Below are 119,179 nucleotides of genomic sequence, written 5' to 3' on the forward strand. Positions count from 1 at the left end.
GTGCAGTGACAGAGCAGGGAGGTTATTGGTGCTGGTTACCGGTGGAGAGAGAGCTCATGATACTTGATCTATTTGTTAAGGGGAGACAATAAAACGTATGTTTCTATGCTACAGTTTATATATTGCTCTCTTGCCCTGCCGATCAAATGATGAATAACAAGTAGGTTCATTTATTTGTCAACCTGACAGTGCCTCACCAGACACCAACCTCACAGCACGTCGCTGAATCTTTTTTTTTTTTAACCCAACTTATTCTGTCTAAGAACACGAGGATAAGTAATATTTTGTTTAATGGACCAATTAACCTACAAAATTATCTTTACATTTTTCATACAATTATTTATTTCAGCCCTACTTAATATCAGCTCACTTTTGTTTTTTGGGTTTACACACAACCCAGATTTATGTTTAGGTAACTGGTGGGATACCATAACCAAAAGAAAAACTGGATTTGGCTTACTTCTAATATATTCCTTAACATATTTCCTCGGCAGTATAAGCTATTTAAGAATGTGTGTGGGGAGGATTTTTGGCATGTACAAGTATTGCAAAACCCAACCAAAACGTTTCTTCATATTGCCAAAGTTAAAGCTAAAAACTGAAAATATTTTCTAAGAATCAACAACATGTGAGACACAGTTATGATATAAAACAAATTATTTCAACATTTCTTGTTATATTTACAGGAAAAAAACACCTGAAAAGAAGGTGTTGCAAATATATTGGACCCCTATTCTCTCAGCCTTTAGACTCCAAAGGTTACCTCATTACTTCTGAATTATCCAATGTTTACCTGAATGACTAACAATGACAAAGAGAGTGCACCTGTGTGTCGTTAAAAGCACCTGCTCAGTGATGGGCTCAGAGGTCTGTGCAAGGAGACACAGGTGAACCGACAGCATTGTGAAGACCAAAAAACACATCAGGCAGGTCCGAGATAAATTTGTGGAAAAGTTCAAAGCAAGGTTATGGTTTGAAAACAGGGTTAGGGCTGGGGTTACATCTTGAATTAAGTGTAGGTTAGGATTAGGAACTAGGGTTAAAGCTCAATATTAGGGTTCTAAACTGAATGTAGGGTTCCAAAATGGGTTTAGAGCTGGGGTTACTGGTTGAAAAAGGGTTAGGGCTAGGGTTGCTTACAGCTAGGGTTAGGTGTAGGTTTAGGAAATATGCAGCCTCTTCTCTTTTCATCCGGCCCGTTATACGAAAATAGTCCAAATATAATGACAATATTTAGTTGTTTATTATAAAACCAAATATCAAATTTAGTGCTTAAAAACCTAGACCTAATATAGTGTTTTGCTTTTATTACAAAAAGAAAAGGAATACAATAGGAAAAAAGACATAAAATACTACTACAGTAATACTTTAATACTAAAGTTCCACTAAAGTAATATTACAACAGACATACTGCAAATAAATACATCCATTGTAACGTTTCAAAAATACTTAAGACATACTATAAAAAATACTGAAGAGATACTACAAAAACACTACTATTCAAATTCTTCAACAGAAATACAAAAGTATTTTTTATTTCTATAACCCTTACAAAAATACTAGTACAGTAATACTATAAAACAAAATACAACGACAGAAATGTTGCAACAGAATTACTACAAAAATACCACTGCAGTTCTGAGAAGAAAAAAATACGATAGAAAAACTACAAAAATATTACTACAGTAATACTATAATATAAATATTGTATAACAGAAATATGGCAACAGAAATACTACAAAAATACCATAACAGTAATACTATAGTTTAAAAATACTACTACAAAAATATCATGCAAAAAATACTAATACAGAAATATTACAACAGAAATACCACAAAAATACTACATTAAAAGTATTATGACCGAATTGCTTCAAAAATACAACTACAGAAATTTCACAGCAAATACTATAGATATACTACAAAAACTCTACTAGGGCAATACTACAAAACTACTACAGAAGTACTACCAAAAAACAACTCCAGTAATACTCACAGATCATGGATCCCATTGTCGCCAGGATTGCGGGGGCACCGCTTCCTGTGGTTTGTCTTGGACAAGTATAGCCCGGCGATGCCCGTCCCCCTCAAGGCCGATTTTGTTAGCTAGAGGTTTAAAATGGATAGTACTGGTTACCAGTAGCAGGAGAAGGATCCTGATTTGTCGTTGATCTTTTTAGGCATATGCTTCCTCCTACTCCTTTTCTGACATGTTACGTTAACATTGTTTTTTTTTCTTGATTGGTTTTGTTTTTATTTTATCTTTAATGTTCAAAATAAATATTGAATTCATTCGGATAGAGCATTTAGTCGCCGTTGTTTTTCGGTGTACAGCGTCATCCTGCTCTTCAGAGATAAGACAGACCTCAGCAATGGCGTGCATTTGTGTCACAATACAATAGAACAAAATATCGAATTTAGTGCTTAAAACAGGGACCCAATGTGTTGATCAATCTATCCATCCATCCATCCATTATCTGCACTGCTTACCCTCAGAAGGGTCACGGGGGTGCTGGAGCCCATCCCAGCTATCTTCGGGCAGTGACAATGGGAAACCCTGAACTGGTTGCCAGCCTGTCGCAGGGCACACAGAGACAGCCAACTCGCTTGGAATTTGGGAGAAAACCGGAGTGCCCGGAGGAAACCCGTGCAAGCACGGGGAGAACATGCAAACTCTACACGGGAAGGTTTGATCTCATGACCTCAGAACTGTGCCGCACACGCGCTAACCACTGCGCCGCCTTGCTGCCCTGATCTATCTAGTTTATTTAAAAACAAATATTCGGAAATGTAACATGTAGATGACTTAATGTATATTTATTCAAAAATGCTTTGTTGTTTTTTTGTTTTTTTTAACTATTCTAAAGGCTTTGGCACTACTCAACATTAAGTATGGGCATGATACATCAGTACTAGAGACACGATCTTTGTCAACACTTAGTGCTCAGTTTTGTTGCCCTATCCACTTTATTACACCGTATGGCAGTGTGTAGGCGCTAACCCATATGCCGAGTACGCACAGTGCGGTGATCAAAGCGAAGGTAAAAGTACAGATTGTTAACTCTTCAAAGCTTTATTATTTCAATAAAAAGATACCTCAGGATGGAGAGGTATATGTTTTGTGCACCTACCCGATCACCATGACGTGATCATATCACCCGAAACATCGGGCACTGAAAGGTTCTTGCAAAGTTCAATCATAAGTTCAGTGTTACAAAATTTTGTTTTGCAAGCTTAGGGGCCGGTCACACAGCCGTTTGCGGCTGAATCACGGCTAAAATTTTGCGGGTTTTTTTTGCCCGTGGTTGCCCGGGATGGAAATTGCGCAAATTTGGCCAACCCGCTGTTCATCGGTGGTATGCCCGCAAAACCGACGCCGGCGACTGTTCCGCTTCCTCATCGCGTCATTTCTGCGTCATTTTCTCGTGTGGACCACGGGTATAAAAGCTCCCGAGCCGGTGTTGTGCCCAAATCCGACTCCTACGCAACACCCACACTGCCCCACCCCCTCGCGTGACTTTTTCATCCACGTTAACAAACGCATTTTGTAGAATACGATCACACTTTATTGTTTAAATAAACGCGTTATAAAAACTAGGATCTCCCAATTGTTATAATTAGCTCGCTTTATAGTTTTAATAAGCGTTTTAAATAGAATACGATCGCTTTCGTTGGAAGCGCACGTTCGATTACAAATAGAATACGATCGCTTTCGTTGGAAGCGCACGTTCGATTACGTTCACAACAAAAACAAAGACAGAATGGTTTAAGATGAATTACATATCCAACAAATGCAAGACGAAGTGGCTTTGGTTATTTGTTCGCCATTACATTCCCTCAATGTGAGATAAAACGAGGTAAAAGCGGTTGTATTAGCGAGGGGATGCAAATGTAGATATCATGACTGCACAAGACACGGTCCCGTGAAGATCAAGATTTCAAACTATGGCATCATTTTTATTTTATTATTTCGAAAAGAAATGTCAAGACATAAAAATGGAATAAGACGAGGTTACTACGCTGACGGGGGGGGGACTTTTTAAGGGTTATTGTTCTATCTTTATTATTTATTATCTATAACCGATCAGTTCATAATACGCTACAAAGCTTATGAGCCGGGACTCTTACTCTCAACCAAAAGTCCAAGCTAAGGTCCTAGCACTAAAGCCTTGCTGTGACCATTGCGAATGCACCGAAAGATTTATTCGAAATGAAGAGAAACTACACTGACGGGGATCCATGTTCACCCCCTTGATGTCACGAGCACAACGTGTGCTCGGCATTCACGCTGTTTATACGCGGAGAAAGGCGTTTGACTGTCACACGCGTAACACGCTAATTTCACGTAATAACACCGCGATACAGGTGCAGAACATGCTATTACCATGCACCACCCACGATTACCCGCTGAAATTTCCTACCCATGTGTAAGCACGCGCTGGCCGCGGCCAGAGCACGTCGTTCCGCGTCATTTCCGCGTCATTTCCTCGTGTTGACCATGTGTGCGGCACGCGGTTGAACACGTGCTCAAACTTTTGAGCAGCTCAAAAGTTTTGAGCGCGGCCAACCACGTGAAAATTTCCGACCGCGAGTGTTGCGTAGGAGTCGGATTTGGGCACAACACCGGCTCGGGAGCTTTTATACCCGTGGTCCACACGAGAAAATGACGCAGAAATGACGCGATGAGGAAGCGGAACAGTCGCCGGCGTCTTTTTTCCGGCCATACCACAGACGAACGGCGGGTTGTCAAATTTTGCGCATTTTCCATCCCGGGCAACCACGGGCAAAAAAAAAAACGCAAAATTTTAGCCGTGATTCAGCCGCAAATGTCTGTGTGACCGGCCCCTTAGTGCCCTTGTGTTCATTGAAAGCTTTGTTTAGATCAGGGGTCGGGAACCTATGGCTTGCGAGCCATATATGGCTCTCTTCATGAGTACATATGGCTCAGAGATAAAATAGGATTTATAATGGTTTCTTGCTAAGATATTTGTCATATATGCTAAAAAGACACAATACTGATGTATTTATAGGACACAATTTGACCTACAGTTTACAGTGTCACACCAGCAGTGCCCATTTTTTGGCTGTAAATCGCTAAATAATCCTGCATTTGGAAGCTCATTAAACAATTGAGGTTCATTGTTTCATTGAGGCACCTTGTGAAGGTAACTCACAGAACAAACTTGAACCCAAACTAAACGTTTTACCCAGAAGCTCTAGCAGATCACCCAGAGCAATTTGATTGGGTGAGCACTTGGAATGGGGGGAGCTATATATAGGACAGGACGCGTGAACTCTTTCTCCTTTCCCACTGCCATCTGCACTGAAGGAGAATACGTTGGTATTTTCTTGATTTCAATTTTACACCTGAATGTTTTTGTTTTCTTACATATAACATTTTAAACTTACTCTACTCATGTTTGCACCACAAAAATCAAATGGTGTAAAACATCCTGATGCTCTTACCAAGCTTTTTTTTTGTGACTTCTCGTCTATTTGTTGCTTCTCTAAATGCAGAGTCGACCCTTTTCAAGGGAAAAAAGGGAAAAGCCTGCTGTTGACTAAAGGATGAATGGTTTAACTGCTGCATTTGTAATTATTTGCAAACACGAGGACGCTCCCCGAAGTCAATACCAGTTGATATTGTTAAGGTTGACAAATCTCTCGAGGCCCCTTCACCAGTCTTCCATCTTTGGCTCCTACCTGGTTCCCTAGCGGGCTGTGCTCCATCGATCTTTAGCTTGAAAAGGAAAAAAAGGTCTTTGATTAACTTTATTTTTGTTTGTAACTCATTTTTATTGTGCTTTTTCCTTTTTTAACATACAGATGGACAAAAAATGAAAAAAACAAGACAACATTGCAGTGTTAGGTAGTATCTTCCATGCTCGAGTCCTTATTCAAAGTCTAGTCTTCATCGTTCATTGTTGGTGTCCTCATTTTTCCCATAATCCCTCCATGTTTCCCATTTGTCCATGAATTGGGTCTCTCGTATTCTTATTCGAAATGTGATTCTCTCCATTACAAATAATTATTTCACAGTGCACACCCACTGCTTCACGGTGGGGGGTTCTTGTTTATACTATAATCTTATTACTTTTTTTGCTAGCTGTTAGAAGAAATTTTACCAGGTATTCCTCTTTTCTGTCATGTTTCTTCTGTTAGATTTTCCAAATAAAACACCTTCAATGTTTGGGTATCCCGTATCCCACAATTTCCTTTAAAACAAACGAGAATTTGTCCCAGTTAACTTTTGTTTTTGGACACAGCTAAAATGTATCCATGTGGTCAACGTCTTAATTTTGCGTGTAAAAAAATCTGACCAGGTTCTTCCGGTTGAAATCCTCAGAATCTGGGAGCAAGTGGATGTGCTCTGTGTTTTACAGATATTCCACCACTCGTGTTCAGTTATTTTTGACCCTCCAAGGTACATTAGAGGCAAAGGTATTAGCAAGTAATCAGCGAAAACTATGAAAAAAACCTCACATAAATATTTAGGCTTCTTTTGAACAAAGAAACAATGCTTTTACCCATTCCAAAATGGAAAACTGACTTGGCTATATCACTGGATCAAGACCTTTAAATATGCCATAATACATTCAGAATGACAAAACACACTTACTTACAACTCATTCAGTATAAAATACTTCATAGACTACATTATACTCAATATACAGTATGTTGAAGCTAGTGGCATTCTCCGATTCGGACACCTGTCTACTGTGTTCGCAAAATACAGTAGACACATACTATTACGCTTTATGGCTGTATCCACCAGTCAAAGATTTCTGGACAACAGTTATAAGAAAGATCTCGAGCAGCAGGATCCCTTGCTGCCCTAAAATCTGTTTACTCTGTGATTTATCGGCAACTAATATACAACATGAACAGATTCCATCAATTCTGGTAGCTCGCGCTATTTCCCCAAAAACAATTATTGTTAACTGGAAAATTAAACAGACATTGAACATTAATCAATGGTTATATCTTCTTAAAAAACATATATTAATGGTGAAAATCCCAGCTTCAGAAAATAACAAAATCTCAAATTTTAGACTTACATGGTCCATGTACAGGTCATTTTATAAAAAAATAGGCATATTGTCATAGGGTTCTTTATTTTCCAAAGTGTAATAATAAAAATTAAACTTTCATATATTTTATATTCATTGCACACCAACTGAAATATTTTGAGCCTTTTATTGTTTTAATGTTAGTGATTTTTGCATACTTCTCATTAAAAAGAAAACAATTCCTACCCCAAAACAACAGCAAATAATGAAGAGGTGCTCTGAACGAGCTACTGATGTAATCATCTGAGTCAACGAGTTAACTCTAAACACCTGCAAATGATTCCTGAGGCTATTAAAAACTCCCAGCCAGTTAATTACTGTAATCATGGGTAAGACTGCTGACCTGACTGACACCCTCAAGCAAGAGGGTAAGATACAAGAAAAAATCTCTGAGCGAATAGTGAACTGAGTCTGGAGTAGAGGCATCCAGAGCCACAGTGCAAAGGCGTGTGCAAGAAATGGGCTACACTGCATTCCCCAGGTTAAGCCAAATTTGAACCAGAAACAGCAGCAGAAACGGCTGACCTTGGTGAGAGAGAAGCAACACGAGACTGTTGCTCAGTGAAGCTCAGTACTTTTTTCGAATAAAAGCAAATTTTTCATGTCCTTTAGAAATCAAGGTGCCATAGTCTGGAGGAAGACTGGGGCGAAGGAAATGCCAAAATGTTTGAAGTCCAGGGGCGGGGTGGTGGGGGATCGGGTGGTGTTGTCCAGTTCGACGGGGGAAATCTATTGATCATGCATCTTCCTCACTCACCAGTTTTCACTCACTCTTTGTAAATAGGCTTCCACTGGACACAACATCCATCACTTGGGGGGAAAGCAAATACCCCCCTTTTTTAAATGCACTACACGAATGCTCACTTTTGGGGACATGGGGCGCTGGATGAGGGAAAATAGATTTCCTCGTCATATTCCCTCCTACCCCCCATTTTTCTTTTTATTACACACACTGGGGCACACATGTTGGGATGGGTCACTTTGGGCCCTGAAACCGGCTATCAGGCGGGTACTATTGCCAGGGATGGGATTGGTGTTCTACCGGTGCTCGGGAAGTGGTTTTGGTGAGGGGATCGGAGGGGATACTGTCATGCCAGGCCCTGCAACCTTGTTGATTATGATGTGGGGGATTTTTTTGTGTGTTCTGGTCTTCCATCGCTTACCATGATTCGGGAGAAAAATCCCATTTAAGATCATTCAGATTTTGCTGGTATCTGTGGCTGCCTATACTAATTTCATTCTCATTCCTCCTTTAGTTTTCTTCGGAAGATAGGCACTGGTCTCGATGAAACTACTTATGGTGAAGGAAAGTGAGCTGGCAATAATGGGACGACCATGTGCTTGTCTGACTCACCACATCAGCCCCCCCCAACCCCATTTTTTGTGCTTTCTGTTTTAGAATGTTGAGTTGATGAGGATGAAATCAGGTATCACAATGCTACATCTAGTATTCACCTCTGTGGGTTTCCTGTCTGCTTGAACCAGCTAGGAGCCAAAGATACATGCACGCAGAAAAAAAGGAGCAATGAGGCTATCGTGTATGTTCTCAGATCAGATACACTGAGCTCCCAAAATAATAATAATGATTATGTTAATGATCATGATAATGATAATAATGATAATGATATAGAGTGAACGTACAACAAAACAAAAACAAAACGAAGAAAAAACACGCACACAAGAAAAACAACCTTGCACTGTTTGGGAATAACTTTCATGCTCAAGTCGTTTTTCTAAGTCTAGTGGTGTCCTTATTTTCCCTACAGTCTGTCCATTTTTCCCATTCATCCATTAATTGGATCATCTGTATTCTTATTCAAAATGTGGTCCTCTTCATTAGAAATATTTCCGGGGTGGGGAGAGCTTGTTTGTACCATAATCTTGTTATTACTTTTTGTTAGCTGCCATTAAATGTTTGATCAAGTACTCATCTTTTTTTCTGTAAAATTTCTCCTGTTAGATTCCCCAAATAGAGCACGTTGAAAGTTTTATGTATCCCATATCTCACAATTTGTTCTAAAGCGAACCATAATTTGGCCCAGTAATCTTGTGTTCTTGGGCAAAGCCAGCCCCCTATATCTTTGGGAAGCTGCAAAGTCTTGAATCTAATTATTGGATTTTTTCCAACCCTAAATAAACCTTAACAACTAATTATCCCATTACTGGAAGAGACCTGAAATTGTACTAGAGCTTTTGCAATACCATCCATCCATCCATTATCTTCCGCTTATCCAAGGTCGGGTCGCGGGGGCAGCAGCTTTAAAAGGGAAGTCCAGACGTCCCTATCCCCAGCCACCTCCTCCAGCTCATCCGACGGGATCCCAAGGCGTTCCCAAGCCAGCCCAGAGACATGGTCTCTACAGCCTCCTGAGTCGCCCCCAGGGCCTCCTGCCGGTGGGACATGCCCGAGGGAGGCATCCTTATCAGATGCCCGAGCCACCTCAACTGGCTCCTCTCAATGCGGAGGAGCAGTGGCTCTACACAGAGTCCCTCCCGGATGACTGAGTTTCTCACCTTATCTCTAAGGGAGAACCCAGACACCCTGCGGAGGAAACTCATTTCGGCCACTTGTATCCGGGATCGTGTTCTTTCGGTCATGACCCAAAGTTCATGACCATAGGTGATGGTAGGAACGTAGATCGACCGGTAGATCAAGAGTTTTGCCTTTCGGCTCAGCTCCCTCTTCACCACGACGGACCAGTACAAGGTCCGAATGACGCCAGACGCTGCACCGACCCGTCTGTCCATCTCCCGTTCCATCCTTCCCTCACTCGTGAACAAGACTCCAAGATACTTGAACTCCTCCATTCGGGGCAAGATCTCCTCCTCAACCCGGATGGAGCATGCCACCCTTTTCCGACTGAGTACCATGGTCTCGGACTTGGAGGTGTTGATCCTCATCCCGGCCGCTTCACACTCGGCTGCGAATCGCTCCAGCGAGAGCTGAAGATCACGGCCTGAGGAAGCCAACAGCACCACTTCATCTGCAAAAAGCAGTGACGCAATGCTGAGGCCCCCAAACCGGACTCCATCCCCACCAAGACTGCGCCTAGAAATTCTGTCCATAAAAGTTATGAACAGAATCGGTGACAAAGGGCAGCCCTGGTGTCCAACCCTAACCAGAAAAGAATACGACTTACTGCCGGCAAAGCAGACCAGACTCTGGCACCGGGCATACAGGGACGACACAGCCCGGATAAGAATGTGTGGTACCCCATACTCCCAAGCACCCCCCACAGGACCTCCCGAGGAACACGGTCAAATGCCTTTTCCAAGTCCACAAAACACATGTAAACCGGACAGGGAAACTCCCATGCACCCTCAAAGACCCTGCAGAGTGTGTAGAGCTGGTCCTGTGTTCCACGGCCAGGACGAAAACCACACTGTTCCTCTTGAATCCGAGATTCGAGCTCCTGGCGGACCCTCCTCTCCAGTACCCCTGAATAGACCTTACCAGGGAGACTGAGAAGTGTGATTCCCCTGTAGTTGGAACACACTCTCCGGTCCCCCTTCTTAAAGAGGGGAACCACCATCCCAGTCTGCCAGTCCAGAGGCAATGTCCCCGATGTCCACACGATGTTGCAGAGGCGTGTCAACCATGACACGCCCACAACATCCAGAGCCTTAATGAACTCCGGGCGGATCTCATCGACCCCTGGGGCCCTGCCACCGAGGAGCTTTTTGACCACCTCGGTGACTTCAACCCCAGAGATGCGAGAGTCCAACTCCGAGTCCTCCGGCTCTGCTTCCCCAGAGGGGGACGTGTCGGTGGGATGGAGGAGGTCTTCGAAGTACTCCGCCCACCGATTCACAACGTCCCGGGAGCAACTAATATGCCCAAACCGGCTCTGCGACTCTCACCACGGGCAACTCCAGAGTGGAAGAGAGTCCAACCCCTCTCGAGAGGACTGGTACCAGAGCACAAGCCGTGCGCGGAGGTGAGTCCGACTATATCTAGTGGGAATTTCTCAACCTCACGCACCAACTCGGGCTCCTTCTCTGCCAGAGAGGTAACGTTCCATGTCCCAAAAGCCAGTTTCGGTAGCCGGGGATCGTCGCGCCAAGGACCCCTCCCTTGGCCGCTACCAAGCTCTCTGCGCACCCAACCCATTTGGCCCCTCCTACAGGTGGTGAGCCCATGGGAAGAGGGTCCCACGTCGTCCCATCGGGCTGTGCCCGGCCGGATCCCGTGGGTAAAGGTCCGGCCACCAGGCGCTCACCAGCGGACCCCACCTCCAGGCATGGCTCCAGAAGGGGGCCCCGGTAACTCGCGTCCGGGCGAGGGAAATTGAAGCCCAATGTTTTTGCTCGTCATAAGGCGTCTCAGATATGCGTTTTGTCGTCCCATCGGGCTGTGCCCGGCCGGATCCCGTGGGTAAAGGTCCGGCCACCAGGCGCTCACCAGCGGACCCCACCTCCAGGCATGGCTCCAGAAGGGGGCCCCGGTAACTCACGTCCGGGCGAGGGAAATTGAAGCCCAATGTTTTTGCTCGTCATAAGGCGTCTCAGATATGCATTTTGTCTGGCCACTCACCTAGAACCTGTTTGCCATGGGTGACCCTACCAGGGGCCTAAAGCTCCCGACAACATAGCTCCTAGGATCATTGGGACGCACAAACTCCTCCACCACGATAAGGTAGCAGATCAAGGAGGAGCTTTTGCAATACACCCATCTTAAATACCTCTATTCTTGAACTCATATCTAATAATATATTTGGCCATTTTTCAAGATCCCTCTTAATTTCTTTCTTCAAATTTGTAATGGTAACATCGAATACCTTCTTTTAACAAGTTTTACTTTCTTTCTGCTTTTCGGCCAAATATTTCACTTTTGTCATCTTGTAATCTGCAGAATGATTTTCTTTATGGTGCCTTTTCGTTCAGTTTAATTTTAGTGCATTTGGCCGTAATGCGCACCTCAGCGCAAAACCGTTTATTTTGGTGCTGCACTTCGAAGTGCACACTTAATTTGAGGGACTTGGCCCCAAGGATACGCGAAGCTTCGTACCTCAGCCAAAACGTACAAAAGCTTGGGGTTATTTGTTTTGCTGTACAGTTTGAGTGTACTGTTTACACAACATTGTAAGATTTTTGTATGTTGATGATTAGACTAATTGTGATTAAGGGCTATACAAATACTTGACTTGACTTGACTTGACATTTGTTCAATAAAACATTTTTTAAAAAGCTATGGGTTTTTTTTCCAGCTTATACCTTCAAATCAAGTAAATCGTTCGGCTTTATATACCCACAAGCCGGGTCAAGTTTGGTCGGATCCTCATCGCTGAAACCAAACTCTCTTAGTGTCTTATTAAGGTCTAGTTCAGGGGTGGCGAACAAGTTTGACACAAAGAGCCGAAATTTTTAACTGTGAGAGTCAAAAACACACCATAACACACGCCTCTCCTTACAATACAACAAGTATTGTTCTTGTGTTAATTTCAAGGAAAGTGTCCACCCTCAATACACACACACACAAAAAACTTAAACATGAAACAAGGCAAAGCGCCAAAGTATATAGAAAATATGATGAGGCAAAGAGCCACATGCGTGCAGCTCTAGAACCACGTGTTCGCCACCCCTGGTCGAGTTCACACTGTCAAAAGCCTTTTCTGCATGTATCCTTAAAGTGCATAGTGCACCTTAAGTTGTTTTGTGTTTCTCTCCAATTAATTCCTGCATACATGTATCTAACCTTTTTACTCGTTACTTACCCAATATGTGCTTATTTGAGTATAGGGGGGATGAAGGAATCGAATCCCTACTGCTGTTAATCCTGAGCAGTGTTGAGAATAATGCTGTTTCAAATAGCGCTGTTACATGACAGCGTTGATTTTTTTCAGTAACGGGCTAATCTAACAAATTATTTTTCCGCCATCACAACACCGGTCCCGTACTGTAGGTCATTTATGCGGTGTGCTACTTTGCTTGCTGAACAACGGCGTGCACACACAAACCTGATTCTGTTTACTCTTCACTGAGATGGCGACGTCATATCCTCCGATCGTGTCAATATTTAAAATAGTGACTACCATATAGTTAGACAGCGATTTTGAATTCAGTATTTACTAAGCGCTGAAAGAAAATGCAAATAAGGGCTTAGTCACGAGAAATGGAATTCACGAGTACAGTTGACATTCCTTGAAGCAGCGCAACAAACTGGTCTCGTTCGCAAATCAAACGTCTCTGAGGCAGCTCTTGGAAGTGAACATAAGGGCCCACTTCCCATTGATCAACAGCTCGTTCGCTCTGAGACTTTTTTTTTATCTTGTGATTGGTCAATACACCAGGCTTCTGTGATACTTGAACTGTGCACTTACCTGGCAGGGGAGAAAGCATGATCATGCCCTGCGATTGGCTGGCAACCAATTGTGTTCTATGATCTTTGATTTTTGCAATCCGGAGATGGAATAAGAGCTTGCTCTGTCCACTCCACGCATCGGCCCGGTATTGCAGTACCTCCGGGAACGGTGCATTCGCAATGATCGCAGCAAGGCTTTAGGGCTAGGACCTTAGCTTGGCCTTTTGGCTGAGAGTAAGTGTCCCGGCTCCTTGGCTTTGTAGCGTATTATGAACTGACCGATAATGGATAATGGATAATGAATTAAAGAAGATAGAACAATAACCCTTTAAAAATCCCTCCCCCCTAACCTATAGTGAATGTGATTGTTTTCTGTTATTAGTGTCAATAAATTTGTTCAAACCACATATTGTTAGAATATGATATGATTAAATTGTGAATGTGATAGAACAATAACCCTTAAAAACCCCAACCCCCCAATATGCATTTTTTTCAGAGATTCTGTGTTGTTGACTTTAAATTTGTCGGGCATAAAATGGTTAAATAAATCTTTTTGTATTTGATCTTTTTTTTGGGAGATTTATAAATCCATCCATCCATTATTTGTACCGTTTTTCCTTAGTAGGGTCGCGGAGGGCGCTGGAGTCCATCTTACGTGTCTACGGGCAGTGGGCAGGGGACACCCTGAACTGGTTGCCAGCCAGTCGCAGGGAACACAGAGACATATAACCACTCGCTCATTCACACCTAGGGACAAATTTGACCGGCCAGATAACCTGACATGCATTTTTTGGGAAATGAAGGAGTAAACCAGATTGCCCGGAGTAAACCCACGCAAGCACAGGCAGTACATGCACTCTCTGCAAGGGAAGGCTGGTAGCTGGATTTAATCCCACGACCGAAGAACTGTACCATGGACGCGTCAACCACTCAACCGCCGTATTTTTATTTATTTCCTGTGTTTTTCTGTGGTAATGTCCTTCCATCCATCGATTATCTGCACCACTTATCCTCAGTAGGGTCGCGGGGCAGTGTTAATGTATTTGTATGAAAATGTAAAGTTAATTCTTCTTTTATTTTTTTTCTTTTGTTATTGTATTTTTTCTTTTATTTTCAATTTTTTTTTCTCTTTTTTCTTTATTTTTCCCTCTTTTTAAATCATTTGGTGCATAGTGTAACATAATAAGTTTTCTTGTCTGGATTAAAGCAATAAAAACAACCTGAAGAGCTCTATTCAACTCAAATACTGCTCAAAAAAATTAAAATTGTTTGACATTTAACAACTTATTTTTAAAGGAATGGAAATAGTTCCTTTCCTTGGTAACTAGTTACTTTTACAGTCGAGTAATACAGTTACTTCTTTAAATTAGGTAATGAGTAACTATGACTAAATACTTTTTAAAGTAAAATGACCATCATTAATCATGAGGGCAGAAATGCAAATGCAAAACAAAGCCACCCGAGCAGGGGTGTCCACCTCATTTTCAAGCATACTTATTTTTATTTATGCATGGTCTCTCTAGTCAGACTGCTGAGAAACTTGGCAAAGACAAGCATTTACAACCCCTTCACTTAAAAATGTAAGGACCTTTTAAACCTTGAAAACACATTATTAAAGTTCAAAGCGTTTGCAAGAATTTAAACACTCGTACCAACCCCAATTTATTTCTAAAAGGGCGCAGAGGTGGGTGGAGTAGCCAAAGATTTTACTCAAGAAAAGAATGGTTGCTTCAGAATAATATGACTCAATGTAGAAGTCAGAAGTAAAAAGTAAAAAAGTATTGGTAAAACTACTCAAGTACTGTGTAACTGTAGCAACGTCTTATTTATTGACCATTCAACCATTCAATCAGATCATCAAATCCATCCAATCCACAATAAATTGCATTTTGTCTCAAATAGCCTAAACTAATCAAGTTAAATTCAAATGATTTAATAAACAAGAAAATGATAATAGTATAAATGTAATAAATAAATTAAGCACAAGTAGCACATTTAAAGCCCCAGTGTCTCTCAAGTGCATTTTCTTGAGCGCAGGGGGAACGGGTTCAACTCCTTCCGGATAGGAATCGAACATGTTGATGAGGCAATGAAGAATCTTGAGTTGGAATCAACATTTATTTAGAGGAATTGCGCAGGCCTTACTCTTGCACAGACAAAGAAAAAAGGTGGACGCAGGGCAAAGGAGGGCTGATACCCGAGCCAGAAAAAGACAGAGCGACAGGAAGAAAACAGCACCCCCGGCCTTCTTGAACATGGATTTTGTTACATGCTGGTGTGTGTAGAAAGGAAATAAGCAACTCGTATGGACGTTGCGGCTAGTTGCTGTCCAGCTAACCTTCTATTTACTACCGTTCTCTTATCTTTTTTGCTTTCTTTTTTGGACACATGCGTGGCCAATAAGACTTATAGTCGGGAGGAACTTATTCAATTGGGTGGGCGTCTAAATTTCGACTTTTCGGGCACTTTTTACACTGCCTATGATATCCCGAACGAGCTACAAAGGCATCTGGCATCTCCGTGGTCAGCCAGTCCACCTACAAAACGACGGAGGCGGCGTAAAGATAGAAAGCAGACGCGGGGTTGTCGTGCGGGAAAGTGTGTGAAGCGTGAGAAGTCCACCATTATTTCTTCACCGGTCTTGCCGGTCAACCGACGTCTGAAACTCAACGCACCCGAACGGCGACATCTTGTGACGATCTCTACAAAGACTTCAGCTAAGTTAAACGATTCAACAAAGCTAAAACTTGGTCTTTTAAATATTAGATCGCTTGCTCCTAAAGCTTTACTTGTTGATAATATTATTTGTGATTACAAACTTAACTTGATTGGTCTATGTGAAACTTGGTTGAGACCGGATGAGTTTTTACCGTTAAATGAGGTTTCTCCTCAAGACTACATGAGCAGCCATATAGCACGCCCTTTGAAGAAAGGTGGCAGTGTTGCGCTAATTTCCGAAAAAAAAACGCTCAAATTTACTCCTTGCATTCTTGTTGTAAAAACACATCCGTTCTGATGGTTTTTAAAAACGATAAAACGCTGTGAGCTTTAACCTTTGATCTCACACTTCTCACATTGATAGTAGAGCAGGTAATGTTCATAAGTGTTGTTAAAGTATACAAACTACTTAGACAAAACTGGGGGATCCGAGTCCATTCTCTGGTTGTCATTGAGAATGTCACCTGTGTCGGATTCCTGATTACCTCATTTGGAGACCCACCGGGGAAAACTCTGGAATCCTCTGACTCTCTGTCCGTGGTTCCAGGTCTTCCCCTTTTTTCTGGGTTAGGGGGTGGGCCAGAGGACCTATCGAAGGGTCTCTTACTTCCCTGCCCACAATGGATCAGATTTTTTTCTTCCCCGACTTCCTCCGGCTCAACTTCATACTGTTCCCTTGTGGGCGTTTTTATCGGCAATCGGCTTTCCTCTAAATCTCTTATCTTTGTTCTGGTGTTTTCACCACCCCCAATTTGGTCCTATTTTCCCCCTCTTTCCAGTGGCCATATGGGTTTTGGGAGAGTCATTCGCATTTTTGATTTGTTTGTCTTTTTCAAATTCCGATAGTGGAGTAAAAAACAATTTTGATTTTTTTTTGGCCTCTCCTCCAGGCCCTTCCTGATTAATATGGGTTTTGGGAGGGGGAGGGCCAGTTACCTTTTATATTTGTTTGTCTTGTCTAAATTCAGGTATTGTATAAAAATTCAAATTTGAATTTTTGGCCTCTCCCCCAGGTCCCTCCTGACTCAAATTTGATTTTTTGGCCATTCCTCCAGGTCCTTCCCGACTAGGGGTTCTGGGAGGGACATCTGTATTTTAAATTGTCTTGTTCATTTTCTTTGTGCATTTCTTGTTCATTTTCATTGGGTATTTCCATAACTTTATTCATTTCATTGTCTTTGTTATCTTTATTCATTTCATTGTCTTTGTTACATTTATTCATTTCATTGTCTATGTTGTGTGTAATCTTTTCATTGTCTTTATTAACTGCCTTCCTAGCTTTCAACTTGTTAGCAAACGATTTCGGGCAGTTCTTATAGAGGTGGTTCGTTTCTCCACAGAGGTTGCATTTTCTGCTATTGGTACACTCCTCAAAAGAATGTCCAATTGTCCTGCACTTTCCACAAATAATTCGATCACATACCTCAGCCAGATGCCCATGCTCACCACATTTGCGGCAGTTTTGGTTATCCTTGATAGTGGATAAAGCCACGGTTTTCCCCCAGGACTATCATCGACAGGGGGTGTTTCAGTCCCTAAAAGCCCTGAGGGTCTTGCCATTGTTGGATGGGTTTCCGCCAGGTACAATTCCAAATGCCGTTCTCATCCTTCACCTTCATAGCCTGGCCTTTTATCGAGCAGTATCTGCTCAACCAAAAACAGATGTCATCTGCATTCACCACTTCATTAAACATTCTGACAATGACTATCTTGCTAGCATTATCAGTCAGCTTCTCCACCATAAATCCAGAAAACTGGGGCCTCACCCCCTCAGAGCGATCCCAAAACTCTTGCAAAAGAGCCGCCGTTACAAAACTTACATCAAAGCCCTTGGCAAAAGGCAAGTTTATAATGCAATACATCTCCTCCGGTTTAAACTTCAGACACTTTTGAACTAACATGTTCCACAAATCCAGCCTTGACATTTTTTGCGAATCAGCTCCCACATCTTTGAACAGGAATCGCACGCAGTTATGTCTCCGCCCGCCGGCATAATGCCATGACAGGACTCGGCTGCTTTACTTTGCTAATAGGAACGCAATATATCGCAGACAGAAAGGATGCAATATGATAGTGGTCAATATACCTCTTAAAACAGATTGATACCAGAGCCACAAGCCAAAGTTCTCACCCCTGACAGAGGCAATCACGCGACATACTTACCCTCCGACTAGACTTCATTAAAGTACACAGTCCAAAAATCAGTTAAGGTTTTTTGTTGAACAATTTTATTGACACTTTTAACAGCAATTAAACACATTCACAATTTAATCATATCATATTCTAACAATATTCAGATTCAGATTCAGATTTACTTTATTGTCATTCGTGTACACGTGTATACAGAACGAAATGTCGATACATCTGACCCGCACAGGTTCTTTGAACGTCAGCCGGGATAGATAAGATTAACCATGTCTTCGTCAGAATTTTAGCGCAGCAGTTCGTCATCTCGCGGTCCGATGCCACTTCCAGTTGTTAAATGGTCCAGTTTATTGTCCAGAGAGCGAACGTTGGAGAGCAAAATGGATGTTAGAGGGGTTAGCCTTTAGCCTAGCTGTTAGCCCGGCCCGCTTCCTCGTCACGCCGCTGTCTTGCCACTCTGCTTCGCTGCTTTGTAGGCCGCTGGGTCTTGTTGACATAGCAGTCCGTGGCTAATAAACACTCCCGAGTGGTCGTAGCACCGAGCGCTTGATGTCCTCGTTCGGCGGTCACGCCGCTGTCTTGCCACTCTGCTTCGCTGCTTTGTAGGCCGCTGGGTCTTGTTGACATAGCAGTCCGTGGCTAATAAACACCGAGCGCTTGATGTCTGGATGATCGTATATCCAGCAAAAAAATTATCTTAATCTGCAGTTCGAGCCGACTTTGTGCGCCATCAAAACTGAGTCGAAGACTGGATCTTATGGCCGACGTGTAAAAAAACCGTTGCAAGCCGATGCAGCCGCAGCCGAACAGGGCGCCGCCATGATGATGCGGTTTGAACAAATTTATTGACACTAATAACAGAAAACAATCACATTCACTATAGGTTAGGGGGGAGGGATTTTTAAAGGGTTATTGTTCTATCTTCTTTAATTCATTATCCATCATCCGTTATCGGTCAGTTCATAATACGCTACAAAGCCTAGGAGCCTGGACTCTTACTCTCAGCCAAAGGGCCAAGGTAAGGTCCTAGCCTTGAAGCCTTAAGCCATTGCGAATGCACCGTTCCCGGAGGTACTGCAATACCGGGCCGATGCGTGGAGTGGACAGAGCAAGCTCTTATTCCATCTCCGGATTGCAAAAATCAATGATCATGGCTGCGATTGTACACTCTTAAGTCAATTCAGCTTTGCAATTGTAACCTTTAATGGTATGCAAATTCAGATCAAGGCTGACTTCCAAACCCAGCGCATGCAACCTTTGAGCGCCGGCCTGATTAGGATGTTGACGAACCTTCTTCAGCAGGCCACGACATCGCCTTTGAGCCCTCTTCTAACGATGTCAATGGGCCTCTCTGTGTCGAACCATAATGATGCAACATTTAATCTGATGTCATGCACCTATAAAATGTCTGTCCAAATAAACCACTAGGAGAAATGCTGCATTGCCGCCCAAAAGGAAAGGCAGGCAGCATTTCTCCCACGTCAAAACCTAAATTTGTGCATTTGTCTCCTTTTTTGGTGATTTTTACAAAATGCCCTTTTGGATGAACCTGACAGTATTCAATTAGACACCGGGTGGGCGACAGTGTTGATTCAAGGCGAATCAAATGACCTCCCAGGAGATCAAGTGTTCTGTCGGGGGCTGGGTGTCACTTCCTGACACTGGCTGCTGCTTACTTAGAGTTGCCGGCCGCAGAATGGCTCTGGTCATGCGTGCAATCACAACGCTTGCTAGCTCCGTCCATCCTCAAACACAAACATGGGCCCGGCGGTCTGCGCCAGACATAACAAGGTCCCGCTTTTTCCCGTGTGCTAGGCCACAGTTTTGTCTACTGCGGAGGCTTCCGTCAACATTGGAGGGATGCGCGGCTGTCAGTTCCCATGACCCACAATTCACTGCTCTGGAAATGCTTGGAGCAGTCGGAAGGTCGCACTTACCTCGTCAATAACCTTAGGGGCCGTCAATAACCTTAGGGGCCGGTCACACAGCAGTTTGCGACTGAATCACGGCCAGAAATTTTTGCCTGTGAGGCGGACGCTATTGGACGCTTTGAGATCGCCATACAGACGAGATACATCAGTGCTTAACACGCGGTCGGAAATTCGCGCGCGGGTGGCAGCGCGAAAATGTTTTGCGCTGCTCAATTCTTTAGAGCGCGGGTACACAGCCTTTCACGGGCGTATCGAGGCTGAACCACGATCAGAAATTTCTGGCCGTGAAGCAGACGCTGTTGGACGCTTTGAGATCCCCATACAGACGAGATACAGCAGTGCTTTACACGCGGTCGGAAATTCACACGCGGTTGGCCGCGCGAAAAAGTTTTGCGCTGCTCAAAACTTTAGACCACGTGTTAACCGCGGGCGGCACACGAGGTACACACGAGGTAATGACGCGGAAATGACGCGGAACGACGTGCTATGGCCGTGGCTAGGGCGTGGTTACACGTGGGTAGGACGCGAAATTTCAGCGGGTAATCGTGGGTGGAGCACGGTCATAGCATGTTCTGTGCCTGTATCACGGTGTTATTACGTGAAATTAGCGTGTTACGCGTGTGACGGTCAAACGCCTTTCTCCGGGTATATACAGCGCGATTTGCCGAGCACACGTCAGTTGTGCTCCAGACGTCAAAGGGTGAACATGGATCCCCGTCACCGTAGTGACCTAGTCTTAATCCATTTTTATTTCTTGACATTTATTTTCATTTCATAACAAGATAATAAAATAAAAATAAAAAACTTTTACAATAATAACATATTGGCTTCTTCGGTGCCATAGCTTGAAATCTTGATCTTCACGGGACTGTGTCTTGAGCGGTTATGATTTCTACAGCCCGGTGTTATGCCGAGAAATACATCCTTGCCGAGCTTTGCATCCCCTCGCTACTACAACCACTTTTACCTCGTTTTATCTCACTTTTAGGGAATGTAATGGCGAACATATAACCAAAACCACTTCGTCTTGCATTTGTTGGGAATGTAATACAACTTAAACCATTCCGTCTTTGTTTTTGTTGTGAACGTAATCGAACGGTAATGCACACCGTATATAAAATCCTCCCCCCCTCGCGTGAACGCGCATTCTGCTGCGCTTCCAACAAAAGCGATCGTATTCTATATAAAACGCTTATTAAAACAATAAAGCGAGCTAATTATAACAATTGGGAGATCCTAGTCTATATAACGCGTTTATTTAAACAATAAAGTGCGATCGTATTCTACAAAGTGGCTGCCTGAATATATCAGGGCTCAAAAGCAGGAAACACACAGGTGTTTTTGAGGATGCGGTGCGTAGTTAGAGCTGTCTCAACGTTTAAAGTTAAATATTTACTTTATTAAGTATTATTAAGGTAACAATGCCCAGCTGAGTTCAAGGAGCCTTAATATATTTAGTAAACACTTTCCTGCATAGAGCTTCTGTGTTGACCGTCCAGTCCAGATGACTATTACAGTTCTTCGTCTGAAGAGTGCAAAAATACTGACTAATGGCCTGATTTTTGGAAAGATAAAATTCCAGCGGCACACTAGACAAGGTCTCACGGCACACTGGTTAAAAAAACACTGGTATAACTGACCTATTTATCTTCCACTATTCTTGTTCATCAATCAACTAAAATATGAATGTGAACAACATGTGGAAAGGCCTGTAGCCATTCTGACTTCAACTTTTTACCACAAGAATCAACCAGAATCAACCATTCTTCATCAACTATAAACTACAATCAAAAAACAAGCAATATGGTCAGCTACTATACCATTCATCAATGAATTTTTTTTTACAGAAAATACCAAACTTGAAATAACAGCAGCAATGCAGAAGGCACGTGCGCACGCACACACACACGTACACACACGCACACAAACGCTTCTTTAAAATATTTGCCATCAGTAAATGGTTTTCCGTGCTTTGCTATTCAGTGAGCAATTTGTTAGATAGCTTAAGTGGTGAGTTTTTAGCAGCGGCAAAGGTTTTTAGGGTCTGTGTTGGTTTGCCGTACCTGGACACAGCACGTTTTAATGTCTCCGTCTTGAATTCATGTTTCGTCTCGTAATGGCGTTTAACACTTGATGCGCGAGGTAAAACGCTCTCGAGGCATAATGCACACACAACACGGTCATTTTTTGCACAAAAACCCAGTCATCTGTCCACGCTGGCTGAAAAGAACGAGATGTTTTCGCTCGAGGAGCCGCCATGATTCGTTAATTGCGCGTGTGTTTTGTTGGCTGGGTTAAAACACGGATCTCTCTTCTGTGTGGCGCCGCGCAACACGCATTGACACACGGAGGGGCGCTAACGTAAATGGTCTGCAATTATATAGCGCTTTTCAAGTAAAGCTTCTAAATAACACGGTGCGCAACTGAAAATGTCTAAATTTCAGGTAAATGCGCTTAAAAAAAATCATTATTTTGCCGTGCGCCCGCGTGTCACTGCTGGCACACATGTCATAGGTTGCTGACCCCTGGTCTATATCTACATAGCATTGAAATGTGTTTATTACAGAAACTTAACTTGGCTAATCATATTTCACGATCTTTTTTGTCATCTTTTCTTACAAATCAATTCACCCAAACAGAGCCAAAAACAATGGAAGTCATCCAAAAGAAAATCCATGTATGTAAGCTTGAGTGAATGTTTATGTATTGCTTCTCCATCTTTTATGATCATGTATTTACTTTTACAGTTTCAAATGTAATTTTATACTTGTCTGGTGACATACTGATTTCTTTTACAAGTTAACATGACAATTTCTTGTTGGTAACCAGTTCCTGTTGGTGAATTAAAGGGAGTGAAAATCAAATTAATTAACAATTATTAGATATGTTACGTCAAAGCAAACCTGGTCAGCAGGGAGTATGATCCCTATTCCTAGTAAGGAATTGTTACCTTGCCCTTACCAAAGTTGAAGGGAGGAGAAAAATGAACAAGACGAAGTGGACAGGTGAGTGTGGAAGTCACGGAATCGGTTCGAACAGAAACTTGTTTTAAGAAAAAAAAGCCATGGGTGTCAAATCTCTGCAATATGGAACTTATCAAATGGTTCCTCCATTTCCAGCAGCAAACACTGACTTTGAATAGTATATTTTTTTCATGTTTTATATTTTAATAAACAGTTAAGCATCAGTAAACTTGACAGTAATATATACAGAGGACTCCCCTACCATAAACACCTCATAGTGTGACCAGATGGATTTAGTTTTTAGAAAAAAAGTTTAGTAGGGTAAAATAAATGTATCTCCAGTAAACAGTAGCCTCACAGACCTGCAGGAATAGGGACAAGCATTTACTGTTTACAAAGAGTTTGATTCAAATATGATAATATAAGATATAAATCTGATAAGAGAAACAACTCTTATAGCATAAGCATTAGTAATAAATACTGATTTCACCCTTTATAAAGTATATAGTTTAATTATCAGCTACAAAATATTTTTAAATGATGAAATCACTATTTACAAAATCTCAACTACTGTCAAAAAAAGAAGCGGTACATGCACAAAAAAAAGACTTGTAAATATAGCTGGCGTTGGGAAAAAGTAGCTCCAACCTGGAATTGAAATTATCAATGTTGTACAAGGAACACAGGCTGAAAATAGGGATGACAGTGAAATATATACAGTATAATAAAGTGTAGCCATGTGACATCGAGAAAAATACCGAGTTAAAAACTACAGGAATTTCTATTCTAAAATTGCAGTTCAATGCAAAATATATAATTAGTAGACATGGTGCTGTTTTATGGCAACTGTGGAAAATGCTATTCAAAGTTTTATATGTGTAAACCTAAGCGCACAATGCAGTGGGATTTGTATCCTGATTACTGAACACGGCAGTCTTTTTCTTGCTCTGGACATTGCAAATGAGGAGCAACTGCGGACGTGGCTTCGCAGTCTGTCGAGGAAGGAGGTGGTAAAACCTGCACATGAATATGGGAAAAAGCAAACATGAAATTAGATGTCAAACCGCAAGCGCATCATCTCATCAAAAGGCATTTCACAGTGTTCGTACACCTTTTTCATGGCCGAATTCAAGCACTTTTCAAGCACTTTCAAGGCCAATTTTTCCAGTACCTTCAAAGGAAACAATACAGCGCAGATCAAAAATTGTTTTTCTTTTTGGTTGACTATGATGCCTAAAATAAAGTCGCAATCTTGTTGCTAACACATACTTTGTGCACATACATTGTACTGGGGCGGCAGTAGCTCAGGAGGTAGAGCGATCGTTTGAGGATTAAGGGATCCCAGTTCGAATCCCGGCTTGTCCGTGTTACATGTCGAAGTGTCCTTGGGTAAGACATTGAACCCCCAATTACCCCCAATAAGCAGGTTAGCGCCTTACATGGCTGCACAGATCACGGCCGCTATTGGGAAATGTGAAGCACAATGTAAAGCGCTTTGGGGAGTCATTGACTTGAAAAGGGCTATATAAATGCAGATCATTTCATTTCAGATCATATTTTGAGCCATTCCCATCTATGACCTACAATCGTTTTGTGCCAAAGGGATGCCATAAACTGACATGAATTCTGCCATTCTGCTTCAACAATGCACGCGCAGCTTGGCTACATCACACTTTTACAAACACGAATAGGGCTTTAAAGTTGTTGGGTATTATTTGCGTTCAATACGGAATAGAAAGAAGTAGACCTAAGATTTATGGCCCGAGCCCGAACCCGAACCCGAGGCAATTTCGGGCCGGGTCGGGCCTGAAATGTCAGTCATACGGTCGGGTCGGGTTCGGTCCTGTTTTTTTTTTTTTTTTTTTTTTTTTTTTTTAATTAATTAATAATTATAAATATATGTTCATTAAAATATATACTTAAACTATGTATGGATACTAGACCAAGGAATACTTGTTATAAAATAAATAATTTGGATAAAACGGAGAAGGAGCTGTAATTGCTTTTAACGGAGCCAGAGCATGCTCTGTGCACGTGACGTGACTGCTGTCCTCTTAATAATCTTCCAATGCAACCAGGGTTTCATTCACAATAAAAAAGACATTACGTACGGATATTATAGTAAATCAAATAAATATTATTTGTGTACAATTAGTTGTGATTGCGGAAATCATAGCGTACAGTGACGTTGGTGACTTTTCTATCCGCATTAACAAACGCATTTTGTAAAATACGATCGCGCTTTATTGTTTAAATAAACGCGTTATTTAGACTAGAATCTCCCAATTATTATAATTAGCTCGCTTTATTTTGTTTTAAATCGTATTATATAGAATACGATCGCTTTTGTCGGAAGCGTACATTGACGTTGGTGACATTTTCATCCGCGTTAAAAAACGCAATTTGTAGAATACGATCGCGCTTTATTGTTTAAATAAACGCGTTATATAGACTAGGATCTCCCAATTGTTATAATTAGCTCGCTTTATTGTTTTAATAAGCGTTTTATATAGAATACGATCGCTTTTGTCGGAAGCGTACATTGACGTTGGTGACATTTTCATCCGCGTTAAAAAACGCAATTTGCAGAATAAAATCACGCTTTATTGTTTAAATAAACGCGTTATATAGACTAGGATCTCCCAATTATTATAATTAGCTCGCTTTATTGTTTTAATAAGCGTTTTATATAGAATACGATCAGGGGGGGGGGGGGGAATTTGCATAAGAGTCGGAAAAGGGCACAACACGTCAACACCCACTCAATGAAAGTGCTGCGCTAAAATCTTAAGGACGTACTACTACTGCTGCTGTGGATTATGGCCCAATGATCAAGTCGTCAAAATGACGGACGCCCTTAAATGTTTTCGCTACCTCAAAAAAAAAAACCCGTCAATGACAGATTGTCGCTTAATGTAACATCTGCAGTGCAGACACAGAAATATAAAAGATGTAAATGTTTATACAGTTTTATTTAACTTAGGCCTAGATGTTGTAACAAAAGGCAGAGTTTAATTTGTTATCATAAATCACCCCTCCTTATAAATAAAATATGTAATTTCGGGCCCCTTTCGGGCCGGGCCAGCAAATCCAGTTAATTAGTCGGGCTCGGTCCGGGTCGGGTTTAATACCCCTCGGGCCTGCGTCGGGCTCGGGTGCTTTTTTTTTTGGCCCGATCTTACCTCTAGAAAGAAGACAAGAAATTACTGTTAGCATAAAAAACAGAAAAATTAGCCAAATGTGCACTTATTTTAATGATAATGATTGCTCCAAAGCAGAATGCATATAATCTTTCAATCTTAGAGACGGATAATCTTTTGCTTTTTGTTTAACTTATTTTAATTCATATTTTTGGCACATTTTTAATAGCACTTAACAGTTAATATTTTTAATTTATATTTTATTGTTTTGCATTTTCAAGGATTTTGTGTTACTGTTTGACTTTAAATCTGTTCAGTGTGTAAAAACAAAAAAATGTATTTTCCATTTTTTTGTAGAGCTTGTATTTTATGTGTTTTTTAGGGTTTCCCTGAAAAACATATGATAACACTAATTACTAAATAGTTTTGTGCATGTTTTATTATTATTAATAACATACTAGAGCTGTTTGATAGCCAAAATGAGCCGGCTCTTAGTTAGCAGAGCCAAATAAGCCTGGTTTCTAAAAAGAGCTGTCCTTTTGGGTGCGACCATTAGGGGGCAATGGCGCTTCACATAATAACAACATAATTACTAACCAGCAGAGCAGGCGTGTCGGTGTCATTTTCACTCCCTTTTTCTTATTTTTTTTTTAAAAAATTTACATTTATTTTGTGGTCTGAAGACTGCCAAAAAACATGACAATGGCAACAATTTCAAGAATTTTCAAGCACTTCACCCAAAATTCAACCAGTTTCCTGACCTTGAAAACACAACATTAAAATTCAAGTATTTGAGGATTTCAAGCACCCCTACGAACCCTGGATCTAAAATAAATCATCCATCACTGCAAATGCTACCTATTTCTCTTTGGCAACGCCATTATCATGCTTTTTTTCAATTTCTACCTTGCTGTCCGAGGCCCGCCTGGCTGCCAGTCGAGGGCTGCAGCGTTTGACAGTGGTCCTCCTCATGATGAAGGGGCTGGCCTCCCCCAGCGGGATGTCTGCAAAACCTAGCAAACAAAACATCAGGAATTTACTGCGCCCCAGGATGTCCCTGCGTGAAGAAAGTTGTAGCCACACAGACCTTTCTGCACAAGTTCCGGAAGCCCCTCAGGTCTAAACTCCTCCTCTTGCTGCTGCTCGGTTATGGCTTTGGGCGTGGTCACGGCGTTGGCACGGATCTTCTTGGTGAGGTTGTGAAGAGCCTCCTGAGCACTTTCCTTATCGCTCGTCTGTTTAAGAAGCCGCTTCACAGATGAGGATTTCGCCGGTGACCCCTGCGGCTTGGAAGGTGCGGTGTTCTCCATTTGGTCGAGCAGGTGTTTGTTGGAGGACCTTGCAGAGCGTCTGCGTCCCCGGGCATCGCCAACCTCACCTTTTCGAGCCGTCAAATACTCCAACCTGGTGGTAAGCGTCTCATTGGCCTCCTCCAGCTTTTGCAACTCCACCAACAAGCTGCAGTATTTGTTGACGATGTCGTCGGCTTCCTTGGACTTCTCCTGTGCCAGCTTTTCTGTTTCCTTGAGTTGACCTTTGACATCCTCCAGAGCTATGCTGCGTGCGTCCAGAGCCGCTTTGAGGTCCCCCACCTCTTTGCGACTTTCCTCAAGCGACAGTCTTGCCTCTTTGGTTGAATTTAGCTTCTCCACCTCGTTTTTCTCCTCCTCCGCTTGTCTTTGCTGCTGCTTATCCTCTACATGCACCACTTTACCAACTGGAGGTAAAACATAAGATCAAACACTTTATGCTAACTACTGAATTTTTTATACAATAGGGGGCTTTTGTCGTATATTTTTAAGAAATAAGGCACACTGGACTATTGAAAGTAAGTGAGAGCTACCATGTTTCTTCGTGTACAACCCTTGGGCTCTTCATATACAACCTCAGGGGTCTACTTATTTTCCTACCCTTTTAGCTATCTAGCAAGCTATCTAGCTAGCTTTTTAAATTTTTAGCATAGTATCTAGCTAACATTTTACCTTTTGTGCTAGTTATCAAGCTAAACTTTGGCATGTTTTCTAACTATTTAGCTTTTTTAAACTTTCTATTTTGCTATTTATTTGGCCTTTTGCTCTCTAAGCCAATTATCTGATTTAATTTTAGTTTGTTACTTGTTTAACTTTCTAGCTAACCATCAAGCTACCCTTTTAGCTTTTTACATTTTTGTATGCTATCTAGCTAGCTTATTGCATTTTTGCATGCTATCTAGCTAGCTTTTTATATTTTTGCATGCTATCTAGCTAACATATTACCTTTTCTTAGTAATCAAGCTAAATTTTGGCATTCATTCTAGATGTGTTTTAAGCTTATTATCTCTCTGTTTAAATTGATTTTTACTCATTTAGTTATCAAACTGTCTAGCTCCCTTTTAGTTTTTTACCAGATTACCTTTCAAGCTACCTTTTTAGCTACTTAGCACGCTATCTAGCCAAGTTGATATTTTAGAAATGTATATAAAAGTGGTGCCCTTAACACTGATTTATTAACAAAAAGGAGGTCGCCCCTTCATAAAAGATTCAAGATCCCTGCACAACAGCATATATTAGTGCAATGGGTAATCAAAATCACAAAATATTGTATGCAATGGGAATTGAACCAGGGTGGCGGCAGTAAGTGAGCAGAAACAACACTAGACCACCTGTGGTACAGATGACATACTGAAACACTTTACATGTAACAATTTACATAGTGTATTCCGATAGCCCTTTAGGGCAGAGCTACTTTTGTAACCTAGGAGATTTTATCAAAAAGCGGAGAGATTTTAGAACAGATTGGAATTTCTTATCTGGGGGTTTGGTTTAGCTCAGTTTTCCTTGAAACTTTGAAATCCCTTGATGTCTTCTCTCGTTATTTTGAGTGTCTTACTAAACTGTTAACTTATCAATCAGAAGTCGTGTATTTTTTTCCACTGTACGTAACTTCTCTTCGGGAAAAATGTTGTTTATGGTTATTTTTTTGGTATGGTATTTTTGAATTTTATTTTATATTTTTAAATCAAATAAAATTTTAAAATATTCCAGTTGAGTCAGTGACAGAAAACTATTATTTCTCTATATTGTATTTATATTTGTTACAGGTATTCTTTTTAAAACATTGTTCCTGGTAAAAAAAAATTATAGATCATTGACAGAACCATAAAAATAATGCCTTATTTATCCAATCATAATGAAAAATATTTGCTCGTATGCAATGTTCCCTCTAATTTTCCGCGGGTCCGAGCGTTCACACAAAGTCGGTGAGCAGCGCTTGAAACAACAGTGAGCAACCATAATCAATTATCAAACATGTCCAAAACTTGACATCAAGTTACATTTTGCTGAGTTTCCGGCAATGCAAAATTATTTTTCTCTTTTGAATGAATTGACTCATGTACTATTGCAAAGGTTGTACGGCCTACAAACGTCGTTTGTTCTTACAATTCTTTCACAAGATATCCATTTCTTTGTATTTCCTGATATATTTTGTCGCATAATATTAACATTTTTGGGGGCTTATTTAGTCGGTTGTACGATACAGAACTGTACTTAATCACATTTTTAGTGTAAGTACAATGTTGGCAACAAGATTCACTTGATATAATTGGAAATTATTTGAATGCAACACAAACTTTTTCTTCTTTTTTCTACTTTTTTTTAAATTCCTTTAAAAAAATCTCATGGTTTTTTTTTCCCGAGCTGTTACTTTTTTCCTACATTTTTTTCTTTTCTTTTTTTCTGGCTTTTCTCTAAATTTTTCCTTCTTTTTTCTCTTCCTTTTGTTTCTTTGTTTCTCAGCTTTTCACTACTTTTTCATTTTAGTATTTTTTTCTTTTTTGTTCTATTCCCCCTTCCTTTAAGTCATTCTGTGCATAATTTTACATAATATTTGGTCATGTTGGGATTAAAGAAGCAAAAACAACCTGAAGAGCTGTTTAGGACCCGAAAGAGCCGGTTCCTTTTAGTGAGCCGAAGAAGCCGGTTCCCCGACAAACTCTACTAACTTTACTCAACTTTGTTCTCCTTCGACTCGACTTAAAAATACCACATTTAGGACACAACGTCAGGGGAACCCGTGTATTTTTACCTTCATGCACTGTAACTTTGACTTGAGTCGCTTCTTAATTAGTAATTTTGAGCCCTCATTTTTGTGCGCTGGCTAGATTTTCTTGTGCGCTGAGAATGTGCGAGCAGTGCGCAATTGCGCACGCGCGCAGCTTAGAGGGAACCCTGCTTGTATGTATACAGAACCTCATGTCCGAGACATTACTGCCACTTAGGGACAATCAGTGATTCACTCAAATGTAGCGGTGAAAAAATTATTAAAAATTATACCGCCTGGGTAGAATTTTAAATATTTTACAAATTTTTGACTCATTAGTAAATATGTGAATAGTTTGTAAAATTGGAAATTATTAACTGAATAGGTAAAGTAAAATAGATAAACAAAAACCCACAGGTTAAGGCTGATTTATATGAGGTTTAAAGGTTTTATTTATATTGGGGTGTTATTCAAAAGGATTAGTTTGGATTTCTATGGTTTCGGTCAGACTTCAGTTATTTCCTAGATTTGTATTCACTATTTTGCCTAGCATTGACAAAGTATGGGAAATTGATTGAATGAATAATGTTTTAGAATATATATAAACAAGACTTTAGGCAAGTTTGCACTGTCCTTAGCTCATATTTGATGATTGATGATGACTGATGTGTTGAAGAATCTTGCAAACATTTCCCCAAAAAAACAAAACAAAAAACAATCATGTTCAATGGGAGGAAAAAGTCACTTTTTTCATGTAATGTCAACTTTGAACAAAAACAAATAAGAAGCCTCAGATGCTTAAGAATTGAATCTTAAGCATCTGAACTGAAATTGGATAAAATGTTTCCCCCTTGTTGTGTGAAGTCTACAAACCCGAGGCGCTGAGGATTAGCGTCTTTTCTTGCTCGAGCTGTTTGCAAGCCTTCATCCAAAGATTCACCTTGCTAGCGGCGGCATCTCTTTCTTTAGTGGCACGAGCGCAACCAGATGACAGCTCTGACACCTGAGAGCAAAAGACAGGGTTTGTGCACCTTTTTCAGGTCCAAATCAAAGTCCTTTTTAAGGGACTTTCATTTATCCAGTACCATCAAAAGAAGAGATCAGGATTGAATCATATTTTGCATAGCCACAAATATTTCTGTGATGTACATATGGGTGATGTAATATCACTTGTGCATTTATCAAGAAACATGATTCGTAGATCTTTAGTATATTTTGAATATATTTGTTTTTGCAACCAATGTCTCCTCGTGCAGGAGCACTACCTCATAATAAATGTCCATAATTGATATGTAATCCTTACAGTAATAAAGATTTCAGAGTGCTCTGTTTAGGTTTAGCATGCACCGGTCCTGTTGGGTGCGACCCATAAGGGCAAAGACGCTTCATAGGACAATGCCATACAAATTAATGCTGGCTGCTGTCAATCACGAGGGAAGAAGAAATGCAACAGCAAAGGAAAAGCACCAGAGAGCAATTTCAGGCACTTATGAGCATTTCACCAAAATTCAAGCACTTTTAAATCTTTGCAAACACAACATTAACATTCAAATATTTGGAAGGATTTCTGTACGAACCCTGAAAGAGCAATTAGAGCAGTTCAACTCTATAATATAGTATGTGCTCATACCTGCTCGTTGAGTGCTGAGACCGTCAACTGCTGCGTTTCAAGCTTCTGCTCCAGCTGCTCCACAGTGGACCGAAGGTTTTGCTGCTCCTCTGACAGTTTTTCCTTCTTTTCAAGAGCTCTTTGTTTCTCCTGTTCTAGATCAGAAACAGCTGAGGACAATCGATCCTTCTCCTCTTCCATTTTTGACAAGGATAGCTGAAGTGTCTTCATTTCTCCCTCCAGCCTGCATCTGTCCTTCTCGGCTCGTCCTTTTTCTTGTTGTAGGAGTTCATTCGCTTCTCTTTGGATCCGTTGCGTCTTTTGAGCTTTTACCATGTCTTCTTCCAAAGCCTCAATGCGGGTCAGCAGATTATTTTTAAGGGAGTCCAACTCATCTCCATCCATCGTCCACTCGTCGAGCGATTCTTGTAGATGTTGCTTCTCTTCCTGTAGCTCCGCCAGGTGGATCTTATAGATGTCTCGCTCTCTCTCCATCTCAGCTTTTTTTTCTTCAAAGGACAGCTCTTGCTGACGTGACGCTTCGAGCTGCACTCGGAGGTCGTCTTCCCTCTTGGTCTGCTTCTCCATTTCCTCCACCCGACCCCTCTCCAATTCCTTCAACTTGCGCTGTTGCCGCTGGGCCTCGTCTTTACGGTCTGCCTGGGCCTTCTCCAGCCCTCGCTCCACTTCCTCTTTCGCGGCCTTCAACTTCTCTAGCTCCTTGTTTTTCACTTGCAGCTCGAGCTCCAGCTGCTCCTTCTCGTAAATAAGGTTGTCCAGATTTGCGAAAAGGTTAGAGAGCTCTTCACCGAGATCTCTTTTTGTTGTGACCAGCTGGGGGACCAGACAAAGACAATCAGGTATGAATACTAATTTCCTGAATTGATCTGATTATGATTTGCAAGGATTTCAATTTAATGTATTTATTTTTTCCCCGATTCTATTTGATTTACGCTGACAAATATAAATCAATGAAGTGTTTGTTACATGGTAAAATAAAAAGAAAATCCACGTAAAATAGGGCGAAGAGAGTTCCTTGGTAAATGATTTAATTAACTACTGTTAAATAAGACTTATATAATTGAAATATTCAATTAAATTGTCTTCATGTCCAAATTCCTGTTGAGAGTACATTTAAGAAAATAGAGAAATATATAAAAAAAGTATGCCCTTTGGGAAAAAAATTTAATTACTTTATTGATTTTTGAACTAATATATACAATTTTTGCAAGGAAATGGAACCAACCTTTTTTTCCCTTACTAATGAGCCAAACTCAGGAAAAGTAATGCCCCACTTTGCATCAACAACAAGGCTGTGGAGGTTGTCAGCAGTATCAAGTTCCTAGGGGTGCACATTACTAACAAACTCACCTGGTCCGTGAACACTGCATCACTGGTTAAGAGGGCACAGCAGCGCCTGTACTTCCTGCGGAGGATGAGGAGAGCCCACCTGCCCCCACCCTCCCTCATCACATTCTACAGGGGCACCATAGAGAGTATCCTGACCAGCTGTATCTCTGTGTGGTGTGGAGGCTGCAGCGCTACCGACTGGGGTAGTGTGAGGAGGGTAACGAGGACAGCAGAGAAAATAATCGGGACTACACTTCCCTCCATTCAGGACATTGGCCAGAAGCGCTGCCTATCCCATGCTAAGAACATTACCGGGGACCCGTCTCACCCCCATCATGGACTGTTCACTCTGCTAGCCTCTGGGAAGAGGTTCTGCAGTGTGCGGTGCAGGACCACCAGGCTCCGCAATAGTCTAGTCCCCCTGGCCATTAGACTGTTAAATGGTCAATCTAACATATAGTTAACTTAAATCTAAACGGCTGCTAATCTGACTTTTTGTACTACTGGCAGTTTTTTATAGCTTGCCACTCATTGCACATTGCTCTCTGCACTATGGTAATTACAGCGTTATTGTTACAGTGTTAATGTTACTGTGTACCTGACTTGTTAACCTGACTGCCCATTTTGCACATCTGGTTAGCTACTCTTCTTGCACTATCGGCACTATGGTAAAATACTATACGTAGCCAAAATACAATACAACTTTATTTATATCTGTACATTCAAGGAAACTGTGGGGGTCAGATGCATCGACATTTCGTTCTGTATACACGTGTACTAGAATGACAATAAAGTAGATCTGAATCTGAATCTGAATAGTAGTGAGGCTGAATCAATACAATAAAACTGAATTTGCATTCTATGCATAAATCTTCGTCCCACTCCTTTTCAGGCATTCTGTTATGATTTAGGTTATATTAACATGTGTACACAAAGAATATAACTGCCTGAAATGAATAAAAGAATTAACAAAAATTAAGTCTACAGAGAAAATAGTAGTGGGAAATTATTTGATACTTATACGTTCATATGATTTGTGACTTTAAAATGATGCCTCTCTGGAACTCTGGAATTCCATTTAAGTTGACTTTCTACCACGGGTAAGAAGTGTTTTACTATTACAGAGTACTGATACTATGCATTCATATCAGAAGATCCATCCATCCATTATCAGCACCACTTATCCTCAGTAGGGTCGGGGGGGCGCTGGAGCCCATCCCAGCTATCTTCGGGCAGTGGGCAGGGGACATCCTGAACTGGTTGCCAGCCAGTGGCAGGGCACACAGGGACGGACAATTTGCCCGCTCATTCACACCTACGGACAATTTGGACCGGCCAATTAACCTAACGTGCATGTTTTTGGAATGTGGGAGGAAACCGGAGTGCCCGGAGGAAACCCACGCAAGCACGGGGAGAACATGCAAACTCCACACAGGAGGTTTGATCTCATGACCTCAGAACTGTGCCGTACACTCGCTAACCACTGCGCCGCCGTGCTGCCCCATATCGGTATACTTAGCCCAAATTCCAAGTTTTGGTAATCACCGTAGCAGGCCAATACAATAAAATTGTCAGTAGTTTGAGAATAAAATGTGAGATTGAGATATGATGACTTGTGTGTATTGTAAAGGGACAGTGTTTAATATTTAGCGCCTCCTAGTACAAAAAAAAAATTATTCAGTAAAAAAACAAAACATTTTGAATATGAGCCAAAATTACATGAACTTATATATATATATATATATATATATATATACATACATACATATATATATATATATATATATCATAATCAATCATCATCATAATCAATATAAAATCATAGGTCAAGAAATTTGTATTTCTTCTACCCTGTGAGAATCCACTTAAGTCTGCTATGTTTGACCGGTCACAAGCCGCTCTTCTGTGCACCAGGGGTCAGCAACCTTTTCGGTGTGGAGTGCCACTTTCAAATTTCCTTGTAAATCAGTGTGCCACACCAAGATTAATGACTCGCACAATATATTTTTCATATCCAACAGAGCTGTAATTTTACACCAGTCCAAATATACAAGATGGATATACATTAAAATCGGATAACTGACCAATTTTATCTTCCTCTACTCTTGTTCATCAACAAACAAAAAATGAATGTGAGCAACATGTGGAAAGGCCTGTAGACATCCATGACTTCAACCATTCTTCATCAACAATGAACTGCAATCAAAAAAGAAGTGATATGGACAGCTACCAGACCATTAACAAATAAAATCTTATTTCAGAAACTATCAAAACGTGTGTGTGGGGGGGAGGTGGTGTATGTGTGAATCGAAAGAAAGTTCTTTAAAGCTCAATAATGTATTTAATAAAACAAAGTCATAGAAAACCCTCAGTTTTCTTTTCTTTTCAATATTTGATACAATAAGAAACAAAACATTTAATCTATATATATATATATATATATATATATATATACACAGTGGAACCTCGGTTTTCGAACGCCTCTCAGTTCGAACAAATCGGAGTCCGACCAAAAATTTTGAGAAATTCTTGCTTCGCTGTTCGGTCAAAAAATCAGAGTTCGAACGCCAGTAATGCGTGAGTGCGATGCTGAGCGGCGTACGGGTGTTTTAGCCCCTTATTAGGCCTCCGAAGAAAGTGCAAGCAGTAAAGTTGCTACAGGTGAAAAAAGAAAAGTGGTGCGTACAACTATTGCATTTAAGAAAGAAATAATAGCCAAATATGAAGGAGGTGTGCGAGCGCCTTTTGCTGACCACCACAAAGGTAAGAAATCCTATTCATAAGATTACGATAACGCGAACGTACGATTAGCCTGGGTTAGCTTTAAGTTTACGTTTAACATTCAGGGTGTTGTAACAGAGCCCAACATTCAGGGTGTTGTAACGGAGCCCCCTATCCAATGAACCGCTCACCACTTGTTGTGGAGACCGGGGTGCTAAATGACTTGTAAACGACCAGATTTTTTTATTTTTACACGTTCATACGGAAGATTACGATACCGCGAACGTACGACTAGCCTGGGTTAGCTTTATGTTTACGTTAAACATTCAAGGTAAACATTTAGGGTGTTGGAACGGATTAAAACGATTTACATTATTCTTAATGGGAAAAATGATTTCGGTGATCGAACAAATCGGTTTTCGAACAGGGTTCTGGAACGGATTATGGTCGAGAACCGAGGTTCCACTGTGTACATGTATATATATATATATATATATATATATATATATATATATATATATATATATATAAATATATATAATATATATATATATATTATTTTTTTTTTTTTCAATCTATGTGCCCAGGCATACACCACCTCATGTTACCGAGTCAACCTCCTCTCTGATTCCCGCAGCCGGGAATCGGAGAAGAGGTTAGCTCCAGTAGCTACCGAAGACTTATAACGCCGCTAGCTGCTTAGCCTTAGCTGCGGCACTGCATCCACAACAGGGCCTCCTCATGACGCCGGTGCAAGAATTCTTCAGGGCAAGGAGTTGATTCTGGCAGCGCCAATAGACTTTTGTTTGAAATTGTACTTCGTCTCCATCTTGCGGTGGAATGTTTTTACGATTTTTTTTTTTTAAGGGGAAACCCGTAGTTTTTGTGATCCAACCGTAACACCGTAGTGGGTTCAAGAAAACCGTACTTATTACGGCATTTTTAAATATGCACACTTGTATTGTGTATTGTATCTGTGTAAGAGATTGTTGTCCCCACGCCCTATCGTGCAGTGTGCCCTGTGTAGTGTTTTAATACAGAAATAGAACCAGCAACGGACACTGTGCCTTTTAACACGGTGCACCCTATGGTTGTGAAAATACAGAACTTTATTTCCCTTACCTTTATCTTTTCCTCCTCCAAATCAGCTTTGATAGTCTCAACCTGTATCAGAATAAAAGTCACACTTGTTTAAGTGTTTTAGTTTTTCCAAGGTAAAATGTATTTGACTGTACCTGAAGGACGGCTAGCTCCATGTCTTGCTCAGCATCCTCCTTCTCTCGCTGCAGAGCATCGATTCTGTCCTGCAGAGAGTCAGACTTCCTCTGAGCAGCTGTGGATCGAAAGATCGGATTACAAAGAACATGGAAGTGCGACAATGATGCGCGGACGTCACCTTTGAGGAGCTCGCTCACGTGCTTCTTCTTCCTCTCGTCAGCTTCGATCCGTGTGCGGAGGTTTTCGATGCCGCTGCGCATTTGCTGGACTTCGTCCTGTGTGGAGTTCAAGCGAGACGCGATATCTCCCTTCTCAAGTAATGAGGACTCCAAAGACAGTGTCAGCTGTCGCACTTCACCCTCCAAAGCCTTGGTGAAGACACAGGCAGACCAACATTTCGAAGGCAGGCCTTCATAGGTAGAACTTTATTCTTTTTAAACTTACCTGTATTTTGCTGAACATGTTCTCAGTATTTTGATTGGCAGACATGTGATTTTCCTTTATCTGATCAAGCTGTCCAACCAATTGTTCCATCTCTCCAGTCTGTCGAAACATGGCATCCTCCAACACTTTGATTTGCTCCAAAAGCTTGAACGAAAGAAGAATATAATATTTTCATGGACTCTTTTGAGATTTGTGAGCTCTTATTTGAAATGAATAATTGCAAATACTGCCCACTGCCCAAATATAGCACCCCCGCGACCCTACTGAGGATAAGCGGTGCAGATAATGGATGGATGGATGGAATTGCAAGTACACCTGCTGCCTGTCCACTTTCATTTTATTGATGCTGCATTGTAGTGCTTCGTTCCCTTTCTTTCCCGCTCGGTCCTCCTCCAGGATGGAAATCAAAGCCCTGGTGTCACAGTTGGTCTTCTCCAGCCTGCGTATTTTGTCTCGCAAGCTGGCTGCGGCCTGACTCGATTCATCTCGTTCTTCAGTGACGGAAACCAGCTCAGATCGCAATTGGATGGTCTTAAAAAAAAAAAAAAATTCACTAGGGAGGAAAAATATTTTTTCATATTTCATTCATGTGTTGGTTGTTTTGGACAATAGCTGACAATTTTATGTTATAATGTCAGAAAAAGAATATATCATAACTGCTGATAATTTGGTTCAAGCCAAGATGAACAAATGATGATAATTATTTCCCAAAATAATAGTGAATTCCTGGCATCAGGACAAAGCCAACATATGAACTTTCTATATATACTGTACAGTTATGATCAGTTGACCTTTTACAAAAATGATCAATTATCAATTTAATGTTTGAGTTCTTTTCGCAGTTTTGGAAATTATTTTCTTAGAATGCTGTAGTCTTAGTTTTGATGTTTGATTCTCATCAAGACAAAAAAAAAGCTAGATGAAAATAGAGGAAATTGTGGAAACAATCAATTGCAATGCAGAACTGTATCTTCTGTTAGCGTTGTTGTTTTTTGTGGTTTCTTAGATTGGACTTGAGTCCTGTCTGGTTGGAGATGGTTCTGTAATTTCACATTTTTTTCTCCTTTTGTTACCTAATGTGAAACAAAAACAATTCAAAGCAATTTAAATAAGTCTGGCGGTGTATAAAATGTAATTTGTAATTTGCATTAGGTCACTGAAAATTGGCGTGAAGGTTCAGAGTGATCGCTGACCCTGCTTCATATTGTTCTAAGCAAATACACATTTAAAAAAAAATTTTGGAATACATTATTTATTCGTTTTACGTCTGCAATTTGTAGAATTTTAGGCTGAAACTAGTTTCCCAAAAGCAAGCAGACAAAAAAAGAAATAAGTCCCTAACTGTTGATTTTTTGAATGCCTGAATGTGCTAGCTTGTAAGATGAAGTCTGGATGCCGACCTCTGAGGAAAGTGTTTCTGTCTGCTCTCGCAAGGCTGAGCAGGACTTCCTCCACGTCTCTAGTTCCTCAGCCAGCTTGCCCCTCTGGTCCTGCAGGGCCACCAGTTCAAATTCCATGCCCAGGACGTACTGCTCCATGTTGGCCTTTTCTGAGCGAACCCGCTTTAGCTCGCTCTCCATTTGCAGACATTTTTCATCCCATCCACCTGCGCGATCAAAACACATGCTTCAGAACAGGCATCTAAAAGCCACAGCCCAGGGGCCATTTGCGGCGCTCAGTATGATATCTAGAGGCCCCCGCCTTAATGTGAAAGTTAAAAGGACAGTGTATTCTTTGACAACTAAATGTTGTAGTAGATGCTGTGCCGTAGAAAGCAGATGAAAACTCCAGAGACTAAGTAACCGTAAAACACAATTTTTGCCAAGCATTTGCCATTTTTGGGGGGGTAGCGCAACAGCAAGATAGCAGACGATATATCATCTCCCTTTAAGTGAGGCTTATGTTATATAAAATAATTAGACATTAGGTTTTCCATGATTATTTACAATATTTTTTCTTTTTTTAATGAATTACACCTTTTTTACCCTCCTCCATGATCTGCTACCTTATTGTGGTGAAGGAGTTTGTGTGTCCCAATGATCCTAGGAGCTATGTTGTCGGGGGCTTTAAGCCCCTGGTAGGGTCGCCCATGGCAAACAGGTTCTAGGTGAGGGGCCAGGCAAAACGCAGATCAGAAGATCCCTTATGTAGAGAAAAAACATTGGTCCACAATTTCCCTCGCCCGGACGCAGGTTACTCGGGCACCCTTCTGGAGCCAGGCCTGGAGGTGGGGTCCGCTGGTGAGTGCCTGGTGGCCGGGCCTTTGCTCACGGGGTCCGGCCGGGCACGGCCCAAAGGGACGACGTGGGTCCCTCTTTCCATGGGCTCACCACCTGTGGGAGGGGCTTAAGGGGTCGGGTGCGTAGAGCGCTGGCTAGCAGCCAAGGGAGGGTTCCTTGGCGCACCGATCCCCGGCTACAGAAACTGGCTTTTGGGACATGTAGTGTTACCTCTCTGGCAGGGAAGGAGCACGACTCGATGTGTGAGGTTGAGAAGTTGCGACTAGATATAGTCGGACTCACCTCCCCACACAACTTGGGCTCTGGTACCAGTCCTCTCGAGAGGGGTTGGACTCTCTTCCACTCTGGAGTTGCCCATGGTGAGAGGCGCAGAGACGGTGTGGGTACATTAGTTGCTCCACAGCTCAGCGCCTGTACGTTGGGGTTCACCCCGGTAGAAGAGAGGGTAGCCTGCCTCCGTCTTCAGGTGGGGGGACGGGCCCCGACTGTTTGCGTTTATGCACCAAATAGCAGTTCAGAGTACCCACCCTTCTTGGAGTCCTTGAGAGCGCACCCCCTGGGGACTCCCTTGCACTGCTGGGAGACTTCAATGCTCACGTAGGCAATGACAGTGAGACCTGGAGGGGCGTGATTGGGAAGAACGGCCCCCCTGACTTAAACCCGACGAGCTGGTTTGTCTGTAACGAACACCATGTTCAGACATAAGGGTGTCCATATGTGCACTGGGCACCAGGACACCCTAGACCGTAGTTCGATGATCGATTTTGTAGTCGTTTCATTGGACATGCGTCCGCAGAGCCATCAACTGATCACCACCTGTTGGTGAGTTGGCTTCGATGGTGGGGGAAGATGCCGGTCAGACTCAAGCGTGTTATGAGGGTCTGTTGGGAATGGCTAGCAGAATCTCCTGTCAGAAGTTTCAATTTACACCCCCGGCAGAACTTTACCCATGTCCCGAGGGGGGCGGGGGACATTGGGTCCGAGTGGACCATGCTCCACGTTACCATCGTCGAGGCGGCTGATCGGACCTGTGGCCGTAAGGTAGTCGGTGCCTGCTGCGGTGGTAACCCTCAGACCCGTTGGTGGCCTTCCTGGCCTGTGGGACTCTGGAAGCAGCTGGCAGGTATCAGCTGGCCAAGCAGAATGCGGCTTTGGTGGTTGCCGAGGCAAAAACTCGGGCATGGGAGGAGTTTGGCGAGACCAGGGAAGGAGACTTCCAAACGGCTTCGAGAAAATTTTGGTCCACCATTCGGCGTCTTAGGGGGGGAAGCGGTTTGCATTCGACACTGTATATAGTGGCGATGGGGCGCTGCTGACCTTGACCCGGGACGTTGTGAATCTGTGAGTACTTCGAAGACCTCCTCATTCGCACCGACACGTCTTTCTCTGGGGAAGCAGAGCCGGAGGACTCTAAGGTGGTCTCGAATCTCGGATTCAAGAGGAGCATTGTGGTTTTCGTCCCGGCCGAGCAACACCAGACCAGCTCTATACCCTCTGCAGGGTCCTTGAGGGTGCATGGGAGTTTGTGTTTTATGGACTTGGAGAAGGCATTCGACCGTGTTCCTCGGGAGGCCCTGTGGGGGGTGCTTCGGGAGTATGGGGTACCGCACAGTCTGAACCGGGCTGTGCGGTCCCTGTATTCCCAGTGCCAGAATCTGGTCCGCATTGCTGGCAGTAAGTCGGATTCGTTCCCGGTGAGAGTTGGACTCCGCCAGGGCTGCCTTTTGTCATAACTTTTATGGACAGAATTTCTAGGTGCAGCCCTAGTGGGGATGGAGTATGGTTTGGGGCCTCACCATTGGATCACTGCTTTTTGCAGATGATGTAGTGCTGTTGGCTTCCTCAGGCCTTGATTGGCCGCTCTCACTGGGGCGATTTGCAGCCGAGTGTGTAGTGGCCTGGATGAAGATAAGCACCTCTAAGTCGGAAAAGGATGGAACGAGAGATCGCCAGACAGGTCGGTGCAGCGTCTGCCGTCATTCGGACCCTGTACCGGTCCATCATGGAGAAGAGGGAGATGAGCCGAAAGGCAAAGCTCTCGTTCTACTGGTCGATCTACGTTCCGACCCTCACTTATGGTCATGAACTGTGGGTTATGACTGAAAAAACACGATCCAGGATAAAAGTGACTGAAATGAGTTTCCTCCGCAGGCTGTTTGGGCTCTCCCTTAGAGATAAGGTGAGAAGCTCAGTCATCCGGGAGGGACTCTATGTAGAGCCACTGCTCCTCTGCAGTTGAGCCAGTTGAGGTGGCCTGTGAAATCTGATAAGGACGCATCCTGGACGCCACCCGCGGGAGGTGTTCCGGGCACGTCCCACTGGCGACCCAGGACACGCTGGAGAGACTCTGTCTCTAGGGTGGCCTGGGAACGCCCCGGGATCCCGTCGGATGAGCTGGAGAAGGTGGCTGGGGATGGAGACGTCTGGGCTTCCCTGTTAAGGCTGCTGCCCCCGTGTCCCGACCCCGGATAAGGGGAAGACAATGGATGGATGGACTTTTTTTTACCACTAGGAGGAACAATACACACAGTCCCTGAAAGTGCAGCTCTGGCTGATAATAGATTAATTTTATACTGATTGTTTATTTTCATCTGAATTATCATGATTTGTTTTTACTTTTAGAGCTTATTAAGTGAAGGGAATAAAAAAAATGATACTTGATACAGTGGAACGTTTTGATCGGAATTTTTGTGAAAAACCTGATTTAGCCCAGGTAAATTGAGTTTGAGACCACTGCTCTTGAACAATTGTGACACTTTTGTTGAGTTAAACAATTAACAATAACTGGCAATGGTTTATAATTTAATGTTCAGGCGATTTACCTTTGACCATTTCTAGTCCCTCCAACATCTCCATGACATCAGCCAGCTGGCATTTGGCTGTTTGCAGCTGCAGAGTTAAACTTTCTTTGTCCACCGACAGTAGCGAAAGCTTAAGGTCCAACACAAAATCAGCGTCACAATTTAAGGGACACTCCACCACTAGACCAAGATGATATCTGACTTGAACCCACCTGATCAAAGAGGTCATTTTTCACCTTCAAAACCACGCTCATCTTTTTTGTTGCTTCTTTTTCCGCTGCCTTGACTTTCTGCTCCAAGTTTTGGACATGCGCTTGGAGGTCGGACATCAGCTTCTTCCCCAGGGCAAGTTCAGAGGTGAGCCGGTTGATCTCTGAGAGGAGGGCGTGCACGCTCTCTTCCGGCTTTAAGAAGCTTTTGCCGTCATATTGAGAGTGAGCAGGTTCAGTCCCTGTAGACACAATTAAAAAAAAAAAAACAATTAAGTTATTCAATGAAATGCTATTTGTTTTTTATTACTCACCAGAGGAATTTGATGGATCAGTTTCATTTTCAAAGATGCCGCCAAGTGGAATGGTTACCTCTTGAACCTTAAAGTGCAAAATAAATAAATGAAAATGTAGAACTGGTTATTAGATGAATCCCCACTTATTTTTATAGCTCTAATCTGGATTACGAATTCTCCAAATTTCCAATATTTCCACAACGAATATTGCCCGATTGCTATTGTCTTCAATGAAAGAATATCGATTACAGTGGAACCTCGCTAGTTCGCGGTTCCGCTTTTGCGGGTTCAGAGCTTTGCGGGTCTACCTGTGTACGTTTTTTAAGCATTTTTGAAGGGGCGCCGCTACTTCGCGGATTTTCAGTTTTCACGAGTGGTCCCATTGACCGCGATAACCGAGGGATTACTGTATTTTCATGTCACTGGAACAAAACCTCATTGCTTGTTTATCAGGTACATTGCATATGACAAAAATACATTTAAAATAAGTCAGCCCACCTTTTGATCAATTGTAGTGTTGAAAGGAGAAGTTAATGCTTGAACAAAAGTGTTGTTTTTAAGGGATTAAGGAAAAGGTAGCATACCGAGTGTACAGTTTTTCAGAATGGATAAAGAATGTGTGTATGGTTCCCTTTGGTGGTAAAAAAAAAAAGTGTCCATTAAAAAAAAAGATTTTAAATAATTAGAAAAAAATACATTTTAAGGGGTCGAGTGCGTATAGAGCTGGGTAGCGGCCAAATGAGGGGTCCTTGGCGCGCCCATCCACTCTGGAGTTGCCCATGGAGGCACCGGTGTGGGCATATTTTGGGACATGGAATGTTACATGTATGGCAGGGAAGGAACCAGAGTTGGTGTGTGAGGTTGAGACGTTCTAACTAGATATAGTCGGACTCACCTCCACACACAGTTTGGGCTCTGGTACCATTCCTCTCAAGAGGGTTATGACTCTCTTCCACTCTGGAGCTGCCCGTGGTGAGAGGGGCAGAGTCGGTGTGGGTATATTAGTTCCGCCACGGCTAAGCTTCTCTACCTTGGGGTTTATCCCGAAAGACAAGAGGGTAGCCTCTCCGCCTTCGGGTCGGGGGACGGTCCCTGACTGTCGTCTGAGCTTATGCGCCAAATAGCATTTCAGAATACCCACCCTTTTTGACTCCTTGGAGGGTGTGCTTTTAAGCGCGCCCCCTGTTGACTCCCTCGTACTGCTGGGAGACAACGCACACGTGGGCAATGAGAGTGAGACCTGGAGGGGCGTGATTGGGAAGAACAGCGCCCCAAACCCAAAAAGTTGTGTATCATTATTGGACTTCTGTGCCCATCATGGTTTGTCCATAAACAACAGCATGTTTAAACATACAGGGATCAGAATGGAGATTTTCATTTTCAGCTGAAATAGCCAGGGTCCAGGGGCCGCAGGCCCCGGCCAGGTCCAGGGCGGAGCCCGGTGGGGGGCAGAAGTCAACAGCATTTATCTTATTTGCTATGTGAAAATTGCACTAGAATGAATTAAATCCAACAAAACAGAAACCATGTATTTTATATATATATATATATATATATATAGATTAAAAAAATAATAATATATTGACATTAAAAGCATTTGTAATATTGAACATGATCATGATGATACAAAATAATTAATTTTAATCATGTTTATAACAAATTTTAAATTTTGTTTATCCTGTTCTAAATATTGTATAAACACAAAAGATAAAATCATTTCATAAATAAATAGATTAATAAATACCTCAGATTGGGGTTTTCTGTAACACAGGGGAACCAGTGGTTGACTGCTGCTAGTATTTGAAGTGGAAGGATTTGAAACGGCCAATAATGTTGAACCGGTGGTGTTACTGTTAGTTTCACTGCCGATTTTAAATGCGGATCCGAGTGCATAATTTGATCGCCGGCAAGCTAGTTTTGCTTTGTGCTTGTTCATTTTAGCATAATCGATCAGTGCCACACAACCTCGCGTACCATAATTGATCAGATCGACACAGTATAGACAATTTGCTTTCCCTGGAACATCACACTTTGCGATGAACTGGCTCAAAGTTTCTGTAACTTCCTCGATCTTTGCCCCGATTTTAACGTTTACTGTCACAGTCTTCTCCAGCCATGACCACTTAAATTTATTCTTGATTCCTTTATCAATCTCGGAGACAAAAGCCTCGTCTTCTTTTCTTAGTATTTTCATATTTACTTTTTCAAACACTCATTTCACCGTTTGAAAAGACCGGAAGGAGCGCCATGTTTGAGAAAGCCAATGCTCTGAACAAAAGCTCCGCTGATTGGTTATCAGCGAACCTATCGACCAATGGTCTAAATGCTAACTTGGGGTGATGAAACAGTCACGTATCATACCTCACCCCCCCAAAATATTTTCTCATCGAATTTAGACGATTTACGGGAATGACCTTTGGGGTTCAAAAACAGCGGAAATCCGCGGATCCGCGGAAAATTCTGATCCCTGAACATAAGGGTGTCCATATGTGCACTTGGCACCCGGACACCCTAGGTCGTAGTTGGTTTCATCAGACCTACGGCCGCATGTTTTGGACACTCGAATGAAGAGAGGGGCGGAGCTGACAACTGATCACCACATGACGGTAAGTTAGCTTCAATGGTGGGGGATGATGCCAGTTCGACCGGCAGACCCAAGCGTGTTTTGACAGGTCAGTTGGGATTGGAAAGCAGAATCTCCTGTCAGAAGAAGTTTAAATTCACACCTCGGCAGAACTTTGCGCTTGTCTTGAGGGAGGCGGGGGACATTGAGTCCGAGTGGACCATGTTCAGGGACAGTGCCTCTGGATTGGCAGACTGGGGTGATGGTTCCCCTTTCCAAGAAGAGGGACCGAAGAGTGCGTTCCAACGATAACGGAGTCAAACTTGGTGGTCTGGAAGATGTGTTTTATAGCTATTTGGGGTTACCTTGGATGATTTTTCGAGGCTGGGAAAAGATACAATAAATTGTTTTTCATGTTATTTCGTAAGGGAAAAATTTGTTGAAGATCCGAGAAATTCTTGATACGAGCTCGATTTAGGAATCTATTAAGCCAGCCTCCCTGGTAATATCTATTCAGGAATATTGGCGAGGAGGGTCCGTCAGGAAGTCGTATCTCGGATTCAAGAGGAGCACTGTGGTTTTCATCCGGGCCATGGAACAGTTGACCAGCTCTACACACGCTGCAGGTTCCTTGAGGATCCATGGGGGTTTGACCGGTCTAAATGTGTTTTAAGGACTTGGAGAAGGTATTCGACCGCGTTCCTCTGGAAGCCCCTTAGGGGGATGCTTCGGGAGTACCGGGTACTGCACAGTCTTATCCGGGCTGTGCGGTCCCAGTATGCCCGGTGTCAGAGTTGGTCCGAATTGCCGGTAGTAAGTCGGATTCATTTCAAGTGGGAGTTGAACTCCGCCAGGGTGACCAATTCTGTTCATAACAACCTTTGTGAACAGAATTACTAGGTGCAGACTTGGTGGGTAAGGGGGCCGGTTTGGGGGCCTCAGCATTGCATCTCTGGTTTTTGCAGAGGATGTGGTGCTGTTGGCTTCCTCAGGCCGTGACCTTCAGCTCGCGCTGGAGTGATTCGCAGCCGAATGTGAAGTGGCCGGGATAAAGATCAGCACCTCTAAGTCCGAGACCATGGTACTCAGCCGCAAAAGGGTGGCATGCTCCTTCGGAGTTGGGGATGAGATCTTCCCTCAAGTTGAGGAGATCAAGTATCTTGGGGTCTTGTTCACAAGTGGGGGTAGAAGGGAACGGGAGGTCGACAGACGGATCGGTGCAGGACCCTGTATTGGTCCATCGTGGTGAAGAGCTGAACAAAAAGGCAAAGCTCTCGATTTACCGGCCAGTCCATGTTCCTACCCTCACCTATGAGATAGATAAGATACTTTGTTCCTCCCCATAGGGAAGTTCACATGATCATCAACTGTGGGTTATGACTGAAAGAACACAATCCCGGATAAAAGTGGCTGAAATGAGTTTCCTCCGCAGGGTGGCTGGGCTCTCACTTAGATAAGGTGAGAAGCTCAGTCATTCGGGAGGGACTCTGTGTAGAGCCACTGCTCCTCCGCATTGAGAGGAGCTCGTTAATGCGGGTCAGGCATCCGATAAGGGTGCCTCCAGGACGCCTCCCTCGAGAGGTGTTCCGGGCATGTCCCACCTGCAGGAAGCCCCCGGGGAAGACCCAGGACACGCTGAAGAGTATGTCTCTAGGCTGGCCTGGGAACGCCTCGGGATCCCGTCGGATGAGCTGGAAGAAGTGTCTGGGGATAGGGAGGTCTTGGCTTCCCTGTTAAGGCTGCTGCCCCCGCAAACCGACCCCGGATAAGCCGAAGATGATGGTTGGAGGGATGGAAAAGATTTTTCTAGTTGCGTTTTTTTTAAAGGTTGAAAGTGTCTCTTAGTCAAAGTTAAAACTAAAAAAACTGCAAAGCAGCCATCATTAATAAGTCTTTTATACAAACTAGTTGTAAATATTATAGTTTAATATATTTGTAACAATTAACATTTAATTCAAAAAAAAAATCATGGCTTGATTTTATTTGTATTTCAGTCGTTTACATAGAAAATGTGTATTTTATATTTTGCTATAAACTGGTGTACTAAACTACGAAAGATTCTTAGTATTTGGTAGCTCTGTAGATGGGTTTTGCCCGACAAGGAAAATTTGCTTTCATTTAGAAAAACAATCATAAAAACTTAGCTTTTTTTCTGTTGTTTGTACATCCATCCAGCCATCATCGCGGGGGTTCTGGAGCCCATCCCAGTCATCTTCGGTAAGTGGGCAGGGGACACCCTGAAATAGTTGCCAGCCAGTTGCAGGGCACACGGAGACAGACAACTCACTCGCTCGTTCACACTTAGGGACAATTTGGACCGGCCAATTAAACTGACATGTATGTTTTTGGACTGAAGTGGCCGGAGGAAACCCTCGCAAGCACGGGGAGAACATGCAAACTCCGCACAGGAAGGCTGGCAGCTGGATTTTATCCAATAACCTCAGAACTGTGCCGCCATGCCGCCCTTCTGTTGTTTGTACATTATTTGAATATACTAGTAATGTGCTGAAATTATAATTCAATTTATGTTGTTACATGCTAAGTCTATATTTTCTCTTAACTGTATTAGAAACAAAAATACTTTATTCAGTTCATCAATGAAGCCCTTGTCTTGTTGATTAAATTGAAGACAAACACTTGAATGCAAATGACAGCATTAAATGTCATCAACAATTTGTCCATCTATTAAATTAGGTGACATTTTTATTATTATTCTTAATATCAGAAAAAAATATACTTACATTTCTTTCCTTCTCCATACATTCCTCAATCATCTCTGGTTGTATTATATCCGGTTTGAGATTGACTTCTGGCTCACTACAAGATTTAAGTATGATTGCAGCCCAAAACATCTAAATTATGCAAGTGATATGTTAAAATACCTTGAGGCCGCATCAGGTTGGACTGAAAGTTTTGAGAGTAAGCTGCGCCCAATTTCAGTCGAGATGTGCAAAATTGGTTCCACGGGGGATTCAGCATGAATGTGGTTTGCTGCCTCGGCTGGAATAATAATTACCAATTAATTCATCTAAAAATGCCATTGAAAGAATGAACTTCCTAATGTCCGAAATCTTAAATACCACTGATATGTGCCTTCTCAAGCGCTGTTGAACTCAACATCTCTCGGGATCTCTTTCGGTCTTGTAGTGGTGACAACAGCCGTATGCATTGGTTTTGTTGTCTCACCCGATCCAGCAACAATTTGTATTGCTGCTTAAACTTGCACAACTCTTTTTGCAAGGATGACAGCTTCTGATGCAGATCAGCTTGCTCCGTTTCAAACTGCCGGTCCCTGACAAACAATGAATGTGTGATGCATATTTAGGAAAAACCTTAACTGAACTGAGCACTTACACAACCATGGGGAATTCAACATTTGGAAAAAGAAAAAATTTATAACATGCAGAATTTGCTATAGTAAAAAAACATGCTGGGAATTATAACACAAGCTACTATCGTATTTACCCAAAAAATACAAATATATAAAAAGCAATAAAAAGGAGTCACATTTAGGCAGGAAAAAACTACTGTGGCTTTTGTGCTTCTTTCCCCTACTAGTACATTTCCACGATGATTACTGTTAGTTATTGGTAAATATAGAACACTTACTTTATTGAGGTATTGTCTGCTGCCCTCTTTTGCGATTCTGAGGTAATTGCAATTGGGCATGTCATAATTTTAAAAATACACGTATACAGACGCTGCCCTACTTACGAACGAGATTACAGACAATCATTTGTAAGTTGAATTTGTTCGTAAATTGCTTCAGTGCTATATTTTGTATGGAACGTATGTTTAAGGTTTCTAGAAGTATGTTTAAGGCTTTGTATAAGTTGCCTGTATTGTTTTGTACTAAAAAATAAACATTTTATAAAATAAAATGCTCTATAAAGATAAAGTTATGTTTAACTTACTTTTGGAAGATGAGCTTCAAGAGTTAGGCGACTTCCTCCTCCGTGGTAAAAAGTGGCAAAAAGCGATCCAACCATTTTCTAGAAAGCATCAAGCTTCCATATTCCACTTTTTTTCCAAATCTAACGGCTCGCCTCTTCTTTACACCAACCATATTGAAAGGATGCACAAGATATTAAAGAATAAAAACGTCAAAGTTCTTAGTGTGCTTGAGATACAGTACAGTATGTTTACAAATGAACTAGGAAAAGGAAGCGGATTTCTTCTTTGGCGTGGATGCTGGGTGACCTCTTACAGCGCCACCACTTGCCGGTAGCAGCGGAAAGGAGCACTACAGTAATGTCCTCCACTCGGAAAAAGGTGCACACAATACAAAATCTAACTTACAGCAATGTCGGGATATTTTTACACATCCCGAAAAAAATGTTCGAATCTACTGTTTTTCGTGAGTCGAATGGTCGTAAGTAGGGGAGCGTCTGTACCTTATATTAGCGAAGACATATTGCTAATGGGGTCAGAAATACATCTTTTTTTATTTGATTGCCTCTCTCTTCCAGATAGCTTTAATATCAAGTAGCCAAACAAATGTTGAACTTAAAAATGAAATGGCACGTCTTTGGCCTGATACATTGCTATTGCCCATGTTAAAAGAAAGACCAGATGATAAAACAGGTACCTGACTTCATTATCTTCCTCCATCTTCTTCCCAGTCATTTCCAGCAAATCCTTCAACCTGCAACATTCCTCCTCAGAGACTATTTTGTCCTCCACTGCTTGACTTAACTTGTTTTTCAGTTCACCGAGTTGTACCTCAAGTTGTGATTTCTGTTGTTCAAAAACGTTGTGAAGATCTGCTTCATCTTTGGCAACCTGACTCAATGTTGTTTGTGCAAGTTGGTTATCCTCATTTGAAACCTTGGGGCTCATCAGTAGGCGTTTGTTCTTTACAGCACACACACACAACACAGCCAGCCTGCTTTCCAGCTGCTGCCTCTGAACAGTCACCTCCGTTATGTCATCTTGTAATCGCTCCTTAACGTATTCCATTTGTTTCAGAATTGCCTTGAAGTTATCTTTTTCTTGACATGCCACCCTGGCATCACCCTCTAGGTCTCGAATCATCTGCTTGAGAGTAGCAACTTGCGCAGTCAAAGTGGCTACTTCATTTTCCAACTGAGTGCATTTGACGGCGTCCTCCTCCAGGCAAGTCATTAAGTAAGTCCTCTCCGTCAGTTCCTCTGTGGCTGTCAAATACTTGCTCTCCAGCGTTCTGTTCCCAGACTGGAACTCCGCCAAGCGAGTTTCCAAAACGGACACCTAGAAATAAAATATTCAAATTCTGAAGGCTTGCTTTAATTGCTGGCCTGTATGAATCATCTGAAATAGGAAATACAGAGCCCCCCCTATATACAGGAATGATATATTCCTAAATCGAGTTCGTATCAAGAATTTCTCGCATCTTCAACAAATTTTCCCCATACGAAATAAATGAAAAACAATTTTTGTTCCTGTCTACCAAAACTCATCCAAAGTAACTCTAAATAGCTATAAAACACACAATCAAATAGTAATTGAACATACTAATATGGTAATAAGATAAAGCACACACATATATTGTGTTGACCATCTTCATGCCTACCTGGGTTTTGCTGTCCTCCAGATGGAGCACCATTTCAGACATGTGGCTTTTGTTCTGCGCCAACTCTTTTTCCAGTGATTGGATGGTTACCTTTAGGGCCTCTGTTTGATTTTCATAAGAGTTGACGGTGTTCTCGTTATCTTCCAGATCCATCTGAAGCATCTCCAGCTGCACCTATGTAGGAGGGAGGGGTAGAGAAAAAGGCTGTCCTGAGTTGATTCTAACTTTAAAGACACAGTCACTGAAATACTCTGTTGTATTCATTAATAGGATTTATTCAGGGATATGAAATGTATATGGCCCTGCATTGCTTTTTTGTACAATCATAGCTGTTGACATTAAAACTTATTTTAAATTTATTTTTTAAAAAACTGAGGTGAACCCAATGGACTTCCTATAAACTTTCATAGATTAAAAAATATATTGTGCAAATAATTCAGGCAAGTATAACAATATTTTTCAAATCTGTTCTAAAACTAACAACATTCTAGAAGCTTGTTAAAAAAAGAAGCAAAATGTTCTTAATTTTTGACTAACATATTAACTAGTCGTAAATATTTTAGTGTCCTCAACTTGCAATTTTGCTTCTTTCAGCCGCCATTTTCCTCGCTTTAGGTTATGATCGCAGCCCAAGTCAGCTCATTCCTCAGGTACTAATACAGTCTTCTTTATCCAACTTTTGGGGGGTTTGGGTAGGCGTTTGCACTATATTTGAAATAAACCTTTTCTTACTTTTACAATGTTTAGGCTTCACTAACAAGAACAACAAAAACAGGAATGAGCATAAAATCACTCTCCACCCCTTCTCCCTAATGTGTTGTGATTTCCGGAACAGCAATGCTAAATGTAAGATAAAAGTAGATAGGCGCGGTAGGAAAAAAATATATAAAAGGCACTTTAAACTCAGTTGGACATTGTAAACACATACCTAATTAAGAAAATATTCGACTCTCAACTTTTTAAAACACCTCAAACAACACACTCTACCTTTAATAATCAGTTTCTTCTTTGAGAAAAAGATAAATTCCTACTCTTGATTCCACACATTTTTAAACAGTCGAATTAATGAACTGATTTGTGTAGATTTAATGCCTAGCATTTGTATCAGTTTAGAGCCTTAATTAGTGTTAATTGTAGTGAACACACATTTTAGCAGAACCGAAAGCTAACCTTAATTTTGTTCATTGCGAGCATTTTGTCTTTGAGGCGCTCCGAGGTCTTGGTGAATTCTGTTTCTGCGTTGCTGAATTTCTCTTGCAGAGTTTGGATTTTGGCGTCCCGCTCCTGCAAGCCTTGAGAGGCTGCATCCAACTTCGCCTCGCCGCTCTCCATTTTGGCCCGGATTAAGCGAATCTCGGCTTGGGCGGACTTCAACACTTTGTCTGCAGTTTCGTATTCTTCTCTGAGACGCTTCTCCTCATTTCGGAAATTCTTAGCCTCCAAATCGCAACTCTCAGAGAGATGGTTCAACTTATGCCTGAGCTGGGTGACTTCTTTCTCAAGAGCACAACTGAAACTCACTTTCTCACTGAGGGAGGCCTCCAAGTTGGTCTTGACTTCCGTCACGGAGGCCAGACTCTTCTCCACGGCATCTAGCTGATTTTTGAGGTCGCTACGTGAGCGGTTGACGTCCTTCAGCTCCTTTTTTAAGAGCTGAAGTTCGTCAAAGGTGTCTTCGCTTGCGGACATGTCTTCCTCCAATGAAGAGATTTGCTTCTGGACGTTGTTTACTTTTTCTGTGTGTGCATCTTTGAGGAGCTTCACTCAACACATTCAACGTATTAGAATTCAAACAAACAAAAAAAACTTTTTCCCCGTTTGTCATACTTTACCTTTATCTCTTTCACTTGCACTTGGACGTCATTTTCCAAATCCTTCTTTTGTTTCTCCAGAGAAAAAAGCTGGTTTCGGGATTCTAAAAGAAGTCTTTCCTTGTTGGCAACTTGGGCACGTACCTTCTGAAGCTCCGCCTCCAGTTGTTGCATCTTAAGTGCTTTTTCTACATCTCTCTTTTTGTGTTCTTCCTCACGCTTTGATTTCTTAATGATTTGCACCTGCAGCTCCGCACCAAGTTGCTCCTGTGCATTCAGCAACTGATCCAAAGAGCTGTTCTAAATTAGGAAAACATGAAGCATCATTCATGTCAAGACCATCTGAAATTCCCCAGCCACTTACATTTTTTGTTGCTAAATTCACCTGTTTTTTGTCAAGTAGGAGCTGAGCTTGCTCCAACTGGAGCTTTACTTGGGTCGTCTCCTCTGCTTTCACAGCAATGCTTTCCTCACATTTTTGAAGGATGACAGTTTGGTCATCTTTCAATCTGCATGCAATCAGACGTAGATCATAATTTAGAGGACATTTATCTCACTTTGATAGTTTTTCAAAGACCAACAGTTAAGGAGACTATTAATATAGTATAGTGTGTAATATTTGCCTTAAATTGTGCAATGTGTTCTGCATTCTGGTTCTGACTAGACAGGTTTATTATTGTTAGACGGTACAGTAGTTATTTGTGAACGATGTAAATAGGACACGTTAACACAATGTTTTTATTCGTTAAACAAATATTAGAGACAGTAAAATGGCTTGTTCTTTGGTTTAATTTGTAATTAATAACTGTTAAAAAAAGGGTTTAACACATTTCGCCATCATTGTTTTTTGGGAATGTAACGGTTGATTACATATACGGATGCATATATGTAACGGGTGTAATAATAACTTTTGTTTTATTGAAATTCCTGCTGAAATATGTGTATAGTTTTTGGTAAATGTCCTGCAATGATGAGTCCAACAATGCTATCTGCTGGTATGGGGTGGGGTTTGGTTTTGGCTTCTGACATGTGACCGGGAGGCGGGGTTTGTTGGCAGTCTTACAAGAGAGAGAACTGCAATGGTAAGACACATCTTTTGGTGCTCCACAAAATAAGTTAATTTTAAACATTATAACCCCAGCTGACAAATCTCTCAACATGCACAGTAACGTGATTGATATTGTCAAGCTGTTTAGGTTTATTTTCGTTTTGTTTCTGTTTTACTAAATTATGAATTCCCCTTGTAGAGATCAAAGAGATCAAAGCCAACAGAAAAGCTAATGTTGTGACTCATCCATTTGCAGGTAACTTGTACCCGTTTTAATACTCATTATTGTTTTTATTTCTATTTTTTCATATACATTAAAAAAGGATGATGTTGGTTAAAATTCAGACGAAAGAAAAATATGTGAATCCATTGTAAACGTTAAAAATCCACTATACGATCTCTTGTTAAAAGTATCTTGTTAAAATGTAAAGATGTAAAAATGTATTGTGATATTCTAAAATGTATTTTCTGTAAAGTGAAAAGAAAGCTCTTTGATATGCTTTGTTGGCAGTCTTACAAGAGAGAGAACTGCAATGAGATCAAAGAGATCAAAGCCAACAGAAAAGCTAATGTTGTGACTCATCCATTTGCAGAAACTGTAATAATAAAAACCTCATCATCCAGTCCAGCGTGAATGTGGATCTTTGGTGGGACACGTACACCGCGGTTACATTGGTGCCGAGACCCGTGACTTCTATCAAACTCTCCGAACCGAGGACTGTCCTACCTGCCACATCGTTTCATGAAGCCATCAGCTCACAGTATTTAAAATTGCTATACAGTGACGTGTTACGCAGGCTCCTGATTTATTTTGTGATTTTGACTCATTTACATCTTTGAAACATGTTTAATCAGTGCACGAGTGACATTTCTGAGGGTGTAGCTGATCAAATGACAAATATTATTCAGGAGATAGGACATAAATTGGCTGATAGCATTTTCTCACGTATACAGTAGCTCCTAGCGCTGCTGCCACACAAGATGTAGCAAACACATTGAGTAAGCCTAGGGAGGTCGCTGGTTCGCGCCTCGACCGAGACATACCTAATTGGTATAATGGCGGCGCCCTCTGGCTGCGGCTGCATCGACTCGCTACAACGGGTCAGGTGTATCGACATTTCGTTCTGTGTACATTGTTACAAAGAATGACAATACAAAGGAAATTATTATTATTATTATTATTATGTGTCAGATGTAACACAGGTTCAGGTGGTTACACAGAGAAAGGTTAAAGAACCGCCATCATTTATTGGGGATGGCTCAGACTCAATAAAATTACATGAGTGGGAAGATCTAATGAAGACATTTATTAAGAAGAGTAATGTAAGGCTTGAAGAGCAGGCCGAGGAAATCATTACGCATTTGAGAGGAAAAGCTAAAGATGTAGTTAGGTTTGGCATTAGAAACAGTAATATAGACGTCTATACCCGCCCTGACATGATTTATAGTCTTCTCAGGAAACACTTCAGCTGGACCAAGTACTCTGATGTCCCTTTAGCAGACTTTTATTCAACCTTGCCCAAAGACCAGGAAGACCCCTATGACTACTGGCTTAGACTAAACAGAGCAGCTGACCTTGCCTCTGACTGCTTGAGTGAACAGGGCAAAACATTTGACAACCCTGAAATTGAGGTTACTCGCATGTTTATTAGGAACTGCCCTTGCAAAGAACTGGCACTCACTTACAGATCTAAAACCATCGATAAGTGGTCAGCAAGTGAAGTACTAGAGGTGCTGAATGAATACCACGCTGAGAAAAGCTACAAAGCAGCTTCCCTACAACAACCTGCGAATAGAGCGGAAATTGCCGTACACAAAGCTGAGGTGAACCATGGTCCAACCTATATATATACTGTATACAGACACTCCCCTACTTACGACCATTCGACTTACGTAAAACGTCACATACAAACTTTTTTTTTTCGGGAGTTCGAAAAATATCCGGACATTGCAGTTAGTTAAATTTTGTATTGTGTGCACAATTTTCAGAGTCCAGGGAAGTACTGTAGTGCTTCTTTCCGCCCCTACCGGCATGTGGCACTGTGAGAGGTCACCCGGCATCCACCCGGAAGTAAAAAAAAAATAAACCCTTGTTGGTGTGTAAAGATCTCTCCTTCTCATGCTCGTAATCCCAACGCTGCCACCAATGCTACGCGCACGCAAACACGCGCGTAAACTGGCGTACGCTCACACGCAATTATACGCACGATTACACAAACGTATACGTGCACGCATGCACACGTACACGTATCTATATGCGCGCATACATGCACGCTTACGCGCGTCTATACACTCGCGCATGCACGCTTAAACACACGCACATGTATACGAGCACGGACGCATGCTTACACACGCGTATACGTGTGTGCACGCACACACACACAAACGTATGCTCAACACGCATACACACACACACACGCGCACGCATACACACGCGTAAACTCACACGCAAGCATGCATGCATGCATACACACACTCATACACACAAGCATTCTTGTGGAGGTGTAAAATTGTGTCTCTTGTATGTTTGGACAGCTCTTTGGTCTTCGCCGTGTTACAAGCTAGTCTTACTGATTGTATGGTGTGGACATGTGTATGTGTTACTGCGAACGTCACACTGGATGCGACCAATGTAGCTAAACGCTATAATATTTCGGACCGCAACTAGTTGCGCACTAGTAGGCTTTATATAGCGTGCTGTACTTGCCTTATTGTAAAGCATCCTTATTCTTGAACGCAGTTTTTCACTGATCGCTGTAACCAGAGCAAAATTGTGATAGAGACCCTGGTTTTATTGGATTTGCCCGTGCAAACAAACGTTTGAATCGGATTTAAAATCAGACCATCTACTCTTAGCAAAGAAAGACACACTTCAAACACAATGTGTTGTGTGGCTATGTGAAACTACAGAGGAATACCAAACTTATTAGTTGAAACTATTTTATTTACTCCAAAAGGTTTTAGAGAGCTATTAACAAATATTGTTTGTGTAATTTTGTATTTAAAATTCCTTGCGCCACCTTTGTAACTTAACAGCAAATAAATATCAGCTCCAAATATCGGTTATCGGTCTCCTCTTTATACTAATAATCGTGCCGTGAAAAACCCATATAGGTCGATCCTTAATATATATATTTATATATATACACACACCCACACCTACGAAAACAGCCCAGCAAATAAACGCCTAACCGCAATTGTTGTTCTGTGTGCTGTCCAGTGGCCTGTTCAAGAGTCTCCCTCGGCTGGAGGATTTCATGTTGTGCGAGTTCAATCAGGTGCTCCTTGGAGCGCGCCAGGTCCAAAGCTTCTTGCTGCTCGTTCTGCAGCTGGGCAACGCTTTTCTCAGCATTTTCAGCGAGAAGCAATTCCTCCTGCAGCCGCGACTGCAGCTCTCCCACCTAAGTGGATTGAACAATTTGTGGCAAAGTGCTACAAGCTTGAAAACAAAACGAATGAAGTAACTCATCAAATTCACCTGTTTTTCAAGCTGGGTCACTTGTGCGCCAACATTTTCCAGATATTTAGTGTGTTTCTGTCCGGCCTCAGCGCATTTGGATTGGACCTTCTGGTGCTGATGTTCCCTCTCCTCAAGCTCTGTGCTCTTAATGAGTTCTCCCTTCAGGCTGTCAATGTTTGCTGACAGCTGAACCCGGTCCTGCTCGGAGTTGGAGAGTGGGCAGTTGTAGGAGCAACACTTGCCAGAGAGGAAAAGTTAAAGTTAAAACGTTAATATATACAAAATAACAAGAAACTAAAAGCAATGACTTTCACTAAGTGCTTGTGATTATCAAAGTGCCTTCACTGAATTTCCAAAACGTAATAATCAAACATTATTGATGCGCATTTCCCTACAGTCCTAAATGCACCATGTAGCTTGTAGCACACCCATACAGAAATATTCTGTCTAAATGTCCTCTATGCTTTTAAAGGGAGTGTGTAAATTATTATTCACCACCTAGCTGTAAAAAACAAAAAACAACCATCAATCATAAAAAAGGTGTTGTTGCTTATGCTTTTAGCACTCGGTTTAGCATGAAACAATAAAGCAATATATCTATCTATCTACCCTGGTCATATCCTTCGAGAGGGGTGACCGACAGCAAGACAAACACATACACAATAAAAGGAAAAAGTAGCAAAATACACAAAAAATGACCACGGGAAAAAAAAAAATTGTCGCAACACCCAAACAAGTTAAGCTCCTCGGAACCCGAGTTGGTCATTCTTTCGTCTCTCCAGATGAAACAGGACACAAGAAAGGGGCCATGTCAACCGGGTCAGGGTGACACTACACACTCTTCTGTTCAACAACAGGGCCCGACAGCTTTCATTGGTTAACCCCTGCCGCATCATACAGGTGCGCTGCCCATCCATTAGAACGCATCCAAACATTCCTATCACCAACAAGAGCTTTAGCTTTCACTATATTTATACCTCTTTTCTCCAGTGCACTCATAACACCATCCATCCACATCAATCGCAGCCTTCCTCTTGGTCTCCTTCCATTTACTTCTGCTCTTTAGATCCTCAACATTCGCTCCTCTTCCATCCTCTCCATGTGTCAAAACCAACCAAGTACTCTCTCATCCACATGCTTGCTCAGTTCCACTACTACTCCAGTCCTGTCTCTCAAAATTTCATTTCTAAATCTATCTGATCTTGTCACTCCTAACATACTCCTCAAACACTTCATCTCAAAAACATTTAATTTCCTTCTCAAATCTGCGCTCAGGCTCCAGGTCTCTGCACCATACAACAGTCGGCACAATCACACTCTCATAAGGTCCTCTCTTAACATCCATACTCGTACTCTTTTTACTAATCACTCTCCTCAGAGAATCCAACCCCTTGCTTCACTCTGTGCAATACCTTGCACTCCGGTCCATCAACTGCAGCCACATCACAGCCTAAGTACCTAAAGCTTTCAACTTCCTCCATCCCTTGAACACTTTTTCACCCTACTATTCCCAACATTCACACATATCTTACGCCTATCACACACTCTTCCAAATTCCTCAATTTCCCCTCAGAATCAGCCACAAGCGCTGTGTCATCTGCAAAGAACAACTGACTTACCTGCCACACTGTTATCCATCATCTCTAAACTTCTGCCAAATACAGTGGGACCTCGGTTATCGCGGTTAATGGGGACCAAAACCACCCGCGATAAGTGAAAATCCGCGAAGAAGCGGCGCACCTAAAAAAATTTTTAAAAAACTTTTTAAAATTATTTTTTAGACCCAGTTAATGGGGAACAAAACCACCCGCAAAAAGTGAAAATCTGCAAAGTAGAGACGACACTTCGAGAAAAAAAAAATATATATATATATATTTTTTAGACCCGGTTAATGGGGACCAAAACCACCCGCTAAAAGTGAAAATCTGTAAAAAAAAAAAAAAAAAATCTCATCTCATTATCTGCACCGCTTATCCTTATTAGGGTCGCAGGGGGGGGCTGGAGCCCATCCTAGCCATCTCTGGGCAGGGGACACCCTCGACTGTTTGCCAGCCAATCGCAGCTGCAAATCACATTAGTTCTCGCAGCTAGCTGTGTTCTTCATCGACGCACAAGCCGAGTGATCCACCGCTATGAGTTGTACAGCTGGGCGATTTTACGTCCGCCCGGGACGATCAAAGACAAATTCACGACAGGGTTTATACTTGCGCCGCATCGCGGGTGCCATTCGGTCGCTCCCGCGAAGCAAGCCCCTAACCCGCGGCTCGGGTACTTTCGGGCGCGATACGCACGACACCGACACAATTATGGGGGTCCCGCGCACGTCCGCCGCCTTTCGCCCGCGGACGGCCGCCTATCATCGCGCCGCGCTACTGGGGTCGTCGAACGAGCGGGCTCCCCCCAGGTACGGGGGTAGGCCGATCACGCCCGCCGCCTTTTCTCGCGTCGCGCCGTGTGACGCCGCGTCCGCCGAACTTGCTCCGTCGCGCGGCCCGGGACAACTTTTCACCCACTCCCATACATTACCGTTACATGCCACAATGCCTCTCTATCAACTCTGTCTTACGTCTTTTCCAAGTCCATGAAGGCTAAACATCCTTAACTTTTGCAAAATATTTCTCACACACCTGTCTTACTGAAAACACCTGATCCACCATATCCTCTTCCTTTCCTGAAGCCAATCTGCTCCTCCATCACCACCTCACCTGATCTTCCTCTCACTCTCGCAATCAAGACTCTTCCATACAGCTAACCCAGCACAGACAACAAACGGATACCTCTCGAATTGCTTCGTTTATACTTATTACCTTTCCCCTGTACAATGACACTACAAATGCACTACATTAATCAACAGGAACCACACACCCCAAAAAAGCAATCATTCAACAAGCGTACTAACCAGTCAATCATAGCTGTGCCACCTTTTTTCAAGCATTCAGCAGTACAAGCATCCAACCCAGGCGCCTTCCCCCCTTTCATTTCGTTCACTGACTCTTATGCACCTATGTTTCCACAGGCTTTACATTTAAATCACCCAACACGGGGATTCTAGCCATACCAGCGATCGCCTCGACTCTCACATCCTCCACATTCAGAAACTCCTCAAAATACTCTGCCCATCTCGTCCTGACTGCACTACCGCTAACCAGCAATCTATTGTCCCACTTTCAGTTTCTTTCCAGACTCGCTCTTTCTTAATCTTTTCACTTCTTTCCAGAACACTTTTCTCCTTTCCTCAAAGTTCACTCCTATTTTTCCACACCATTCATCATTTGCTTTCCTTTTCGCTGCTTCCACTACCGCTTTTACCAAACTTCTTTTCACTTTATACCTTTCATAAGCATCACCACTCTTATCTTGCAGCCACTCCTCAAAGGAGCATCTCTTCTCTGTAACAGCATCTGAGACCTCATAATTCCACCATTGACTTCCTATTTTCATTCCTCAACAAATTTTTCTCATTCAACACACTTCTTTTGCTCTCCTCAACACTGCTTCTTCAAAGCACTTCCATTCCATTTCCACACTCTCCACTTATCCTCTACTAATCCATTCATACTCTTCCCCTATCCTCTCTTTAAACTCTCCTTTTATGCCTTATTAAACTCTGACATTTTCTACTCTTTCTACAACTAGCCCTCCACGATCCATCTATTCTGAGTTTTCCTTCCACGTAAAAATGATCGGACATACCACTCATTTCACCTCTGTAAACATGCACATCCAACAATCTACTTAACATCCCTTTCCTAACCACCACATAATCCATCAGTGCTCTGAGCATAATCTCACCACCTTCCACTCTGACAAAAGTATCTTATCCACGTCCCTGTTTTTAAACAATGTATTGGTAAACACCAACTCATTTTCCACACATAATTCAATCAATTTCTTCCCACTCTAATTTCTTCCTGGTACTCTATATCTACCAACCACATTTTCAACCATTCTATCACCCACTTTCGCTTTCAGGTCACCTAATATTACAACTTTCCATCCCTCTTTCGCACTTGCCACACATTCGGACAAATCTTTCCAGAACTCCTCTCTCTCCTCAGCACTTCTTTCTGAACCAGGTCCATATGCACTTATAAACATTCATACTTCTACACCCCACTTTAACCTAACCCACATCAATCTGGAAGATATCTCTTTCCACTCCACCAGTTTTTCCATTACTTTCTACCATACATACCTCCAAGCTGTAATTCACCCTATCCTTTTATCTTTGTTTCACTCGAAGCTAACACATCAACCTTCCTTTTAGTCATCATCCTTCGAATCTACTCTTTCTTCCACTCAATCGCTTTACTTCCACATCCTCTCACATTTAGTGACTCTATAACTAAGGTTTGCGAGAAATTTCGGTCTCCCACCCCCTTTCTTTTCCTTGGTGTCTCTTGGAGAGTAGAGCAATATATTGGTCAAATAATACACAATGTTCACTAAATGACACCTTAGATTGTTTGAAACGTAAAACAAACTATAAAAAAGATTTAAAAAAATATCCATCCATCCATCCTCTTCATCGCTTATCCTCAGTAGGGTCGCGAGGGTGCTGGAGCCCATCCCAGCTATCTTCGGGCAGTGGGCAGGGGACACCCTTAACTGGTTGCCAGCCAACCGCAGGGAGATAAAAAACATTTTATATTTGATTTTAAAAAATCACTTGGAAGGCTGCTTTTTCTAAATGTAATGGGGGAGCCTACACAAATACTAACAAGAAACTAGCATCTACTTCAGCGATCTTATTGCCTCAAGTATCTAATATTCCTACAAAGATACTATTAAAAGCCCTAACGTCCGGGAAAGTCACAATAAACCAAGGAACTAAATATTATGGAACTGTGAAAAGGATATACCGAACTGTATTATAATATCACAGAATTCAATCACCTCATCTCATCAACCGTACCGCTTATCCTCATTAGGGTCGCGGGGGGGCTGGAGCCCATCCCAGCCATCTCCGGGCAGTGGGCAGGGGACACCCTGAACTGGTTGCCAGCCAATCGCAGGGCACACAGGGACAGACAACTCATTCGCTCATTCACACCTAGGGACAATTTGGACCGGCCAATTCACCTGAAATGCATGTTTTTGGAATGTGGGAGGAAACCGGAGTGCCCGGAGGAAACCCACGCAAGCACGGGGAGAACATACAAACTCCGCACAGCAAGTCTGGAGCTGGATTTGAACCCACGACAGGTTCCCATGACATGAACTGTGCCGCACAAGCGCTAACCACTGCGCCGCCGTGCTGTCCAAAAACATGCATTTCAGGTGAATTGGCCGGTCCAAATTGTCCCTGGGTGTGAATGAGCGAATGAGTTGTCTGTCCCTGTGTGCCCTGCGATTGGCTGGCAACCAGTTCAGGGTGTCCCCTGCCCACTGCCCGGAGATGGCTGGGATGGGCTCCAGCCCCCCCCGCGACCCTAATGAGGATAAGCGGTACGGCTAATGAGATGAGATGAGAATTCAATCACAGCTCTCTTCTGTTGTTATTTGAAGTGTGTACCCAATGTATGCAAAGGACCCAACTGACCCCTATGGATGGGGCCAGCACTCGATTGAGTTTGAACTGCATTCCCCAGGGCCATCACCACCATTAACGAGCGCACAGAACTTATACATATCTTGCAACGTGAAATTATGTACTAAGTGACTCATTTTGAGGATTTTTGCTGCTGCTAAATAGTACTACACTTCTTATCATTACACTATTGTTAAAATGCACTAATCTTTAATTCACAAATATTGCATTGTTATCATAACTTAGGCCAGTCTCTAAGCACCAAGTTGTAAATATTGTTTTTTGTCTTTTATCCGTTTTGACGTTTAAAGGCTTTATTACACGTTTACCCTGGAGTGCCACATATAATGCAATGTTTAATACGTTGTTATCAATGACAACACAGACGATTCAATTCTGTTTTTTTTAAAGGGTTAAGTGGATCAAGTGTCCAAAATAAATACAAATACTTCACCTTCAATTCTCCGTTAGCCTCATTCTGTGAACCGAGACTTTGATCCAATGCGGCAATTTTGTCCATATATTTTTTCTGTGCGGCCTCTACATGGTTGATAAGGATTTCCTTCTCGCTCTTCCAATCCAGAAGAGCCTGGTGCTCTTGTGTCAACTGCTTGCATTCGTCGCGACACGCAGCAAGACTTTTCTTTAGCTCTTCACTCTCCTTTACAGTTTCAGACAACTTGTTGTTCAACTGTTCTGCTCCTTGCTTGTGTTTTTTAATTTCCTTCTGGGACCTGCAATGAGAATGGAACAAATGAAATTAAGACAGAATTATGCATGTTGTTTCTCACCCACCCCTCGAATTGGTACCATTCATTTTTGATATCTGCTTCAAAAAGTGTCTTCCTCGGGTTTCCTTTCTCCAACGTTAAAGCTTTGGACTGCTGCTCAAGTTTGCACTCAAGTCTCTTCAGCTCTTCTTTTTGACTTTCAGATTTGGCTGAAATATGAAAACAATGGTATAAAAACCATGATAGAATAGATTGCATTTCTAATCCAGATGTTAACAACCTTAAACTAAAAAGGGACAAAAGGAATGGGAAATCAACATTCATTTGTGGTTCTTTACTCTCTCTCTTTTGAAATAAAATAAAATGTATTTGTAAATATTTTTTGAGACTATTTTTTTAGCATTGAGTTACCTTTGAGATCATCCAAGAGGGTTTGGGTGTGTTTGAAAGCCTGCTCCAAGGTATTCTTCTCGTCCTCCAGTTGTGACAGACGTATTTGGCTCTGGTCCAACTGGACAGAAGAGCTGTTCTGATCTCTTTGATGCTCCTGCAGTCAGAAATAAACTAGTTAGACGCCATCCACGCCAGAATATTTCTCTTAGCAATCATCAATTTCAAGTTACGAAACCATTTCAAGTCACCTCAAAGTTCTTGCGAAGGTCCTCCTCGTTTGTCTGGTTGGCTTGGAGGCTCTGCTTTGAGTGCAGCAGCTTCTGCTTCTGCTCCTCCAACTCCCTTTCCAGCAGACTCTTCTGAGAGAACATCTAGAACGGGGCAAGAGGAGGATTTCAAGATCAACTTGGCAAACTATAGGGTTAACTAAATATAATCCAAGTTACTTTTTCCAAATCAGCCTGCAATATGTTGTTGTCATGTTTACACTTGTGGATCTCTTGTGTTAATTTTGTTCGGGTCTGCCCCATCTGTTCTTCCAAATTCTGATAAAACCTTGAAAGCTGGGCGAGTTCCTGCACAGAGGGAAGTTGACAGATGTTTTCTTTTTCATTTGCTGAGATGGCGACAGGATGTTATTTCACTTTCTGGCTGTCCCTCTCCTGGTCCTTGACTTTCTGCTCCAGGGCTCGTCTGCAGCTCTCAGCATTGTGTCTCTGGCAGCTCATCTCTTCGGTAATTTGCTTCAGCTTCTGCTCTACATAGGAGCACTAGGACAACAAAACAGCATGGTTTGAGTAAATTTACCAGGAGACACAAAATAGTTCTGACACAACGTCTTTACATAGATTGAATGAATGTATGGTTACACCCAAAATAGGAGTCTCAATCTGACCTTGACTTCAAGTTGCTGATATGTATCTGTAGTCTGACGCAGTTCCTGGCTCGTCTTGGCCAAGTCGCGGTCCCGCGCAGTCAGGTCTTTGTGGGCCTGGTTCAGTTGCACTTGCAGATCCTGCAGCTTGACGGCCTGGGTACTGATTTCTCTCTCGTGACTAGACATGGACCTCTCCAAGTCAGACACACGGCCACGAAGCTCTGAAATAAAAAGGAGGTTAACAAAGTTTTTCACAGAAAACAAGAATATAATACCTGACTACAATAGTTAAAACGTTAGCAAACAGCACCTTTGTTGAGGATTTTCAGTTGATCCATCTGTTGACTTGCCGCCAGACTCCCTGCTTTTCTGGTAGAGGTCGTTCTCTGGCCAACTTTGATGGGCGTCTCCTCGTGAGCCTCCCAGAGGGAGGTGGCCCGCCTCTTCAGAGGCGTTTCAGTTATTTCCTGACTCGTGTGGGCATCTTGCTGCCACAGGAAAATGGAGGATCCAGCTTGGCGAGCAGAAATTTCTTTGTGGCTAATGCTGGCCGACGATTGGTTCAACAGCTGCATGAGACGGATCATCAAAATATAAATTACATAGAAAATGCTCTGTGACATGTAAATAACTTATTTTTGCCTGCAGGACTTTCAATTCATTCTCCAGCATTTTTCTTTCCTCAACTTCCTGGTTATATTTTTCTTGAAGGTCTTCTAGCTTAATATCTGCGCCAAATAGATGTCCATTCAAGTATTGTACAACGTTTCCTATTTAAGGTTAAAAGGTTATCCAGATACAATACCTTGCTGTCTGTAAGGTGAAACTGTAGTGCAGAAACTCTTCTGTGGAGTGAGGAATTGTTGGAGCTCCGAAGATGAAAAGGAGGTACAGCCAGCAGCTTGAGAATGATCCAATTCATTTTTATATCTTAAAAATAATATTTTTGGGGGGTGTTGGCGTCAGTAACTGATAAGTTATGCACGCAATTTTACTTTTTCTTCCATTTAGTGTAAATTGGAAAAAAACATACTTCCCAAGCGCCTGCTCCAGTCGCTCTATTGACTTCTTGCAGGTGTTGAGCTGGCCCTCCAAATATCTCACCTGTGGACAATTCGGAATCCCATTTGAAATTTTAACAAGATGTGTTCTTGGAATATGATTAAAATTGAATTTACCTGCTGGTCTTTAACCCCCAGATCATGTAAAACCTTTTGACGAGCTTTCTCTACTGAATCACATGACTCTACCAAAGATTGGTTTTCTCTTTTCAAAGCAGATGCCTCATTTCGTTCACTCTCCACCTGAAAAAAAAATACTGTACAGTTCACCCCGTCTTGCAAATTCTCCTTTAATTTGGACTCCAACCATGTTGCATGGGTCACATATTACATATTTTTCCAGCTTTACACAGACCTTTTGTTTTTGTTTCTGCAGAGCTGCTTCCAGAGACTCAAGCTGGAACTGTTTTTGAGTTCTCTCTTTTTTCAATTTATCCAGCTGGTTTTCCAGCTCTTGGATCTTCAGCAGGGCTTTCCCTGGAAGTCCATCCTTCCACTCCTCCACTGCCCAGCTCATTATTCTTCACCTGATGAAACATTATGTAAGAATTACATTAGCGGAGGAATAGGCATCTTTTTTTTCTGGCCGACGGAGGAGGTTGTTCTATAGCAAGGATTTAAAACTCTGTTTGGCTCGGGGGCTGGCTCCAGACTTTCTGTAATGAGTCAGGCTGGATCAGTAAAAGAATGTCGACTCAAATTGTATTAATGAAATGAAATGATCTGCAGTTATATAGCACTTTTCAAGTCAATGACTTCTCAAAGCGCTTTACAATGTGATCCACATTTCCCAATAGCGGCCTTGCAGCCATGTAAGGCGCTAACCTGCTTATTGGGAGTACTAGGGGTTCAGTGTCTTACCCAAGGACACTACGACATGTAACACGGACGAGCCAGGATTCGAACTGGGATCCCTTGATCCCAAGACGAGCGCTCTACTTCCTGAGCTACTTACCGTAAATTCCGGACTATAAGCCGCTACTTTTTTCCCAAACTTTCAACCCTGCGGCTTATTCAGTGATGCGGCCAATTTATGTAATTTTTCTAACAGCCGCCAGCGGCGCTCAAGTATAACAGGTAAGATTTAGACCGGTGGACTATATGCGCCGAGGAAGACCGCAACTTCTTGGCTTGTGCATGAATTAAATTAGCATAAACATACCCTCATCATGCAAAACGCAAAAAGAAAGGCACATCAAAAAATCCACCATCACCAACGGGTTCCGAAAAGCCGGTCTGCTGCGTTACGTAGAGGAGGGCACAGATTCAGGAGTGGATGAGAGTTCAAGCGACAGTGACAGCGCGAGTGAGGCTGCGGGAGCGTGGGACAACGTCTATATGACAAAGTTTCTTTCCAACAGTGAGGAAGACGACTTTGATGGCTTCAGTTCTAAGGAGGAAGATGAGGAAGGTTTACCGTGATTTTTACAAGTTCGGTATGTTTTTTTAACAGAACCGTTTACTGTGTTGCGAGCGTGTTGCTACCATTAACTGCCCTGTCACAGGCACCGTTTGGGATGAAAGTTATATAATTATTATTAAAGCTTTGAAAACTCTCTCGGTGTACAGTCTTTCTTTGTAAATATGTGTAACCATGTATAATATGTATTTGCAACTGTATATTTTTGTAATGTATTTACAGTGCATCCGGAAAGTATTCACAGCGCTTCACTTTTTCCACATTTTGTTATGTTACAGCCTCATTCCAAATTGTATTAATTTAATCTCTTATCTTAAAATTCTACACAAAGTACTCCGTTATGACAATGTGAAAAAGGTTTTTTTTTACTTTTTTGAATTTATTAAAAATAGAAAATTAAGAAATCACATTTACATAAGTATTCACAGCCTTTGCCATGAAGCTCAAAATTGAGCTCAGGTGCATCTTTTTTCCACTGATCATCCTTGAGATCTTTCTACAGCTTAATTGGAGTCCACCTGCAGTAAATTCAGTTGATTGGACATGATTTGGAAAGGCACACACCTGTCTATATAAGGTCCCACAGTTGAGTGTGCATGTCAGAGCAAAAACACCAAGCATGAAGTCAAAAGAACTGTCTGTAGACCTGCGAGACAGGATTGTCTTGAGGCACAAATCTGGGGAAGGATACAGAAAAAAATCTGCTACTTCGAAGGTCCCAATGAGCACAGTGGCCTCCATTATTCGTAAATGGAAGACATTTGGAACCATCAGGACTCTTCCGAGAGCTGGCCGGCCTTCTAAACTGAGCGATCGGGGAAGAAGGGCCTTAGTCAGGGAGGTGACCAAGAACCCGATGGTCACTCTGTCAGAGCTCCAGCATTCCTCTGTGGAGAGAGGAGGGCCTTCCAGAAGGACAACCATCTCTGCAGCAATCCACCAATCAGGCCTATATGGTAGAGTGGCCAGACGAAAGCGACTCCTTAGTAAAAGGAACATGGAAGCCCGTCGGGAATTTGCCAAAAAGCACCTGAATGACTCTCAGACCATGAGAAACAAAATTCTCTGGTCTGATGAGACAAAGATTGAACTCTTTGGTGTGAATGCCAGGCGCCATGTTTGGAGGAAACCAGGCACCGCTCATCACCAGGCCAATACCATCCCTACAGTGAAGCATGGTGGTGGCAGCATCATGCTGTGGGGATGTTTTTCAGCAGCAGGAACTGGCAGACTAGTCAGGATAGAAGGAAAAATGAATGCAGCAATATAAGGAGATATCCTGGATGAAAACCTGCTCCAGAGCGCTCTTGACCTCAGGCTGGGGCGAAGGTTCATTTTTCAGCAGGACAACGACCTAAAGCACACAGCCAAGATCTCAAAAGATTGGCTTCAGAACCACTCCGTGAATGTCCTGGAGTGGCCCAGCCAGAGTCCAGACTTGAATCCGATCGAACGTCTCTGGAGAGATCTGAAAATGGCTGTGCACAAACGTCTCCCATCCAACCTGATTGAGCTTGAGACTTATTGCAAAGAAGAATGGGCAAAACTGCCTGAAGATAGGTGTGCTAAACTTGTGGGATCATATTCAAAAATACTTGAGGCTGTATTTGCTGCCAAAGGTGGATCAACAAAGTATTAAGCAAAGGCTGTGAATACTTATGTAAATGTGATTTCTTAGTTTTCTATTTTTAATAAATTCAAAAAAAGTAAAAAAACAACTTTTTCACATTGTCATAATGGAGTATTTTGTGTAGAATTTTGAGATAAGAGATTAAATTAATACAATTTGGAATGAGGCTGTAACATAACAAAATGTGGAAAAAGTGAAGCGCTGTGAATACTTTCCGGATGCACTGTATTTGTATTTATTTTGGACACTTATTCTGATATGTTTGCACGGGCGAATGAAAAAGAAGGGGCGGAACAAACGTTGGGTGACGGGAAGTGGGGTAAAGGTGACACCTGTTTGTGGACGCGGCGGACAATAGTGGATATATTTTTCCCACCCTTACCTTTGGAAATATACACTTTATTCCTTGGATTACTTTCAACGGGACCCGGACTCTGCAGGTCTGCATCAAACCTTAAGTACCGGTATCATTTTCCGTTCATTTTGCCGGCTGTGATTTTTGGACTGTGTACTTTAATGAAGGACATTCAGTTTCAATCGCGGGACTTAAAGTCGGGTATGGGTCAATTTTGTGTTACATTTTTCAATGTGGGAGCATGCGGCTTATATACAGGTGCGGCTTGTGTAAGTACAAAATCGGTTTTCCTCTTAAAATGTGGTGGGTGAGGCTTATTATCAGGTGTGCTTTATAGTCCGGGATTTACGGTACTTCATTTTTCAGTATTGTACTTTATCATTCAGCCTACATACTATAATCATTTGGATACAGCATTTGTAATTTATTTATCTTACAAAATCATAACTTAAGTTAGAAAAAAACCTAGTGACTCGCTTCTTTTAGGACATACCGTAAATTCTGGACTATAAGCCGCTACTTTTTTCCCAAATTTTCAACCCTGCGGCTTATTCAGAGATGCGGCCAATTTATGTAATTTTTTTAACGGCCGCCAGCAGCGTTCGAGTATGAGAGGTAAGATCTAGACCGCTGGAATATATGTGCCGAGGATGATCACAATTTATGAGCGTAAAGATACCCTCATCGTGCAAATTGCACAAAATAAGGTTCATGACGCAGATTCCATGTTGAAAGCAAACGGGCATATTGCTGGGGAGTATTGAAGTAAGGGAGCGTGGAACGACGTCATCATGATAAAGTTTCTTTCCGACGTTGAGAAAGACTACTTAGACGTCATTACCAAGGAGGAAGAAGCGGATGGTCTGCCGCGATTCTAACGATAACGCCATTTATTTCCTTAACAGACTAATTTGAAGGTATGCGAGCGTCTTGTTAGTAGCACGGCACGGTTTAGGATGAAAGTTATATTACTATTCTTAAAGCTTTGAAAACTCTCTCGATGTACCGTCTTTCTTTGTAAATAGGTGTAATATGTATTTGCAACTGTACAGGGAGTGCAGAATTATTAGGCAAATGAGTATTTTGACCACATCATCCTCTTTATGCATGTTGTCTTACTCCAAGCTGTATAGGCTCGAAAGCCTACTACCAATTAAGCATATCAGGTGATGTGCATCTCTGTAATGAGAAGGGGTGTGGTCTAATGACATCAACACCTTATATCAGGTGTGCATAATTATTAGGCAACTTCCTTTCCTTTGGCAAAATGGGTCAGAAGAGGGACTTGACAGGCTCTGAAAAGTCAAAAATAGGGAGATATCTTGCAGAGGGATGCAGCACTCTTAAAATTGCCAAGCTTCTGAAGCGTGATCATCGAACAATCAAGCGTTACATTCAAAATAGTCAACAGGGTCGCAAGAAGCGTGTAGAAAAACCAAGGCGCAAAATAACTGCCCGTGAACTGAGAAAAGTCAAGCGTACAACTGCCAAGATGCCACTTGCCACCAGTTTTGCCATATTTCAGAGCTGCAACATCACTGGAGTGCCCAAAAGCACAAGGTGTGCAATACTCAGAGACATGGCCAAGGTAAGAAAGGCTGAAAAACGACCACCACTGAACAAGACACACAAGCTGAAACGTCAAGACTGGGCCAAGAAAAATCTCAAGACGGATTTTTCTAAGGTTTTATGGACTGATGAAATGAGAGTGAGTCTTGATGGGCCAGATGGATGGGCCCGTGGCTGGATCGGTAAAGGGCAGAGAGCTCCAGTCCGCCTCAGACGCCAGCAAGGTGGAGGTGGGGTACTGGTATGGGCTGGTATCATCAAAGATGAGCTTGTGGGGCCTTTTCGGGTTGAGGATGGACTCAAGCTCAACTCCCAGTCCTACTGCCAGTTTCTGGAAGACACCTTCTTCAAGCAGTGGTACAGGAAGAAGTCCGCATCCTTCAAGAAAAACATGATTTTCATGCAGGACAACGCTCCATCACACGCATCCAAGTACTCCACAGCGTGGCTGGCAAGAAAGGGTCTAAAAGAAGAAAAACTAATGACATGGCCTCCTTGTTCACCTGATCTGAACCCCATAGAGAACCTGTGGTCCCTCATCAAATGTGAGATTTACAAGGAGGGAAAACAGTACACCTCTCTGAACAGTGTCTGGGAGGCTGTGGTTGCTGCTGCACGCAATGTTGATCGTGAACAGATCAAAGCACTGACAGAATCCATGGATGGCAGGCTTTTGAGTGTCCTTGCAAAGAAAGGTGGCTATATTGGTCACTGATTTGTTTTTGTTTTGTTTTTGAATGTCAGAAATGTATATTTGTGAATGTTGAGCTGTTATATTGGTTTCCCTGATGAAAATAAATCATTGAAATGGGTATACATTTGTTTTTTGTTAAGTTGCCTAATAATTATGCACAGTAATAGTCACCTGCACACACAGATATCCTCCTAAAATAGCTAAAACTAAAAAAGCCCCACTCCAACTTCCAAAATATTCAGCTTTGATATTAATGAGACTTTTGGGTTCATTAAGAACATGGTTGTTGTTCAATAATAAAATTAATCCTCAAAAATACAACTTGCCTAATAATTCTGCACTCCCTGTATATTTTTGTAATGTATTTATTTGAGACACTTATTCTGCACGAGCAAATAAAAAAAGAGGGGCGGAGCAAACGATGGGAAAGTGGAGTTTTTGTGGACACGGCGGACAATAATGGATATATATTTTTCCCACCCTTACCTTTGGAAATATACACTTTTTTTCCTTGGATTACTATCAACGGGCACCCAGAATCTACAGGTCTGCAACAAATTTTAAGTACATATATCATTTTACGTTCATTTTGGCGGCTGTGATTTTTGGACTGTGTGCTTCAATGAAGAACATTTAGTTTCAATCGCAGGACTTGAAGTTTGGCTTGGGTTAATTTCGTGTTTATTTGATGTGGGCGCATGCGGCTTATATACAGGTGCGGCTTGTGTGTGGACAAAATCGGTTTTCCCCTTAAGATGTCATGGGTGCGGCTTATAATCAGGTGCGCTCTATAGTCTGGAATTTACAGTACTCAAAAATTGATGGCAGGCCGAATTAAATCATCCAACAGACCCGATCCTGCGCCGCAAGGCTGTACCTGCATACGACACAGAACACAAGAGGTAAACCAACGACTAAGCCGAAGATGCTGTAAAGCAGGGGTCGGGAACCTTTTTGACTCAAAGAGCCATAAAAGCAAAATATATAAATTTTATTTTGGGAAAGAGACATATATTATGAGACAAATTTACTATAATGCTAAACACGCGCCCCAGACAAAAACATTTATTTTTGATGATTTGATAAAAATTATGAAAAGAGAATAATGCCAGAGCCCGTGTCCCAAAATCAACAAACATACCAATTTAAACTTGTGTCTTTCTTGCAATTACTCAAGATCGGTTAAACTCACTTTGACCCTTTTTTTCATACATATTGGTTTCAAAACCAGATGTAAGCAGTTATTTTGTAAAAACGTCACAACATTCTGCAAAAAGGGAGCCTGATGTGCTTATCTATGGTGCAGACGGCGTAGGGCGAGAGATGGGAGGGAGTGCTTGCACTTTTTGCATAGCTCCACCCATCCCTCCCACTCACCCAATCAAAAAACTTTAAATTCTCTTCCGGTGTTTTGGCGTATTTACAGTGTGTTCTGTGGATTCATCATAAGGTATCTGAACACTGAAGACAGATAATATAGTGAGGTTTTATATAACGGATTCTTTAGCGATGTACAGCCAGAACGAGTTTTTTTTTTTTTTTTTTTTTTTTTCCGTGTGACACCTTGACTGTAAATTGTAGTGAAAAACGTGCCCTGTATATTCTGCCAAGCACTATTCCGAAATCAGCATTGGTGTGGCTTTGTGTGTACCTGAACAGGATTAGCATCTTACGTTTTGGACGAGATGGAGAAAATTAGCATGCAATCAAATTTGTCTCCGAGCCACAGGTACTCATAGAAAGAGCCATATATGGCTCGCGAGCCATAGGTTCCCGACCCCTGCTGTAAAGCATTGTTGAGAACATCTGACATCTGCGCATACTTCAACACAAAGCCGTAATTAGTGACGGGAAAAAAGTCGACAATACTTCTAAATTAAAATTGTCGCCCAAGTTAAAAAAAAAAGAAAAACAAGGACTTCGAAAGTGTAGCTGATTAGCTGTGACCGTTTGCTTTAGAATTGCTGTTTCGTTAAAGGTACGATTAATTTACTAGTGGACTTGACGCTAAACATTTTTAAATGAAAAACTTTAATTCATTAGACACCGTTTTAAAATTTGATAAAACGATAAGTTTGATATGTTTGATTAGCAAAACTTACCTTGGCGCAATCTTTTCCTCTTCGTTTATTGACGAGTGTAGTTGAAAATTCGAATTTTGATAGTTTTCCTAGAAATCGACGCTCATTGGCTAGAACTAATGACGTCATTCAAACGGCTTTTGTGATTGGGTTACATCGGTCGTCATTTTTCACCAGATACATTTGGGAATTTTATTTTCAATGTAATCGAGGTAGTCAAATACATTTCGTAAATATTTTTTTAATTTACGTATATATATATATATATATATATATATATATATATATATATATATATATATATATATATATATATATATATATTAGTACCAAAGCGCCCCACAAAGTAAAAAGGAGATCAAAGTAAAATCAGTACATTGATTGCACATATTGTATACCAAATAAAGTACACAATTATTCCTGGCAAGACCGTAATGATATGTGCCCGATCACAAAATTACATTACTCATAACGCCATAATGACACTAAGCATTTGCAGTGTGCCCCCTAATTTATAGAGTTGCATGTTACGGTTAACCCTGCGGGTGACAGAAAAGTCCACGCTTAGGTCAATCAAAGTCCGGCTGTTGACGCCAACAGATCTCGTCTCACCGTGTCAGAAGTGAACGTGATCTTCCCCGGAAAGAATGTTTGCCGCGAAAGGGCCATATGAGCGCAGACCAGGGAAACTAATTTCTAGCGTAGTTGACTACCCGAGGCAGTAGAGGATAGAGGACGCCAGACAAGATTAAAGGGACAGGGTGTAATAATGTGTGTCTCCTTTTGGTACACAAAACTTGTATTTGGTTAAAAAAAAAGATTGGAATACCAAGCAAAAATTAAATTATAATACCAATGTTAATTTTCATTAAAAAAAATCATAGGTCGAGAAATTTGTATTACTATAAATTTGTAAAATCCTTGTCTAGAAGTTGCCGCCATGTTTGTCTCGGGTCTTGCTGCCACGGGCACCCATAGCAACTAAAACCCGCTATGTGTTTTGAATGTTGAAAAAAATGCACTAAGCTTCTGATTTGTCACGCGAAAGCAATATCAAGAGCAAACAGGCGAGGGTGGCAGGTGGAATTCCTTTTTGGGCAGTGTAAAGTAACAACTAGCTAGAATAGTTTAGCGTCATGTACAAAGATTGTTAAGAAAAAAACTAGACTCAGAATAAAATATTATAATATTTTCTTCTAAGGAGCAAACAAACAAACTACTTCTACCAGTGTCATGGCTAATCTCGCTGCATACAATGATTCACAACATTCGTATCATTGACAATAAAGACAATTTGAATTTTACCATCCGAGTAAAAATAAGACAAGAGTGACTGAGTGCTGTCTATCAGGAAGCACGAAGCTAATAACATGGCTAGCAGTAGCAGCTGAAAAAAAATGCAAAAAACATGGCTTGAATAAAACAAAGTGGCAAAATATTTTCTTCAAAACACAAACACACAATACTCTTACTAGTGCGGCGACTCAATGCTTTGAGCGAGGACCCAAATTACTTCTTCGTGGTAGTATCTCCAAGTTTCAGACGAATCAGGAGCTTCACGCATTTGTTTTTTTCCGCGTTCAAAACACAATGCCAGATTTTGTCGTGTTGGATATCCTTAGCAGCGAGACCACAAGCAAACATAGATATGGATTCCACGATCTAAAATAAATGGACAATTTTCTTGACCTATGTGTAACCGCGGTGTACTTGTCCCACCAAAGATCCACATTCACGCTGGACTGGATGATGAGGTTTTTATTACAGTTACTGCACATGAAATGAGTCACAACATTAGCTTTCCTGCTGGCTTTGATCTCTTTGATCTCGTTAGCAGCTCTCTCTGTAGACTGCCCAAAAGCATATCAAAGAGCTTTCTTTTCAACTTACATAAAATATATTTTAGAATATCACCATACATTTTCACATACATTTCAAGAAATACTTTTAACAAGAGATCGTATAGTGGATTTTTTACGTTTACAATGAATTCAACATATTTTTTTTTAGTCTGAATTTTAACCAGCATCATCCTTTTTAATATATATGAGAAAATAGAAATAAGAACAATAATGAGTATAACAACGGATACAATTTACCTGCAGATGAAATGAGTCACAACATTAGCTTTTCTGCTGGCTTTGATCTCTACAAGGGGAATTAACATTTTAATAAAACAGAAACAAAACGAAAATAAATCCAAACAGCTTGACAACATCAATCACATTACTGTGCATGGTGAGAGATTTGTCAGCTGTGGTTATAATGTTTAAAATTAACTTCTTTTGTGGAGCACCAAAATATGTGTCTTACCGTTAGCAGCTCTCTCTGTAGACTGCCAACAAACCCCGCCTCCCGGTCACATGTCAGAAGCCAAAACCAAACCCCACCCCATACCAGCAGGTGGCACTGTTGGACTCACCATTGCAGGACACTTACCAAAAACTATACACATATTTCAGCAGGAATTTCAATAAAACAAAAGTTATTTTTACACCCGGTACATATGATGCTTTATGAAAATTAATATTGTTAAGAGATTTAATGTATTTTTGCTTAGTATTCTATTTTATTTACTCAATGCAAGTTTTTGTACCACGAGAAGGCACTAAATATGACATACTGTCCCTTTAAACTAAGATACAATTATATTGGGCTCGAGTTTGAGAAACCAATACCAAACTCATTTACCTTACCTACGTGCTGTCATGGATAAACTGAGTCCACTGAGAAAGAGAAAGGAAGGAAGATAGAAAAAGAGGGGGAAAGGAATGGAGAGTGAATCTTGCTGATAACTAGAATCGTTTTCAAGCAAGCAGCAAGTGAAGCAGGAGGGAATTAAAACTGTCAAAATTCTATGACATGCCATTGGAAAATATGTTTTTCTAACAGTTTTTGGGGGCAGCACGGCAGCGCAGTGGTTAGCGCATGTGCGGCACAGCTCATGTCTTGGGAACCTCCTGCGTGGGTTCAGATCCAGCTCCAGGCTTCCTGTGCGGAGTTTGTATGTTCTCCCTGTGCTTGCGTAGGTTTCCTCCGGGCACTCCGGTTTCCTCCCACATTCCAAAAACATGCGTTTCAGGTGAATTGACCGGTCCAAATTGTCCCTAGGTGTGAATGAGCGAGTGAGTTGTCTGTCCCCGTGTGCCCTGCGATTGGCTGGCAACCAGTTCAGGGTGTCCCCTGCCCACTGCTTGATGATTGCTGGGATGGGCTCCAGCACCCCCGCGACCCTACTGAGGATAAGCGGTGTAGCTGATGAGAACAGTTTTTGGCTGGATGAAGCAAACTTGACTCTGACACGCCTGATGACAAGCAAAATGTGACTTTCGAAAGACGTTTTTCACGTATAACCAGCAGCTAGGAGTACCGTTCGACCAGTATTTAGCAGAATTGCACGAACTGAGTAAAATATGTGAATTTGGCACACTGAAACCCAATTGCATGTGATGAAGAATAGAATAGAATAGAATAGAATATACCTTTATTGTCATTTTTACAAAATGGGTTAACATATTGTGACAACGAAATTGGGCATGACACTCCAGTTTTACACATTCACAGTGAGGTATGAGCCAAGAAGATAGAGGAACAGAGAAGATAAGGTTATAAAACAAGGGGGATAAGGCTATAGTTATAATTTACATGGTATTTACACAAGAAATGTCGGCATGTGGGATGTTACATACAGTGTTATCGTGATACAGTTGGTATCGTAAGGGTTTTGCAATATTGCATTTGGTGCAAAGTCATCATAGTGAAAAAAAAATAGTCAGCATATGCATTGGTGCAAACATAGACAATAGTGCAGAAAAAAGAAATGGTCAGACATTGTGCAAGGTGAGCAGTAAACGTAGTGCAGTCGACATGTGCAAGAACATAGACATGAGTACCATTATATTCGTATGAGGTAGTGTTGGCATGAGTTTTCAGTTTTTTTGTGCGGTGTCTGTTTTGAGCAGTGAACAAACATAGTGCAGTCAGCATGTACGTGAGTACCATTTTACATTCGTGTGAGGTAGTTTTTTGCAAGAGTTTTCAGTTTTTTGTGCAGTGTCTGTTTAGGGTGGTAATGGCTGTGGGGAAGAAACTGTCTCTGAGTCTGTTTGTTTTTGCTTTGTGTGACCTGTAGCGCTTGCCGGAAGGCAGCAGGTCGAAGAGGTGGTGGCCGGGGTGAGAAAAGAAAGAACAAAGAAGGAATATCCCAAACAAAAAGTTTCACAAGAAAAAACTACAGAGTTTAAATGCAGTAAATGTGGAGGAATCCACAAGCCAAAATGTTGTCTTACATATGGAAGAGAATGAAAAAGAGTTTATTGTCAATGTGTTGCACGCTTTCCAAATAGAAAAAGAGGTATGGCTTCAAAGCCTCTCCCCCTCCAAGCCCACTGCTGATGTTTTTCCTGAATCCGATCATTTCCTCCTCAATTTTAACACCGTACTCTATCTCTCTACTGTCAAAACCTCCCGTCTCATTTCTTTTCGTAATACTAAAAATATCAACATTGACACCCTCTGCTCCATTATTGACCGTTCACCGCCCCCAGACGCTCTTTCGAACCCGGATGACCTCACCGCTCACTACAATGCCTGCCTCACAAATATTCTAAATTTTCTTGCCCCCCTGAAGACCAGGACTGCCTCATTCTCCACATCTGCCCCCTGGTTTACACGCACTCTTAGGTCAATGAAATAAAAAAAACGCCAACTTGAGCGACTCTATAAGAAAACCGGCCTCACCATCCATAAGGACATGTACATTACCCATATTGCTAAATACAAGGACCAAATTGCACAAACCAAATCCAGTTACTACTCCGGCCTCATCCTTTCCAATGAAGGAAATTCAAGAACTCTCTTCTCTGTCATGAACAAAATCCCCCAGCCACCAAATTCTCTCCCCATCCACCTGTACTCCACAACAACCTGCAACTCCACAATGGAGTACTTCAATCACAAAATCCTTAAGATTCATCACCAACTCCATCAAAACCTGTCTGCTCCCTCCCCATCTGAATTTCCTTCTCCTTGTCACTTCTTCTCCAGTTTTGCTCCACCCACGACTGCTGAATTATCCAACCTCATACTCAAATCCAAGCCCACCACTTGCCAGCTTGATCCCCTCCCTTCATCCCTCGTTAAATCCTGCCTCCCTTCCCTGCTTCCTCTCATATCTGCCATTATCCACTCCTCACTCTCTTCTGGCATTGTCCCATCACTTTTCAAAACTGCTGCTGTTACCCCTACACTGAAAAAACATGCTGCTGACCCCAACAACTTTGACAACCTCCGCCCCATCTCCAACCTTCCATTTATTTCGAAAATCCTTGAAAAAACTGTTGCTGCTCAACTCCACTCAAACCTGTCCCTCCACTCTCTCTATGAACCCTTTCAGTCTGGTTTCCGCCCCCGCCACAGCACAGACACTGCCCTAATCCGTATTGTAAATGATTTCCTCATAGCATCTGACTCCGGTTTAGTCTCCATCCTCATCCTCCTAGACTTGAGTGCCGCCTTCAACACAATCTCTTACCCTATCCTCCTCAATAGACTCTCCTCCATTGGTCTCACTCACACTCCCCTCAGTTGGTTCCACTCCTACCTCACTGGCCGCACTCAGTTTGTCCAGCTGAAATCCTTCACCTCAAAGCCCTCCCTAGTCACCACAGGTGTACCCCAGGGATCTGTCTTAGGTCCTCTTCTCTTCATCGTCTACCTCTTGCCTCTTGATCATATCCTCCGCAAATGTAATATCCACTTTCACTGCTTTGCTGATGACACCCAACTCTACCTCTCCTGCAAACCAAACTCCATACTCCCACCTCCGTCCCTCACCTCTTGCCTTTCCGAACTCAAAACATGGTTCACAACAAACCTTCTTAAATTAAATGCCAATAAAACAGAAATCCTCCTTCTTGGCACCAAATCCACTTTATCCAAAGTAAACAATTTCTCTCTCAACATCGACAGCTCCTTAGTGTCCCCCTCCACCCAGGTCAAGAGTCTGGGTGTCATTCTGGGTAGCATGCTTACCTTCCACTCACATATCAACACCATCACCCGCATTGCTTATTTCCACCAACGCAATATTACCAAACTCCGCCCTTCCCTCACCCCCGCACCACTGCTATTCTCGTCCACAGTCTTGTCACATCCCGCCTTGACTACTGCAATCTCTCCTCTTCGGCCTTCCTCAAAAGTCCCTCCATAAAATTCAGCTGGTTCAAAACGACTCTGCTCGCATTCACAAAAACATCTTCCCAGCAGCACATCACCCCCGTTCTCCAACAGCTACACTGGCTTCCTGTTCAACATCGCATGAGCAACAAACTGATCCTATATACATATATGGCCATTCACAATCTGGCCCCTCCTTACCTGTCCGACCTTCTCCAGGTGCACGTCCCCACTCGCTCCCTCAGATCCTCGTCCTCCCTCCGACTGTCAGTGCCCCCTGCCCACCTGAGCACCATGGGAGCCAGAGCCTTCAGTCGCGCTGCTCCAAAGCTTTGGAACAATCCAAAACTGCACACCTCTCTCCACTTTTAAGTCCCGTCTAAAAACACCTGTTCAGGACTCCCTACAACACATAGCTTCTCCATTTCCTATGTTTTTTATGATTTTATGTCTTGTTTTTATTTAATATTTCGCTTACAATTTTTTACACTGTATTTTCTCATTGTCTGTACAGTGTCCTTGAGTGGCTTGAAAGGCGCTATTAAATATAATGCATTATTATTATTATTATTGTAATAGATTGTAAAACAGACACGGACCATACGACTCATAGACTGTTTACTCCACTCTTCATCGGTCGGTCAAAATACCAGTTCAAGGCTGCACATTAATATACAGTGACACTGCAGGAAGGGGAGTGTATTACACAATACCACATATTCCCCTTTTGTTAGAATAGGACACAAACAGTAGCGCAAGAATTCTATTCCATTATTGGCAACTAGAAATAACAAATAGAGTAGCATTAATCTGAAATAAGCAATAACTCTTTGGTAAGTATGAGCGTATAGAAAACATACATTTCAATATTCATTACCAGATTAGAGGTAAACATTTATCAAAGGTAAGCAATATTGTAAGGAATTACCAGACATGGGACCAAGTCACACATGTGCAAGTCTCAAGTAAGTCTCAAGTCTTCACCTTCAAGTCCCAAGTAAGTCCCAAGTATTTTTTTCTTGGGCAAGTCAAGTCACAAGTCAAGTCCCGAGTCTTAGATTGCCAAGTCCAAGTCAAGTCACAAGTCATAAAAACAGCGACTCGAGTCGACTCGAGTCCAAGTCACTAAGTCTCAAGTCCCCATGTCTGGGAATTACACTGTCAATATTGGTAAGCAAAAAGTGTGTAAACCTTGTAAACGTAAGCAGACTGTATGAGGATCACAATCATAAACAAACATGACAATTTTTAAAAGAATGAACATTCTTCATGTCCTCTCTCTTTTTTTTTTTTCTAAGTCACGTAATCTTGAAGCCATGCAGGAGCATGTCGTATTCTCGGTGCACTCGGAGAGGGATGTGGTGAGGGCACAGTTCCAGGTTCAGGTGGTTGTTTGGCAGTAGACAAGCATCAGCAGGCTGTGGCGCTGGAGCAGCAGCACAGGTGGAAGAAGGGGCAAGGTGGAAAGCATTCCACACCTTTCCATCAGACAGCAAATAAGTGGCCGGACCCTTTTGGGCTACCACTGTCAGCAGCTTGGTGAACTTTGAGTGTCCTTTGGCAAAGATTCCAGGTTTGCAGATGCGAACCGCAGAGCCAATCTGGAAGCTGTGTGATTTTGCACCACGACGTTTGTCAGTGTATTGTTTTGACTTCTGTTGTTTAGTTTTGTATGTTTTGGAGCATGTTGCCTTTGTCAGCAGTGGGGCGCATGGAATGAAGACCTGTGATGTGAAGCTTGGTATTTAGTGGTCTGGTGGGGGCGGCAGTAGCTCAGGAGGTAGAGCGCTCGTCTTTGGATCAACGGATCCCAGTTCGAATCCCGGCTCGTCCGTGCTACATGACGAAGTGTCCTTGGGTAAGACACTGAACCCCTAATACCCCCAATAAGCAGGTTAGCGCCTTACATGGCTGCAAGGCCGCTATTGGGAAATGTGGAGCACATTGTAAAGCGCTTTGGGAAGTCATTGACTTGAAAAGCGCTATATAAATGCAGATCATTTCATTTCATTTCATGTCTACCATGCAACAGTTCAGCAGGGGACACTGAAGTCACGGCATGTGGTGTGGCTCTGTAAGTGTGTAAAAACTCAGTGAAGAAGGTTTTCAGTGGTTTACCTTCGATGTTGGCTGTTTGTAGACAGTCCTTGAAGACTCTGTTGAAACGCTCAATTTCACCGTTGGCCTGTAGGTAGTACACAGAGCTCCGACGATGTGTGATGTTCCTGTCACTAAGGAATGCTTCAAACTCGGTCGACACGAACTGAGGGCCATTGTCAGTAACAATTTCCTGTGGATTACCTTCTCTGCTAAACACAGTGGAAAGAAAAGTCATAACAGAGGCAGAAGTAACATTTGAGCAGAAGGCAATCTCAGGCCATCGACTGTAATAGTCAATGAGGATGATGGCGAAGCGGCAATCAACAGGCGCAGAGTGAATAGGACCAACAATGTCCACAGCAACCTTTTCCCAGGCAGCAGTTGGGGTAGGCACAGGCTGTAACGGGGCAGTACGTGTGGTTGCGGTTTTGTCATGCTGCAAGCAGGTGGTGCATGATTTGATGGCGGGCTCAACCAGAGAATCCATTCCAGGCCACCAGTACAAGTCTCTCAGTCTATGTTTTGTACGAACAATCCCTTGGTGTGTAGCGTGAGCAAGTTGGATCATTTTTTTCTGTAGCTGTTGTGGTATCACAACACGATGAGTGCCACGCACAATGACACTGTTCTGCACGGCAAGCTCATTTTGCACACGGAAGTATGGCACGATGAGGGGGTCAAGGCCTTTTGCAGTACGAGGCCATCCCTTCTGCATGTAGTGTCGCACCTTCTGTAGCACCGGACATTCCTCACACGCACTGGAGAGCTCATCAGCAGTGACTGCAGCAAAATCAGGAGACACAGCAGCCACCATTTCCAACTCCATCTCTTCGTGGTCGTCTGTGATGGGGAGAGGCAAACTTGACAAGCAATCTGCAGTAACATTCTCATGTCCCGGTTTGTATTTGATTGTGTAGTTAAAACACAGCAGGTGAGCAGACCAGCGAGCTATTCTCATTTCCTGCACGTCCAAGGCCTTTGGTTGTGAGTAGAGTGGTCAAAGGGCTATGATCAGTCCGTAAAGTGAAGTGATGGCCCCAGAGATAAGTACGCCACTTTTCAGTCGCCCAGACGCATGCCAAAGCCTCTTTTTCAACTGTTGAGTAATTTCGCTCGCATGCAGTCAGTGTCCTGGAAGCAAATGCAATGGTCTGTTCTGTGTCACCTTTCATTTGTGTCAACACAGCACCGATGCCATAGTCTGACGCATCTGTTGTCACGACTGTTGGCAGGGAAGGGTCGAACAGGGCGAGTGCAGAGCTAGTAGTGATGATCTCCTTCACTTTGGAAAAGTTCGCTTGCGCCTCCTCAGACCAGTGGAACGTAGCAGACTGTCTGAGTAGAGCACAGAGAGCATGGCGTAGTTGGGGATGAACTTTGAGTACCACGCAGTCAGGCCTAGGAAAGATCGCAGAGATTGAGCGTCGAGTGGAGGGGGAGCTTCAACCACAGCCGGTACATGTCCAGGGTCTGGATGTAGACCAGAGGCAGAGATGAGATGCCCAAGGAAGGACAACTCTGTTTTTCTGATGTGGCATTTTTCAGCATTGAGCTTCAGCCCACTCTCCTGTAAACGATGGAGAACGGCGTTCAATCTGGTGTCATGTATTTCAGGCGTCTCCACACTGACAATGATGTCGTCCAAATAGCACTGCACAACCTTTTGATCAGCCAGGATCTGAGACATTATGCGTTGGAAGGCACTAGGTACTGAGGCCAGGCCGTAAGGCACTCGTGTGAAACGAAACAGTCCATCTTGCGTTCTAAACGCTGTAAGATCTTGGATGTAGCTGCACTTGGTGGTATGCATTTTGTAGGTCAATCGTGGAAAACATTGTAGCGCCACGGAGCTCAGTGAATACCTCCTCAATGTGTGGCAGCGGGTGACTGTCGATCACCACAGCCTTGTTTGGTTCACATAAGTCCACACACACACGAAGGACACTTGTTTTCTTGCTCACGACCACCAGAGGCGACACTCAGGCAGACGCGTTCACTCTCTCGATGATGCCATCAGTTTCCAGTTTCGTCAGCTCCTCTGACACCTTGTTACGCACGGCATATGGGAGTCGGCGTAGCTTTTGCTGGACTGGAGGCACGTCTGCATGCACTTTAACTTTGTATATAAAACCTGTAGCAATGCCTAAAGCATTTGTAGTGTTGACGGTGTGACTCATCTCCGATGCAGCAGGTGTTGCAATCTGCCCATCTTGTATGTGAAGGCAAAGTGCAGTAAACAGGTCCATTCCTAGTAGTGGTGTACCGTCAGGAACTATGTAGAAGTCAGTATGTGCACTCTGGTTGCAGTATGTAGCAGTAAGTTGAAGACAGCCCAACACTGGAATTGGCTTCTTCATGTAGGTCACCAGGCGTACAGTAGGCTTTGAGAGAGGCACGTGCATGAATGAATGTCTGTAAATGCTCTCTGGCAGAATTGAGACTGCTGAACCAGTGTCCACAAGCAGGTCAGTAGTAAGTGACTGTTCATCATTCACATGGAGATCAACTGTACACGTAAGGCGCTTTGAGACTGCAGCTGTAGGGGCTACATGACACACAGTAAGGTCTGGGACATTAACTTCTCTCACTGATCGTGTAGGGACTGCGCTGCGGCACACTTTACCAAAATGTCCCATTTTTCCACATTGGTTGCATTTTGCATTTTTAGCAGGGCATTTGGGGTCATTTGCTAGATGAGAGTTGGAACCACAATGGTAGCAGGTTTTGTGTTGAGAAGAGCGCTGTGTATGTGTGTTGCTCCGATGCCTTTTATTCGCACCGTCAGCTCTCGGTTGCACGAGCTTCACAGGGGCGAACAGCAAGCGTTCTCCGATCCTCGAAGAGGACATCTTCTCAATGAATTGATCCTTAATCATACCATCAGCAAACGTGCCAAAGTCACAGTTAGTAACTAAGTCCCACAATGCGGCAATGAACTGAACAGTGGTCTCGCCAGGTCTCTGAGCACGCTGACGGAACTTGCTCCGCTCAGCCACGACATTCACCTTCGGTACAAAGAAAATTTTAAGCGCATCACAGGCGGATTTGTAAGAAGTGCCAGTGTCGGGAAGGGAGAGAAAAATTCTCTGCCCTTCTGTGCCTAAACAGTGCAGCAGTAGTGCGCGTTTCCGTTTGTCCGGCATGTCGTTTGCAGTCAATGCTAGCAGGTAATTTTCAAACATCTGAATCCACGTGGTGTACAAACACGTAGGCTCACCCGGGGTTTCAAGCAAAGCAGGGGGTTGTGAGATTCCGATACAAGTCATCCTCGTCGCCAATATGTTGTGTATGTAGTAGGATTGTAATAGATTGTAAGACAGACACGGACCATACGACTCATAGACTGTTTATTCCACTCTTCATCGGTCAATCAAAACACCAGTTCAAGGCTGCACATTAGTATACAGCGACACCGCAGGAAGGGGAGTGTATTACACAATACCACAACAACGATAAAATTCAAGTTGGAAACAGGAGCACTACAGGAAGCTGAAAATAAAGAGCAAATTTCTCCCTACAAAAACAAAAGTGAGCGAATACACTGGAGAAAGAGTTCCGGTCAAAGGTGGATTTATTACGACCTTCAAGCATACAGTAAATATCACCAGATAAGAGCACAGATACTGATCGTGGGTATGCGTGTAAAACCAATCCTGGTACTTGGGGGTGCAAAAAGCTTCATCTGATCAAAAGACTGTAGAGACACAATCAGCTCCTGCAGACTTGCTCATGGAAGAGTATAAGAAATGTTCTGATGGACTCTAAAAGGTAGCTGCACCTACCCCTCGTTCTTTATTGCTGCTGGATAAGACACCTGAGGGTTGGTGCCATCATAAGTGCAAGGCCCGTGGGTCAAGATCTTTAGATCACGTTGGGCCCCCAAATACTTCTTGCCGCTGGCCATGATGTGAGCCATCAACCCCCGGCCTCATCTTTCAAGGTATCTTGAGTACTGAATGGACAATATGTTGTCTGTTTCTTGGGTATAGTTGTGAAGCTTTGTACGCATTGGTCAGGTAAATTTCTCAAAACTAGCACAACAATATAGAATCCTGTATTTTTCTAAGAAATTACGACATTGCCACATCTATTCAACCTCAACTTCCTTTACCTACTCTGTTCCCTTTTCTCTTTAAAAATGTATTTTGTTATTTGATTTGAGCTCCTGTATTGGCCAACTTACACTGGCTCCCAGTCCACTTAGATGTGACTTTAAGGTTCTCTTACTAACATACAAATGTTTGCATGGACTTGCACCCTCTTATCTCTCATTTTTGATACTTTCCTTTTGGACTGATCAATCAGTTATTATCAATGAACTGCACAATTGATAATTTAAAGCTAAAATACAATATTTTTGAGTATCGTTTCCTTTATGATAAATGATATAAGGGACAAAATAGGCTATTTTGGGAACTAATTTGTGTGGGAAACTGTGAAACCAACCGCTGGCCGAATCATTAACCACCGAATTAGATTATTCATTCATTCATTCACCGCTTATCCTCAATAGGGTTGTGGGGGTGCTGGAGCCCATCCCAGCCATCTTCGCGCAGTGGGCAGGGGACACCCTGAACTGGTTGCCAGCCAGTCGCAGGGCACACAGAGATAGACAACTCACTCACTCATTCACACCGAGGGACAATTTGGACCGGCCAATTAACCTGACATGGATGTTTTTGGAATGTGGGAGGAAACCGGAGTGCCCGGAGGAAACCCTCGCAAGCACGGGGAGAACATGCAAACTCCACACAGGAATGTTCGATCATGACCTCAGAACTGTGCCGCACACACGCTAACCACTGAGCCGCCCTGCTGCCCCAAATTAGATTATTAATCTATTAATATATTCAATTTAAAGCAAATTTCTTTACATTGGTAATGGTTGAGAAAAAAAACAGGTGCTCTAAGACTTTGTCTAGACCTGTTGGACTTAAACAAAGCAATCAAGCGAGAACATGACAAGTTACCGACCAGAGAAGAAATAATGGCATAATTTTCAGGACCTGAATGATTCAGCAATGAAGATGCTTTGTCTGGCTTCTGGCAGCTAAATAAAGATGAAGAAAGTTGCACATTGTGTACCTTCAACACACCAGAAGGTAGGTACAGGTTTCCTACAGTTGTATGGAAAAATTTGGGCACCCCTGATCATTTTCAAGATTTTCTTTTATAAATCATTGGTTGTTCGGATCAGCAATTTCAGTTAAATATATCATATAGTAGACAAACACAGTGATATCTGAGAGGTGAAAAGAAGTTCATAGGATTTACAGAAAGTGTGCAATAATTACTTAAACAAAAGCAGGCAGGTGGATAGATTTGGGCACCCTTGTTGTTTTATTGATTTGAATACCTTTAGCACTAATTATTAGAATACAAAATTTGTTTGATAAGCTCATTGACCCTTGACCTACATACACGGGTGAAGCCAATCATTAGAAAGGATATTTAAGGCGGCCAGTTGCAAGTTAATAATAATAATAATAATAATAATAATTTCCTTTGTATTGTCATTCTTTGTAACAATGTACACAGAACGAAATGTCGATACACCTGACCCGTTGTAGCGAGCCGATGCAGCCGCAGCCAACAGAGGGCGCCGCCATTTTACCAATGTTATAAGTCTTAGGTATGACTCGGCCGAGCTCGCTACAACGGGTCAGGTTGTTCTCCTCTTTGTATTTTCTCTGAAGAGTGGCAACATGGGAGCCTCAGAACAACTGTCAAATTACCTGAAAACAGATATTGTTCAACATCATGGTTTAGTGGAAGGATACAAAAAGCTAGCTCAGAGATTTCAGCTGTCAGTTTCCACTGTGAGGAACATATTGAGGAAATGGAAGTACACAGGTACAGTTCTAGTTAAGGCCCGGAGTGGCAGGCCAAGAAAAATCAGATATAAGCAGAGGCAAAGGATGGTGAGAACAGTCAAACTCAACCCACAGACCAGCTCCAAAGACCTACAACATGATCTTGCTGCAGATGGTGTCACTGCGCATCGTTCAACTATTCACTTTGCACAAGGAGATGCTGTATGGGAGAGTAATGCGACAGAAGCATTTTCTGCGCACATGCCACAAACAGAGTCGCTTGAAGTATGCTTAAGCACATTTGGACAAGCCAGCTTCATTTTGGAATAAGGTGGTGTGGACTGATTAAACTAAAATTGAGTTATTTGGACATAACAAGGGGCGGTATGCATGGCGGTAGAAGAACATACCACTCCAAGACAAACACTTGCTACCCACAGTAAAGTTTGGTGGTGGTTCCATAATGCTGTGGGGATGTGTGGCCAGTGCAGGTACTGGCAATCTTGTTAAAGTGGAAGGTCGCATGGATTCCAGTCAGTATCAGCAGATTCTTGCGAACAATGTTCTAGAATCAGTTGCAAAGTTGAAGTTGCGCTGGGGCTGGATACTTCAACAGGACAACAGCCTCAAACACTGTTCAAATCCTACTAAGGCATTGAGGAACAAGAACAATGTTCTGGAATGGTCATCCCAGTCCACAGACCTGAATATTATTGAAAATCTGTGGTGTGATTTAAAGCGGGCTGTCCATGGTCGGACAACCTGACTGAAGTGGAGATGTTTTGTCAAGAAGAATGGTCAAAAATCAATTCAACCAGAATCCAGACCCTCATTGGAAGCTATAGGAAGCGTTAAGAGGCTGTTATTTCTGCAAAATGATAATCTACTACGTATTAATGTAATTTTTCTGTTGGGGTGCCCAGATGTATGCACCTGCCTACTTTTGTTTAAGCAATTATTGCACATTTTCTATAAATCCTAAACTCCCTTTCACTTCTCAGATATCACTGTGTTTGTCTGCCATTTGATATATTTAACTGAAATTGCTGATCCGAACAACCAATGATTTATAAAGAAAATTCTTGAAAATGATCAGGGCCCAAACTTTTGCATACGACTGTGGTTTGCTATATGGTATCTTGTCAGCACCAGAGGTTTATCACAAATCTATTCACATGATCTTTAAACATATACCTGGAGTTGAAATAATCTTGGATGACGTAATTGGATGGGGTCAACTCGAGAACAACATGTCGAGAGACTGACACAAGTGCTTTAAAAGACATAAAACTGAATCTGAAACTTAACAAAGAAAAGTTTGAGTTTCCAGTAAAATAACTTGCCTTCATGGAAGATGTTGTGAGCAAAGAAGGAGTAAAACCAGACCCGAGAAATACTTCATCAATCAACAACATGAAAAGAACAACCAACAAAAATAAGTAAAAGACATTACCTTGGGATGGTCACCTATCTTGCCAAGTTTATACCTCAACTGTAAAAAAGATAGCTGTACTTAGAAGTCTTCTTGGAGAAAAGAATGGCTGGTTGTGGTCTAACAAGCAAGAACGATGTTTTCAAAACTTGAAAGAAACTGACAAAAGAGCCCGTGTTAAAGTTCTACAATCCATAAAAGAGTACCAGCATCTCAGCACATGCATCACAATACGGTCTGGGATAGAGCTAAGATTCATGGCCCGAGCCCGAACCCGAACCCGAGGCAATTTCGGGCCGGGTCGGGCCTGAAATGTCAGTCATACGGTCGGGTCGGGTCGGGTTCGGTCCTGCTTTTTTTTTTTTTTTTTTTTTTTTTTTTTAATTAATTAATAATTATAAATATATGTTCATTAAAAATATATACTTAAACTATGTATGGATACTAGACCAAGGAATACTTGTTATAAAATAAATAATTTGGATAAAACGGAGAAGGAGCTGTAATTGCTTTTAACGGAGCCAGAGCATGCTCTGTGCACGTGACGTGACGTGAATGCTGTCCTCTTAATAATCTTCCCCTCCGCAAATTCGCGTAATTTTGGCCTGGTATCCCCGATATGGAGTCGGACCAACAAGAAGTTAAGGATAAACTCAAGAGAGGAGAACTGACGAGGAAAACGCACTCTGGTAAGAGTTTTAATAAGCGTTTTATATAGAATACGATCGCTTTTGTCGGAAGTGTACATTGACGTTGGTGACATTTTCATCCGCGTTAAAAAACGCAATTTGCAGAATAAAATCACGCTTTATTGTTTAAATAAACGCGTTATATAGACTAGGATCTCCCAATTATTATAATTAGCTCGCTTTATTGTTTTAATAAGCGTTTTATATAGAATACGATCAGGGGGGGGGGGGGATTTGCATAGGAGTCGGAAAAGGGCACAACACGTCAACACCCCCTCAATGATAGTGCCGCGCTAAAATCTTAAGGACGTACTACTACTGCTGCTGTGGATTATGGCCCAATGATCAAGTCGTCAAAATGACGGACGCCCTTAAATGTTTTCGCTACCTCAAAAAAAAAACCCCGTCAATGACAGATTGTCGCTTAATGTAACATCTGCAGTGCAGACACAGAAATATAAAAGATGTAAATGTTTTTACAGTTTTATTTAACTTAGGCCTAGATGTTGTAACAAAAGGCAGAGTTTAATTTGTTATCATAAATCACCCCTCCTTATAAATAAAATATGTAATTTCGGGCCCCCTCGGGCCGGGCCAGCAAATCCAGTTAATTAGTCGGGCTCGGTCCGGGTCGGGTTTAATACCCCTCGGGCCTGCGTTGGGCTCGGGTGCTTTTTTTGGGCCCGATCTTACCTCTAGTCTGGGAGCAGTATTGTTGCAGCAACATTGTGACAAATGGTCACCAATTGCTCATCCATCGAGAGCATAGACGACTGCAGAAACCACTTACGCACAGATTAAAAAAAAACTACGAGAAAGTTTTTATGCATGTGAACGATTGTATCAATTTGTTTATGGTCAGAGATTTGACGTAGAAACTGATCACAAACCGTTGGTGACGCATTTCAATTATATATGTGTTCGTCATGAAAAAAAAAGACTGTCCAGCAAGAACACCGTAAATCAGACTACAAAAAATGTGCAGCTATATGGCCACATTCAGCGCAACACCAATATCGTAGCAGATTAGGTAAGTTTTAGCATCCGAGGGAATTCTCCACTCAAATTTTAAGTTGGTAAACTGGCCAACCACCACTCATCTTTTCTGTAGCTTAAAAATTACAAAGAACAGTGCGAATAACACGGGTCAGGGAAGATGGAGAGCAAAAAGGTGCAAGTTTGAGCCAAAAAAGCCAGTAAAAGAAAAAGAAACATGTTAAAAGAAAGACCATTATCATTCGTAAACTCATCTTGCAATTTTAGTGTGTTTTTGTGTTGTGCTACGTGTGTACTGGGTAGCTCCTTTCACTCAAATAAGCTCGTAGTGATGGGAATTCTGTCTCTTTCTTGAGAAATGGCTCTTGCAACTCCCAAAAGCCTCTTCAGATTGTTTTTTTTTTGCTTTCATACACATATTAGAAATTATTATGTAAAATAATCCACAAAATTACTTTTGGGGGACAATTAAAGCTAGAAAAAGAAAAAGACAACAATGAAAAAAGAAACAGAAGAAAAAAAATAAAAAAGAGAAAAAGAAGAAACTATAAAAAACGAAACAATTAGTTAAAAGCTATATAAAACAAAAAGAGAAAAGGAAAGAGAGAAAAGCGAGAGAAAGCAGGAGAAAAATCAGAATAAGAAAAATGGTAAAATAAAAGAAGAAAAAAGCTTGGAAAAAATAAACAAAGGAAGAAAAACAGAAATGAAAATACAGGTCCTCTCACAATATAACCTCACAGATGCCTACCATGTCATTGGGCTGGCATATAAGTTACTGTTGAGCCTTTTATGTACTCAAGTTGCATGTGAGCAGAGTGTCTCTGCTTTAAAATGCATGAAAACCAGGCCAAGAAGCTCAATGTCTAAGGAACCTTTGGAGGCCTTAATGCCGATGTACACTGAAAAGTAAATTCTCATGTCTATTGACAATGACATTGTCTTCAACAAAGTTGCAGAGACCAGTGCTTTGCTTCAGAGGATTTTGATGTTTTAGGTAGCCTGAAATGTGGTGTCTTGAAGGTACATTACATGGGTTTGGTGTAAAGACTAATAATACGTTGAGAATGCATTTGATTTCGAATGACTAATACTGTAAATATGTTTTCATCCATATCAAAATATTTGTATAATTTTTCTTTGAATTAAAATGGCAGTGTTTTCTGTAAACTTAACAAGATATACCTGAATTTCTGCCCAATAAAAAAGCATCTTAAGAGCTTGCTGCTGTTCCATTTATTTAAATTCTAAGTGGGCCGGAGTTCTGCCAAAATGTCTTACCTTGTGGAGACGTCCTACCAATGCCTATTCCGCATGCGCACAAGTCTGATTGCGCTTTTCTACAGAAAATACAATTTTTGTTTTTATTTAGTCTGGTTTCACTCTTTCACTGCTTCAAAATACTATTTTCTGATATAACTTTGAAGTCTGGCGTGTTTTTCCTGGGGTAGCTTTTATGCATGGTGTTTGTTGACCACATTAATCACACACTGTATGTATGTGAGGTAAATTGAAATATATATGCATACATTCACTCGAGAAACTGCCCCTCCCTCTCAGATGTAAGGTCCAAGAGCAATCACTTAACCACACCTTTGGAGGGTTTTAGGCCTCTCCAATAAGACTTGTGGCAAGAGGGTCCATGGGGGTCTTTTGTGTTTTTTCTTTGCTCTACCTCTTTCTATGCTCCTCTTCCCCTCTCCCCATCCGTATCTCCTCCCCTTTGTCTGTAAGTTTTTCTGCGTCTGTAGAGAAAGTCTAATCTTAAGCTTGATTAATATGCTTTTAAAATAAATCTTCATTCCAACTCAACAAAGAAGAGTCTTCATTACTCCGCCAATTCCAATTTCTGCCAGCGCTTGGGAAAATACACGAAATCCATACTGAAGGATTTTATACATTTGACTATAAGGAATTTTGTACGATCAAATACAAATTACATTTATCGAGTGCAATGAAGATTTTCACTGAGTGAGCTTCAGGTCACGCCGTTCTGAATGCAAATGTTTTGTTTAGTTCTGTTGATAACAGGACTCTGACGCAGGAGGCCAGATGCACAAGGACAGACATCGAGGCGAGGGGGCCACGTGGGTTTTTTTTCCTGATGCGCCCATGGAAGGAGCCGGGGCGCCGGCTTGCGTATAAAGGCGTGGGCCGGGAGAACTTCAGAAGATCGAGAAAGGCAGAAGATCGCGAGGGACAATCGAGAGAGAAGGCTTGACGAAGACTCGAGCGACACTAATTCGGATAATTCGATGGAGTTCACTTAGTTAAATACTTTGAGAAAATAAATCTGCCCCCGTGTGAAAATGTCGGCTATTCTTGTCCATCTTTTTCCCAAAAAGAAACGAGAGCGCATTGTTAGGTGGTGTTTGGTTAATGGAGTCAGATAACTAATTCGAACAATTTGGTAAATGGTACATTTTTTGATATTTATTTCCTAACAATACCAAACCTTGTTATATGTCGTGAGTAAAAGTTGTGGTTGCAGTAACTCTGAGTTTCAGTGTTGCTAGTTTTATCTGATAAGAAGGACGTGTTTCGTCAGAACACCGGCTTAGTGTATAAAATTCTCGGGCTGAAAAGGTGTGCTGTTCTGTACCAAGAAGAGAAAAAAAGGATGATAACATGCATGTATATGTGTCATAAAGTGTGGTTCTTCCTCTACATGTGGTTAACTTTCCTTTTTTTTTTTTTTTTAAATGGATAGTGTGATGTTATGAGCTTAATCGCATAAGAACATCATTACCCACGATTCCGCATTGTTACTGGGCATGCGCAGTGGGTCCGATAATTTATTTTCTTTACTTGATCAAACATTCTCTTATGCATTAAAATACAAACATCTTATCACACTGTTTTTTAAACAAGACATTTAAACTGTAAAACAAACCAAAATACCAATAAAGAGTTTGTTTTTTTTTTTTTCAAAAACAAAACCGTAAAATAAAACATGCCAGGGAGAAAACAGAAAGTTCCTTAAAAATGCCAAAATATTGCTAATTTTATTTGTTTTAATGGCCTTTTGGTTGGGGGAAACCTTTATAGATCTCATCTCATCTCATTAGCCGTACCGCTTATCCTCCCCCAACCAGTGTTAAGCGGTACCTTTATAGATATCATCTAATATTTGCAATGGCACAGTTTCTGAGCTCTCTGATCATCTTTCAGGGGTAGTTGTGTCATTGACGTTATATAAAGGCTCTATTGACTCACTAATGAATGATTTTAATGTTACTCTGGCTAGTGTCCTGGATTCTGTGGTCCCCTCACGGCTTAAACCACGACCCAAAATACGCAAGCCTTGAATTACTGAGAAAACTAGAATGCTTAAACAAGACTGCAGAAAATCTTAACAAATATGGCGCGCTACCAGGCTTGAGGTTTTCCGTCAAACCTGGTGTGAATCTTTTTCGACACTGTATCATCGCTAACAAGGCAACAGAATATACCAGATAGTTCCATCCATTCAGCCCATGACTTCATAGTCTTCTTTAATAAGAAGATTTAACGCATACGTGGAGAGATTTCTAAAGACCATGTATCAAAGGTCTGAAAACTATAGATGCGCGACATGGTGGCTGTCAAGGGATTTTTTCCTGATTTAGTGATCTGTCACTTGATAATCTGAAACAGGTGGTGAACACGGCCAAACTGACTACTGTACTTGCCTGTTTGACCCGCCTCCATGTTCACTGATTAAAGGTCTTTTTGGGGTCTTTGGACCTTCAGTTCTAAATATTATGAACATATCACTCTCCCGAGTTGTTGTTCCAGCGGCTTTTAAGTCCACTGTAATTTAACCTACTCTTGAACGACCCAACCTTGATCCAGAAAGCTTTTGTAACTATAGACTGTGTCAAAGTACTTGAATAAGTTGTGACACAGCAGCTGAATGATTTTATATCTGAGAATAATCTTTTTGAATCTATGAAATCAGAATTCAGGGCTAATCACTCTACTGAGACAGCTCTGGTTAAGGTAACAAATGATCTTCTACTGGCAATGGACTCCGGGTACTTAATCACTCTTGCTGCTGCTGGATCTTAGTGCTGCCTTTGACATTGTGGACCATAATATCTTCCTAAACCGGTTGGAAAAATGGATAGGTCTCTCAGGAACTGTCCTCTCATAGTTCAGATCCTACCTTTCAGATAGGATGCACTGTGTTAAATATGGGAAAATGACATCTGAGCCCTTTAGTGTTACCTGTGGTGTTCCTCAGGGTTCAGTACTTGCCCCCCTTTTTTTCAGTATTTACATGCTTCCATTAGGTGATAATGTTCTAAAGAATAATATCAGTTTCCATTGCTACGTAGATGACACTCAACTTTATATTCACTCTGAAAAGACCAAAATTGTCATGAACCAGGACGGACTCTTGGATCCAATAGCGTTTGTTTCAAAGGAGTTTTTATTGGAGAGAGTTGTTGGAGCTGGCTTGTGACGCCGGCGCTTGTCGGTCATCAACCTCTTTGAGCGGAATGGCAGCTCCGTGACAGGGGAGTGTAAGGTACAGCTTAGCAGGTAAGTCGATGGCCAGGGCGGGGGAGCAGGTCGAAAAACGTGGGACGGAAACAGGTCAAAAACGGAAGGCAGGAATGAATCAGGCAAGAGGAGTCGTAGGTACTTTGTAGTCTGGAGAAACACACAGGGATACAAAAAGTACAATCCGACGTCCATCTCTGGACGCAGACCACTTAAGAGAACATCAGCCAATCAGGAAGTGGGCCCCAGCGCGCCAAACGATTGCCCCAGGTGACTTTACTGAGGCAATCATGACAAAAATGTTAGTTATTGTTCCATCTAAATGCCGTGACTTGTTCTCTGTCTCATTGACAAATGTAATATCACCTTGACTGACTCAGTCAAAAATTTAGGTGTCACATTTGACCCCAATCTGTTCTTTCAAACACACGTTAAGAATATTACTAGAACAGCTTTTTTCCATCTTTGCAACATTGCCAAAATTCGCCCAATGCTGTCTCAGTCCGATGCGCAGATAATAATTCATGCTTTTGTTACCTACCGTCCTACTCTCTGGTCTTCCGAAGTCCAAAATCAAGAGCCTTCAGCTGGTACAAAATGCAAGGCTTTTAACTAGGACAAGAAAGTTTGATCACATTACCCCGATTTTAGCTAACCTGCATTTAGTTTAATCTATAATATTCGAGGACTGACTTTTGTGAGCTATCAAAAAAGCCATTATTTCATAAATGCTGTCAAGTAAGCAAGTGGCCTAAGAGAAATATATCCTTGTTTGGTTTAGCAATCAAGACAGTTATCCCCTGGGTAAGTGTAGTAGGGAGGGATTAGTTACTAATACACTCTAATACAGACTTTGTGCAAAAAGTCTGCTATGAAAAGCTTTTTGAATTGAGATGAAAGGCCATCAGAACCTGGAGATTTATTGCTTTTTAGTTGAATTAGTTGTGTAGAATTTTGAGATAAGAGATTAAATTAATACAATTTGGAATGAGGCTGTAACATAACAAAATGTGGAAAAAGTGAAGCGCTGTGAATACTTTCCGGATGCACTGTATATAGCCCTTAATCACAAAAATGTCTCAAAGGACTGCACAGGATTACAATCACACCATCACCTGATCTCAAACCAACATGCGGGCAAGGAAAAACTCAGCGTGAGGAAAAAAAGTTACACAACTAAATAAAACAGAATGCATTCTGGACCAATTGTTCAATTGTTGTTCCAAAAGGCATGCAAGAATGTTTCTTTCCTGTCTTATAGGACAAAAGCGTGGATGACATGACTGAGAAAGTCCCCAACTGATCAAATCCTTGACAGATCAAGTGAATACAAGAAGTGAATTCTTCTTTCAAATATGTGGATAACCACTCCTCTGTAGATTCTCACCCACCTAGTGATTGATGCCAACCTCATATTTTTCTTTTCCTGTCTTTTTCCGACTGCCTGGCTGGTGGTGATACGAGGGAGGACTTTTTGAGATGAGTCAGCGGACAAGCGTCTGGACCTTAAGCATGCTTGCATCGTCCAGCCGGCAGAGATGGGAAGCTACGTCGTTGCTGTTATGGACTTTTTGGATATTACAGGCTTGAGGCGTCATTGCTGTCATGCACTTTCTGTACAAATTTCAACATGTTACCTATTGTTCTCTTTTATTGATGTTCACTAAAGCTATTGCACCCTGGTCATCCTGGAAGGGGCATTACCACTTGCGAGGCCCATTCTCAAGTTTCTTTTTCACCTTATGCTAAGGTTTTGAGTTTTTCCTTGGCCGCATGTTGGTTTACGATCAGGCGATGGTGTAATCGTAATCCTGTGCAGTCCTTTGAGAAATCTTGTGATTCAGGGCTATACAAATAAATGTGACGTGACAACATACTCGACCTATTTTAATAATCTATAATAATAATAATCCAACAGCACTTGAATAAGAATTAGAGGTGAAACAAATACAAATAACAATGACTTTTTACGATGGTGATTTATTGCTGTGCCAACCGGCAAAGTTCTAAGCCCATTTTGGAATTTCATCGCATCCATTTTGATGACACAGAAGGTGGCGATGTTAATCTGATAATTTCAGCAGCCCTCAAATTATTCAAGGATTTGCAGCAAACATTTTTACATGCTACGTTTGATGCATTTCTGAGCAATTTTATGTCAAGTAGGTATGAGTGTTACTGCTCACTGCAAATGACCAGCAAAATCTCACTCCCCTTAATGTGAAATGCGTTTCTTACATAACAAGTATAACAATCGTAATCTGTATAATGTATTCATTAAGGAAAAAAACAAGTGCACGTTCACTAGAAGGTGGGTGAGATTCTACAGGGAGTGTAAATTAGTTACGAGTCACCCCAAATACACTTAACGTAGCTACTGTAGCTAAAATAAAAATAATAACAATTTGAGCAGCTTTAGGTTACAATTGATTTGAGGCTTGAAAGCACCCTGGACAAAACATATAAGCCTACACAGCTAACGTGAGTGTCTTGCCTTTGCAATAATCAGGTGCCTCCCCGTGCCAGTGAGCAACAAGTACAGTGGAACCTCAGTTCTCGACCATAATCCGTTCCAGAACACTGTTCGAAAACCGATTTGTTCGATCACCGAAATCGTTTTTTCCCATTAAAAGTAATGTAAAATCGTTTTAAGCCGTTCCAACACCCTGAATGTTTACCTTGAACGTAAACATGAAGCTAACCCAGGCTAATCGTACGTTCGCGTTAGCGTAATCTTCCGTACAAAAGATTACGCTAACATGAACGTGTAAAAATTAAAAAAATCAGGTCGTTTACACGTCATTTAGCACCCGGGTCCCCACAAAAAGTGACTAGCGCTTCATTGGAAAGGGAGCTCCATTCAAACACCCTGAATGTTTTATGTAAACAAAGCTAACTGAGGCTAATCGTACATTCGCGTTATCGTGATCTTCCATACGAAAGATTACGCTAACATAGATAGATAGATAGATAGATAGATACTTTATTCATCCCCGAAGGGAAATTCACTTTTCCAGCAGCATCCCTAAGCTGAGAACAATCGAAAATAACTGAGAACAATCGAAAATAACACGGGAGCTGCTGGAGTGGCTGCCATTCGTGACGGCGCCGGAGAAACGATTCAATTTGAATCATGTACAAACAAACAAACAATATGAACGTGTAAAAATAAAAAAAAGGATTATGAATAGGATTTCTTACCTTTGTGGTGGACGGTGGGGAGAGAAAAATCATCAAAAGTTTTTCAACCTCTTCCAAAACTTGCGGCAGTTGCTTGCTTATAGCGCTAACTTCCTTAGCCGCATCACTCGATTTCACAGCCTCCATATTCTTTACTATCGTACTGATAGAAGATTTAGCCATGCTGTATTCACTAGCAAGATTGGATATTCGTACACCTCTTTCATATTTAGCTATTATGTCTTTCTTAAAGGCAATAGTTGTGCGAACAACTTGTCTTTTTTCACCTGTCCTGCTTGCACCGACCTTCTTCGGGGGCATAATTAGGGGCTAAAACACCCGTACGCCGCTCAGCATCGCACCCTAGCGTACCAGCGTTCGAACTCCGATTTTTTGAACGAACAGCGAAGCAAGAATTTCTCGAAATCTTTGGTCGAACACCGATTTGTCCGAACTGAGAGGCGTTCGAAAACCGAGGTTCCACTGTACTGGTAACCCAACCAGCTACGAAAAACTGGGAAGCATCCAGACTTTTATAAGCTTCTGGATTAGCACCGGTGCATGGAGATACTCATTTACAACAGGGGTCTCAAACCCCCAAGATAATAGTTTGAGGCCCCCAATGTGAAAGTTAAAGGGAGAATATATTATTTTCCCACTAAGTGTCACTGTATTCTGTAATGCCACTGAAAACCAGTGCTAACACCACAACGGAAGGAGACAAAATATGGAGAATCATGCGAATAAAACTCACCTTATTAACTTTAAAAAGAAGAAAATAAAGAAATAAAAAAAGAAAAATGAAAAAGAGAACTACAAAAAGTAAAGCTCAAGAAAAAAAGAAAATAGAAATGAAAAAAACTAAAAAACTAAAATTGCATATTCCCGTTTTGTGTCTTTTTTTTCCTCTAAACCAGGGGTCGGGAACCTTTTTTGCTGAAAGAGCCGAAAAAACCCAAATTTTAAAATCTAATCCTAGGAGAGCCATATGTATATTTTAATACCAAAAACAGCTAAATGGAAGAGGAAAATCAACGAGTTTATAGTATAATAAGACAGAATTTATTTTGAACAACATTGTAAGTTAATAACAAAAACTAACAATTATTTATAATTATAACAATCAACTGGTCTGCAGGCTGAGGTTTTATTCATATCTGTCCATGTTTACTTGCCCGCTCTGCTTGTTCACCGCTGTCTGAGGCCCTCAGGTCAGCAATTTCTTATCTAAATCGAAGAAGACCAACAATATATATATCATAATAAGACTCTGTTATAACACGTTGTTCAAAATAAAATTAAAGGTATTTATTGATAAGAAAAGTACTTCTGACTTACTATTAATGCGACTTTTGGTGTTGCATGGTTTTGCTGATGGCTTTGTAGTCCGGTTGGTAGGTAGTGAGGTTCAGCTTCATGCAGGCGTTTAGGCTTCCATCTTTTAAACGTGATCGCAGGTTGGTTTTGATGTGTTTTAGGTGTGAGAACGACTGTTCGCATGCATACGTAGATCCAAACATGGTCAATACAGCAAGACTCACACGCTGCAGTGTTTTGTACGTGACGGGAAGCGCGTTCCAGGTTTTGACAATCAGCTGGTCTGCGCGCTGAAGTCTGTCCATGTCTGTCCATTTGTGTTTGCCTGCCAGCTCTGCTTGTTCTCGTGCAAGGGTTTCCAAATCTTCATTCAGTGACTTGAACTTATTAACCCACATGTCTGTGGCCTTCAGGTCAGCAACTTCTACTTCAAAATCTCTGAGACATTGGGGATGAAACTCAGGTTTACTTTGTCCAAATCACACTCGTGCGGATGAGTGATGAATTGAAAAAGACTAGTGTGCTCACGAAAGTCCCCAAAGCGTGCTTTGAATGACGTCAGGAGAGAAGATGTGAAAACTGCGAGCTGATGGAGATCAGGGGAGTCACTTGCTGTGCACTCATCTTTAAATACTTTCAGTTTTTCAAAGTGTAGTAAACGACCAGTCTCAATATCCGCAGTAAAGATTTCCAGCTTGTTTTGAAATGCAAAGACTGCCTGTTGAAGGGATAAGACTGTATATCCAATGCCTTGCATTTTCACAATGAGATGGTTCAGATGTCCAGTCATGTCCACAAGATAATAAAACTTGAGGAGCCACTCAGTGTCCGCTAGCTGGGGATACTCGATGCCTTTCATTTGAAGAAAAGTCCGTATTTCGCTCAGGCAAGCTGCAAAACGGCTAAGCACCTTCCCTCTTGACAGCCAACGCACATTACTGTGCAAAACAAGACCAGGATAATTATTCTCCACTTCATCCAACAGTGCTTTAAACTGGGGATCGTTTAAAGCTCGGGCAACAATAAAGTTGACCACCCGAATGACCAGTGACATCACGTCATCAAGCTGCTTGTCACACATTTGCGCACAAAGTGCCTCCTGGTGTAGAATACAGTGGAAGCTGAGGATGGGTCTGTTCTCCTGCTCACGAAGCAGCGCTACAAATCCTCTGTTTTTCCCCACCATGCACGGAGCACCATCGGTACACACAGAAATAAGTTTATCCATTGGTAGATTCTTTTCATTTGCAAACTCCATGAAAGACTTGAATAAATCCTCTCCTCTCGTCGTCCCTTTTAGTGGCAAAACGGCAAGACTTTCCTCACGCAGCGAGTCACCGTCAACATAGCGTGCAATAATACTGAACTGGGATAAATGACTGACATCTGTTGATTCATCCAAAGCGAGGGAAAAAAATTCTGCTGCATTTATGTCATTCACTTGTTTTTTTCTCCACTTGTTTCGACATCATGATGGCACGATCGTGCACAGTTCTTGCTGAAAGAGGCATATCTTTTATCCGTTTGATTATTTTATCTTTATCCTTGAAGTCGTCAAAAAGCTCGTTGGCCACATCAAGCATGAATGATTTGGCATAATCGCCATCTGTAAACGGCTTCCCGCTCCTCACAATTGCTAAAGAACCAGCAAAGCTAGCAGTTAAAATCACCTTGTTTGGCCCATACACGGAGCTGCTGCTGACTCGCCTGGACTGTAGAAAGTAGTTCTTGACAGGCCTTCTTTCTCTTGTCTCCCACTGGATATTTCGCTGAAAATGTGGCATGGCGTGTGTCGAAGTGTCTCTTTATATTTGACCGTTTCATCGAGGAAATATTATCATTGCATAAAAGACACACTGCACAACCTGCTCTCTCAATAAAGGCAAATTGCTCTGTCCATTCCTGCTGAAACGTACGGTAATCTTCATCGCTTTTCCTTTTCGTCATCTTGATTAGAAGGGTTCACCCTGCATAAAAAAAGCTAACCAAAAACGAAAGGAAATATTTCTTCTTTGCTTCAAAATGACTTGTGCAGATTGTTGTAAATTATCAATTAAAATTAGACTTTCCGGGTAGCGGACCTTCCCGCTCACCGGAGAACAGATTGGCTCTTAGCTGCGTGCCTGAACGAAAAGTTGCAGGTGAAAATATATATAAATTAAAATGTGTGTATTTATTTATTTATTTTTTGACATGTTTTTTTCTGACTTTATTATTATTATTATTTATTTTGCTAAAGTAACATTATTAGTAAAATTTGTTTCGTTCAGAAATTTTCAGAGAGCCAGATGCCGTCATCAAAAGAGCCATATATGGCTCGCGAGCCATAGGTTCCCGACCCCTGCTCTAAACCCTTTCTTTCTTTGGGGCTGTAGCTCTGGAGGGAGAGCCCTTGTCTTGAAACTTGAAAATAAATCCAAGTCCAATGATCAAATACTGGCTGCTCTGAACTAAATGTGGAAGTGTCCTTGGGCAAGACACTGAACCTTTAATACCCCAGATATGCAGGTAGGTGCCTTGCATAGCACCACTTTCGAAATGCACTGTAGTTCTACTTACTCTTATTTAGTATTTTGTAGAATTTCTGCAGGCACATTTCTGTAGTATTTCTGTATTTTTATAGTATTTTTGTGGTATTGCATCTGTAGTATTACTCCAGCAGCAATTTATAGTATTAATTTATTCATAATTTTGTAAAATTTCTGTAGTATTGCTCTAGTTCTATTTTGTAGTATTTCTGCAAGTGTATGTTGTGGTACGCATTTCCATAGCAGATTTTTTGCAGCCTATCTTTATTATTGTAGTTGTATTTTTGTAGTATTGGTTTTGTCATAATTTTTGAGAATTTCTGTAGTATCGCTGTAGTTTTACTTTGTAGATTTTCTGTGGCATATCTGCAGTTGTATTCTTGTATTTTCATAATATAATTTAGCATATTCATAGTATCTTTCCTCGTATTATTCTAGTTGCATGGTTATACTTTGTATTTATTTTGTATTATTTCTACAGTAGTATTTATGTCTTGTTTTTTTTTTCCAGAGCATGTTTGTAGTGTTTTTATAGTATTGCTGTACTTTTGTTTTGTAGTATTTTGTAATATTTCTACAGTAGCATTTATATCTTCTTTTCCATAGTATAATTTTTGTAGTATATAGGTAGTACTTTTGTAGTAGTCATAATGCTTTTGGAGTATCTTGTAGTATTTCTGTGTAAAATTTATGTAACAGTATTTTTCTATCAAGTCAAGTCAAGTCATGTTTATTTGTATGAATACACCTAATTTTAGGGTTTATAGATTAACCGAATACCTAAATTGCTATCCTATTTGAAATAATTAACATGCATCATTGGCTTTTACTTTGATTATCAATTATTGCATTTGAATGCACCACGCAGCTCTCCAAACAAGTCATGTTTTTTTTGTATAGCCCCTAATCAAAGAGTCTCAAAGGGCTGCACTGACCACAGATTATTGCAAACCACAGACTATTATTACACCATCCGCCGATTTAAAAAATAGATGAGGGTAAGGAAAAACTCAAAATATCAACATGAGGAAAATGAAGAAACCTTGAGAAGGGACTGCATATGAGGTAATCGCGCTTCCAGGATGACCAGGCTGCAACGGATGTTGCAATTAACAAATAATACACAGATATTGTCAACATAAAATATAGGTTATTCATAAGCTATAGAATAAAAGTGTGTTTTAAGTTTAAATTTAAACATTTCCAGCGAGGTTGCAGATGGAATCTCAGGGGGAAGAGCATTCCACAGCACTGGGGCCCAAATGGAGAACGCTCTATAACCTGCGGATCTCTTCTTGGCTCTTGGGATCACTAATAGACCAGCATTTTTAGAGCGAAGGCTCCGGACCAGAACATAGGGGTATAATAAATCTGAAAGATATAAGGGACAAAAGTCCATGCTTGATGTTGTATACTACCAATAGAACCTTAAAATCAAATCTTAAATTAACAGGGAGCAAATGCAGGTTAGCTACAATCGGGGTAATGTGATCAAACTTTCTTGTCTTAGTAAAAGCCTCACTACAGCATTTTGTACCAACTGAAGGCTCTTGATTTTGGACTTCGGGAGACCAGAGAGTAGTGCATTACAGTAATCGAGACGGAAGGTAACAAACGCATGAATTATAATCTGCGCATCGGACTGAGACAGCATTGGGCGAATTTTGGCTATGTTGCGAAGATGGAAAAAAGCTGTTCTAGTAATATTCTTAACGTGTGTTTGAAAGGACAGATTGGGGTCAAATGTGACACCTAAATTTTTGACTGAGTCAGTCAAGGTGATATTACATTTGTCAATGTTCAGAGCAGTTTTTGAGAACAAGTCAAGGCATTTAGATGGACCAATAACTAACATTTCAGTCTTTTCTGAGTTTAGGCGCAAGAAGATGAGTGACATCCATTCTTTTTTCTCAGTGAGGCAGGCCTCCAAATTTCCACAGTTCAGTGTGGCGGATTCCTCAGAAGATATAGTTGAGTGTCATCTGTGTAGCAATGGAAACTGATATTATACTTCCAAACAATATCACCTAATGGAAGCATGTAAATGCTGAAAAGAAGGGGGGCAAGTACCGAACCCTGAGGAACACCACAGGTAACACTAAAGGCACGGTTGGGTAGGGTTACTTTAACTTGATTACTTTCAATTACTTTTGGATTACTCCAATACCAAATATGCTAATAAAAAAACAAAATAAATATTAATAAAATTACAAAATTTTGTGCAGGCTTGGGGAGTAACGGAATACATGGAACGGCAAAAATGATGTTGGCAAGCTGTTTGGATTTATTTTCATTTTGTTTCTGTCGCATTTTATGTTCGTTTTGCCGGAGATCAAAGCGATCAAAGCCAGGAGAGAAAGCTTAACACGTGTTGTGAGTCATCATTTTATTCATATTTAGTTTCTTTTGTCTTTTCTTAGCATATTTGGTATTGGAGTAATCCAAAAGTAATTGAAAGTAATCCAGTTAAAGTAACTCTACCCAACCCTGATGTAATTTCACCATATTTAACACAGTGCGTCCAATCCCTGAGGTAGGATCTGAACTATAGGAGGACAGTTCCTGAGAGACCTATCCATTTTTCCAAGCGGTTTAGTAAGATATTACGGTCCACAGTGTCAAAGGCAGCACTAAGGAGTCCATTGCCAGTAGAAGATTATTGGTTACCTTAATCAGGGTTGTCTCAGTAGAGTGGTTAGCCCTGAATCCTGACTGCATAAATTTAAAAAGATTGTCCTTGGACATAAAATCATTCAGCTGCTGTGCCATAACTTTTTCAAGTACTTTAGAGAGAAACGGTAGGTTTGACACATGTCTATAATTACATAAGCTTTCTGGATCAAGATTGGGTCATTTCAGTGTAGGTTCAATAACAGCGGACTTAAATGCCGCTGGAACTACACCTGAGGAGAGTGATACATTTATAATATTTAGAACTAAAGGGTCCTAGGACCCCAAAAAGACCCTTTAATCAGCGAACCCGGAAGCGGGTCAAACACGCAAGTAGCTGGTTTGGCCGTATTCACCACCTGTTTGAGATGATCAAGTGACACATCACTAAATCGGGAAAAAAAAATCCCTGGACAGCCACTATGTCGCGCGTCTATAATTTTCAGACCTTTAATATGTGAAGTATTTACATTGTCTTTAGAAATCTCTTCCTGTATGCGTTGAATCTTCAGTCATGGGCTGAATGGTTAGAACTATCTGGAATAATCAGTTGCCTCGTTAGCGATGCTACAGTGTCGAAAAGGATTTTGGGGTTATTCTTTTGTGCCGCAATCACCTTCAGAAAATAGGCTGATTTTGCGAAGGCAAGGGCTACTTTATACTTTAAGAAGCTGTCACACCAGGTTTGACGGAAAACATCAAGCTTGGTAGCGCCCCATTTTCTTTCAGATTTCCTGCAGTCTTGTTTAAGCGATCTAGTTTCATCAGTAAACCAAGGCGTGCGTCTTTTAGGTCGTGATTTAAGCCGTAGGGGCGCTACAGAATCCAGGACAATAGCCAGGGTAGCATTAAACTCATTCATGAGTAAGTCAATAGAGCCTTTTAATAAAGGAAATGACGCAACTACTCCTGAAAGAAGATCAGAGAGCTCAGAAACGATGCCAGTGCAAATATTGTGGCCGCTAGATCCTTTAGTTTCTTTAATACAACATTTAGCCAGGGCCTCAAATGTAACTAAATAATGATCAGAAATAACAGTAGTACACAGTGTTGGAATTTCTTGTTAAATCAACACAAACTTCAATTAATCATCTGACTCCAATTTGTGACCTTTCAAATTCACCACTCATCCAAACAATTTGTGCGCTCTTTTCTGCATAGAAAGTTCTCAGAAGCCGGCATTTCACTCACAAGTGGATTTATTTCTAACACACAAATCACTACATCTCTGCACGCGTCCCGGAAGAATGGCGCGTCAACCCCGCCTGGTCGCGACGCAGCCCGCTCCCATTGGTCTCTTGTTCCCGGAAGAATGGCGCGTCGACTCCGCCTCGGCCCCCAGACAGCTGGTCACCTCCCACTGCCCGAGAGCTGCCCAACGTGATCTACTCCACAAAACTTTTGCACAAAACACAGAGAGTCCAACAGACAAAACCCAAATTCAAACTTCCATTCCTTTATTCCCTCTCATGACCTCAGACGACTGAGGTCATCACTCATACATCCCATTTCCCGCCATACACCGAAAATCAGCTAACGATTAAAAAAGTTAGCAGAAAATTAAAAATCAATAAAAAAATTACAATTCTAGTATAAAATCATTAGTAAATTTCATTCCATTATAAAATCATTAGTAAATTTAATTCCATTATAAAATTAATAGTAAATTTCATTCCACTATAAAAATATTAGTAAATTTCATTCCATCCTCATGGCCCCAGGTCCCCGAGGCCACCTTCATATACTCACACCCCAAACTCCCGGAGGGCTACCGCCGTCTCCGCCTCCTGGGAGTCCTTCTGAGGGATCAACATGTACTGGCCACCCTGAGGGAGTGGCCCCAACGTACGCTCAATTGTTCTTACAGTTAATGATCTAATACAGGGAATACAGCAACAGCCACATAATACCATAATAGCGGCAAACACAGCAATAGAAGTTAGTGCTGATGCAATCAAGCCTTTATATTTACCGAAGACATTCAACCAGTCAGAATACCAACAGGTGTCCACACCTGAATGTTCCCTCATTTTGTTTCTCAGCGTGCACAGACCCTCCAATGCCCTGGTAAGTCGGCCATCTGGAGATGTATTGTTGGGGATCAGAGTGCAACACTGGTCTCCAAAAATACCGCAAACACCTCGCCTTTCAGCTAATACCATATCTAACCCCATCCGGTTTTGAAATGCCATCAGAGACGTGGCCGCCAATTGGGGTTTTGGGGTTTTTAAGGGTTATTGATCTATTTTCGTTATTCATTATCCATTATCCGTTATCGGTCAGTTTATAATACGCTACAAAGCCTAGGAGCCGGGACACTTACTCTCAGCCAAAAGGCCAAGCTAAGGTCCTAGCCCTAAAGCCTTGCTGCGATCATTGCGAATGCACCGTTCCCGGAGGTACTGCAATACCGGGCCGTTGCGTGGAGTGGACAGAGCAACCTCATATTCCATCTCCGAAATGCAAAAATCAAAGATAGTGACTTCACTGTAAGTTCCTCATATCATTTGGAACTTCAGTTGACAATTGTTCATGCACCGCCTGGAGTGCGGACGTGGTGAAATTAGCCAATCGTTGGACATTGTAATGCACATAACTGATTCTATCCACATTCTTGTTCACGGTCACATACATGAAAATGCTCTCCCATCCTGCTGCAACTTGGTCCACTAATTTGTATTAATCTGGGACCCCTCTTGGTAGAGGTAAGATCGGGCCCAAAAAAAGCACCCGAGCCCAACGCAGGCCCGAGGGGTATTAAACCCGACCCGGACCGAGCCCGACTAATTAACTGGATTTGCTGGCCCGGCCCGAGGGGGCCCGAAATTACATATTTTATTTATAAGGAGGGGTGATTTATGATAACAAATTAAACTCTGCCTTTTGTTACAACATCTAGGCCTAAGTTAAATAAAACTGTAAAAACATTTACATCTTTTATATTTCTGTGTCTGCACTGCAGATGTTACATTAAGCGACAATCTGTCATTGACGGGTTTTTTTTTTTTTGAGGTAGCGAAAACATTTAAGGGCGTCCGTCATTTTGACGACTTGATCATTGGGCCATAATCCACAGCAGCAGTAGTAGTACGTCCTTAAGATTTTAGCGCGGCACTATCATTGAGGGGGTGTTGACGTGTTGTGCCCTTTTCCGACTCCTATGCAAATCCCCCCCCCCCCCCCCTGATCGTATTCTATATAAAACGCTTATTAAAACAATAAAGCGAGCTAATTATAATAATTGGGAGATCCTAGTCTATATAACGCGTTTATTTAAACAATAAAGCGTGATTTTATTCTGCAAATTGCGTTTTTTAACGCGGATGAAAATGTCACCAACGTCAATGTACACTTCCGACAAAAGCGATCGTATTCTATATAAAACGCTTATTAAAACTCTTACCAGAGTGCGTTTTCCTCGTCAGTTCTCCTCTCTTGAGTTTATCCTTAACTTCTTGTTGGTCCGACTCCATATCGGGGATACCAGGCCAAAATCACGCGAATTTGCGGAGGGGAAGATTATTAAGAGGACAGCATTCACGTCACGTCACGTGCACAGAGCATGCTCTGGCTCCGTTAAAAGCAATTACAGCTCCTTCTCCGTTTTATCCAAATTATTTATTTTATAACAAGTATTCCTTGGTCTAGTATCCATACATAGTTTAAGTATATATTTTTAATGAACATATATTTATAATTATTAATTAATTAAAAAAAAAAAAAAAAAAAAAAAAAAGCAGGACCGAACCCGACCCGACCCGACCGTATGACTGACATTTCAGGCCCGACCCGGCCCGAAATTGCCTCGGGTTCGGGTTCGGGTTCGGGCTCGGGCCATGAATCTTAGCTCTACCTCTTGGTACTCCAAATGCATCAATGTATGTAGGGTCCCCTGCACTCAACCATTAAGGCATGTCCCTCTTCCTTCTCATGAGGAAGGGAATTCTTCCCCATTGTCCAACGTTTCCCCCAATTCATTTTGGCCAGGTCCAATGCTGTCACACTAACTGGCATGATCAGCGTAACAAGGGCACACTTACCTGCGGCATTGGTGGGCAGCCTATCATACAATACTTTCTCTCCACACCACAGCCAAACATCCGCACGAACAAGAGGGGCTCCTGCTGGCAAAGACACATTTTCATTACACCATGACTCCTGGATGTTCCCAACCCCAGGGCCGGTCCCATTCAACTTCAAGCAGGTGAAATTTTGCTTTGCAACTTGGGTGCCAAAAATAGGCCTTTTCTTTTCCATTCCTGTCAGTGGAAAGGCCGAATCCAATTGGCTACACTCTCCTTGGAGAGTCTTATTATACAGGAAACCCAAGAGGCAAGTTTTGGATATAGCCTTTGCTGCCATGATTTTCAAAACTGGTCTTGCACCTAAGCAAACCAAACAATTCTCGTTTGTATTATTAGCTACCTGCTCAGCCATGAGTAGCCAATTATTCGTAACCATAGAAATGCCTTTGTGAATCATAAACCAGTCATCCACTGTCGTCTCGAAAACCCCTCAACGCTTTTTTATTGGGATACTAATCTGTGTGATTGTGTTTGGAGCCACTGTAAACCACAACGAATTATTATATGCCCACTTGACCATCCAAGGTTGATATCCCTTCTCATATTGGTCCCAGTAATCTTGACCTGTTTGTCTTTTCACCCTCTGAATCGATGGGGATCTCACCGGCCAGTCTTGATATCGGGGCTGATAATTGTCCAATTTATCGATCAAATCATTCCACTGATGTGTCCAATTAAAAATTGTAACCCAAGTGTTCATCCATTTCGATTGTTTACTTATCAGATTTTAACAGTAATTGTTGTGTCTGTGTCAGCGTCTTACCACCATCCTGCTCTGCTCCATACCATACCATTCCATCACAGGAACGGTACACCATCGCTCGTTCCTCCTTCACTCCTTTCATCCTGTATAGTAAATTCAAATGCCAACATTGTCCACACAAGCAAAAAACGACTAAACTTGCGCGTTTACAATAATATTGTTTGTTCGATCCCATTTGACCTTCCCTCTCTTGACCAGCCCGTCCGGGCGGTCAACCCGTAGGCTCACCATTAATAGTCACAAAATCAGGTGCCGGTGCCCAAATCCGACTCCTCTGCAGATTCCTCCCCCCCTCGCGTGAACGCGCATTCTGCTATTCTGCTGCGCTTCCAACAAAAGCGATCATATTCTATATAAAACGCTTATTAAAACAATAAAGCGAGCTAATTATAACAATTGGGAGATCCTAGTCTATATAACGCGTTTATTTAAACAATAAAGTGCGATATAACGCGTTTATTTAAACAATAAAGCGCGAAGCGCGATCGTATTCTACAAATTGCGCTTGTTAACGCGGATGCAAAAGTCACCAATGTCAATGTACGCTATGATTTCCGCGATCACAACTAATTGCACACAAATAATATTTATTTGATTTACTATAATATCCGTATGTAATGTCTTTTTTATTGTGAATGAAACCCTGGTTGCATTGGATCCCGCGGTGTAAACAAATAGTTTTTTTTTCCATTTAAAATCGGACTTCCCTGCCTATACTGTTTGCAAAATAAGACACGCTTTAAACCTTATTATGCTCTTTGGTTTTGGGATCCAACTACAGAGGAATACCTCAACTATGCGATGTGTTACTGAATAGGTGTTCGACCAATCTAGTTCGTTTTTATTACTACTATTAATAATAATAATAGTAGTATTATGAAAAAAGTCTGAAAGTTTTCAAATTCACTGTGCTGACATATTGATGCCACAGAAGGTTACTCTACAAGTTACAAGTCTGTATCTCCAACAGAGTCTGTTTTAGCAGGGGGGGAGGATTTGGGCAGGCAAAATCCCCCCCCCCCCCTGCTAACTCCTGAATAAAAACTCCAAGTGACCCCAAATTCACTGTGCTGACTTATTAATGCCACAGAAGGTTACTCTAGAAGTTACAAGTCTGTATCTCCAACAGAGTCTGTTTTAGCAGGGGGGGAGGATTTGGGCAGGCAAAATCCTCCCCCCCTGCTAACTCCTGAATAAAAACTCCAAGTGACCCCAAATTCACTGTGCTGACTTATTAATGTCACAGAAGGTTACTCTACAAGTTACAAGTCTGTATCTCCAACAGAGTCTGTTTTAGCAGGGGGGGGGGAGGATTTGGGCAGGCAAAATGAAATGCCTGCCCAAATCCTCCCTCCCTGCTAACTCCTGAATAAAAACTCCAAATGACCCTAAATTCACTGTGCTGACTTATTAATGCCACAGAAGGTTACTCAAGAAGTTACAAGTCTGTATCTCTATATTCATCCGCAGAAAGTAGTCCTGGACCAGTTAAGTGTTATACCTGTGATATTATTCTCATCACGACCCACGCCCCTACCTATTGCGCCAAACATATCTTAATTTGTGAAATATTTCAATAGATATGAATACATCTTAAGTTAACCCTGAGGTGAAAAAATGTTGAAAGGTAACTAATTTGAAAGTAATTTCAGGCTGATTTGAATAACAGGTCAAATCTGACCTGCTAACACAATTTTTTTTTGAACTTTTTAAAAAAAATTACAAGGATTGGTTCAAAGATTCCAAGTACAATATAACAACTTTATAGTCAATAAATTGTCTATTTAATGCAAACAGCATTAAAACTAGATTTACCCATTTTTAAATGCTTAATTTTTTGTACTTTCTATATTGCTTGTTATGTCCTCATAATAAAATTACGTACATCAAAACTATGGCACTTGGTTACTTTTAAATTTGATGCACAAAAAAAAGGCAAACGGACAATAGGGCTTGGCCAAAACGGTTGCTTGGAAGAGCACAGAATGTTGATAAAAATTGTAGCAAAACAGAAGTGTCTCAAACCGTAATTTTCACAGCCCTTTTCCACATTCCTCTATAAATCTTCTTTTTAAAAGGGCCCAGCTCCAATCATGGCCTTGTTGCAAATGGAGGCAATTGGGCCATTATCAGCAGCTGGAATTGATGAGAACAAAAACACAACGACAGGCAAAATGCCTGCCCAAACCCCCCCCCCCCCCCCCCCCCCCCCCCCCCCCCCGCTAAAACAGACTCTGTTAGAGATACACACTTGTAACTTCTTGAGTAACATTCTGTGGCATTAATAAGTCAGCACAGTGAATTTGGGGTCACTTGGAGTTTTTATTCAGGAGTTAGCAGGGGGGGGGGAGGATTTTGCCTGCCCAAATCCTCCCCCCCCCTGCTAAAACAGACTCTGTTGGAGATACAGACTTGTAACTTCTAGAGTAACCTTCTGTGGCATTAATAAGTCAGCACAGTGAATTTGGGGTCATTTGGAGTTTTTATTCAGGAGTTAGCAGGGGGGGGGAGGATTTGGGCAGGCATTTCATTTTGCCTGCCCAAATCCCCCCCCCCCTGCTAAAACAGACTCTGTTAGAGATACAGAATTGTAACTTCTTGAGTAACCTTCTGTGGCATTAATAAGTCAGCACAGTGAATTTGGGGTCACTTGGAGTTTTTATTCAGGAGTTAGCAGGGGGGGAGGATTTTGCCTGCCCAAATCCTCCCCCCCTGCTAAAACAGACTCTGTTGGAGATACAGACTTGTAACTTGTAGAGTAACCTTCTGTGGCATCAATATGTCAGCACAGTGAATTTGATAACTTTCAGACGTTTCTCATAATACTACTATTATTATTATTAATAGTAGTAATAAAAACGAACTAGATTGGTCGAACACCTATTCAGTAACACATCGCATAGTGGAGGTATTCCTCTGTAGTTGGATCCCAAAACCAAAGAGCATAATAAGGTTTAAAGCGTGTCTTATTTTGCAAACAGTATAGGCAGGGAAGTCCGATTTTAAATGAAAAAAAAAACAACAACAATTTGTTTACACCGCGGGATCCAATGCAACCAGGGTTTCATTCACAATAAAAAAGACATTACATACGGATATTATAGTAAATCAAATAAATATTATTTGTGTACAATTAGTTGTGATTGCGGAAATCATAGCGTACATTGACATTGGTGACTTTTGCATCCGCGTTAACAAACGCATTTTGTAGAATACGATCGCACTTTATTGTTTAAATAAACGCGTTATATAGACTAGAATCTCCCAATTGTTATAATTATCTCACTTTATTGTTTTAATAAGCGTATTATATAGAATACGATCGCTTTTGTCGGAAGCGTACATTGACATTGGTGACTTTTGCATCCGCGTTAACAAACGCAATTTGTAGAATACGATCGCGCTTTATTGTTTAAATAAACGCCTTATATAGACTAGGATCTCCCAATTGTTATAATTATCTCACTTTATTGTTTTAATAAGCGTATTATATAGAATACGATCGCTTTTGTCGGAAGCGTACATTGACATTGGTGACTTTTGCATCCGCGTTAACAAACGCAATTTGTAGAATACGATCGCGCTTTATTGTTTAAATAAACGCGTTGTATAGACTAGGATCTCCCAATTGTTAAAATTAACCCGCTTTATTGTTTTAATAAGCGTTTTATATAGAATACGATCGCTTTTGTTGGAAGCGCAGCAGAATAGCAGAATGCGCGTTCACGCGAGGGGGGGAGGAATCTGCACAGGAGTCGGATTTGGGCACGCGCGTTCACGCGAGGGGGGGAGGAATCTGCACAGGAGTCGGATTTGGGCACAACAGCGGCCGCAACTGTGAGTAATGATACCACTTAAGACGCCTCCGCAACTGCCTTGTCAGCCACCTGGGTAGTGTTAAAGTTAAAACTTATATAAACTCTATGTTGGCAGAATTAAACAAATAAAAACAAGCATTAAGGTAAATAAAATTTATTAGCATTGGTGATGGCCCAAACGCCACTCGCCCTGGCTGGGCTATCGGCCACACACACTGCGTGTCTAGTTAACTTTTGTCACACAGGAAACAGATATACACCGGAAATGCAACTTCAAAATAAAAGAGTACATAACTGATAAACGTACAAGAAAAACATTAGACTGAACGTTGAAACGTTACTTCATGTGTGTGTGTGTATATGAGAAACATTGTTTTTGTATTTAGTAATATAAAAACAAGCAAATTACCTTGGGAAGAAATTCAAGAGATTTACATTGAAAACCTGACAGTAGACACACTGGATACAAGTGAGTGAAGATTCTTCCAGTATGCTGCGTGTGACAAATCCGGCATCGGCAGATCGGGGTGATAAACACACCCAAAGTGATGTTTCAGCCCCAAAAGGGCCTCAACCTTGGCCATTGCTTTGTTGTTGAAATGAGTACTATTGTCTGATCTAATCAATGCAGGTAAGCCATGTGTCGGGATATAATGATTCACTAGAGCTTTAATCACTGACTTGGTGTCTTCCTTGGCACACGGATAAGCCTCTGGCCAACGTGAATATAAATCCAAAATGACCAGAAGCAAACGCTTACCATTTACTCTGTCAATCATATCCATAAAGTCAATGACAATTTCAGCTCCAGGCCAGAATGCCCCTGGTTTAAGTTTCAATGTCGGCCTGGCATTAAAAGTTTGCCATAGGTCACAGGCCGCCACGAACTGCCAGACCACCTCTTGTAACTTTAGATGCCACCATTGACGGAGTTTGGGAAGCATTGCCTGAGGCCCCACATGCGCCACTGTATGGGCCTCAGACAACACTGAGGACATGAGTTGTCCTTCCGGGAGGACCGGCTGATCCCTGGGGCCCACCCAGAGACCATCCGATCGCCTGACTGCTTTTGACGCGATCCACACAGATTTTTGTTCGGGCGACGACTTACCTTGTGCCTCCATAATCTCATCCAGTGCCACCTCGGGGGCCACTGGGAGATCCGGAGGTTCGCCATCCCAAACCACAGTGGAGGATGCTAACATCATCTCCCCCTGTGGGATGTACCCGGCCAGTTCCTTCGCAAGGGCGTCTGCCCTCTCATTACCTTTCGCCACCATGGTGTTGGCTTTTGAGTGTCCCGGGACCTTCACAATTGCCAGTTCGTGAGGGCCCTTGATTGCTTCATACAAGCGCTCCATTAAGGTTTTTTTAGCAATTGCCTTGCCTTTTTTTCCAACGAGTAGGACAAACACAAACACATGAAAAAAAAGCTGATAGGATAGATACACACACGATAGACATAACGAATAAGACATACGCCACATTCTCACACCAATAGCGGCCATGCCGACATGGGAGGCGCCGACCTTATTGGGGGCATTAGGGATTTAGTGACCCGCCCATGGACACCCTGACACACAACACGGAGTAGCCGGGACTCGAACCTGCGGTCCCTTGGTCCCAAGACAAGCACTCTACCTCCTGAGCTAATGCCACCTGTTTGAAACCCATCACAATGAGTCATCATGGAAATGTCGAAATTTGAAAACACATGAAAAATACATTAAAAATACATTAAAAATGTCAATGTGGGTTGAGCATTGAGGGCCGTGCAGGACGGACGAGAACTCCACAGCGCTACCCTGGTGGCCAACTGCACAACCGCGCAGACCCTCCGCTGCACATTGCATCCTGACAGTGGGCAATCAAAAAAAAAAAAAAAACAACAAATCTTTATACAACAAGGTTATCACAACATTTTATCAAATAAATATTTTCTAATCAATTCCCTCTTCAGAATTGTTAATCTATTTTGGTTTCTAAATCTCAAATTTGGCTGATTTGCACGGTTCCCGTCACTGAATTGATCCACATTCTAAATAATCCCCTCGCCAAATAAAACATATGATTCACTCTTTTTTAAATTTATTTATTTTATTTTTATTTATCTTTTTAACGATGCATTATCATTTTAGTCCAATCTTTAAGCATCACTTTTGTAAACATTTTCTCCTTTGCTTGTTTATTTATTTATTTATTTTTAATTCCCTTTTAAATCCTAATATGTTTACTCTAAAGTATTGTATTGTGTCTAATCTTGTTGCATGCATGTTTTCATTAAAAATTTCAATGTAGACGTTTATTTACATCTCCTGTTTAGCATATCAGCATTCTAAATTTTTTGTTGCTAGGTTTTCATTGCACAATTTTTACCCATGTAAGTGCTTAGTGCTTTTGTCAACCGATTTAAAATCAAAAGGTATTTTCCTGTTACCTATTTTCCTTAAAAATCCCCCTGATGCTCCTGCATCTGGAGAGAAATATCAACGTTTCCTGGAGGGCATATTCAGAATACAATTTTAGCAGTATTCCTGTGTTAAAAATAAAATCATTTACAATCCAAATTTATCAATCTTCCTCAGATTTGTGAACACTTTGTCAATTAAACAAGACCTTAATGAGACTTAAAGCAGACTTGTGTTGTTTGTTTTCTTGTCTCGTTGACGGCCTTGGACGTCTGGCTCAGTCCATTGTGACGTTCACTCGTAATCCACTGCTTGAATGTGTCCATGTGCCTTATCCGTATCAGTGCAACACTGACCTTGGTCGTTGTCGTATTTTTTTTTTTCCTTCTTGAAACTGGCTGCAATCAGTTCAGAGTGTCCCCTGCTCACTGTTCGAGGACAGCCTGGATGTGCTCCAGTGTCCCCACGGCCCTGCTGTTGACAAGCGGCGCAGACAATGGATGAGTGAATGTTTTTTTTTTGTTTTTTTTTCTCAGCTGTGTCCCCCTCACAACGACCAGTATATTGTCCATTTTCAGTTCTTTTCAACAGTCCATTTGACTTCCAAAGCATTTATTTTCTTTTTAGTGCAGATCAGAATCCTGTTAAGTCAGTCATGTTTACAAAATGGGATGTTTGCTCTAGGTTAAATGACCATGCAACATTATCTTAGCAATTATATTCTTAAATTTTCCATGATCTTCCTCAAGATCGATTAATCTGCTATTCTTAAATTTTCCATGATCCCTCTCAGGATCGATTACTCTGCTCCTCATTGTCTTTTGAAAATGCTCTCGCCATAGACAAATTGTTTTCTTAATTTACCCAAACTATACATATCAACATTTAACACGCTCAAATTCAAATTTTAAACTATCACACTGCCTAAGCATCAAAAATTAAAAAAATTAAATAAAAAATGCCTAATTGAACTTAACGTGAAAAACTTTTTAATTTTAATTTCCCCTCATTCTATTCAACTATCTTTTCTCATGGATTGAATGTAGAATGACACCTACTTATCAGTAATAAATTGCCTCATTGCCTCGCATTTCATTATTACTCTTGTGTGTGTGTGTTTTTTTTTTTTAACAAAGAAAGCACATCTCATTCAGTGATTGGAACAGAACAGCCATGTCATTAATAATTTTCACTTGAAAGTTTTGGGTTATTTGAAATTATTCTGATCACTTACTCTTTTGCTTGCAAATTATTTTTGTTTTCCACATATTAACCTTTTAATAACAATTTAATATAATTCCTCTTCTCCTTAATTTTGGTTTTCTTCCACCCAGCGACAATTACCGCAGCCATGAGTGGCGCCGCCGGATATGGCGGCAACCCAAGGACATACTGTTTTCCACATATTAACCTTTTAATAACAATTTAATATCATTCCTCTTCTCCTTAATTTTGGTTTTCTTCCACCCAGCGTAATTACCGCAGCCATGAGTGGCGCCGCCGGATATGGCGGCAGCCCTAGGACATACTGTCGAGAATCCGGCAACCTTGGATAAATGCTTCCCAAACATTCCGTCTTTTCAAATACTCCCTTTTCTTCCTCCTCATTCTTATCACTGTCCTCCCTTGTAATCACTGTCAAGGCCGTCGCTATGACCTCCAACTGGTGAATGCCTCGTCTATTTTTTTTTTTCAATTGTTTCACTTCTTTCTTAAGTTTGTTACGCTGTCGCCATCCGCCTTGACTCTGATCCTCCTTCATTTCTCTGAGATCTGCCAAAATTTTACTTTCCTTTTCCTTCTTAATTTTCTTACTCTTGATCCCGCGAATTAGCTTCGTTTCTAACTTTGCATTTTCCAATCCACTCGTGTGTGTTCCAAAAACTTTTTACGCAGAACATTTTTTTTTTTTTCACACTCACACAGCTTCCACACAGATACGTAAATCCCAGATTTTAAACCGTATCGTCACCACGTACAGTTCCAAACTATTCGAGTAGGTAAATCCCAGATTTTAAACCCTACTGACGTCCACACTATTACTCTTTACCCCGTTCCGCTCCTCTTTCCTCTTTTGATTTAGTGTCGCCAATGTGCAGAATTTTGAAAAGGATTCTGCTTACCTTGTTTTCACAGTGGGGCCCAAGAGGAAAGACGGTCGGACGCGTGGCTCCTTTATCAGGTCGTCTACTGGTGTGGACGTGGATCCCAGATACGGAGTCCCAGACTCTTGTGGTTTTTCTCGAAGTCCCGGACTTCTTTTACCTCTCTTGCAGTCACGTCGGGGGTCACCATAAATTGTTGGAATTTCTTGTTAAATCAACTCAAACTTCAATTAATCATCTGACTCTAATTTGTGACCTTTCCCAATCACCACTCATCCAAACAATTTGCGCGCTATTTTCTGCATAGAAAGTTCTCAGAAGCCGGCATTTCACTCACGAGTGGATTTATTTCTAACACACAAATCACTACATCTCTGCACTCTTCTTCTTCTTCCGAGTTGCTCAGCAAAGCATCTCCTCGGCCCCTTGGTTGGCTCCCATTGGTCTCATGTCCCCGAAGAATGGCGCGTCAACCCCGCCTGGTCGCGACGCAGCCCGCTCCCATTGGTCTCCCGTTCCCGGAAGAATGGCGCCTCGATTCCGCCTCGGCCCCCAGACAGCTGGTCACCTCCTACTGCCTGAGAGCTGCCCCCTGTGATCTACTCCACAAAACTTTTGCACAACACACACAGAGTCCAACAGACAAAACCCAAATTCAAA

General features: G+C 41.8%; 1 protein-coding gene, 3 long non-coding RNA genes and 2 pseudogenes across 5 annotated transcripts; 3 read left to right on the forward strand and 3 right to left on the reverse strand.

Moving 5' to 3' along the window:
- Positions 1-13,454: 13,454 nt before the first annotated feature.
- On the forward strand, positions 13,455-13,544 carry LOC148368102 (U2 spliceosomal RNA; annotated as a pseudogene).
- A 5,746-nt stretch (positions 13,545-19,290) lies between these two features.
- LOC148368103 (U2 spliceosomal RNA) lies at positions 19,291-19,380 on the reverse strand (annotated as a pseudogene).
- A 3,916-nt stretch (positions 19,381-23,296) lies between these two features.
- On the reverse strand, positions 23,297-80,737 carry cenpf (centromere protein F). 2 transcript variants are annotated; one of them, XM_088334826.1, is made up of 39 exons: positions 80,329-80,737; positions 66,557-66,728; positions 66,319-66,444; positions 66,174-66,244; positions 65,946-66,070; positions 65,792-65,868; positions 65,451-65,709; positions 65,159-65,361; positions 64,908-65,033; positions 64,710-64,838; positions 64,512-64,634; positions 64,282-64,417; positions 63,950-64,079; positions 63,594-63,873; positions 57,628-57,846; positions 57,342-57,550; positions 53,487-53,610; positions 53,246-53,401; positions 53,123-53,191; positions 52,461-53,048; positions 51,291-51,464; positions 50,328-50,968; positions 48,820-49,031; positions 48,622-48,739; positions 48,481-48,556; positions 43,195-43,261; positions 42,884-43,122; positions 42,693-42,801; positions 39,031-39,236; positions 37,946-38,161; positions 37,631-37,774; positions 37,365-37,554; positions 37,204-37,301; positions 37,091-37,132; positions 31,919-32,731; positions 31,162-31,291; positions 27,356-27,985; positions 27,175-27,281; positions 23,297-24,145 (listed from the first exon to the last, which is right to left on the reverse strand). In XM_088334826.1, exons 2-39 carry the CDS (start codon positions 66,716-66,718, stop codon positions 24,047-24,049), a joined length of 7,623 nt encoding a protein of 2,540 aa, XP_088190952.1. In that variant the 5' UTR covers positions 66,719-66,728; positions 80,329-80,737; the 3' UTR covers positions 23,297-24,046. The 2 variants fall into 2 exon arrangements, with proteins under 2 accessions (XP_088190952.1, XP_088190951.1); XM_088334825.1 differs by lacking the exon at positions 80,329-80,737 and adding an exon at positions 73,972-74,005 and having other exon boundaries at positions 53,123-53,401.
- LOC148368105 (uncharacterized) lies at positions 49,970-51,838 on the forward strand. Its single transcript, XR_015850370.1, has 3 exons — positions 49,970-50,011; positions 50,762-50,866; positions 51,438-51,838. It is a non-coding gene; the product is annotated as an uncharacterized LOC148368105 (long non-coding RNA).
- Positions 70,433-93,667, forward strand: LOC148368106 (uncharacterized). The gene is made up of 3 exons (XR_015850369.1): positions 70,433-70,523; positions 87,231-87,329; positions 93,174-93,667. It is a non-coding gene; the product is annotated as an uncharacterized LOC148368106 (long non-coding RNA).
- A 6,286-nt stretch (positions 93,668-99,953) lies between these two features.
- On the reverse strand, positions 99,954-102,284 carry LOC148368107 (uncharacterized). Its single transcript, XR_015850220.1, has 2 exons — positions 100,164-102,284; positions 99,954-100,052 (listed from the first exon to the last, which is right to left on the reverse strand). It is a non-coding gene; the product is annotated as an uncharacterized LOC148368107 (long non-coding RNA).
- Between the last annotated feature and the right edge of the window lie 16,895 nt (positions 102,285-119,179).

The sequence above is a fragment of the Urocampus carinirostris genome, chromosome 4 (genome assembly GCF_059441175.1).
Source record: "Urocampus carinirostris isolate Australia breed hairy pipefish chromosome 4, RoL_Ucar_1.0, whole genome shotgun sequence".
Classification (NCBI taxonomy): domain Eukaryota; kingdom Metazoa; phylum Chordata; class Actinopteri; order Syngnathiformes; family Syngnathidae; genus Urocampus; species Urocampus carinirostris.

Bases quoted from the DNA above. Each gene is read 5' to 3' on its own strand.
- cenpf (XM_088334825.1), bottom strand. From the start codon at position 66,718: ATGAGCTGGGCAGTGGAGGAGTGGAAGGATGGACTTCCAGGGAAAGCC. The intron at 53,049-53,122 runs GTAAAGTATGAC...TGTTGAGTGAAG, and splicing joins TGCAAGTGAAAGAGATAAAG to CTCCTCAAAGATGCACACAC. The intron at 43,123-43,194 runs GTGAGTAATAAA...TTGTGTCTACAG, and splicing joins TGATCCATCAAATTCCTCTG to GGACTGAACCTGCTCACTCT.